Source organism: Bidens hawaiensis, unplaced genomic scaffold, assembly GCF_021521415.1.
Source record: "Bidens hawaiensis isolate Kalapana, Puna unplaced genomic scaffold, B.hawaiensis_p1.1 tig00008219_1, whole genome shotgun sequence".
Lineage (NCBI taxonomy): Eukaryota > Viridiplantae > Streptophyta > Magnoliopsida > Asterales > Asteraceae > Bidens > Bidens hawaiensis.
The window spans coordinates 700,821-840,912 of NW_027491584.1; the positions used below are offsets into that span (position 1 = coordinate 700,821).

The following is a 140,092-nucleotide window of genomic DNA, read 5'->3' on the forward strand; positions in this document are numbered from 1 at the left end:
CTTATTAATTATGCTAACTTATAATCAAAACTTAAAACCAATCATTAAAACAATAATCTTATTTATAGGTTAACTTGTGCTTGTTTAAAGTTGGTTCTTGCTTTATCTTACACCGCATCGTTTATCAAGTGAGTAATCTCGTACCTAATCCCTTTTTGCTTTTAATGTTTTGGGATGTTCATGTGTTCATACAAACTTAGAGTCTTAAACTGTTTATGAACTTTAGTCGCGCAGTATCCCATGTGTTGAGGACGTAGACTTGGCTGTTTATTTGTATGTGTGGATCATTAACCGTCTTGTCGGTCTATTCCGCAGTTCTCATGGTACCATTAGATGAACACGGGAGAACTATCGTTTATGATTTTCTCTTTTGTTTACACTTGCACAGTCTTTCTTGTTTGTGAGCTCAATTGTGAGCACTGGCAGTCTATGAATCTTAGAGTTGGTCCCGATCGGATTACACCCTTGTTGAAAACCAGACATACACATGTTGCGCGCAGATTTATTGTTATCTATTATCTATTAAACTTGATTTCTCACCAACACGCAAGTGTTTGACGTTTTATTTTAACACATGTTCAGGTTTGCAGTAGCTGTTTTGGAGATTGTGGACACGTAGGAAGTTTTCTTTATTTTGGACCTAGATTAAAATGTATCAAGACAAGTTTTTTTGCTGTTCGAATATTATGATTTATAATATATTGATTTATGATGATTTATGTTATCTTGTGTTTACTTTGCGCGTGCGCGAATGAATATATTTATTAAATATTGACACCCAATAGTGTTACGAGTAATGAAACAATATGTGGCGCCCCGATGTATAATCCGCCTTTGGTCGGGGTGTTACACATACCCTTACGCTGTTACACATATCTAATAAGCTAGGAGCCAACATGTAGTTTATAATTTTCGTAATTTAGTGTGTCGAGCTTTAGTTTATATATCCATATTAGTTTTTTTTATATATTAAGTGAAATAATTTGGATAAAGATTAGACCATTATTAAAAGGTATTTGTCTAATTTATCATAACGACATTGTTAAGGTTTCGGGCCCTTTCCCAACGATGAAGTGTGAATCCTCACAGCCACATGTTCCAGTTCGTTGAACGATGACAAGTCATTAAACCATAATATGAATTAACTTGATTAATTATTTCCGCAATCAAGTTTCCACAAGGTTGATTATCATGTTTTTAATACAATATATATTTTTCACGTTTTATTGCAAAGTTTAAAATCACCTTAATATTAATATGACACCATACACCAGTTACAAATTCATAAGTTATATATTTTTTTAATAATACACATAATGTTGGTAGATAACTGATAAATGTGGTACCTATTTGGTGGCTCAAAGTTGATTATGAACCAATGCCGTCTGTAAGGATGCGGGGCATCTCAAGGGCCCCGTACAAGGAAAAAAATATTGGCCCATATATATTGAAATTATTTTTGAAGAGAAACCAAAAGATGCTCGTATTAGTCTATTGGAAAAAAAGACTAATACTTTTTGTTCTTTGAATTACACGAAATTAGAATTTTATAACTTTAGTTATGGGCTTTTGCTTTAAAAAACTATATATTATATATACAAGTAAGATAAAAAATCTTAATACAAACAAAAAAATTGACTCAAGATACCGGGTATTGAACCTAAGTCGAACATCAGTCATGTAAACAATGGAGTAAACAATGGAGCATACAATGTGAGCTACAAGATACTTTTAGTTAACTTTTGCTTGTATATAATTTATCTATGACAGAATTACAAATTTTGTCCTTTAAAAAAAGTCAAATTAGGGCTCGGTACCCTCTTTCCTCGAGTATTATTAGGGCTCGGTGCCCTCTTTCCTCGAATATTAGTAGGGTTCGGTTCCCTAGTTCTCGAATATTAGTAGGGTTCGATTCCCTCTTCGTTACCTGTAACACCCCGAAACCGCAGCGGAAACGTAAACGGGATGCAACAGACACCTCTAATATCAACAACATTGTTTATAAAGAAAACTGATTACATTACTAAACTTCAAATTACATTATCTCGTATTTCATTACCGTCTAGGTGATACACACATCATACAATACGATACATAATTCTGTTTATTATAATGTATCCTAACATCCCACACGCAAATCTTACACACATCAAGCACTTAGCACGTAAGCAATCACTTCATCTTAATTGTACCTGAAAAGCATGTGAGAAAACGGGTCAACTATGAATAGTTGGTGAGTTTCACAATTTGAGTAAACCTTGATAAATCAATATCATAATATAATATTATCTGGGGACACTGTTAACCCAGTACTGTACCCATTCCGGGAGCAATGTTAACCCAGAAACACCTCTTTGTACATCTGGGGACACTGTTAACCCAGTACTGTACCCATTCCGGGGGCAATGTTAACCCAGAAACACTTCTAGAAACATCCGGGGACACTGTTAACCCGGTACTGTACCCATTCCGTACAATTCCCGTACAATCAAATATATATAAATTCACGCAAATCCATGCGTTCAGTATGTACTTAAACATTTCAATAGTAACATGCTTCCGCCCCGGGAAAATACTTGAAAACAATTCAGGAAAAGGGGCTCGTGAAACTCACCTTAGCACATGCAAGCAGGTAACAACAATCATTATCAGTTAACACGTCCAATCTGTAATATGATCCCTACGATCGTTACTATACACTCATTATTAATATAACTTAAACCAAGTTAACCGGTACATCTGAGGACACTGTTAACCCAGCACTGTACCCGTTCTGGGGGGCAAGGTTAACCCAGAAACACTTTTCCGGACTCAGATTGTGATGTCGTTTAGAGTTCCAGGGTCACAATTACTATTAGTCGTTTTTCTCGTTTTGCGTGCCTAGCACGATTATCCGTTTTTACGTTTCAAAAATGAGTTTGGTCACACACGACCCGAAAGTGGTGGTTGACTAATAATTTAATTAAAGTTGTGAAATTAAAGCTCGGTTAGACGCCCCGATTGGCCGCGGGACCCGTTTCCGTCTTTAGCGTACCGGAAACTGTTAAATCGGACAAAAATTACTCAAATCATCCGAATTATTTTCGGATGATTTATTTTTACTTGTTTAACTCAATTATATGAAAATAGTTCATTTTTAGGGTTTTTATACACCAGTCAGCTCGCTTAGGCGAACTTTACTGGTTTACGCGTTTTAAGCTTTAAAAGTTTGTTTTTATTTCCTTTTTAGCAAAAATAACTATCCGTTTACTCTCGGATCTTGAAATTTTGCACAAATCACTTTTTGACAGTGGGGAATTTTATAAAAATATTTCCAGAATTAATTTCTATATTTAAAATTTGTTTATCTATTTTTAAACACCATTTAAACACTAAATATGTCGTAAATACCAAACGATCTTAGAAAAATCCCAAATTTTTCCTGGATGTCCCCTGCCATCCACATAGTCCCCTGTAATTTTTTCAGAACCAAAATCTTCCTTTACATGCCATTTTCACTAAAACCGAGTTAGAAAACCCTAGAACTCGTTTAACCGAAAAGTCTACTTAGACTTCTCCAACGGACCTCAAATTTTGTGTGTTACTTATACATGATATAAAAAGCTTATCTGCAATTTTACAGAATTTTTCATGATATTTAACTATTTTCACCATTTTTGGCCAAAACCGAGCATTAAATTCACCAAATATTCATCCTTTATCCAAAAATTACCAAAAATTCACAGAACTCTTATTTTCATGTGTAGAACATCCCTGTAAAATTTCATGACCTAACTCTAAACCATCAACAATCTGTCCCAAAACACATACACCGAACATAAACCGAATATACTTTTCGTTTTCCGCCACTACAAGCTACAAACTCGTCTTTCCGCCTTATCTACCACTAAACACAGAGCCTAAAAACAACATACCACAATACCAAGCAAGTTACACTCACGATCAAGCCATTTCTTTCGTGGTTTCGGTTATGATTCCAAAAACAAAGATTTAACCGTAAAAATTCGTTTTTGATTCGTTTAACTCCTTTCTTGGACCAAGATCCCTTGTATAACCTGTATACATCACTTGATCATGCAAGAATCGGCTTTCATCTTTGAAACCTCATTTTCTTGCAAACAAACTCAAGAAACGAAGATGAACACGTGAATAACTCGATCATTACCTTGTTTTTCTTGCTAGAACTCTCGGTTTTTGGATGAAATTATTGAGAGAATGAATGGATTGTTGAAATGTTTTGATGAAAAAAGAAAATGAAGGGCCAAGGGCACACCCTTGGTCCGATCGGGATTTTGAGAGGGTGGGGTGGGACCCACCTTTTCATTCTAGGCCACATGTTTGGATTCTCGTAATCCGATAATGTTTTGGATAATCTGGTTCAGTTCGTTTTTTGGTTAAATGTCTAATTCGGCTTAAAGCGAGGCTAAAACGGTCGTTTTTCGGCTAAAAATGAAATTTATATAAAACCACTTAAAAAAACTTAAACCATGACTTTCATTAACTTAAAATACCATGTTATTAATAATTGCGCATCTTTTTCGGCTTGATCGATTGTCTCTTGCTCGGTTTGGTATTAAAGGTTTCGTTTAACGTACCGACGTACCATTAAATCGAAAATTTCTTTTTCTGTGCCGTACTTTACTTATCCCGAAGCATTAATGCTTCATAGAATCACTAAATATTATAGATATCGTCTATAATTGAACCCTCGATTCGTTCGGGTTTCAATAACTATCGATCGATTGATCGCATATTCAATACGATGAATTATATATTCACGTACAATCAATACAGTGAACCATGTATTCTCGTATAATTACTATGGTAATTCATGTACCCGACATTAAATATGACGTAACTATTGTCTACCGGTTAGGGTATACCGGGTTTTGTCGGAATCGTTACATTCTCCCCCCGTTAAGAAATTTCGTCCTCGAAATTTTACACGTCCACTATCCCCTTCCGAGAGAAAGGTGGGGGTTTTTTTTTCCTCAGAATTCACCCTCGCGTTATCAGGTATAATCTGGTCCTCGCTGTGAATTCCATTTAATCTTAATCAATAAAGCTTGGTATGTCCAAACTGTTTAGTTTTCCCGTCTACTATCTCTACGAAATTATTTATGATATCTGGTATGTCATCTATGAGTACCTCCATTACTGGTACTTTCGTTGCCTCGTCGCTTAGGTACTTTTCAATCCGTATACATGCAAAACATCATGTATAGTACTTAGCCCCTGGAGTACTTTAATCGATAACCAAATGACCAATCATGGAGATAGTCTCATGAGGTCCAATATATTAAGGAGCTATTTTCGGTTTTGCCAAACCTCATATCACCTCTCTAAGGTGATGCCTTAAAATGCCTTTTCACCTCTTTCCAGTGACAATGGTTTCCTTTGAATGTTGGCATAAATCATTTGCCAATCACGCGCTGCTTTCAACTCATCTTAAATATTATAAATCCGATTGGTAGTTTCCCGAATCAATTCAAATCTTATGGCTTGATTGACGCCCATTTTCAATTTAACAAATTGGTGATAATTACTTCACCCATAGAAAGCTTCAAGCTCTCGATGCTTCCTTCCCCGCCTTCCAATAATGAAAGTAGGATGACCATTTCGATCTGAGATAATTGAAAATGTACTCTACGATGAGATACCATTTCACCATCATGAATTTGGGCGATAATTCATTGTGGTAATCGTCATGGATTGGGATGAAATGCGAGGATTGGTTAATCGATCCGCGATTACCCAGTTCACATCATGCCTTTGATATATCTTGGGGATTTGCGTCCCGAATTCCATTGTAATTTATTCCCACTATCATTAGCGAATTTTCTGTCGTTGTGGCGTTCCCTAGGGTTTTCGGTATTGAGCCTTATCTCTTGCATAACTTAAATATTCACCAACATACGTAACCATTTCTTTCTCCAAACTCGGCCATTAATAAAATCCTTTCAGATATTCGTATCATCAATAGTCTAACCCGATCCCGGATGTATGAATATTTCGATCTATGCGCTTCGTCCATGATTAATTCACGAAGGTCATGGAGGGTCGGGATCCAAACCCAATTTTTTTTAAAATAGAGAATTTCGTCCATGCGCTGTTCGAAATTCTTCTCGTTGCCGTAAAGTCCCTCCTTTTCCAATTGTTCCTCTTTCAACGCCTCACGTTGAGCGACTCGTATCAGGTCCGAAAGGTTCGATTGGACTATCATCCCCAGTGCTCGCACTCGCAATGGCTTAACCCGATCTTTCCTACTCAAGGCATCGGCTACAACGTTAGCCTTGCCGGGGTGATAACGGATGTCACAGTCATAATCGCTTAACAACTCGACCCATCTTCGTTGCCTCATATTCAGTTCTTTCTGATCAAATATGTGCTGCAAACTTTTATGATCGGTGAAGATGGTGCACTTCGTACCGTAGAGATAATGTCTTCAGATTTCAAGTGCGAAGATAACCGCTCCCAGTTCTAAGTCATGAGTAGTGTAATTTTTTTCGTGTACTTTTAACTGTCGGGGAGCATAGGCTATAACCTTATTATTCTGCATCAACACGCATCCTAACTCTCTACGCGATGCGTCACAATACGCGACAAAACCATCGTCTCCATCGGGGAGACTTAAAATCGGCGCTTGGCACTATTTTAATGGTTTCTATCTTATTTGGATCTATGTGAAATCCTTGTTGCTTTACAACATGACCAAGGGATTATGCCTTCAAAATCACATTTCGAAAACTTCGCGTATAACTCCTCTTACTTTAACACTTCCACCATTTTCCTTAGACGTCGTTCGTGCTCTTCCTTACGTTGCAAATATATCAAAATATCATCAATGGATGCTATGACAAATTTGTCAAATAAAGTTTACAGACTCGGTTCATGAGTTCCATGAACACTGCCGGCACACTTGTTAGCCCGAACGGCATAAATAAGAATTCATAATGGCCGTAACGAGTCCGAAACGCTGTTGTTGCAACGTCCTCCTCTTGGATTTTTCATTTGGTGATAACTATATCTAAGATCCATTTTCTTAAAATAAATCGCCCTTTGCAGTTGGTTAAATAGATCATTTACTTCGAAGAAGTGAATACCTATTCTTGATCGTCATTTTATTCAATTCTCCCTAATCAATACATATCCTAACACTTCCGTCCTTCATTCCCCAATTAAAACTGGTGCACCCCATGGTGACTAACTAGGTCGTATAAAACCTTATCCAACAATTCTTGTAACTGATTGGATAATTCTTGCATCTCAGACGGTGCAAGTCGGTAGGGTGCTTTAGCAACAGGGCCAGCTTGAGGCATTAAATCGATTCTGAATTCGACCTGTCGGGTTGGCGGTAATCCAGGAAGTTCTTCTGGGAAAACTTCTGGATATTTACGTATCACCGGAACATCTTCTATATGTTTCCTTTTAAATCTGTGGCAATCGCGTTTGATAAATACACCACGTCTTCTTGTCGTAAATATTATAACATCTCAAGATGAGATTAGAGTGGTAACATAATACCGTACACTTTTCTCTGTATCTAATCGCTTCATCGTCCGAATGAGAGCTTCTAATCATCTTCTTTTCATATTTGATTTCAGCTTCATGTTGAGTTAGCCATTCATGTTAACTATTACGTCAAAACTTCTTAACTTTACTGGTCGCAGGTCAATAAGGAAAGGTTAATCGTTCCGTATAATAGGACAATTCCGAATAATTTAGTTAACCATTAGGGGTTTATCGTTAGCGATTCTACAGTATAGGGTTCTATAGTTTCACTAATCGGTATCTTTTCAAATGATAGGAGGTTAACAGGAGCTAACTTCTATCGACGACCGTAAAAATATCACTGGAGCCTATTGATTTAAAACTACAACGTACTTAATACCACCTTTGGTTCATGACGTGCTTTATTCGAATTATTCACAAAGGCACGACTCCTTGCTTGATCAGAGGTTGATGCTTGTCATGGGGTTCGTCTTCCAACGACACCTTGGTTCGACTTTGGGCAATTTCTCTTGAAACGTTCTGTACTGCCACATTCATAGCAAGTACAACTGTTTGGCATAATTTGATTTCTTTGGATGGATTATTATTGAAGTTGTTGGGTTCGGAGTGGTTGTACACGAATGGGTTGGGGTTGCCGGTTCACATGGCTTCAATTGGTTCTACAATTAGGGCATTATGTCCATCTTTACCACACCCGTGGCCTACTATCACTCGACATTCTTCTTCCTGCCGATGACCATATTTTCCACATTTAGGGAAGGACCCTTCATGCGGTTCATGTTTTCACACCAGAACTAGTCTTGGTATAATTCTGGGTTGTAGGACATACCTACTTATTTAAAAGTCTATCTTGCACTATACCTTTATCATTTCTCTTCTTTAATACTCGACGTCTCACCTAACGTCCTTCCAGTCCGCTTCCCATAGAGTCAAATATATCAATGCTAGCTTGTGACACAACCCTTCCAAAGGTTGTATATTTTACAGGATTGACTATCTTATCGATGGAGTTAGTCCCCAATATTGCGCTCACTTCGCTTAGTTTCAGGAGTAATTAGCCATGTTACCAGACATGACAATTCCTTCAAACGATTAGCGTTTTCTAAGTGATCAGCATACAACATTTCTATCTTCCATAGCTCAGTTTCCAGTCTCTGAACTTAATTACTCGAATAAAAGTGCTCTAGCACAAGAATTTTAAATCCTGACCATATCATCTGAGCAAAAATTTTCTAACTATTATTTTGTACCATCGTGTTCCATCACGATACAACATAATCTACCAACATATCTGTAGCATATTTCACTACACAATGTTCTAGACTCTTACCAATATCCTTAACCATTTCGATCTTTTCTATCCACTCGCTAATCTATTCCTCCCTTTACCATCAGTAAACTATTAATAATCCCCTTAACACAACCGATAAACATATCCTTCATACCGGATCTAATTCATTACGACTACCATTCATGTTTAGTTTGTAACTAATACTTGTAGTCATAATAGTATTTGGTGGGACATTATCACTCTTAGTAATAACACTAAGAATTAAAATATTCATAATCATGTGATTGCTCGATCTATAATTCTGTGATCACATTTGCATCAACACTAGCAGTGATCTGTGATACGACATTCGGTATCATCATCTGCTATCTTTGAGCAATCAACTGAATCATATCAATCTCCATCATTGGAGTTACTCTTTTATGTCATTCTGCCGTACTCATCCCGTACGCAGTAATCAATACTAATCTCACCGTATAACTCGTTACCAGTTCAATCATAACAGCAGGTACACATACACACCAAATATTATCATACATATTACACATACCAGTATCTAGTATATATGTCCCACAAGTATAATAACATTTGGACTTAACCTGACGTCGGTTAACGTTCAAATATGTTTCATAACCCTTGTCACCAACTGACATATAGATCTTTCTCAATAAGGATTAATGTTTAATATTCTTGATTTCAATATCCTTCTGCATGTCAGCATAACCGATACATGCTCACCGTGAGCACCAAACGATTACGTACCACAGAGTTATAATATCCGTGTGTATTCGTATATCCGGCATACACGGTATACCATCTATGAACGAATAACCAACTATGCTATAATGATTCCAACACCTCTTTGTGTATGGATAATCATTCTATTCAAGTATACATGGGTATAGGCATCTAACGGATGTAAGGATAACATAGGGAGTTGCAAGGTTCAAGGTAATCGCGCAACATGGGTTGCCTTCAAATATTATCAATTACTATTTTGGGAAACTCTATCGCTTGCTCAGTCAATGTCCTCCGGCGTTCTAGGTTCGCTAAAATCGGTAATTCTCGATCTGGAGGTGGTATGACTCATATGTTTGAGAGTGAGAAATACATATATATGTTTCTATATATTATTTTTATCTGCTCATTTATTATCAAATTTATTATTTTTTTTTTTTTACGGAATAAGGATGGGTTCACGTACAGGTCCGTCCGTACGCGAGGGTCGGCGGTTCTGGTGATCATAGGGGTTATTAGAATATACGGTACCGGTGTTGGTAGGGTAAGGGATTCATCAATTTTGGTTGGGAGTGACGGTTACTAGGTATTTCTGGTTAATATCAAACGGGAGATCTAACTTGGTACTATCATAACTATAGCCCGATAAGTCAGACTCATTATCAACCGGTGCTCTAGAAATTTCAGAATCCTCGGTACTTTTATTATTTCATCCCCCGGTTCCTTATTCGGGTCCTATTTCTCAATACATGTACCCACAAGATACGTACATATATATATACACCTTAGCACGCATAAATAATATTATATACTTTACACATATGTTGCCATTTTTACCTACTAATGTACCCCGTGACTTCCCCTGAATTCCCTCGTGCGGACAAGTTTGTTATTATGTTCCGGACCATAATAACTCTCTTGTCCGTCCAAGTTCATCCAGCTCTCGTCACTATAAATTATTAGTTGATATTCAGATCCTATAATACTTTAGCTACTGGTTATATTTTAGGTATCTTTTAAAGACATCCTAACTCCTTATAACCAATGGCTCTGATACCAAGTTCTGTAACACCCCGAAACCGCAGCGGAAACGTAAACGGGATGCAACAGACACCTCTGATATCAACCACATTGTTTATAAAGAAAACTGATTACATTACTAAACTTCAAATTACATTATCTCGTATTTCATTACCGTCTAGGTGATACAAACATCATACAATACGATACATAATTCTGTTTATTATAATGTATCATAACATCCCACACGCAAATCTTACACACATCAAGCACTTAGCACGTAAGCAATCACTTCATCTTAATTGTACCTGAAAAGCATGTGAGAAAACGGGTCAACTATGAATAGTTGGTGAGTTTCACAATTTGAGTAAACCTTGATAAATCAATATCATAATATAATATTATCTGGGGACACTGTTAACCCAGTACTGTACCCATTCCGGGAGCAATATTAACCCATAAACACCTCTTTGTACATCTGGGGACACTGTTAACCCAGTACTGTACCCATTCCGGGGGCAATGTTAACCCAGAAACACTTCTAGAAACATCCGGGGACACTGTTAACCAAGTACTGTACCCATTCCGTACGATTCCCGTACAATCAAATATATATAAATCCACGCAAATCCATGCGTTCAGTATGTACTTAACCATTTCAATAGTAACATGCTTCCGCCCTGGGAAAATATTTGAAAACAATTCAGGAAAAGGGGCTCGTGAAACTCACCTTAGCACATGCAAGCAGGTAACAACAATCATTATCAGTTAACACGTCCAATCTGTAATATGATCCCTACGATCGTTACTATACACTCATTATTAATATAACTTAAACCAAGTTAACCGGTACATCTGGGGACACTGTTAACCCAGCACTGTACCCGTTCTGGGGGCAAGGTTAACCCAGAAACACTTCTCCTGACTCAGATTGTGATGTCGTTTAGAGTTCCAGGGTCACAATTACTATTAGTCGTTTTTCTCGTTTTGCGTGCCTAGCACGGTTATCCGTTTTTACGTTTCAAAAATGAGTTTGGTCACACACGACCCGAAAGTGGTGGTTGACTGATAATTTAATTAAAGTTGTGAAATTAAAGCTCGGTTAGACGCCCCGATTGGCCGCGGGACCCGTTTCCGTCTTTAGCGTACCGGAAACTGTTAAATCGGACAAAAATTACTCAAATCATCCGAATTATTTTCGGATGATTTATTTTTACTTGTTTAACTCAATTATATGAAAATAGTTCATTTTTAGGGTTTTTATACACCAGTCAGCTCGCTTAGGCGAACTTTACTGGTTTACGCGTTTTAAGCTTTAAAAGTTTGTTTTTATTTCCTTTTTAGCACAAATAACTATCCGTTTACTCTCGGATCTTGAAATTTTGCACAAATCACTTTTTGACAGTGGGGAATTTTATAAAAATATTTCCAGAATTAATTTCTATATTTAAAATTTGTTTATTTATTTTTAAACACCATTTAAACACTAAATATGTCGTAAATACCAAACGATCTTAGAAAAATCCCAAATTTTTCCTGGATGTCCCCTGCCATCCACATAGTCCCCTGTAATTTTTCCAGAACCAAAATCTTCCTTTACATGCCATTTTCACTAAAACCGAGTTAGAAAACCCTAGAACTCGTTTAACCGAAAAGTCTACTTAGACTTCTCCAACGGACCTCAAATTTTGGGTGTTACTTATACATGATATAAAAAGCTTATCTGCAATTTTACAGAATTTTTCATGATATTTAACTATTTTTCACCATTTTTGGCCAAAACCGAGCATTAAATTCACCAAATATTCATCATTTATCCAAAAATTACCAAAAATTCACAGAAATCTTATTTTCATGTGTAGAACATCCCTGTAAAATTTAATGACCTAACTCTAAACCATCAACAATCTGTCCCAAAACACATACACCGAACATAAACCGAATATACCTTTCGTTTTCCGCCACTACAAACTACAAACTCGTCTTTCCGCCTTATCTACCACTAAACACAGAGCCTACAAACAACATACCACAATACCAAGCAAGTTACACTCACGATCAAGCCATTTCTTTCATGGTTTCGGTTATGATTCCAAAAACAAAGATTTAACCGTAAAAATTCGTTTTTAATTCGTTTAACTCCTTTCTTGGACCAAGACCCCTTGTATAACTCGTATACATCACTTGATCATGCAAGAATCGGTTTTCATCTTTGAAACCTCATTTTCTTGCAAACAAACTCAAGAAACGAAGATGAACACGTGAATAACTCGATCATTACCTTGTTTTTCTTGCTAGAACTCTCGGTTTTTGGATGAAATTATTGAGAGAATGAATTGATTGTTGAAATGTTTTGATGAAAAAAGAAAATGAAGGGCCAAGGGCACACCCTTGGTCCGATCGGGATTTTGAGAGGGTGGGGTGGGACCCACCTTTTCATTCTAGGCCACATGTTTGGATTCTCGTAATCCGGATAATGTTTTGGATAATCTGGTTCAGTTCGTTTTTCGGTTAAATGTCTAATTCGGCTTAAAACGAGGCTAAAACGGTCGTTTTTCGGCTAAAAATGAAATTTATATAAAACCACTTAAAAAAACTTAAACCATGACTTCCATTAACTTAAAATACCATGTTATTAATAATTGCGCATCTTTTTCGGCTTGATCGATTGTCTCTTGCTCGGTTTGGTATTAAAGGTTTCGTTTAACGTACCGACGTACCATTAAATCAAAAATTTCTTTTTCTGTGCCGTACTTTACTTATCCCGAAGCATTAATGCTTCATAAAATCACTAAATATTATAGATATCGTCTATAATTGAACCCTCGATTCGTTCGGGTTTCAATAACTATCGATCGATTGATCGCATATTCAATACGATGAATTATATATTCACGTACAATCAATACAGTGAACCATGTATTCTCGTATAATTACTATGGTAATTCATGTACCCGACATTAAATATGACGTAACTATTGTCTACCGGTTAGGGTATACCGGGTTTTGTCGGAATCGTTACATTACCATACAACCATACATCATACCTCGAGTATTATTAGGGCCCGGTACCCTCTTCGTAACCATGCAACCATACAACCATCATTTCCTTCTTTTATTAACTTTATCACATTCATACACATAAGCATACATATCATACTTACCTTATACATAGCGTTACAACCTGACAGTACGTGCAATATCCGAAGATCGTTCACGTACCATCAAGCAATCATTCATGCATTTCACAATATTCACATAAGGCATACACTTATCTCTTAGGATAAGCGTATTAACAAACATATTGAGTATGCACACAGCCCCGAAAACATAACACATAAATGGGGCTAGAAACTCACCTGAATTCTGTTACGCTCTCCGTTAATCGTTATTCCCTTCTTGAGCTGTGCACGGCTAACTGTATAATATTTACATGTATCAATTAACTACTACTACTCATGTTGTATTTCTATCTTTATATAACCCACAACGAACGGGGGTCCGGGGGCAGCGCCCCTGGCAGCGGGGTCTAGGGGCGGCAGCCCCTAGCAGGGTCCAAGTGGCAGAGCCCCTGGCTAGGGTCGAGCTGCCAGGTCAGCTTGGAAAAATTTTATTTCCATTAACTGTCTTAACACATTTTTTATTAGGTTTTTCATTTATTTTCTAATTTGCTAATTCTAGCGAACTTATCATTAAACGAACTTAACAATAAGCGAACTTAACATTAAGCGAACTTACTGTAAGCGAACTTAGTGTTAAGCAAACTTATCATCAGGCGAAGTTAACTTGGCAAAGTTACACCTTAAGCGAACTTATGCCAGGCGAAGTTATCAGTTAGGCGAACTTAGCCTTAGGCGAAGTTATCAGTTAGGCGAACATAGCCTTAGGCGAAGTTATCAGTTAGGCGAACTTAGCCTTAGGCGAAGTTGTCAATTAGGCGAACTTGCTTGCAAGCGAACTTGCTTGCAGGCGAAGTTGTGCAGCAGCCGCCACTGTTCATCCTAAATCCCCAAAATCATCATCGTTTTACCGAGAAATCCATGGGTATGGTATTTGACTAACCCGCGATCATTCCTATGGTTGTTTTTGGATAAAATTTAGCCCAGAATGACGCAAGGTTTAGACCTTTATGGTAAAAACGTTCAATACTAATGTTAAGGGTTCATTAACCGAGCCGTTTCCATTTTCGGGTTCATTACACTCGTATTTATCATCAAGTTTACAACTTTATGTTTCGTTTATACCCGATCTACTCTTGTTCTAAGTTTCAAGACTAAACGTTTATAAAAACGAAATCTTTAGGATCAAAACATACCTTTTCGTGTTTGTTTGGCTTAGTCACGGACCCTAGATCTTGTATTTTTCTTGCGTATTGAAGGATCTATCAAGAATCTCGTTTACTTGGTCTTGGATCCCACTCTCGCTCTCGGCCGTATATAAGTGTAGGTATATGTGTGTGTTTTTTAGTGTGTAGAGATTATGATGGAAATGAAATGAGGGTTTAGGGTTTTAGGTTGGTTTAGGGGATATTTATATCCCTTAAAGCCCATGGACCTAAGGCCCATTCTCATTTAACCCATCTTAATTAAACTAAGTCCATGATCCGTTCTTTACTCGATATTAATTAATTAATAACGCGAAATCACTAAACCTAACTTTCTTTATTTAACATTATAAATTTTAGGATGTTACACTCACTTAATTAGTGGCGGTTCCACATAGAAGTCACCGGGTTCGCCGAACCCGGTCTATTTTCGATTTAATATATAACTTATAGATACGATTTAACGAGCGAACACATTCTTTTTCAGCGAACGAACCCAGTGTCACGAAATTTCCGGAAACATTTCACCCTTCGCTGGTGGAAAAAAAACAAAATTTTGAAGTACAAAGAGAGGCAACGATGTCATTTTCTTTAGCTATGTTGTCGTCATTTTTGTGACATTTTGAGTACATGTCATTTAGTTTTAAGGCACTCACACAAAATATGTTCAGACAAATATTGGTTTTATTATAATAATATGTGTAGCACCATATTTTGTTTAATGGTCATCATCATTTATCTATATTTATTTTTATTTTTTTGAAAGGCTAAAATATTATTAAAAAAACTCCTATACCTAGCGAGATGTTTGATACATAGGAATATACAACACCAAACTTCATTATTTTTTTAAAATGTAAATTTACACAAACCCGAACAATCAAGTTCCTCTTGTCGTCATTTATTTATCCATGAGAATGTACTCCTTTTGATCTACTCTATCATCATTTTAAAAAAGTATTCGAACTAATCTGATGGGTAGCGGTTATATGAATGATGCTTGCATTTGCTATATTGAAAATCAGTTATTTCTGATAGTCGCGACCGAAGATGTTATGATTCGTCTTTAATACATGAAAACACGTATTGAACAATTATAATACGTACGCCTTTTTTATTTAATATAACTGTGTATTTTATTTATTGTTGATGATATACTTTGGTTGTGATATTGTGTTTTTATTTATTTGGCTGAATGATGGACCTGACCCATCTGAGCCCGAAAACTTGACGCTGGAGAAAATGGAACACCAAAAAATTCCGAACCCATAGGAAAAAATTCCTGGCTCCGACACTGCGCTTAATTGTCTAAATTTGATCACTTATTCGGTTAAAGTTTAACGAACACAAATATGGTTCGTTTGGTTCGTTTACAAGCTTAATTTCTAGATATCTGATTTTACCTTTACGTATCTTCTTTATATTTTGTGTTCCAGCTCATTCGACACTGATAATCTGACGTGGTCTTACAGATATCATCAGACCGATATTTGATCATATTCAACGCTCAATAAAGAAATTAGCCATGTGGTTTCTTAAATAAAAATTAATGGTACATAAAAACAAAAACTCACTGATTAAACGTGGGCCGGTTAATCCAGATATATGAATAAGAAAGCCCTTGAGAGCCGAACTGGTGAGGTAGCTGATTACTACTTACTACTCAGATCAAAACCTTCATCTATGTCCCAAATGACGGCGTGAATATTATGCATGCAGAGGACATTAAATTACTTAAAACTAAAACCAGGACGGAAAACAACATAGGAAAAGGAAAGGTTTTGTTTTTTTATAGTGGTGGACCTAACCAATTACATTTGCATATTTACTAGTGTATCGTTTTTTAAAGCTAGCTCTCATATATATATATATATATGATTGATTTCTTTTGAGAACCGCTTTGAGTTTAAGAAGTCTTAAGAATTCAACGTAACAATTTTTTTTTGGAATTTTTTTACACATGTGTAATACGTAAATGTAAGTAATATACAAAAAATTATCGTAATTTTTTACACATGTGTAACTAAAGTTTAAACTTGTGTAATCAACAAAAATATTTATTTACTCTCCTGATTAATTTTTTAATCAAATTTAATCTCAGCCGCATATTCTAACCCATTTAATTAAATGTGTGGTTCAAAATTGAGTTCTTAAAGTTTTTATAACTCATTAAGTTCTCAAAATATCCTTCCCCTATATATATATATATATAAACGTAAATATTGAAAGATGATTTCTTTGATGAAGTACATGAATTCCAATTTATGTTATCCGATGTTTGATGAGAATTAAAAGATGATTGTATGTGTTTAAGTGAAAAAAAACTTGCTTATGAATCTAAAGATGACTACGTGTGTCTTGTATTTCTTGTAATATTGAACTTTATATTGTTGATTCCATGGTTTGCTTTGCTGATTTCTAAGAAAATATATATTGTGTCGCTGTATGAGAATTGACAAAAGTACATGATTATAATTTTATTAATGTGTATCTAATATATATTCAACATAAACATACCCAACCTGATAAGATATATCAAATATGTATTACATTTGTTGAAACATGTATTCTTAGGTTCCTAAGTAAGGTACACCGTGATGCTCTATGTAGCATTTGTTGTTAAAACACACCTTAACTTAAGTAACGCTAGTAGCAACTATATGTACCAAGAATTGGGAACCCATGAAGCAAAAACGTTTGTCCTATGTTCTTCAAATATATACCCGGTAAATAAACAAATTAATTTCAGATCAGATATTATTATGGTTGAATAAGCTCCAACATTTTTAAATCTGATATTATTTTCAATGCTTCTAATACCTCCACAGATTTAAGTCGACATTATAATCATTAATGTCATGATCATCACTCCAATCAAAACCCTTTTTCATGCCTGGTGGTGTAATCACCAATCCCTCCGCCATGCTATTATAAAAACCATGCATATTAAACAACATTTCTTCATCCACAAAACCCGTCTCCGCCACTTCCACCGCCATCTTTTCACCACGGTTTTCCACATGAGAAAACCCTGATGAAGAAGCTGATGGCTTGGTGTCATAACATCTTGGGCCAAATGCAAGAGCTGCCTCAAAAGCAGCTTGTTTAATATCACTATCAGAAGTTGCAGCGGCTCGTCTAATAAGACAAGCCGAGTCAGAAAAATTAAGCGGTGAGTCATCACCGCGTAAAGCTAGGGTTGCTGCATCATAAGCCCTAGCTGCCATTTCTGGGGTTGGGAATGTTCCCAACCAGATTCTATGTTTGGTACTCGGCTCACGAACTTCACTAACCCATTTGGACTCATTTCTTAACCGGACACCTCTATAGATGGGGTGTCTTGTTTCTTTAAACTTCTTCCTCCCAGCATTTCTCTTTGTTGATGAGGATATGATGAGTTCGGGGGTGTCGGGTTGAGAAGACGATGACGAAGAGGTCGAAAATGAGCAGTCGTCTTCAATAGTTTCCATTTTTGTGACTAATGGAAGAAGTTGATGAGAATTTATAGTAAAACATTTTTAGTTTTTAGGTATTTATAAACAATATGAATAAAGAATTGAAAGTTGACATGAGAAGCTGGCTACATGATTTGTCATTAAAAACACGTGCAAGATTAATGACCAAGTATAACATAGAAAACAAAAAAACATTTGTTTACAACTAAATGGCGGACGGAAACTGGTCCACCAGGACCACCACAGGTAAGTGACGTGGAGAGCCCATCCTCAGATAAGTTTGATTTACCATGTATTTAATTTAAGTTCTTATGCTTAGACGGTGTGTAACGAAGAGTCTATAAATTGGACGAATTACCATATGTGGCGACTAATAGCATAGGGTAGAAAATTTGTTTTTCAGGTGTAATGGTGTTGTAGCTCCTCTAGCGTCACGTCACTATTTTTTATTATTTTCTCTTAATAATTAACTAAACAAATAAAAACTCATAAAATTAAATAATTAAATAAAAATACTTTAAAATTAAAAGAAACATTAAAAAATACATAACAAAAAAAACTAATATCCACAATATTCGCGCATTTTTTCAACTCTTCGTCATTGCAATAACGTGGCCTTTTTGTGTAACCCGGTCGCTTTGAGAGATTCGTATTCTTTACTCATTTCCCGCAATTTCAACATAGCGGCAATATTTTCGTGTTGTTTGTTGGTTTCTCTCATGGTAGCAGTGAGTTCCACGTCAATCTTTTCATGTTTTTTTATGGTTTCTCTCATGGTAGCGGTGAGTTTCACGGCATGGGTTTCGAAAGAAGGGAATGAGTGTTTCGGTTAGTTCGGGTTGTTTCTAGGATTCATTTTTGTTGTATTTTTGAAAAATTTGATTGTGTGTACGTAGTGTATGAAATAGATATGGGTTTGAAGAAAAAAGGTGTTTAATTTTATTTTTTTTACATTTGACTGTTCCCAACAGTCATATTATTATTTTCACACGACGACAAAAGGTTCCCCCCCTAATTTCGCCCCACATTTCGCCGCGCGGGTGGGGGGTGTTCTCACCCAAATCGCCCTTTTATCGTCCCAACATTTAGCCCGCTACGGGTAGTCTTAGGCGGTTGTACGTTAGTGATGTCCGGTCACCTTTGTAAAGTTTTACAAAAAGGTAGCATAGTCAAAACCCTACAACAATCATTGCACAATTATTTTCTTTAATTCTTTAATATAAAAAAATTGATTGGCTAACCTCTCCTTACCAGCGTTGGGGTAAAGTTAAAATACAATGGACAACAAAAATGAGAAGGGTGGGAAGTAATTCAGTCCATTGATATTAGATTTGAATGACTTAGATTAATTTAATAAATAAAAATTCATGGAAAGGGCATGAAGGTAATAACTCACCCTTGTTGACTTTCTGTCTCCACATGTAAGGCACATGTCAATTCCCCCGTCATTTTAAAATTATAATGTCCATAACTTTTTCACACGACATTATTTTTTAAAAAAAAAAATCACCATAATAATAAGCATTTTTTTTCTTTAATATGAGTATCATATTTTTATATAAATATAAAAAAAATTAATGGGCTTTTAATTGTGTTTTTTTGTTGTGCATTGTGTCATTGTGTAATATGTTGTTTCCATTGTATTTTACGTTTCAAGTCATTGTGTTATATATATTCACCATTGTGTCTTACGTTTTAGGTCATTGTGTTATACGTATTCACCATTGTGTCTTACGTTTTAGGTCATTGTGTTATACGTATTCACCATTGTGTTTTACGTTTCAAGTTATTGTATATATATTAATCATTGTGTTTATTGTATTAGATAATTGTTGTTATTTTATCATTATTTTTACATATTATTATTACACAACTGTGTCATTAGTATTTAAAAAACCATAATGATGAGTTGAAAGACACAATTACGAAAAAACACAATGACGAAAAAAGACACAATGGTGTGCGAAAAGTCACAATGATAAGCGAAAAGACATAACGGTGTGCGAAAAGACACAATGACGAAAAAAGACACAATGATAAGCGAAAAGACACAATGGTGTGCGAAAAGACACAATGACAAAAAAAGACACAATGATAAGCGAAAAGACACAATGGTGTGCGAAAAAGCACAATGACGAAAAAAGACACAATGGTATGCGAAAAGACACAATAACGAAAAAGACACAATGATAAGCGAAAAGACACAATGGTGTGCGAAAAGACACAATGACGTGATTTTTGTTTTAAATTTTATATAACAAAAATTATACTCATATTAAAGATAAAAAACACTTGTTATTATGATGGTTTTTTTTAAATATCATACGAAAAAGTTATAAACGTTCTAAAATGATGGGGGTATTAACATGTGCATTGCATGTGGGGAGAGAAAATGTGTACAATTATCTCTATACCCTTTTTCCTTTGGTCCCCACTTGACACATGTCAATTATTTATGACTTCCCGCACTTCTCATTTTTGTTACCCTTTGTAGAATAACTTAACCCCCAATGTTGTAAGGCAAAACTCAGGGGTTGGGGGTTCGGTATTTTGGCTTAAAAATGTCGCCAAAACTTACCGACTACACATGGTCATATATATAGGGGATGGATCTTGCGAGAAGTGATATTACAGCGAGAAGTGCGAGAAGTGAATGTTTAACTTCATTAATCCCTAATTTAACTCCCTTTCATATGATGTTACATACATATATGTAGGTTGGTTGTATTTATGTCTTAATTACACATTCAAACCAACCTATAAACATATAAATGTACCAAGCCACATTCAAACCTATGTACATACACACATACAAACATACATACACATATACAAAAATACGTACACATATACAAGCATACGTACCTACACACATACATATGCACCTACACAACACACCTACACATAAGAAAGTGAGTGAAAATAGGGATTAATGGAGTTACACATTCACTTCTCGCACTTCTCGCTGTAAAAAAACTTCTGAAATGATCCAATACCTATAAATATATATATATATATATATATATATATATATATATATAGGATTTGATTCATTTCAGAAGTGTTCTTATGGTGAGAAGTGTGAGAAGAGATTCTAACCAATCAAAATTTTTCTATTTAATTTTGGATTATATAATTGTAGAAGTATATTAGTAAAAAGTTTAATGAATTTTATTTGGTAATTAATACTAATTAATGTTAAGTTACAAATAACTACACATTTATTTTTATTTTTTAATTTGATTTAATCTTCAAAAAATACATAAAACAACAACCATACTCATACTATAAAAAAGTTACATTAGCCATCATAAAAACAAATAGCTACACAAATCATAATATTAACCTACACGTCAAAAAACTAGTTCATATTATCACCTACACATATCACAATATTAATATACATGCACGTAACTAGTTCATGATAACCTACATAAATCATAATATTAACATGTATATACAAATTTAATTACTTCATGTTATAGCCTACTCATTTGTATTTACATACGCAGATCACAAAATTAACCTACACAAACAAAACTTGTTCATGATATCACATACAATTAATGGTATTAACCGAAACTTGTAAAATATATGCAATGTATGAACACATCATATTTTTTTTCAATATTCTATAATCTATCTTTTATGTGTAGGCAATACAAGTTATGTCTAGGTGAATACTATTTATATGTAGGTGAAAATAAAATGAATTAGCAATCTGTGTAGATGAATACGAGTTATGTGTAGGTGACTATTAGTTATGTGTTGGTGAAAACAAAAGAAACAAAATTTGTGTAGATGAAAATAAATTGTGTTTGTAATACGAGTTACATTTTGATAAAAATAAAAATAACTAACAAATTGTATAATTAAACATGAGTTATATGTAGATTATTGTGTTACTTGTGTACGTGATCTATTAATTACAAGTCACCTACATATACATTTATTTTAATATATAGGTACGTAAAAGAAAATGCAAATAAATCTTTTGAAACCATGAATGAAAAAAATTTCTCTTGATTATATTTCATTCAAATTATTTTAAAGGAATTTTTATGTAAAAGTCAATTTATATTTTCTAAAATTTGTAACTTTCTATAATATTTAATATAAAGAATAATTTAGGAGTAATTAGGGGAATTAATGCTTTGAACAACTAGAAGATAATCAATGGTTGAGATCGACTTCTCGCACTTCTCACTATAATATCACTTCTCGTATGATCCATCTCCTATATATATATATATATATATATATATATGAGCAGGTTTAAGTGGGAACTTAAAAAATGTAAGGAACTGAGAAACTCTTCATTTTACATGTAAAAAATATAATATAAAACTCGATTTCACATGTAAAAAATTAGTTTTAGCATAAACTTTTTTGGACGTTTTTGTTTATAAATACATGTAGTAGACATAACAATAAAAAAAGTAATTTTATAAAAAAAATTATTTTACCGTTTTTTAACTGAAAATTATTATTATTATTATTATTATTGAAAATGACTTCTACACGTGTCTATACGTAAAAAGCTCTAAAAAGATTATGTAAAAATGTGTTTTTATATGAAAAATGAATTTTTTTAGAGTACTTTTTTACATGTTAAACGAAAGTTCCCAAATTTCCAACTTTTTTGTGTATACACGCTTTATATTTTTGGTTTTGTTGTATCATGTTAAACAAGTACGAAAACCTAAAAAGTATACTATGTATTGAGTTATTTGGAGTAGAAAATTAATCAAGAGGTTTAGGTGAAATTGTTTTTACATTGATAATAATAATATGGGAAAATTCTCATAATAGCCAATTTAGAGAATGTGTTTATAAGATTATCCTTACTAATTCAAGTTTTCAACTTTGTCCCTTTGGTATCTCGTCGCTGACGACATGATAGCGAACACCGACGATGCGTTACTGAAACAAATAGGATAACGACACGTGGCCAGAATCTGTGTTGATGATGCGTTATGTTGCTAACGAAGGGTGGCGGCGATGCGTTATGTTGCTAACGAAGGGTGGCGGCGATGCGTTATGTTGCTAACGTAGGGTAGCAGCGATGCGTTAGCTGATAACGCATCGCTGCTACCCTATGTTAGCAACATAACGCATCGCCGCCACCCTTCGTTAGCCTGATAACGCATCGCTGCTACCCTATGTTAGCAACATTAACGCATCGTCAACCCTATGTTATGTTAACGCATCGTCGGTGTTTGCTAACATGTCGCCGACGACGAGATACGTTTACGTTGATGAGTTATTGTTGATGGCGACGTTATGTTGGCATGTTATGTTAGGAAATAATTCAAATAAGCGTCTTCTCAAGGGCAAACACACACCTATTATAAGATGACGTGTTGAATAAGAACCTCAACCTTTTTTTCTTTCTAGTTTACACGTCCGATCAACTATCACATCAAATGTCCATTAACCCTTCAAAATCACATATTTTCTCATGGTCATCCTTACAAACGTTATTACATTTTCACATCGTGTCATGTTTTACATTTATTTTAATAATCAAATTACATTTTAGACCAAATAAAACTATTGTAAAAGCTTTTATTAACTTATTATAAAAACAAATACATTGTTAAGTAAAATAATTTATATAAATTAATGTATTGTATAAGAAAATAAAAACAACATAAATAGCTAAACAATTTAGCTTTGTAATAAAGATATATCATGCCTTTGTTATTCTATAGAATTATTTAAGTTTAAATTTTTTTTATTTTTTTTCAAACGGTCAGTTTGTATCACTGACGGACTACCGACTCACCCGATTATCCTCATTCTACCTTCAGAAAGAAAACCACCTATGGGTGAAAAATCCTCCGTCCTAACTTAAACCCCCTATTTTTTTGTCTTAAGTGAGACTTTCAACTCAAGATTTCTTCCTTATTAAATTGAAATCTTTAGGTACCTCATCCTAACCACTTGAACTAGAGATCATTGATAATAAATATAGTTTACAAATTATACAAGTAGTTTAACCACTATATATAATAAATTAGGAAAACTTATTACACGGTCTCACCGCAAAGACAATAACATTGTCCTTAGATCTTAATCATGGACACTTCATGGAGAGGCATCGTCCTCAATCCCATGCCCTTCAGCCTTTGAAGAGCCATGCCACTTACTAGGCCAAGTATCCAAGGGAAGGGATATGGAGATGCTCTAGCCAAACACTATAATTATGTTCATTTATTATATCTGGCACGATGTTTTTGCGTTATGATGTCCGTGTAAATTTTTAAAAGTAATCTCATTCCTATTCTCATTTGAATTACCCTTAGAGAAAACTTTTGATTTTGGTCTTGTCTATGAGGTTCGGGTTCATTTCTTCATATGTGGTTTTAGTCATATCGCGAGGTATAATAGTGTTCTCTTGCATGGGTGACATAATGTAAATGAATGTAGCTATTATATGCCTAATTAATGAAGAGTGGGGCTTGGCCTTCAGCCGTGTTTCATGAAGTCAAATTTACATTGGTGAGTTGGTGACATGATTTTGAGGCACGTAGATTTGAAAATTATGTTAATTAAACACACTTTGGGAAACATAGTCTTAAACCGTATTTATTAAAACATGTTGTGGACATGTTCCAACATAATATTGTTTTAGAGAGAGAAAAGATACAATGTATAAATTGATATCTACAGGATTTTTTCTAAAACTTGATTTTACATATACAATTTAGATAAAATGGATACAATATGATGAATTACTACTTAACAAACTGAAGAGATATAGTCTCGAATCCGAGTCAAAACTAAAATGGTCAAGGCATCAAATGGAAATAACACCAAAAGGAAACGAACCCACAAGCACACATCTTAGAGCAACTAGTCCGGATACGCCGCCAAAATGGAGATCACCTGGGATCACTGTTTGTACCAGAATTGTGCAAGAATACGCACCAACATGGTAACGTCGCCCAGGGCTGCCAAATTCTGACACGGACATGCTAACATGACATGGCACTGGTTTTAATTGGTTCGAGTTTAAGCTTAACAAGTTTCGTGCCTTAAACATGCCAACATGTTTAAATTTATGTCCTAAACAGGTTAAAGACTTGTATTTTGTGTAGATTTTTAATTTAAAAATAAAAATTATGTATTAATTATACATACACTCTCTTATCAACTCCCAAATTACAACTTTTTCTAATAACGACGAAAAACACAGACATTTGAAAAGGAAAAACCTTATAATTATAATTAGACATTTGAAAAGAAAAAAACCTTATAATTATAATTATATATGTTATATAATCATAAACTTTTTCCTTTTTTTTTTCTTTGAATCATTTTAATTTTAGCTCTTCCAATATAAAGCAAAAATAATTTAAAAAACTGGTTCAAAGTGTCAAACCAACACATATAGATAGTCTCTGGTATATTACATTATGTGACTTCATAAAAACATCCAAACGATTTACAATGAAGTGGCAGGTAAGCAGGCAACAAGCTGCGCCGCAACCCTCCTTTTGGATAGCAAACTCAATCCGACAGTTATACCGTTACACTCTAGATAGTTAAACCGTCAAACCAACAAAACCCATTGATTCGAAAGACACCCCTTTCTCAACGCTGTAAGTAGTAGTTTGATCCAAATTTATTTTGTAAAAGCCAACTAAACCAGACCGTAAACATCCTTAGCAACAAGTAGACAAACAATTTGAAGGCTCGTCTTTCCTAAGATTAAATGTTATTGGATCTCCATCAATTAAGATCCCGAACAACAAAGCAAGCATGTTTTAACCGATCACTACTTCGTTTGATTAAACCAGGTTTGTTCATGAGTGTAACGGGTCAACAAGTGACACGTAACGAATAAACATAAGTCAGATTCATGGACCCATGTACGTGCTGTCTTTCATGTCCTTTTCCACTTTTGTATAAGTTCACAATGGATTAAAATCATGTGTCTACGTGGGTTGTATAGTTACTGGTTGGTAGCTAGATCCTTTCCCCATTTTAACGTTACTAAGGATATTAATCAACGAGCCAAACCATTTGTAATTATTTGAGATTGGTTCGTTAAAACGTGGAAATGGGTTGTGACTAAACGAACTTGAGCATAAAAATGAATTTCTCTGCAGAGCCCAAGCCCGAGCCCAAACTTCATTTGTCAAGTTCAGGGTGTCTTGCAACTTATTTATTGCATAATTAATAGTTAATAATTATGATAATAACGACAATAATAACAATTATTGTTAATAATTAGTAAGTGAGACGAACTCGAAACGAGCTCAAGGTTTAATAACTACTCGCTAGCCTGAGCTCGAACTTTATAAATATAGCTCGAAATGACCCAAGCTCAAGCTTGAGCTCTTGTAAATATAAGAATACGGTTAAACCTAAATAAACTCCAACTCGACTCTCGAACCGTTTAATTTTATTTAACAACTTTTTAAAAATTTATGCTAATCAAGTTTAAGGATGACAATAGGTCAGGTTTAGGTCATCCCAAACGCATTCCCGATTATTTGGGTGGGATAATCAAGAATATTACAAATCTCATAGCCGTCCCAAACTCAAAAAAGAAAATTCCAAACTAACCCCTAACCTGTTATGAAATGGGTATTACCTGTCCTATAATTAGAAAATAAAATTATATGTTATGATAAAAATAATTATAATAAACCATAGCCAATATATCATGTCTAATATTAAACTACTATAAACCACATATTGTTTTATAATATTTTTATCTTGCGTTACAGCCATCCATGGTGGTAAATCTAAAATGTGAAACAAAAAAAAAGTGGTAAGATAAGGCGGTATAGAGTTTCTCATTTCATACCAAAGACTATGGGTTGTGATAGTGTGAACTTTGACGATAGGTTAAGGGGACGTCAAATGTTTGGTTTGTAGCATCGGTATTGAAGAAACACTAAATGACCCCGGCAGATTAAGGATAATCTTAGAGTTAAGTAGATGTTTCTCACGAGGGTTAGGTCCAGCAAAGATGGTTATTCTTCTCAACCTGCAAAACAGACACCGTGAGCTCGTCACTGAGAAGGGGGGGTTCCTCCTTGTGACCACCCTCCGGCGTGAGAATCAGACTAGATTGCTCTGAATATAAGTGTATATTGAGAGAAATAACTAGAGAGAAGATGATGATACCGTTCCAAGGTGTTGGAGTATTTATAGCCGAAGGTAGGTTTCCAAGCAGGTACGGCCAGCTGTATAATATTCCTTTTCTACCAACTATGGGCTATGTTCGTGCCACGATGGGAGTTGGTGGGTAGGCAGCGGCTGATAGTGACATTTTGTACTGGAGCGTGCTCCTCCTCGTACTATTGTCGGTGAGCTGTCACCCTGTGATTGGTTCATGGGTTGCTTTTGTCAGATCTTGTCCATTTGTTCATACCTTGGTAGGTAAAGTACAAAAGATCTTCTAGAAGCGTACGGACTGGCTCTTTTGGGCGGGAATATTCCCGCCCTGCTCATTCCTTCTTCAGGTGACATTACTGAAGTATTAAGAGTCAGTGCCTTATGCGTGTAGCCTTACTGTTAATGCGGGTAGCCTTCCTTCTTGGCTTGTACCCACAGCTGCGGGGACAGGCAGGGTACTGTACCAAGGGAGGCTTTCCTGCGGGAACAGCTGGCTTACTGCGTGTAAGGTCTTCATCTCTCTGAGCATGGTGGGTCCTGCGGATCCAGTTGGTCTTTGCGCAGACGTACCTCTTCCAGGTGAGTCTTGCGGGTCCTAATGGGCTTTGCGGGGACCTACCTCTTCAAGTCCCCCCAGTCCATTGTTCTTCTCATGAATTGTTAATAAGTGAGGTGAACTTTTGGACTTTAAGCAAGGGGTTTTAAAGGGGTTTTCGTTTTTTAAGGTTCTCCGTGGGGATTCTTCCCGCAGTTTTCCTAATGTCGCTTGCAGAAAATTCCCGACTTTTTCTGCCTGATCTTTGGGTATGATGCGGGTAGGTGCGTAACCTCTCCGCAAGTCGGGAGCGTTGAGTTTCACTTGTGTTGATTCTCCACGGGGTATTGGTAGTTTTAGACATAGTGATCAGTTATGTTAAACAACCAATTCCACCTTGAAGCTTCAAACAATCTAGTTCTCAACGTTCCCGCCATGCGGGGGTGTTATTTCACTTTCCGCAAGCATGACCCATAAGATCCATCTTGGGTTCAATTCCCTGCAAGTGCTGAGTATGTGAAGGGTTTCGCCTTGACACTGTACCCTCACTTGTCTTATGGTTTCTTGTTTTCCAAGGTATCTTCTTGGCTTCAATTCCCTGTAAGTGCTAAGTATGTGAAGGGTTTCGCCTTGACACTGTACCCGCACTTGTCTTACGGTTTCTTGCTTTCCAAGGTAAGGGGGTATATTCCCTCTTATTTTTGAATCTTTTTGAATCTTTTTGGAATTCGGAGAGTTAGTGAAAGGATAAGGACAGTCCAAACGGTTGAAGGGATGTTGGCGTCTTCTGACGGTTTCAGGACGTACAGACAGCATGTGGTCAATCAGGACGCTTTTTCAGGCGCGTGGGCGCGAGTTTTATGGTACGCGCCCTTTTGACACCTGTTGCCAGCTTGCTTTATCCACACGTGTCACCGTGTCATTGCTCATGCGCCTTCTCTCTCATCCGCATTAAATTCATCGCATTCATTGCGATGAGTATATAAGGGGGAGAGGGTGTATATCATCCATCATCTTCACTTCACTCTCCTTTTCCTTTTAAGCGATTTCCGGCGAATACTCATCTTTTCCGGCGAGCATTCTCCTGAAACCGCTTTCTTTCATCTTTAACATTTATAAAATGTCTTCTACTCATGATCCAGAGGTTAACGTCGAGGAGTCCGATGTTTACCTCGAGAACCCGACGTCGACGTCCGATAAGGACGATAAGAGTACTGCTGGCGAGTGTCAGTGTACTCTTTCTGTCGATGTATACCATTACATCGTCAAGAAATTTATGTTGGAGCCTTATGAGCCGGAGTTCCCGGAGGCCAACCAGACGGTGTACGATGCCCCTAAGGGCAAGATAGGGGTTTACGCTTCGTTCTTCATATATGGGAATCTAAGATTTCCATTAACGAAGTTCGTATACCGTGTTTTGGAGAAACACGGTGTTCATCTGACAGAGGTGCACCCAATGGCGATTGCCAAAGTTCGCCATTTCGAATGGGTGTGCCGTATTTTGGGTATCGAGCCTCGAGTCGACCGCCTGATGACCTTCTATACTTGGAGGTGCATCCAGGGTTGGTATACCCTTGTTACTCGGATCAAGGGTTTGAAGATCTGTGCTACTGAGCGTAGTCTTCGTTCTTGGAAGCGGGAGTTTTTCTACATCTCCGCTCGCGTCGTCCCCATCGCGATGACGTTCAAGAATGGGAGGGCACTTCCTAACCTTCACGCCTCCAATTACCAGGAGACGGAATGGTTCACCAAGATTTCCCAGATTCAGACTCCGGTTTATCGCTTCGCGGAGTCTGGGATGGTGATGCTTGGGATGAGCTGCGTGTGGTAGGATGCCGGGTCTGGGACGCCGCAAATACCCATCGTCCTTGAATACGGTTTGAACTATATTCCTTATGGTATGCTCCGTGTTTTGTGTTGGTTTAGGATTTTCTTCTAACATTGTTATCTTTTTATTACAGAGGGGAACGACTTACAGTCGCCCTTGCACCCGCGGGAGACTGGTGGTCCCGCGCGGTTGGGTACTCGTGATCTTGATGAGAACGAGTTGCCCATTTTGGAGCAGACTGCGGATAGATTCGTAGAGGTCTACCCGCCAGGCCACGAGATTTTAAGCGCCACTCGGCCAGGTAAGGAGTTCTTTAATCCTCGTCCTCTTCATGCTCAAACTTCTGCTGGAATTCCTCTGATCTTGTCATCTTCTGATGAGGGATCCAAGCCAAGAGAACAAGAAGCTTGCCGCCACCGCTGCTGAGAAAGAGAAGGCCTTCAAGGATCTTGAGGCCGAAATCCAAGCCAGGCATGAGGCCCGTTCCAAGGCTACCCAAGCTGTTAACAAACAGCTTAGGTTGGCCAAGGAAGCTGCGCGTAATGCAACCGAAAGGGCCACCAAAGCTGAAGCTGTTGCTGAGCCTCTACGCACTGAAAATGAAGAATTAAAAGCTAAACTGGAGAAGCTTCAACAGGCTCATGAGGCTTTGGCTTTGGAAGATGCCAAGAAGCTACAGGAGCTCTTGGATCAGAAGGGTGTGCTTGATCGCACTGAGCGCAAGCTTAAAAGCGTTGAGGAGGCTGCTGCCAAGGAAGTGCTGCTCGCCAACTTAAACAAGAATGAGGCCGAACGCGCACGCGATCAAGCTCACGCTACCCTTCAAGAGGCTCTGTCCAATAAGGACTGGCTTCTACGAGAAGCGTTGCCGCAGGTACTCATAGCTCCATAACTCTTTGCTTTTTGCTCCTTTTCTTTATACTTAGAAAAGTTTTTTTTTTTTGTAGGTTGTGCATCAGATTTTCGCGAACACATCCTATGATGATGCCATGAGTGCAGCCCTCAACGCTTCTCATGAGGATGGAGAGAAGGCTGGTTTCTTGCTTGGTCTAGGATTTGCAGAGAAAGGCATCCCGCCTTCCAAATTTCCTCTACATGATGTTGATACTGAAGCTGCCTACGACCAAGCTGTGAACCAGTATGCTGCTTTCTCTCATCCGGTTGTGGAGGTGAACGAAGTTGCTGCTGCTGATGACGGGCTAGCTGTTCTCAAATCTTTCCTTGAACAGCCGCAGCCAACTGATGGTGCGGGTTCAAGTGGGTTTGGAGGGAGTGGCCCCGAAGCCTGAATCTTGAGATTCCTCCCAGCCGTTAGGATAGATTTGTATTTTTTGTAGGCGGGTAGATACTTGGCCATTTTGTAATGTTTGAACAGCTTTTAATGTGAATATAAATGTTTTGTTAACGCCTTGCCTTGTAAACATTATATGATTTGTTCATGCATATTTTAGTTTAACTTAGCAATTTTCTAAGTGTTTTGAATAAGTTAACCTTTCGACGCGTGTCAGATAATATGTTAATGTTCTGTTTCCTCTATCATGATTGTGCGGGTAGGACCGTCACTTTCACTTAGTAGGATGACCAAACTTCATCTATGTCTGACCTGCGTGAAGGTTTTCCTCATCTTCCCCTTAGAAATTTTTGCTGTTTTTGTGTTTATGCGGGTTGTGCCGCTTTCCACACGCAACGACTTACTTCCTCCCTCACTTATTTATGCGGTGAATACCGGCATATCAGTGTGGTCAGTTCATAAGTATAAAGGCAAGGCTATCAACATCAATGTGATAAGGAGAATAATTTCCATTAGAAGTGGCTCTAGGCCTTTTCTTTACAAGTTTGGAATTGATCTACATGTAACATCTGCGTAATTGAGCTCCATTCCATGTTCTTCGGATGGGGGTGCCATCGAGCCTTTCGAGCCGGTATGTGCCCTTTCCCAGAACTTCTTTAATAATGTATGGCCCTTCCCAGACCGGGGCCAGCTTTCCTGGGCGATCCTGGTTTGAAGCCTCGTTGTTACGCAGTATGTAGTCTCCGACATTGAAGTTGCAGAGTTTCACCAGCGTGTTGTAGTACTTTTGCATTTGTCGCTTGTAGTTCTCTTCATGCGCTGCGGCTAAGTCTCTGCGCTCTTCGGTTAGCATAAGGTCTAACCGTCTTTCCGCATCATTATCTTCTGGTTAAGTCATGACTCTTGGAGAGGGTAGACCGATCTCGACTGGAACCATGGCTTCAGTGCCATAGGTGAGGCTGAACGGGGTTTCGCCCGTGCTTGCCTTTTTCTACGTTCTGTTTGCCCAAAGGACGTGTGGAACTTCGTCCACCCAGCCGGATCTATGCTCCAAGAGTCTTTTCTTTATGCCGTCGACGATGCTCTTGTTTGCTCTTTCCACCTCACCATTACCCTGCGGGTGTGCCACTGAGGTAAAGGTGTGGGTGATTTGAAGCTCTTTCAGCCACTTTTGTAGCTTCTGGTCAGCAAAGTTGGTGCCGTTATCGCTCACCAAATTCTGTGGAAGTCCAAAACGACAAATAATAAATTCCCAAATAAATTTTTTGATATGCTTTGCGGTTGTTTGGGCTAGGAGTTTTGCTTCTATCCACTTGGTGAAGTAGTCGATGGCTACCACTAGGAACTGAACGTTCCCTGCTGCTGTGGGAAATGGGCCTGTAACATCGATGGCCCACTTCTGGAATGGCCAAGAAGAAGTGACTGGAACAAGTTCGTTCTTCGGGCGATGCGTGTTGGGTGCGTAAAGCTGGCAGGACCTACATTTTCTGATGTAGGCCAACGCATCCGTGTGCATCCCCGGCCAAAAGTATCCCGCGTTGTTTAGCTTAGCTACAACTGCGCGTGGACCTGCGTGTACTCCACAGATGCCTTCGTGTACTTCCCTTAGGAGGTAGTCGGCATCTTGGTCGTCAACGCATCTGAGGAGGGGCCAAGGAAATTACGCCTGTAAAGTATGTCATCAACAAGTTGATAGTTTAGTGATTTACAGCGTATCTTTCTTGCATGTGTCTTTGACTCTGGTAGTACACCCGTCGCAAGGTAATTTATGATTGGCGTCATCCATGTTTCCGTGCCGGTTTGGATGACACAAATTTCCTTGTGCGGGACTGATGGTGCTCCAAGAAGTTCAATGCGGATGTCCTTTCCCAAGTGGGTGAAGGCTAACGATGCAAGCTTGCTTAGCGCATCCGCAGATTTGTTTTCGCTTCGCTTGACGTGCACAACTTTGCAATCGTTGAAATCGCGCATAAGGGTTTTTACTTGTGCGAGGTATAGGGCCATTGTGTTGTTCACGGCCGTGTACGTCCCGTTTATCTGGTTGGCTACTAGCATGGAATCCACGTGCGCTTCCAAGTTTTTTACCCCCATATTACGCGCGATTCTTAATCCGGCCAAGAATGCTTCGTACTCCGCTTCGTTATTCGTACTTGGGAAATCCAGCCGAATAGCGTAAGTGTAATCTTGGCCTGCTGGGTTAGTTAGTTTCAACCCTGCGCCTGAACCTTCGTTGTTGGCTGCTCCATCAGTATAGAGTCGCCAGACATCGTTAATGTCTTGTGCTGGAGAGGGTTGAGCCTCTTCCTGGCACTCTTTTTCCCGCGAAGCGGAGACTTCTGCAATAAAGTCGGCCAAGACCTGGCCTTTTATGGCTGGTCTTGCTTGTACTTTATCGCGTATTCTCCCAACTCAATTGCCCATTTGGCTAGGCGCCCTGACAACTCGGGTTTGCCTAGAACGTTTGCAAGTTTGAAGTTAGTGAGAATGGTGATTGGGTGGTCTTGGAAATATCGTCTTAGCCTGCGTGAAGCCTGTACAAGCGCTAAGACTAATTTTTCCAGGGTGGAGTACCGGGTTTCCACGTCTGTTAAGACGCGGCTTACATAGTAGATGGGCATCTGGATGCCCTTTCGTTCTACTAGTAAGACTGCCCCAGTTGCTCTGTCTGTGGTGGAGAGGTAGAGAATTAATTCCTCCCCCACTTCTGGTGCTGTGAGTGTTGGGAGTTCGATCAAGCGTGACCGAATCTCTTGAAAGGCTGCTTCCGCTTCTGGTGTCCAGCGGAAGTGCGTTTTCTTCAAACAATTTCTCAATGTTGACACGAATGGGAACGACCTTTCCGCATGGTTTGCCAAAAAAGCGGTTAAGTGCGACTAGTCGTCCATTCAGTGTCTGAGCCTGTTTGATGGTAGTAGGTGATTCCATTTTCATAATGGCTTCAACCTTTTCAGGGTTCGCTCTGAAGCCATCTTTGGTAACGATGACTCCTAAGAACTTCCCATCTTCCATCCCAAAGGAACACTTGCTCGGGTTGAGCTTCATGTTTATCTTTCTGAGCGTGTTGAAGGTTTCTTCGATGTCTTTCAACATCGCCTCTGGCTCGAGGCTTTTGATGACCAAGTCATCCATGTAAATTTCCAAGTTCCTCCCGATTTGGGCATGAAACTCTTTGTCCATCAGGCGTTGGTATGTGGATCCGGCATTCTTTAGTCCGAATGGCATCATTTGGTAACAAAATGTGCCATCGGGCGTCCGAAATGCGGTTTTATCCTGATCGTCAACGGCCATGTGGATTTGACGGTACCCTTTATACGCATCAAGGAAGCATTTAAGGCGAAACGGTGCTAATGAATCTACCTTAAGGTCAATTTCGGGTAACGGGTAACAATCCTTGGGGCCTGCCTTGTTTAGGTCTTTTAAATCTATGCACATGCGCCATTGTTTGTTGGATTTTGGTACCATGACGGGATTTGCAACCCATGTTTGATATTTACTAACGCGTACGATGCCTGCGTCAAGGAGTTCCTTGACTTGGGTTCTACACGCGTTAGCCTGTTCAGCACCCATTACGCGACGCTTTTGTATGACCGGCGTAAACGCCGGGTCACACTTGAGCTTATGTTCAGCCTTACTTCGAGGTACACCAGTCATGTCAGCTGGTGTCCACGCGAAGATGTCGGCATTTTTTTGCAACAAGCGTTTGAGTAAGGTGTGTGTGGGGTTAGTTATCGTTGGGCCAATGGTAACAGCCTGGTCAGGGTATTTGCCATTGAAGGCCCATTCTTCTGGTTCAGAGGTGGTTGGTTTAGCCATTTTTGGTTTGGGTTTAGATGAGACAGATGCGATGCATACCTGGGGAATGCCAGTGATCATAGCAACGCCTTCGGCTGTTGGGCATCCCATCATCCCATGGACCGAAGACACCACGGCATTAAATCCTGCTATCCCATCTCTCCCGAAGAGAATGTCGTATGTGTGGTGTGGCTTCCTCATTACAACGAAGTCCACGTCTTCTGTGCGGGAGTACTTCCCGTCCATGAGAGTGACGGGGAAGGATAGGATACCCAAGGGGGTGTTTGTGCTGCCATCGAACCCTTCCATCGAGGCGTAAACTGTTTCTAGGCGTTCTTTGTCTTCGTCGTCTAGCTTGTCGAAGAACTGCCTATACATGACCGTTGACGAAGCGCCGTTATCAGCAAGAGTGTGGGAGGTGATGTAGTGCCCCAGCTGGCTTTTGATGACTATGGGGCCTTCTTTGTTGGGCCCTCCTGGCACACGCGGGAAGTGCACTTCAGCTTCCTTCCACGCACTTGGCTCTGTTGTTTGTCGTTTTCTTCCTCTGACGTTGCCATGAACCATGTGAATGCTGATGTCGACGGGCTTTCGTCCATTGCCCTTGTACCGATTGTCATTCCTCCCTCCGTTCTTGATTGACGCCACGAGGTGTGTGAGTTTCCCATCTTTGACGAATGTTTCGACGATATCATTCAAAGATGTGCATTCCTCCGTGGTGTGGCCTTTTGTCCAGTGGAAGTCATAGGATTTGCTCTGATCAACGTTATGACGCTGTCGGATTATTGGAGCCTTTGGCCATGGGAGTTTCTCGGTAGAAAATATCTCGGTGACGCTTTTGGTGAGTGGCGTCCATCTGGGATTCCGGTTCGACGAGTGTGTGTTGTCCCTTCCGCCTAAGAGAGGGAGAGAGCTGGATGAGGTGTCAAAGTTTATCCTTGACTGCCAAATACCAAGCTTCCTCTTTTTGTTGTGTCGGGCGGTACGGACGTTATTTTCACTTGTTCTCTGCGTGTAGAGGTTTGTGATATGGGGAAGATTTCTACCCAGTTGCTTCTACGTTTCGGCAAAGCGTTTAGCTGCCGTCATGATGGCATCCCACGTGGATGGCATGCCTTCTTTACCTGTCAACGTGCGGATGAGCTCTGGGTACTCAGCGCCCTGGATGAAAGTAGCGCGAATGGCATGCCTTCTTTACCTGTCAACGTGCGGATGAGCTCTGGGTACTCAGTGCCCTGGATTAAAGCAGCGCGAACAAGATCTTCGCTTATAGTGCCCAGACTTAGCTTCTTTGAGTTGAAGCGAGTGATGATGTCTAGCAAAGATTCGTCTTCCTCTCGGATGCAGTTGAGGATCGTCCATTGCTCTTCAGTATATTTTCTTTGTTGACTGAAGTGCTGGCTGAACTTGTGCTGGAAGTCTGCCCAATCATAGATGTGGTGGACCGGTTGACGATCAAACCACGCTCTGGCTGCCCCGACGAGCGTCATCTGGAACATGTAACACCATGTGGGTTTCGTCCAATTACTGACGGTTGCCCCCGCTATAAATCTGTTCAAGTGATCGTCCGGGTCAGATATGCCATCGTAAGTGCCTATGTTGGACATCTGTTTGGCACTCTTTGGAGCGATTGCTTCCGCAATGTCCCTTGTGAATTTGGACGTTCCCGCATTCGCAACAGTTGGTCTGAAAGTTTTGGAGAAGTCACCTGGGTTCCCCCCGTGTTCTTTGGTTTGAAGGTTCCCTCGAAATTTCTTCTCGAGTGGAAATCTGCTTCTTTACGCTTCCCTTTCGCCTTATGACGAGGGTTTGCGTCACTGTCAGATTCTTCTCAATCTTCATCGTCCAAATACTCGCAATCATTGCTCATGTTGAGCTGTTGTCGAGTGCTTCCGAATTCGTCATTGGCTTGTTGGAGTGAACGTAAACGTTCGTCCAACTCGGCTTGGAATTCTTTCTGACGTGCTTCCGCCCAAGCTTTAACTTGATCTAGTGTTTGTCGGGGAAGCCTCGTCTGTTGTTTCTCCAACTGGGTATCAATGAATCCCAGGGGAGGATTGTTTACTGCACTTGCCCCGGCTTGGGTAACCGGGGTAGTGTTCGTAAAAATCGTGTATTCACCGGTGTTCCCCCCGGTAGCTGGGGTTGTGGTTACCGGAGTTTCTTGGTCACTCGGTGGTTTTGGCATTGGAGTAACCTTAACCATCTTTCCAGAAGTTTGAAAAAACTGAGAAAAAGAAGAATTAGTTCTTTAGTTCTAGCATAGTCAAAACCCTACAATAATGATAAAATAACAACAATTATCTAATACAATAAACACAATGATTAATATATATACAATAACTTGAAACGTAAAACACAATGGTGAATACGTATAACACAATGACCTAAAACGTAAGACACAATGGTGAATACGTATAACACAATGACCTAAAACGTAAGACACAATGGTGAATATATATAACACAATGACTTGAAACGTAAAATACAATGGAAACAACATATTACACAATGACACAATGAACAACAAAAAAACACAATTAAAAGCCCATTAATTTTTTTTTATATTTATATAAAAATATGATACTCATATTAAAGAAAAAAATGCTTATTATTATGGTGATTTTTTTTTTTTTAAAAATAATGTCGTGTGAAAAAGTTATGTACATTTTAAAATGATGGGGGAATTGACATGTGCCTTACATGTGAAGACAGAAAGTCAACAAGGGTGAGTTATTACCTTCATGCCCTTTCCATGAATTTTTATTTATTAAATTAATCTCAGTCATTCAAATCTAATATCAATGGACTGGATTACTTCCCACCCTTCTCATTTTTGTTGTCCCTTCTATTTTAACTTTACCCCAACGCTGGTAAGGAGAGGTTAGCCAATCAATTTTTTTATATTAAAGAATTAAAGAAAATAATTGTGCAATGATTGTTGTAGGGTTTTGACTATGCTACCTTTTTGTAAAACTTTACAAAGGTGACCGGACATCACTAACGTACAACCGCCTAAGACTACCCGTAGCGGGCTAAATGTTGGGACGATAAAAGGGCGATTTGGGTGAGAACACCCCCCACCCGCGCGGTGAAATGTGGGGCGAAATTAGGGGGGGAACCTTTTGTCGTCGTGTGAAAATAATAATATGACTGTTGGGAACAGTCAAATGTAAAAAAAAATAAAATTAAACACCTTTTTTTATTCAAACCCATATCTATTTCATACACTACGTACACACAATCAAATTTTTCAAAAATACAACAAAAATGAATCCTAGAAACAACCCAAACTAACCGAAACACTCATTCCCTTCTTTCGAAACCCATGCCGTGAAACTCACCGCTACCATGAGAGAAACCATCAAAAAACATGAAAAGATTGACGTGGAACTCACTGCTACCATGAGAGAAACCAACAAACAACACGAAAATATTGCCGCTATGTTGAAATTGCGGGAAATGAGTAAAGAATACGAATCTCTCAAAGCGACCGGGTTACACAAAAAGGCCACGTTATTGCAATGACGAAGAGTTGAAAAAATGCGCGAATATTGTGGATATTAGTTTTTTTTGTTATGTATTTTTTAATGTTTCTTTTAATTTTAAAGTATTTTTATTTAATTATTTAATTTAATGAGTTTTTATTTGTTTAGTTAATTATTAAGAGAAAATAATAAAAAATAGTGACGTGACGCTAGAGGAGCTACAACACCATTACACCTGAAAAACAAATTTTCTACCCTATGCTATTAGTCGCCACATATGGTAATTCGTCCAATTTATAGACTCTTCGTTACACACCGTCTAAGCATAAGAACTTAAATTAAATACATGGTAAATCAAACTTATCTGAGGATGGGCTCTCCACGTCACTTACCTGTGGTGGTCCTGGTGGACCAGTTTCCGTCCGCCATTTAGTTGTAAACAAATGTTTTTTTGTTTTCTATGTTATACTTGGTCATTAATCTTGCACGTGTTTTTAATGACAAATCATGTAGCCAGCTTCTCATGTCAACTTTCAATTCTTTATTCATATTGTTTATAAATACCTAAAAACTAAAAATGTTTTACTATAAATTCTCATCAACTTCTTCCATTAGTCACAAAAATGGAAACTATTGAAGACGACTGCTCATTTTCGACCTCTTCGTCATCGTCTTCTCAACCCGACACCCCCGAACTCATCATATCCTCATCAACAAAGAGAAATGCTGGGAGGAAGAAGTTTAAAGAAACAAGACACCCCATCTATAGAGGTGTCCGGTTAAGAAATGAGTCCAAATGGGTTAGTGAAGTTCGTGAGCCGAGTACCAAACATAGAATCTGGTTGGGAACATTCCCAACCCCAGAAATGGCAGCTAGGGCTTATGATGCAGCAACCCTAGCTTTACGCGGTGATGACTCACCGCTTAATTTTTCTGACTCGGCTTGTCTTATTAGACGAGCCGCTGCAACTTCTGATAGTGATATTAAACAAGCTGCTTTTGAGGCAGCTCTTGCATTTGGCCCAAGATGTTATGACACCAAGCCATCAGCTTCTTCATCAGGGTTTTCTCATGTGGAAAACCGTGGTGAAAAGATGGCGGTGGAAGTGGCGGAGACGGGTTTTGTGGATGAAGAAATGTTGTTTAATATGCATGGTTTTTATAATAGCATGGCGGAGGGATTGGTGATTACACCACCAGGCATGAAAAAGGGTTTTGATTGGAGTGATGATCATGACATTAATGATTATAATGTCGACTTAAATCTGTGGAGGTATTAGAAGCATTGAAAATAATATCAGATTTAAAAATGTTGGAGCTTATTCAACCATAATAATATCTGATCTGAAATTAATTTGTTTATTTACCGGGTATATATTTGAAGAACATAGGACAAACGTTTTTGCTTCATGGGTTCCCAATTCTTGGTACATATAGTTGCTACTAGCGTTACTTAAGTTAAGGTGTGTTTTAACAACAAATGCTACATAGAGCATCACGGTGTACCTTACTTAGGAACCTAAGAATACATGTTTCAACAAATGTAATACATATTTGATATATCTTATCAGGTTGGGTATGTTTATGTTGAATATATATTAGATACACATTAATAAAATTATAATCATGTACTTTTGTCAATTCTCATACAGCGACACAATATATATTTTCTTAGAAATCAGCAAAGCAAACCATGGAATCAACAATATAAAGTTCAATATTACAAGAAATACAAGACACACGTAGTCATCTTTAGATTCATAAGCAAGTTTTTTTTCACTTAAACACATACAATCATCTTTTAATTCTCATCAAACATCGGATAACATAAATTGGAATTCATGTACTTCATCAAAGAAATCATCTTTCAATATTTACGTTTATATATATATATATATAGGGGAAGGATATTTTGAGAACTTAATGAGTTATAAAAACTTTAAGAACTCAATTTTGAACCACACATTTAATTAAATGGGTTAGAATATGCGGCTGAGATTAAATTTGATTAAAAAATTAATCAGGAGAGTAAATAAATATTTTTGTTGATTACACAAGTTTAAACTTTAGTTACACATGTGTAAAAAATTACGATAATTTTTTGTATATTACTTACACTTACGTATTACACATGTGTAAAAAAATTCCAAAAAAAAATTGTTACGTTGAATTCTTAAGACTTCTTAAACTCAAAGCGGTTCTCAAAAGAAATCAATCATATATATATATATATATATATGAGAGCTAGCTTTAAAAAACGATACACTAGTAAATATGCAAATGTAATTGGTTAGGTCCACCACTATAAAAAAACAAAACCTTTCCTTTTCCTATGTTGTTTTCCGTCCTGGTTTTAGTTTTAAGTAATTTAATGTCCTCTGCATGCATAATATTCACGCCGTCATTTGGGACATAGATGAAGGTTTTGATCTGAGTAGTAAGTAGTAATCAGCTACCTCACCAGTTCGGCTCTCAAGGGCTTTCTTATTCATATATCTGGATTAACCGGCCCACGTTTAATCAGTGAGTTTTTGTTTTTATGTACCATTAATTTTTATTTAAGAAACCACATGGCTAATTTCTTTATTGAGCGTTGAATATGATCAAATATCGGTCTGATGATATCTGTAAGACCACGTCAGATTATCAGTGTCGAATGAGCTGGAACACAAAATATAAAGAAGATACGTAAAGGTAAAATCAGATATCTAGAAATTAAGCTTGTAAACGAACCAAACGAACCATATTTGTGTTCGTTAAACTTTAACCGAATAAGTGATCAAATTTAGACAATTAAGCGCAGTGTCGGAGCCAGGAATTTTTTCCTATGTGTTCGGAATTTTTTGGTGTTCTATTTTCTCCGGCGTCAAGTTTTCGGGCTCGGATGGGTCAGGTCCATCATTCAGCCAAATAAATAAAAACACAATATCACAACCAAAGTATATCATCAACAATAAATAAAATACACAGTTATATTAAATAAAAAAGGCGTACGTATTATAATTGTTCAATACGTGTTTTCATGTATTAAAGACGAATCATAACATCTTCGGTCGCGACTATCAGAAATAACTGATTTTCAATATAGCAAATGCAAGCATCATTCATATAACCGCTACCCATCAGATTAGTTCGAATACTTTTTTAAAATGATGATAGAGTAGATCAAAAGGAGTACATTCTCATGGATAAATAAATGACGACAAGAGGAATTTGATTGTTTGGGTTTGTGTAAATTTACATTTTAAAAAAATAATGAAGTTTGGTGTTGTATATTCCTATGTATCAAACATCTCGTTAGGTATAGGAGTTTTTTTAATAATATTTTAGCCTTTCAAAAAAATAAAAATAAATATAGATAAATGATGATAACCATTAAACATAATATGGTGCTACACATATTATTATAATAAAACCAATATTTGTCTGGACATATTTTGTGTGAGTGCCTTAAAACTAAATTACATGTACTCAAAATGTCACAAAAATGACGACAACATAGCTAAAGAAAATGACATCGTTGCCTCTCTTTGTACTTCAAAATTTTGTTTTTTTTTCCACCAGCGAACGGTGAAATGTTTCCGGAAATTTCGTGACACTGGGTTCGTTCGCTGAAAAAGAATGTGTTCGCTCGTTAAATCGTATCTATAAGTTATATATTAAACCGAAAATGGACCGGGTTTGGCGAACCCGAAAATTGCTAAGATAAACTAAAATATGCATGAGCAAATCATATAATGTTTATAAGGCAAGGCATTAACAAAACATTTATATTCACGATAAAAGCTGTTCAAACATTACAAAATGGCTAGGTATCTACCCGCCTACAAAAAGTGCAAATCTATCCTAACGGCTTGGAGGAATCTCAAGATTCAGGCTTCGGGGCCACTCCCTCCAAACCCACTTGAACCCGAACCATCAGTTGGCTGCGGCTGTTCAAGGAAAGCTTTGAGAACAGCTAGCCCGTCATCAGCAGCAGCAACTTCATTCACCTTTTCCACGACCGGAAGCAGCATACTGGTTCACAGCTTGGTCATAGGCAGCCTCAGTATCAACATCGTGTAGAGGAAATCTGGAAGGCGAGATACCTTTCTCTGCAAATCCTAGGCCAAGTAAGAAACCAAATTTTTCTCCATCCTCATGAGAAGCGTTGAGGGCTGTGCTCATGGCATCATCATAGGATGTGTTCGCGAAAATCCGATGCACAACCTACCAAAAAAAAAAAACTTTTCTAAGTATAAAAAGCAAAAAGCAAATAATAATTGAGCTATGCGTACCTGCGGCAACGCTTCTCGTAGAAGCCAATCCTTATTGGACAGAGCCTCTTGAAGGGTGGCTTGAGCTTGATCGCGTGCGCGTTCGGCCTCATTCTTATTTAGGTTGGCAAGCAACACTTCCTTGGCAGTAGCCTCCTCAACGCCTTTAAGCATGCGCTCAGTGCTATCAAGCACACCCCTCTGATCCAAGAGCTCCTGTAGCTTCTTGGCGTCCTCCAAAGCCAAAGCCTCATGAGCCTGCTGAAGCTTCTCCAGTTTAGCTTTCAGTTCTTCATTCTCAGTGCGCAGAGGCTCAGCAACAGCTTCAGCTTTTGTGGCCCTTTCAGTCGCATTACGCGCAGTTTCCCTAGCCAACCTAAGCTGTTCATTAACAACTTGAGAAGCCTTGGAATGGGCCTCATGCCTAGCTTGCATTTCGGCCTCAAGATCCTTGAAGGCCTTTTATATCTCAGTAGCGGTGGCGGCAAACTTCTTGTTTTCTTCCCTCAGCGATCGCACCTGAGACCCCTCCAAGCTACACGCAGTCCTTAACTTATCGTTTTCACGACAAAGTAATTCGACATGCGGCTGCATCCGGGCGAGTAGAATTCGGAGCTCGGTGGACAACCTGCCTTCCTGGTAACTAACCATTGCCTCCCCCAATGCACCACTTGGAGCGGCATGGCGCGTCCAATCGACGCAGTCTGCAGCCGTCCTGAGAGTTGTTCCTCGGCGGATATTCCACCTTGGGGCATAAACCTCATTGGAATCCGAAACTGCAACAACAAAAAACAGTCAAGAAAAAATGACTAAAGATGGATAACAGGCCAAAGTAACCCCACGCACCTGTAGGGTCGATAACAGGCCGATAGCCGCTAAACCCATCACCCGAACCTAAAGGATATCCATCCAAGAGGTCAAGGAGATGGGAAGGAGGCAAAGATCGGACCCCCTCATCAACAGAGGTAAGTCTAGAGGTCCCAACTCTAAACATACCTGAAGAACTGGCCAAGGACGAAGTAGTCGTTGACGCCGAATGTGACACCGTAGAAGTCACAGAGGTAGAGACCATTGGAGATGAACTCATTTGAGATGAACTCATAACCGTTGCAGTCGCTACAGATGAGCTCATCGCAGATGAGCTCATGGAAAAAGTCACCGCCGGTCCGGTGAATGACGTGGTAAATATGGCACTGACGGCTGACGAAGAAGTTGAACTGCTCAATGCAGCAACGAAAGTGGACGCCATCGTCGGCACAGCAGCCATGACAGACGACGTCATAACCGGAACAATTGCTTCAACAGTAAAAGCAACAGAACCAGTACCAGAAACAGACGCGGCCGCCTGGGTCATCGCCTCGGATAGGTTGACCAAACCTATCATCATGGGTCCTGAACCAACTCCTCCCGCACCATTCTCCTCAAAAACAGATAAGTCTACTTCTGCATAAAGAAAAACCTTAAGATATCAAAAACGAAGGCGGAAGGAGATGCGGAAAATGTACACAAAAAGTACACTTACTGGTTTTCTTGATCTTGAAAGTCCTGTTAGGTGGAGATGGACCCGATGAAAATGGCCTCTTCACGCCAGTTACCTTCGCAATGCTTAGCGGCTCGGAAGTGACAGTCGTTGTCTCAACCTCTGAGACAATGGTCTCGTCACCACCACCAAGGTTCCTCGCCGCCTCCTCACTCTCAGTCTCGGAATCAGACTGATCCCCCAAGTCAACGAAGGTAGCAACCTTCGTTTTGCCCTTCACGCTAGCCGCCTTCTTTTTCCTTACAACAAAAGGCTCATCTGCGGATCCCTCATCAGAAGATGACAAGATCAGAAGAATTCCAGCAGAAGTGTGAGCATGAAGAGGACGAGGATTAAAGAACTCATTACCTGGCCGAGTGGCGCTTAAAATCTCATGGCATGGCGGGTAGACCTCTACGAACCTATCCGCAGTTTTCTCCAAAACGGGCAACTCGTTCTCATCAAGATCACGAGTACCCAACCGCGTTGGACCACCAGTCTCCCGCGGGTGCAAAAGCGACTGTAAGTCGTTCCCTTCTGAAATAAAAATGATAACAATGTTAGAAGGAAAACCCTAAACCAACACAAAAGACGGGGCGTACCATAAGGAATATAGTTCAAACCGTATTCAAGAACGATGGGTATTTGCGGCGTCCCAGACCCGGCGTCCTTCCACACGCGACTCATCCCAAGCATGACCATCCCAGATTCCGAGAAGCGATAAACAGGAGTCTGAATCTGGGAAATCTTGGTGAACCACTCTGTCTCCTGGTAATTGGAAGCCGGAAGATTAGGAAGTGCCCTCCCATTCTTGAACGTTATCGCAATGGGAACGACACGAGCGGAAATATAGAAAAATTCACGCTTCCAAGAACGAAGACTACGCTCAGTAGTACAGATCTTCAAACCCTTGATCCGAGTGACAAGGGTATACCAACCCTGGATGCACCTCCAAGTATAGAGGGTCATCAGGCGGTCGAATCGAGGCTCGATATCCAAAATACGGCACACCCATTCGAAATGGCGAACTTTAGCAATTGTCATTGGGTGCACCTCTGTCAAATGAACACCGTGTTTCTCCAAAACACGGTATACGAACTTCGTTAATGGGAATCTTAGATTCCCGTATATGAAGAACGGAGCGTAAACCCCTATCTTGCCCTTAGGGGCGTCGTATACCGTCTGGTTGGTCTCCGGCAACTCCGGCTCATAGGGCTCCAGCATGAATTTCTTAACGATGTAATTGTATACATCGAGAGAAAGAGTACACTGACACTCGCCAGCAGTACTCCTATCGTCCTTATCGGACGTTGACGTCGGGTTCTCGGGGAAAACGTCGGACTCTTCGACGTTAACCTTTGGGTCATGAGAAGAAGAAGACATTTTTTAATGTTAAGGATGAAAGAAAGCGGTTTCAGGAGAATGCTCGCCGGAAAAGATGAGAATTCGCTTAAAAGAAAAAGAAGAGTGAAAGTGAAGATAATGGACGAAATACACCCTCTCCACCTTATATACTCATCGCAATGAATGCGATGAATTTAATGCGAATGAGAGAGAAAGTGTAGGAGCAATGACACGGCGACACGTGTGGATAAAGCAAGCTGGCAACAGATGTCAGAATGGCGCGTGCCATGAAACTCGCGCCCACACGCCTGAAGAAGCGTTCAGATTGACCACATGCTGTCACGTCGTCACAACTTCTTGCACATCCTGAAACCGTCAGAAGACGCCAACGTCCTTTCAACCAATTGGACTGTCCTTATCCTTTCACCAACCCTCCGAATTTCAAAAAGATTCAAAAAGATTCAAAAATAAGAGGGAATATACCCCCTTACCTTGGAAAGCAAGAAACCATAAGACAAGTGCGGGTACAGTGTCAAGGCGAAACCCTTCACATACTTAGCAGTTGCAGGGAATTGAAGCCAAGAAGATCGATCTTATGGGCCATGCTTGCGGAAAGAGAAATAACACCCCCGCATGGCGGGAACGTTGAGAACTATATTGTTTAAAGCTTCAAGGTGGAATTGGTTGTTTAACATAACTGATCACTATGTCTAAAACTACCAAAACCTCGTGGAGAATCTACACAAGTGAAACTCAACGCTCCCGACTTGCGAAGAGGTTACACACCTACCCGCATCATACCCAAAGATCAGGCAGAAAAGTCAGGAATTTTCTGCAAGTGACATTAGGAAAACTGCGGGAAGAATCCCCACGGAGAACCTTAAAAAACGAAAACCCCTTTTTAAAGCCCCTTGCTTAAAGTCCAAAAGTTCCCCTCACTTATTATTCATGAGAAGAACAATGGGCTGGGGGGACTTGAAGAGGTAGATTCCCGCAAAGCCCAGTTGGACCCACAAGACTCACCTTGAAGAGGTACGTCTATGCAAAGACCAACTGGATCCGCAGGACCCACCATGCTCAGAGAGATGAAGACCTTACACGCAGTAAGCCAGCTGTCCCCGCAGGAAAGCCTCCCTTGGTACAGTACCCTGCCTGTCCCCGCAGCTGTGGGTACAAGCCAAGAAGGAAGGCTACCCGCACTAACAGTAAGGCTACACGTATAAGGCACTAACTCTTATACTTCAGTAATGTCACCTGAAGAATGAATGAGCAGGGCGGGAATATTCCCGCCCAAAAGAGCCAGTCCGTACGCTTCTAGAAGATCTTTTGTACTATACCTACCAAGGTATGGACAAATAGACAAGATATGACAAAAGCAACCCATGAACCAATCACAGGGTGACAGCTCACTGACAATAGTACGAGGAGGAGCACGCTCCAGTACAAAATGTCACTATCAGCCGCTGCCTACCCACCAACTCCCATCATGGCACGAACGTAGCCCATAGTTGTGGAAAAGGAATATTATATACAGCTGGTCGTACTTGCTTTGAAACCTACATTCGGCTATAAATACTCCAACACCTTGGAACGGTATCATCATCTTCTCTCTAGCTATTTCTCTCTATATACACTTATATTCAGAGCAACCTAGTCTGATTCTTACGCCGGAGGGTGGTCACAAGGAGGAACCCCCCCCCCCCTCTCAGTGACGAGCTTACGGTGTCTGTTTTGCAGGTTGAGAAGAATAGCCATCTTTGCCGGACCTAACCCTCGTGGGAAACATCTACTTAACCCTAAGATTATCCTTAATCTGTCGGGGTCACTTAGTGTTTCTTCAGCACGTTAAAGATGTTTCATAAATGATGGAATGTGTTTATTAGTTTGTCCTTAAAAATGGGGAAAAAAAAGAAAGAAAAAGGTAATGACGTATCTTTATTAATAAACTTAAATGATAATACAGGCACATTAAATATTTTTTACAAGAAGACTCATTTTTTTAACGACAATTGAATTAAAACACCTTTCTTGGCTAGAAAATCCTAAATGGAAAGAAAAGCAGAATACTTGCTAAGCAGCAGGAGTATAAAAAAAAATAAAAATTAACCACACTACCGAATTTGATGTAAACTTACAATTACAGGAAGAGGATCATAAAAAAATGAACAAAAAAGTTGTCTTTTTGACCAAACTTGAATAAAAATTCACCTCGTTTCGATTGTTCATTATAAACCACAAAGAAGATAGCTAGTCACCTCAATCGAGTCCTTTTTCTTGATCACTTATAAATTCAACTAATCCATAATATTTTTCTGACAAAAACTTAAAACAAATGAAATTTCTAAACCATTAGTAGAAAGGCTAAATACAGCCTAGTTACGTTCCAAAATACAACCTTTAGTAGAAATTTCTAAACATCGTAATGCGAAAGGAACTTGGTAACTCGATCCCAGCGATCGAGAAACAGTTTTGTTGCATCACCCACCACCCCAATTCCCATACCAACTGTTCATTTGAATTTGACAATGAAACGACAAATATAAACTTGATCAACTCGTTTTGTCGCGTCATCTCTACTCCCCCTCTTGGCCCTATTCTCCAATTCCAAATCAATTCGATTAAAGAACGCTTTTTATTAACCTCTAAATTGAAAAGTCTCTGAAAACTTTGCAACAAGGTAGAATCTCTTATCCAAACTTAAACACCTTCCTTTGTTCCAAAAAAAGCGTGTTTAGATTTTATCTAAAATAATATATTCTAATTATAAATCTAAGGCGTTTATATCGATTTTATTAGTAAAAAAATAGATATTGTCTCGTTTAAAGGGCAAATTGTAAGCTTTTAGATTTTATAATTTCAGAAATTGCATACATGAATTATTTTATACACCATGCGCAGTGTCCTCTCCTTTATTGTTTTTTACAACATTGATCAAAACCTTGATTATTCACTTATAAAGCATGGATCAAAAAGATGTTATCACAATATATCAAGAAGTGGAAATCATGAAGACCCAAATGAAAAAACCACCAAAACTACTTAGTGAATCAGCGGGCAGTAGTTCTTGTTGCATATTTAGAGTCCCCCAAAGTCTAGTTGAAATCAACAAAGAAGCGTATCAACCTCGAATTGTCTCAATCGGCCCATACCACTATGGAAACAAGGATCTTGAAATGATTCAAGAACATAAATGGAGGTACCTAGATATGATCACGAGAATCGGTAAGTCACTTGATTTTTTCATGAAAACTATAGTGTCAATGGAGGATAAAATTCGAGAATGCTACTCGGAGTCTATTGATCATTTTGCCACTAATGTTCTTGCTAAAATGATGGTGCTTGATGGTGTTTTCTTGATTGAATTCTTTAGAAAAGTTGGTAAGTTGGTTAACACTCATCCTAATAATCCCATCTTTAAAATGGGTTGGCTTACCCAACTTTTGATGGTGGATTTTTTAAGGATAGAGAATCAAATCCCATTTTTTGTTATAAAAATGTTGTTTGAAGAGTCTAAATCCGAAGATCATAATTATCCGCTTAGATCTTTAATCCTCGACTTCTTCAATTATGCGGTTAATAGGCAACCGAATGTTTTAATGACGGGTGAGAATATTCTTGATGGTAAACATTTACTTGATTTTTTCAGAAAGAGTTTAATTTCCTCAAACACATCCGGGAATAGAAACTGGATTTCTAATGATACAGTTGTTAAAAACAACCTTTCCCTTAAATTCATCGGACCCGCAACTAAGCTTGTTTTGTCCGGGGTTAAATTTGAGGCTAAACATTATGCTGCTAGCTTCTTGGATATTGAATTTAAGAACGGACGGCTTTTAATTCCTCCGATTAATATGGACAATTTTTATAGTTCCTTTTTCTATGGCTTTCGAGCAATGCTATTTTTACTGTTCGAAACAAATTACGACGTATGTTGCTTTCATGGGATGTCTCATAAACACCTCAAAGGATGTAGATCTGCTTTTGCAAAAGGATATTATTGTGAATAGTTTTGGTTCGGATAAAGATATTGCAAAATTCTTCAAGGACGTTGGGAAAGATATGGTTTTTGATATTGATGATCATTACTTAGCATTCTTGTTTCTGGAAGTAAACAAGTATTGTAAGAATAGGTGGCGTGTAGGTTTGGCCAGGTTTAAACATACCTATTTTGAGAGCCCTTGGTCCACAATTTCGGCCTTCGCGGCTTTTATGCTACTTTCTCTTGCAACTCTCCAAACATTTTATACTCCTTTTCAGTATTACCGGCCTAAACATTAAGCGAGGTAAGCGTTCTAGGTAGTAGGCAGTGGTTGTTGTAACAACAGTCCGAAGATGATGGTTTTGTTTAACTGTTAATTCCTTTGAATCTTTCTTTATTTGGCATTGCTACATATGAATTAGTTAAATTTAATGTAGGTTTCTAATTTTGTGTTTAAGAAAAGGATACTTTCTTACAAAGTGAATTCACTGAAGGTTATGTTTGAAATTTTAATTAAAACCAAAGAGCCTAGCTTTGGCTTAGTGATACTAATGTGTTGAATAAAGTTTGTCTTTCTAAAAAGTGAAGTTGAGGTCTCTAGATTGTTAAAAAAAAGTGTAATTTAAGAATAGGGTCTAGATAGTAAGTGCTAGATCGAGGTGCAAATTTCGAATTATAACCCTAAACCGATTTTGGTTGGAAACAGTTTGAAGAGCCAAGGGTTAGGAACCTCTAAGAGCATTCTCAACCCGTTCCCCATCCCTATTTCTAAAATTACACTAAAAAACACTACAAAATATAATAACATAAAATTCATTATTTTATATTTTTATTATTAACTTTAGAAGTTCTTAAAACACTGAAGACCACTAAAAGATAATTTTAGAAATTACGATAAAAAAATACATTATTTTTGTTTATTCTTGGTCTTCGGGGAAATCATCTCACATAAACATCTTCAATATTGTTGGTTCTTTGTAGTGGCGTATGTTTATCGATAGGTCGTATGTGAGTTCTATATCAGAGAGCGGAGATGATCATTTGCTTGATACTTCTAAATTGTGTATGTCCTCCTCGATTGGATGTTCGTTTTATTTCATTCCGCTGCGTCTAAATGATCCTTCAAGCAAATGCACATTTCCATTGCAACGAGAGTAAGTTTTGTTCTTCTAATTGATAAAACTATGCCACTAGGAAAAACGGATTCCGAAGCTACCATAGAAACAAGGATGGCTAGTAAATCTCCGATCATGGTGGCTAGGACACCGGTAATTATATTTCTTTTCTTTTCCATAAAAAATTGTGAACTCCTCGGCCAAAATATACTCCAAACCATAACAACCCACTAGCCGCCAATTTTCCTCAACCCCCCCCCCCCCCCCTTCTCGCTAGCAGGTTAATGCCTAAAGGCGACAAAGAGGTGTGGTTCACCCCGGTTCAACCAATCACATTTTGTTTGTTTTTTAATTGTCTTGTTAACTAACCCCCTACATTACACTTGTTTTTAAGTTGGTTAGTTAAAATCCACTACATACGTGGACCGTGACGCCTTAACTAACCAAATCATAACAACAATCTAAATGTTAATTTTTCAGTTAAGTCACCTCATTATACAATGTATATAGCGGCATTTTTATCCTTTAATTACTATTTGTGGTTCTCCTATGATAAGAAATAAATGAATAATGACAATGTGACTATCAATCACTCCTTTCACTTTATCGAGAAAGATAAAGATAGGTGTGTCACAAATAATAATTGACCAATATTTATCATAATCAGAAAGCCGTAAATGTTAACAAACGACACAAGTTAAAGTTATTACTTATCAGAGAATTATTTCTTTACTAGAATAAAATTGCCTTTATCTACAAAAGTAAAATTTTAATATCGGTGAAAAATTGTAAATATAAAGAGTATTCGACCAATTTAATTTAACTTGTATTTTTTTTTCCTCTCCCCCACCATTGTTACTTTTCCTAGAAAGCTATGAAGCGTAAATTTGAGAAGAAAACCATAATTTAAACATATAATTAAATTACAAGCTGTATCTTAATCGATCAGTTTGAACTAAATCAAAATCAAGAACAAGAAAACTAAGAGATAAAAAAATAGGATTAAAAATGTAAGGAACATATCCTCTTTAGATTGATAATTCAGAAATTGCATTTGTGATTTGTTTAATCATTAATGCAGTCGGACCCATGCTAAAAGTCTTGTTTTTTATATTGTTTTCTTGTTCCAGTTGTACCTTCATAAACATTGGTTCGAAGGAACGATGAAACACCATACATTTTTTTGACTTTTTAAACAATTCCTTTATCTTCATCTCTCCAAACCTTGATTGTTCTCTATTAATACACTTCTAAACACCAAATCAAGAATCCAAATAAAAATGCCTCAAAACATGAATCAAAACCATGCCATTACAATAGATCAAGAAGAAGTAAAAATCATGATGACCGAAATAAAAAGACCACCAAAGTTGCTCAACAAATTAGCCGGTGGGAGTTCTTGTTGCATATTTAGAGTTCCTCGAAGTCTAGTCGAAATAAAGAAAGAAGCATACGAACCTCAAATCGTGTCCATCGGCCCGTACCACTACGGAAACAAGGATCTTGAGATGATCCAAGAGCATAAAGGGATGTTCCTTGATGATATGCTCACAAGAACAGGTAAGTCACTTGATGTTTTCATGAATATCGTAGTGTCGATGGACAAACAAATACGAGCAAGCTACTCGGAGTCTATTGATCTTGGTCCTAATGATCTAGCTAAAATGATGGTGCTTGATGGTGTTTTCTTGATTGAATTGTTTAGAAAAGTTGGAAAGTTGGTTTCTACTCATAAAGATGATCCAATCTTTAATATGGGTTGGGTTTCTTCATTTTTGGTGAGGGATCTTTTAAAGATAGAGAATCAAATTCCATTTTGTGTTCTACAAAAACTGTTTGAAGAGTCTGAAGACAATAATACGCGTACCCTTCAATCTTTAATCCTTGAGTTTTTCAATTATGCGGTCGATAGGCAACCAACAGTTTTAGAGAAATATAAGAATCTTGATGGGAAACACTTACTTGATATTTTCCAAAAGAGTTTCATAAACACTAACGATAGAAACTCGATTTCTCCTGAAGTGGTTGTTGGAATTAGCAACCTTTCCTATACACTCCCCTGACCCGCAACCAAGCTTGATGTGGCCGGGGTCAAATTCAAGGCTAATCATCAAGCAGATAGTTTCTTGGACATTGAATTCCACGACGGACTGCTTTTAATTCCTCAAATCAACATGGATGATTTTTACGGTTCATTTTTCTTAAACTGTGTGGCTTTCGAGCAATGTTATTCTGATTGCTCGAAACATTTTACAACGTATATTGTGTTCATGGGATGTCTACTAAACACCTCAACCGACGTCAGTTTACTTTCGCAAAATGATATCGTGGTAAACTATTTTGGTTCTGATAAAGATGTTGCAAAATTCTTTAAGGCTGTTGGGAAAGACATACCTTTTAATATCAAGAATAGTTACTTAAAAGGCGTGTTTCGGGAATTAGACGAGTATTGTCGTAATGGCTTGCTTGTACGTTGGGCCGAGTTTAAACATCCTATTTTGGGAGCCCATGGGTTACAGTGTCGACAATCGCAGCTTTTATGTTGCTTTCTCTTGCGCTTGTCCAAACATTTTACACTGTTTTTCCATACTACCATAGCAATAGCAAAAAATGGGGTTAGAGGTTGTAGCAGCACTCCGATAATGATGTTTTAGTGACTGTTGATTCATTAAATTCGTATTATATATTTACTTTTGTAACTGTTCTTTTGTTTTGGTAACTTTTGTTGTTTTAAGTGCTCGATCGATATATATATAATTTGTGAACACTTGTCATTGCTACATATTAAATAGTTAAATTAAGAATTTTGTTAAAGAAGCCCGAGCGACTTCTAAGCCCGACAGAAAAAAAAAGGAGAGAGAAAGAGAGGAGGGAGATAGCAGGGTCAATGGTGAGGCTTTTAAATAATGCTCGGAAACACACGTTAATTAATTTTTTTTGTTTTAAGAAGGGTGGTTCAGTCATTTCATGCTTCATTAACTATAAAGAAACCACAATTAGTGAAAATGACCAAATATGTTACAACTTTTTAAATATATAATCTTATATGTAATTAGTTAAATTAAAGGACATAACCTGTAATTTAGGGTAAACCTAATGGACAACATCCATAATTTACAGTTTCACACAAATTATAATTTAGTGGGTACTAGGTTATTGACTCGTGGGCGTCACAGGCGGAAAAATATAAATAATGTAACATACACACTTTTCTAGCATCAAGTGAAATATAAATAATGTAAAAACATAACATTCAACTAAAATAACATCCATTTTACAATTACAAATTAGTAAATAGTTCCTTATAAACAACATTTGTAGTTTTATTTGTAACTTATCTTCCTTGTTCAATATCTTTCAATGGCTAGTAACATGTGTATCATACGCGTGAAAATTGTATATAAATATATATAGCGACATTGATGATGATGATGATGATAGTAATAATAATAAACTGATAGTGTAATATTTATAAGAACAAATAATCTTACATTCATTAGAAGGTATTACAATGTTGTTTTTAGTAAAACAAAATAACATACAAAGTAAATTGCCAACTTAAAACATTTTTCTAACTTAAACCATGAGGCCAAAAAGATATATCAATAAATAGTTCATCATTATATATGAAGTCATAAAGACTTGTTTATTAAATAATCATCGAAATAGAAAGAAATGTGTTGTAATTTTTATACTTGCAAAGAAGAAAACTAAAATAACCATAAAATCAAATTCAGTGTATTGTTAATAAGAGAAATAAAGGTACAAATACAATTCACAAGCTTATAAACAAATCATAAATCTTTATATACATCATTGGAATGAAAGAATGAATTTTATGAAAAGAATTATATAGAGATAGTCATTATATCATACGCTTTAATAGAAGTCGTTTGACAAAATTATTACACGGTTTTTATTTATAGATGATTTAGATAAACTTTGTAAGGATGTGATAGAATTAATTATGATGTCAGTTTTTGTCTAAATCTGAATATTAAATTTGAATATTAACGTGTGTCAGTTTCGGTTTAATTTAAATATTCATATTTTGTAAAATTTTGGTTACGAAATTATTTATATATGAAAAAATGAATATGTCTTTTTAGTTAAAAAAATAGTATATCTTAAAAATAACTTGTGATGACACGAATTCATACCGAACAAATTTGATATTCATTTTAAATTAAAACAATCTGTTTCAAAATAATTACAAAATATAAAAAAAAATTGGTTAATTAGTCAACTTCAAAAAATTATGGAAAGGTTTTTGATTTTTGAAGCATTATAATCGGGAGTTTAGTTTAGACATTATTTTTTACATTTAGGCATAATAAAAATGGTCAAATATAAAAGAATGGAAAGTTTGTTGAGATTGAAGACTATGGAAAGCTTTAAAAGCTTGTATTTAATTTGTAAAATTCCGTATTTAATCGGGTTTAAATATGTTATGACTATTAACCATAAATTAAACAATTATAGTGACTATTTAAAATTTGAAATTTAAATATAAATTCGAAATGATTTATCTCAAATTCCGTATTTAAGCAACGCTTACTATATTTTCAATAACATTAAAATTAAAAGTAAGTTATAATAATGATACTAATTTGAATTTCGAATAGAAAATTGAAATTATTAATTTGGGGGTTTATTTATAGACATTAATTTTAACATTTATGCGTAATTAAAAATGGTCAAATATAAACAAATGGAAAGTTTGTTTACATTGAAGAATATGGAAAGCTTTAAAAGTTTGTTAGTACGTAATTAGTAAAATTCCGTATTTAATTGGAAATATATATGTTATGAATATTAATTATTTATTAGTTAAGAATAAATTAAGCAACAAAGATAATACTTATATCTTGGTCAAGCTATGTATTTAAAATCATTAATGCTGGAATTCGGTAATAATTCTGGAACATATTTTAGGCATAAAAAATGCTTTAGTTATATACGTACTTAATCTTGATTAATTATGTCATGAATATTAAGCAAAATTTAAGAAACAAAGACTTTTATTTTAAGTAAGATTTTAAAGAAAAGTCAAATGACTATCTTCATTTGAAATTTAAATATCAATTGAAGTCATTAATTTGTATTTTAAAATGTAATTCTGTAATAAAGCTGGAAAAGGTTTTATGTAAAAAGCATATTATAAAAATAACGACAAACATGTTTAAAATTGATAGAAATTTTCTATAACATCCACGCATATTAACAATCAAAACATGTTTACAATTAGTAGAAATTTCAATAACATCCACACTCATTTGAGACAATATGCTAATTCACAATCTTGGACCACCACAAGCTGAAATGAATAAAATTAAATTAATGTTACATAATAATTTTATAATTTATATATACTAAATTAAAAATTAAAAACATATATTTTGGTTTAGCAAGAACTAACAGTGAATTTAACCGGAATATGTAAGACAATAATTCTAAGGACCACCTAAATCAACCATATCTAAGAGAATAGTTGTAAATAGCACCTAAATTAGTTTAGGAATGCAAGGCTTCCTTACATATGCTTGCATTCTGTTGCCCTGCAAATTATTATTAAGATTAGTAAAAAGTTGTATGAATAATATAGTAAATTAATGAATGTGTTAACAATATCATTTCGTCTTGAACAATCATTTCGATGGACCAGTCTTGCCCGGGCTTTGAGTTGTCCTTTAGCTGCCAAATTTTCAAAATACGGACCTTTATGATACACTCACTGTTAAGAACATCAAGTTGGTTCAACATGGTGATATTTGTTGGCTCCATCTTGCTAGAAAAATTTAACAAAAACACAAAAAAAATAAAATTAAATAACAATAACACTTTTAAGCCTCAAAAATGAAATATGAAAATGGAAGATATATAAACAACAAAAACTAAAAACTTTGGCACAAAGCTACTCGTTTTTACTAAAGAGGCTTTGATGGTGTAAGAATTAGCCTATCAAATGTACATATTTATATGAAACGAATTAGGGTAGAGAAAATTATATAAGGAATGTATAAATGTAATTGATTAGAAACATAAATTTAGGAATTTTTCAAAAAATTTCAAAAAAATTATAGTAAGAAGGAATAGAATTGATAATGTAATTAATGGATTTTCAAATAATATGCAATCTTACATAATTAGATTCGAAATACAAATAATATATTTCAAAATTTTTGAATTTTATGTAATGGTAGTTCTGTAAAATGCAATGCTACATAATGTAAAAATGTAAGTTACTAATTATATAGTATGTATTGTAATTCATATAAGTTACTAATTTAGTTATATATATGTAACTCAATTGTCAATTAGTAAATCGTAATTCTGAGTCAATGTTGACAATAATAAGTGATGGGTGAATAGGTCAACAATGGATTTGTAACTCAATTGTTATTGTTAAACAATAATAAGTCAATGGATTTGTATTTTAATTTCTTAAAAGTAAATGACTGTAATTAAATCATTGGGTCAATGGGTCAACTAACGTAATTATAGTAAAACTTAATGATTGTTAATTAAATAAAATTTACATTCAAATTTTGGACCATAATTTGGACAATAATTAATTCAAATAGGAAGGGGGGAATATCAAATTTACAAATCCGTAATTAAAATTTTCCTTACGAGTTTGACAAATATAATTTAAATAATATAATATTTTAACAGAATTATAATATTTTAAATCGGTATCTCTATTATATATATATATATATATATATTATCCGTAATCTCTTCTATTGATGCAATAACAAATAATTAATTAAATTATTTATTATATATTATCTATAAAATTAACACAGGTGGTGAATGAAATCAACAAAAAATAATAAAATTTTCAAAAATAAATTTTGAATATTTCGTATTCAAACTATAGCTACGATTTTAAAATATTACATTAATTAGAATATTTTGTGTTGTTATTTAATTAATCTAAATTTACACTTTTAGCTAAATGTAATATTAAAATATTAAAATATTACATTATTACATTATTATTTAAGTATTTAAAATGAAAAATAAAAGATTAAAGGAAAGAGGAAAGATAATAATTAAATAGCATTGATCAATCTTATTTTAATATATTATTAATTTATTTTATTCACTTGAAAATTAGAGAAGACATTGATATACATAAAAAATTATGAGAATCAACCAATAGGAATGAAGCATATGGACTTAAAGTTTATTGCTTTAATAGTATAGTTAAATTGTAACAAAACAAATTTACAAGCCAAATCAGGATCACTTTAAGCTATACAATGTAAATCTCATTTATGTCAAAAGTGAAATCAAGAATTTAAAAGTAGGCTTTTGAGATAAACGGGGAAAACCTAAAAAATCTTGTTTTTAAATTCATCATACACAAACGGACATTGGAATATATCAAACTATTTATGACAATATATATATTTTGTGACATATAATTAGACTAGAGCTGAGTTAATTCGGTACTGATACTGATACTAGAGCAAAATTCGGTACTGGTATTGATTGGTATCGGTACCGTACTGATTGATACCGATACCGTAACAGTACTGGTACTGATTTGGTCATGTCGGTACCGAAGCGGTATCAAATTTTTGAGTTTTGGTATCAGTACCGATAGTTCCCAATTTTTTTACCTTCAATAACGGTACAAAAAATTTACGATTTTCGGGACCGGACCGGTCGGTACGCCGTACCGGTATGGTACCAATCTCATCCTTAAATTGGGCTTTCTACTTATTTGATTAAAACAAGCATCGTATTTCACAAAAAATTAAACCTTTTTGTATTCTCAACAGCCATACTGAACACCCGACTATATAACCATTAACCAGGGATAAGCTTGGTACCATATCGGTACAAATCCCAAACTTTTCGATCCCAATTTCCTTAAAATGTTGGTACCCGGTGTTGGTACCGTATGCCAAAATTCAATAAATACCGTTACCAAACCATATCAATCCCAAAACCTTAAATGGTTAGTACCGAATTGATACCTAGTACTATTTGCTCATTTCTAAATACAACTGTATGACTACAAAAATGAAATGGTGATAATTGACATTTATGTAGTTGTGTTTTAACTAGTTATATTAGAAAATTTAATGTTAGCTAAATAAATCGGTTTGAAATTTGTTGTTTGAAAGACTTAAGCTAGGTTTGTGAACTACTTGTGATCGTTTTGCTAAAAGCTCAGACCGAGCTGATCCTAAATGAGCTTGAGCTCTTGTCCGAGCCCGAACTCAAGTCTCGCTTATTGAGCTTGAGAAGGCTCACAAGCCTACAATGGTATATTTTTTTGAAAATGATGAAAAGAAATAAAGGATTGTGAGATGTCAGCCGAGCTCGAGATTTAAAAATTACTTAAGATTTGTGCTCGAGTTTTAGAAATAGAGTCACAAGTTAAACGAGATGGGCTTGAGTACCCTACGCGAACTTGTGCCCTACACTGCTCTTTTACACTCCTAGGCAAAATCCTCATCAATTCATCGGCTATGTAAAAGTTAAATAGTTACAATATATATAAAGGATTATCCTATAGAATAGTAACTAGTTGTTGAAATTTTTCTAATTATGTCACGCATAAAATAGTTTGTTTCAATTAGGATATTAAAGTTTTCTTTATGTTCTAATAATAGATATTTTCATGGATACCAGGTTATGTAGTTTTTTTAATTTCTAAATAGTTTAACATTGCGCGATATTTTTAAAAAACTAAAAAAAATAGTAAAATTTGAGAAAAATAATACTTAAATTGCAATATATATATATATAGAAAATTGCAACAAATTTTTTTTGTATTTTTTCTTTTTGTAATTTTTCGTTTTTTTTTCGCAAGTCAAAATTTTTTCCTCAGTTTTTACTGATTTTGTTAGTTTTTAAAAAAATATTTTGTAATGTCAAACTATATTCAACTTTGTAGGCTTTGTAATTTTGTACCTTTTACTATTTTGGTTGTACCTAACCTCCCCTCCCCCCATCATTCTCTTTAATCTTATGACATGCAAACTACCGATCGCCATCGTCTTTTAAACGGAGGGTGATTTGAGAGGTATTCAGATCTCGAGTCGAGGGTTTTAAACTTACGACACTAAAACTACCTATCGCCATCGTCTTTTGCTATTTTTGCCGTGATTGTATTTACTATGTATTGGTTGTTATCTCAATGACGTTGAACATAGGGTCATCTAAGATGTGTTCGGATCTCAACTCGATGGTCTTTGTGTTGTTAATGAATGTAAACTAATCTTTTTTTTTGGGTGTTCAAGGTTATGTTGACAGGTCCCAGCTCATCTAAGTCGTGATATTCTTTGACGTGTCTATTTCTTAGACGATTTTATTTACTACTTTAATCAACGACTATCTTATTGTAACGTTTGAACGTTGTTGGAGTCTTTGTTACCGTATCACACCCCGACGCAATGTGTGGGGTCAATATACTAGTTTTAACACAAATGTGCAAAATTTAGACGGTGTTAAAATCTTTTGAGTCAATAAATATAAAAAAAAATGTTATATTTTAGTAAACTTAAGGCAATGTCTAGGCAAACTGTTGAATTTGAAACCGTGTATAATAATAACAATAACAATATTTTCTAATTCAAAGGACCCACACGCATAAAGTGGTATCTTTTAATATTGGTTTGTCCTCCCAATAATAACAACAATATTTTCTTCGTATCTTAAGGAAACTACACAGAAGAACCTATGAAACACCACACACTTTGACCTATTCAATCCACTTTGAGTTCTTCATACCCCCCAATTCTCAGTTGCTGGATTTATTCACTTCCAATCACCAAACTACAAAAATGCCATCAAACATGAATCATCAAAGCCATGTTATCACAATTATAGATCAAGAAGTGGAAAACATGACTGCCCAAATGAAAGAATCACCAAAACTACTTCACAAGTCAGCTGGCAAGAGTTCTTGTTGCATATTTAGACTCCCACAAAGTCTAGTTGAAATCAACAAAGAAGCCTATCAACCTCGAATTGTTTCCATCGGTCCGTATCACTATGGAAACAAGAACCTTGAGATGATTCAAGAACATAAGTGGAGGTTCCTCAATGATATGATCACAAGAACCGGTAAGCCACTTGGTTTTTTCATGAAAATTATAGTGTCATTGGAGGATAGAATTCGAGAATGCTACTCCGAGTCTATTGATCGTTTCGGGACTAATTATCTAGCTAAAATGATGGTGCTTGATGGGGTTTTCTTGATTGAATTGTTTAGAAAAGTTGGGAAGTTGGTTAGCACTCAACAAGATGATCCCATTTTTAAATTGAGTTGGATATCTCCATTTTTGATGAGAGATCTTTTGAGGATAGAGAATCAAATCCCATTTTTTGTTCTAAAAAGGTTGTTTGAAGAATCTAAAACGTCCGGGGACCGTACACTTCAATCCTTAATCCTAGAGTTTTTCAATTACATGGTTGATAGGAAACCGGAAGTTTTGAAGAAGTGTGAGAATCTTGATGGAAAACATTTACTTGATTTTTACCGAAAGAGTTTCATACATACTAAGAAAGTTACCCCAAGAGCTTCAAATAATAATGATAAAACGCTTAAACTCATCCGACCGGCGACCAAGCTTGTTAACGTTGGGGTCAAGTTCAAGGCGAATTATCAAGCTGATAGCTTCTTGGATATTGAATTCCAAAACGGGTTGCTTTTAATCCCTCAAATCAACATGGATGATTTTCATAGTTCATTTTTTATGAACTGTATGGCTTTCGAGCAATGTTATTCTAGTTGCACAAAAGACATCACAACATATGTTGTATTCATGGGATGTCTAATGAGCACCTCAACCGACGTAAGTTTGCTTTCGCATAATAAGATTATTGAGAATTATTTTGGTACCGATAAAGAGATTGCAAAATTCTTCAAAAATGTTGGGAAAGATGTGGCCTTTGATATTAAGACTCATTACTTAAAAGACTTGTTTGTGGAGTTAAACGAGTATTGTAAGAATGGGTGGCATGTAGGCTGGGCCGGGTTTAAGCATACCTATTTTGAGAGCCCATGGGCTGCTATTTCCGCTCTTGCGGCGTTTATGTTGCTTTCTCTTGCAGCTCTTCAAACGGTTTACACGGTTTTTCCATACTATCATAAACACGACTGAGATAACCAGTTCAAGGGGGTGGGCGGTGGTATGTTGTTGCAGCAACACTTCGGCATGGTTATTTAGGTCGTTTTCTTTTTAGATAGCACATCTTGTAAGTAGGTTGTTTAGTTTGTTTTAACTTTTGATTTGATTTGATGTATGTGATTATATTTGTAAATACTTTTCATTGCTACATATGAACTGGTTATTTTGTTAGCACGATTTCATATAGTAAATAAACGAATCTTTTTACCATATACTCCCTCCGTCCCTAAGTGTCTGTGTTTGAAAAACACAAAGTTAATGGTGGATTGAATAATTACTTTTTTTTTCTTACCAAATGACAATAATGTCATTGAAAAGTGGATCAATCAATATTGTTTATTAATATTAGTTGTGTGTGTTTAAGGGTAAACTTGGAAATTGACTAATAAATTTTGAAAGTTGGCACTTGTAATGGAACAAATTAAAAAGGAAATGCGGGCACTTATAATAGGACGGAGGGAGTAACTTTTTTAAAAGTTAAGATATAATTACATTAAAACTTCTTTTATTTCGAAAGTTAACTTTTATAAACAACACCCCAAAAACAAAGACCCAGACAACAACAAGGCCCAAGAGGCCGATCTATCTCTAAACCTATATTTTCATATTGTTTATTACGATTTATCAAAATATTTTTAAAACAAAATCAAAATAGTAATCTTCAAAATTTTGGTGGTTAAAAGTTGGTTCTCGTATAAGAAAGATGACATTATATATATATATATATATATATATATATATATATATATATATATATATATATATATATATATATACTTGATTATAAAACATGGTAAATCATGAATGATAAGTCAAAACACTATTTCATAATATTAAGATTCGCTGTGAATATTTAATCATGTTTTCAAAAAGTTTATAGTCAAGTTGTTGCAACTTGTCGTAATAAAATTAGATTTAATCTGAGAGATCAAATCTTCTATATATTCAACAATCTTAGAGTATTTGTTACACAAAAGCTAAGTAAATTTGCTATCATGTTATACCATTACACTGTACATATGAGTTAATTTCCAAAATGAATATGTAAGGTCAAACATAGTTAGCGTTGATTTGGGCGACAAAAGGGCGAGAATTGGCTAGAACACCGCCCCCTGGGCGATTTGGGGCGGGGGCGGGGATAACTTGTCGCATGCTCGATTGAATTATAATAATATAATAATAATAATGTTACCGTTGAGGGGTAACGGTTATATATAAAAAAATAAATTAAAACTATATATATATATATATATATAAACATACACCTTCTTCTCCATTTTATATCCTTTTCATACACAATTCATACCTAAATTTTTCAAAAAATCTAACAAAATGAATCCTACAAACAACCCGAACCAACCGCACTCGTGGAACTCGCCGCTACCATGAAAGAAATCATCAAAAAACACAAAAAGTGTGTCGAGGAGCTCAACGATGCAATGAGAGAAACCGACAAATAACACGAAAAGATTGCCCAAATGTTGGAATTGCGGGAAATTAGTGAAGAATACAAATCAGATGCCGGGTTACACGAAGAGGCCGCATTATTGCAACGACAACGAATGGAAAAAATGCGCGAATATTATGGATATTAGTATTTTATTTAGTTATGTTTTTTAATATTTTTAGTTATTTTATTTTTTTTAATTTTAATGCATTATTAGTTAAGTTTTTTAAGTTTTTTGTATTTCTTTTTAATTTTAATGCATTTTTATCTAATTATTTAAATAAATTGGTTTTTATTTGTTTAGTTTAGTTATAAAAAGAAAATCATAAAAAAAGAAACTGTGGGCCCAACTTGTAGCCCCCACACCATTACACCCCAAAAACAAATTTCCACTCCTTGCTGACTGGGCGCCACATGTCACAATTCACACCCAATTATAGCCCTCCACTACACATAGCCTAATTACAATCTGTATCCAAATCAGTTTGAACTAATTCAAGAGCAAGAAAACTTGAAAGATAAATTAATATAGGATGTTGTCATTTACACAGAAATTGCATATATGAATTGTTTTATCGTTTATGCAATTAGACCCACACGCAAGTCTTGTTTATTCTATTGTTTTCTTCTTCCGGTTGTATCTTCATAAAGGCCGGTTCCAGGAAACTACAACTAACTGAAGAAACAATGAAACAACATACAAGCTGCCTTTTTAAATCAATTTTTTTATTTCATATCTCCAACACTTGATTGCTCTATTTATTCACTTCTAAACACCAAATCATAAATGCCCAATAACATGGAACAAAACCATGTCATCACAATAGATCAAGAAGTGCAAATCATGAAGACCCAAATGAAAAAACCACCAAAACTACTTAACAAATTTGCCGGCAATAGTTCTTGTTGCATATTTAGAGTCCCACAAAGTCTAGTTGAAATCAACAAAGAAGCGTATCAACCTCGAATTGTCTCAATCGACCCATACCATTATGGAAACAAGGATCTTGAGTGATCCAAGAACATAAATGGAGGTTCCTAGACGACATGCTCACAAGAACCAGTAAGTCGCTTGATGATTTAATGAATATTATAGTTTTAAAGGAGAATGAAATTCGAGAAAGCTACTCGGAGTCTCTTGATCTCGGTCGTAGCGATCTAGCTAAAATGATGGTGCTTGATGGTGTTTTCATGATTGAATTGTTTAGAAGTTGGTTAACACTCATCAAGATGATCCCATCTTTAAAATGGTTTGGATTTCACCGTTTTTGATGAGAGATCTTTTGAGAATGGAGAATCAAATACCGTTAGTCGTTCTAAAAACGTTGTTTGAAGAATCTAGAACCGGAGACCATACGCTTCAATCTTTAATCCTCGAGTTTTTCAATTACATGGTTGATAGGCCAAGAGAAGCTTTACAGAATTATGAGAATCTTGATGGAAAACATTTACTTGATTTTTTCCGAAAGAGTTTCATAAATACTAATAGAAATTCGGTTGATTCTGAAGCAACTGACCAACCCAACCCTTCCCTTAAACTCATAAAACCCGCAACCAAGCTTTTAAACACCGGGGTCAAGTTCAAGGCTAATCCTCAAGCCGATAGCTTCTTAGATGTCAAGTTCCAAAACGGAGTGTTATCAATTCCTCAACTCAATATGGATGACTTTTATAGTTCTTTTTTTCTAAACTGTATGGCTTTCGAGCAATGTTATTTCCATTGTTCGAAAGACATTACAGCGTATGTTGTCTTCATGGGTTGTCTCATGAACACCTCGGCGGACGTGAGTTTGCTTTCCCAAAATAAGATTATTGAGAATTATTTTGGTACGGATAAGGAGATTGCAAAATTCTTCAATGAGGCTGGCAAAGATGTAGCTTTTGACATCAAGAGTAATTACTTAAGAGACTTGTTAGTATTGTAAGAACGGGTTGCATGTAAACTGGGCCGGGTTTAAGCATACCTATTTTGAGAGCCCATGGGCTTCAATTTCGGCATTTGCTGCTTTTATGTTGCTTTCTCTTGCGGCTCTCCAAACATTTTACACTGTTTTTCCTTATTACCATAGTGGAGATTGAGACAAGCGATTCAAAGTGGTGGATAATGGTTGTTGCAGCAGCACTCGGGGGACTGTGTTAATTCTAGTTAAATCGAATTCTTATTGTGTATTCCACCTTGTAACTATTTGGTTTTATTGTAAGTTATTACTCCCCCATCTCATTATAAGTGTCCACATTTCCTTTTTTATTTGTCATATTATAAGCGTCCAATTTCAAACTTTATTAGCCATTTTCCAAGTTTATCCTTAAACACACACAACTAACATTAATAAACAATATTGGTGGACCCCCTTTTCAAGTGTATTATTGTCATTTGGTAAGAAAAAAAAAAGTAATCATTCAATCCAGCTTAAATTTTGTGTTTTTGAAACCTGGACACTTATAATGGGACAGAGGGGGTAATAAATTTTGATTTGTCATATGGGTCTTTGTAGCTATCTCAAACTTTAATAAACATTAAACATAGTATAGTTTGGTTCATTAGTTTCTTATCAGTTTATATTTTTAAACTTAACTACAAATATAATCACTGCTTAGAATCTTTGATGTTATATTATTCGTATTGAACTATATCTTGGTTATACTCATCCAGAAAGAGATCCAGCCCATTAGCCCAATCCAACCCACAGCTCCTCCTATTATTATTATTATTATTATTATTATTATTATTATATAACAAGGGCAACTCATCCTCTCCACCAAAAGGACATGGACAGTTGGGGCCTTCTCTCATAAAGCTCACTCATTGATACAGTCATAAAACTCTATATTTTCTCCTAATAGCATTTCCAACCGATTCCTCAAATTATGTAAGAGGGTTCTCTATATTTTAGAGATTGTTAAAAGTGGCTGTGAGAGGAAAAAAGAGAAAAAGTTACTGTTGATGGTTAAATTTGGAGAAACACAATGTTCATTTTTATAATTTTTTAATATTTTTTAAAGTGGTTGTGAGTGAATGAGAGAGAAAATGTAATGATAAAAGTATAAAAAAAAGTATTCCCCCATCCCATTTTAAATGTCATGGGACCCAAAACACACAAATTAAGAAATGTTTGATCATTTTATTTTATGAGCTGTAAAATGACAATAATGTACTTTAAGTTATTATGGCTAAAAATCATTTTTTCTTCCTTGGCTAAAAAAATGACATTTAATAGTAAGGGCACAACTGGAAATTGAATTTATATGTATAGAAATGATATTTAAATTGGGACAACCAAAAATGGAAAAATGGACATTTAAAATGGGACAGAGGGAGTATTATTTAATTAAAATTGAGAAAGAAAAGTTGATGTTTTTAGTATAATTATAGAGATGGAGAATGAAATGAGAATAGCTTGTATATATATATATGCATACTTGTTATGCACTCATGTAAATCGAATGTTGGCTTAAACGTTCGATGGTGATCCATGAAGCTACGACCTCAAGACTCCTTCTAATGAGTTTATCCAAGTTGCGGTTCTGTCAATGCTTCTAACAGTACCCTTTGTCCATTAACTCCCCACACGAGTTTCCATCTGAGCCGTTATTTTTCTAGATGGCGTCGAATATGCAATAAAAAAGGTTAATGGACCACTCATTAGGAGATTTCGGGTATTCATAAGCTAAAACTGACCGGACAACCTATATCAAGCAAGCCAGCACATTTGGTCATTTAAAGTACATACAGTTTGGTTGTTTGTTTACAATTTGGAACTTGGAATCTACCATGAAAACCAAACTGGTCATCTAACATTAATTTGTTGCATATATCTTAGGAATATAAAGATATGTATTTATTTTTATTATATTCACAAACTATTATTATCAATTTTTTTAAAAGTTAATGCAAACTTATGCTCTTAGTAAAAAACAAAAAAATTGGACCGACCCAACCGGTCACTCAGGCCAGTTTGCTTTGTCTTTTCCTGAAACCATAGTTACCAGTGCTTAGAATTTTTGTCTGACTCGATCATATTGGACTATAAACATCTCTATTATCTAACATAAAAAAGTAGGGGCTAAAGATAAAATAACACCATATTTTTTTTTCACTTTCTTTGGCACACGTTATTTGACATCAGTTATCAGTTATTATGTATTTTTGCTTTTATTAAATAACTTTCAATATATCACGTTTTATAAGAAACTGAAATTGACATTCCGATATGTTACTTTTATGAGTTTATCTGTATCTACTATTATAATAAACAAAAATGTAATTGTGTCATTTGACATCTAATTTAACCATCTTGTGTCATTTGGTACCTTAACATTAAAAGAAAATTATATTATTCTCATCCCATATTACTCAAGAAATAAATTAATAAGAAAGTCAACTACTATAAAACGCATTTGTTATCAAACTTGTCATCAGTTGGTGCATAAATTATTGTGTATGGTTGCTTAGTTTTAAAAATAATTAATTTTATCCGGATTGGTTTTTTTCCGCTTCGAAGCAAGTCTTTCAGGTTCACGAATTACCGGCCAGTTATTTATTTTTCGGTTTAACCCGATTGGTCTGGTCAATCCGGCTTAGTTTCAAAAACACCGCTTTTATCTCAAATCTGTCAAATATGTTGCGTATAAAAAACATTAATACATTATTTTCATTGACAGAATTACAAATTTTGTCCTTTAAAAAACACCAAATTACGGTTCATGTCCTTTTTTTAGTTTCCTTGCAGGCGGTGTACTTTAAACTTTTTTTTTTCTACACGTTATATCCTTTACGCTAACTGGGTTAGAAAAACTCAGTTAAATACCCTCACGTGAGACGCATGTGAGGGCATTTTTGTCTTTTCGTCTGTACCTACAAACTTATAACTCCATCCTCCTCCCTTCTCTCTTCTTTCTCTCTCTACGCCACCACCATCACCATATCACAACCACTCCGGCCACCATACCCCCACCCACCGCGTTGCAGATTCCATTCCATTCCATTCAACCCACCAATCATCATCACTCCTAAATCCCCTCGAAACCATCACAAATACCGCCTTAATCAATTTCTCCGGCGCCGGAAACTCACCGGAATATTCTAGCAACCAAAGACTGTAATTAATCAAAATCCGTTGATTTGTTAACTGATTCACTGCATATGAGATCAAATTACATAGGTCTAGTAGCTTTAAAGTTTAAACTGTACTCCATATACGAATCCCGATACTCATCGGAGATCTGATTTATCTGAAGCATTGAGAGAAACTTAACTGCTTCTGATGATGAAATTAAACTGATGGTTGATGAATATGGAGCGAGAACTAGGGTTTTAAGATGGTGAATTTTGTTCTAATCGAGTAATTGAGGGGTGAGTAAGTTAGGGTTTGGTTTGGGGATATGTGGTAGTTTGGTTAGGGGTGATCGGAAATGGTGAGATTGGATTGCTCTGTACAAGAAACATGGTTAAACCACCACCACACCACTAACGGCCACCGGAGACCATGTTAATCGCCGCCACCACACCAAATCAACCACCACGCCTCCACCATATACCCAGCACCTGCAACCTGGCCCGCCGTGATCCCCTCCACGTCATCTACATCATCATCACCACCACAGCCTATTTTCCGACAAGGAGATCGATGACTGAACTGGTGGTGGTCAGCTGATTCGGTCGAGCAAATAGATGTGTTTCCAACACCGAGCTGTTGGTCTTGTGTGGAGGTGTGGTGGTGGCGGCTGGTAGCAGAGGTGGGTGACGGTGGTAGAGGTCAAGGTGGTGGTAGTGGTTGGTGGCGGAGCTGTGGTGGGGGCAGGCCTTTGACGAAAATGAAGAAGAAAAGAGGAAGAAGAAGAAGAAGAAGAAGTTGCAGGGTAGTCGAAAAGACAAAAATGCCCTCACATGCGCCTCACGTGAGGGTATTTAACTGAGTTTTTCTAACCTAGTTAGCGTAAAGGACATAACGTGTAGAAAAAAAAAAGTTTAAAATACATCGCCTGCAAGGAAATTAAAAAAAGGACACGAACCGTAATTTTGTTTTTTTTAAAGGACAAAATTTGTAATTCTGTCTTATTCATTTATAAATGAAATAACTAGAAAAAAGTGATTGCAAGTCAACTCGACCAATCAATTTTGGAACTTATTAAAATAACGTGTGCTTTAATCTAGATTAAGTATACTAAAGTTGATAATATTAAATCGCTCTTAAAATTTTTTACTCACTGAATAAATCTCTTTGGAGATTGTGACTTTTTTGACACACTTTTGGGTAGGGTTCTCCCGATTTTAAATTTTAATGTAATTTTCATAGAATATTTGTCTAAATCTGTATTTAAAAAGGCATAAGTATCTAATGCAAAAAACTTTTTTCTGGTAATTCGATTAAATGTTAGTCGAATTTATCCATTCAAAGTAAACGGGTTAAAATTGTTATAATATAAAATGAATTATTTTTAGTTGCAGCTAAGTATATGTATTGCATATCTCTATGTTTTTTTTAATCATAAATTTTAAGCTAATGTAATATGTATTTGTATATGTTTTTTTTATTTAAGTTTAGATGTATGTTAATAGTATTTATTGATTATGTGCAACACTTGATATATAATATATAACTTTGTACTTGACGCATTCTAATTCTTGCTACCATCACAATTTAACTTAGTGTTACTTTAGGATAACTTGTGTTAAGTTCCAAAGTGACAAAACCGTAAAACTAAACAGAACGTTTGGTTTGGTTTCGTTTTAAATTTTAATGTTCCAGTTTTAGTTTTAATTAAGAAAAAAACCGTTGCTAACGACTTGGCTCATGGTTAAACCTAAAAACAAGACCGTGAACAACCATAGGCTTTGCCTTAATATAGTGGATATTAAAATCTAATTATGTAACTTTGGCAGATCTTTTTTAAGATTCAAATCTCTTGTAGCATCTGCAAATGCAACAATGACTTTATTTAGTCTGATGCAAAACGGGCTAAATTTGGTCAAGTTGTTCTTTAGAGTTTTTAATATCTTCATAAAAGATATATGTAAAATGTACTTACAAAAAAATATATTCAATAATAATATTTTTATTAATAATAATAATGAAGTACTATTTGTTTGGCACGTTTTATTATTTTCTTTCATATTTTTATTTATTTTACACATTTAAGATAATATGTGAGCTTATATAAGAAACTACATTAAACTACATATTAATAATTGAACATACTATTTGTGTCTTATATTGTGTCCTTGTTGAATAAATTTATTTATTCTAACTCGTGTTGCACACCGGCTCCTAACATAGTATCATATATATAATCATATATATTACATGAAAAATAGAGTCGTAAGGAATATAAAGTCTTATATTTTGATATAAAACTTTATCTTTGATGCGTTTATGTTTTTTATAACCCTTATATTGAAATGTAAACACAAATAAATGCATAACAATGCTATATTCGTTATTTTTAGTACATGAATACATGATTTATAAGAAGTTATATAAGAACCAATGTGAATCATGTGATACAGCACGTGAAATATACTTGGTACAAATAGATTCACGCATAATGAACCACCATACTACCTACATAGAGTAAATATTAAGTCAGAATAACATATACATACATAGAGTAAGTAATAGTTGAGTCATAATGGCATATTTAGTTCTTCATCACTTACATGTTATATAAGATAACATGTTTTAAGTAACTAAATAAATAACCTGATTTACTAAATAATAATAATTTTTTTTCATAAAAATAATAGATCTAATTCTATTTTATTTTATTTTTTTACAATTAACATCTTATATAATATTAACACAAACCAGCTATATCTGGGTCTATTCTACTAACACATGCTTAATTCAAATTCAAGATTATTATTAGCATGTCTCAAAACTCGCTAAAAAATTATTGTTTAAAATCAGCTCGTCTATTGTTTTCTTTACCAAATACTAATTTATTTAACTTGTTGATGTTGAATGTTATTTGTATGTGTTTACATTTGTGGAGAAAGACAAAGCGCGACAAATGTGGATGAATCGATGGTTTAAAGGCCTGGGAAGCGTACATGAGGAAAATGGTGGCAAGACTCGCCGGAAAACATAGGCTGGAAAGGAGTTGATGGTAACCGAATTTAGTATGGCTATTGATATTTGATGGTGAGAATTTGCAACCGTTGAGAAGTTGACATGTTCAACGGGAACGTGGGATTTATTGGTGGTGTACTACTAGTGGTGGGTGTCACACAATGCAAAATAGCATTGGCTCAACCTAGGCCCAAATCTATTCCGATCATTATTGAACACATTCAATGAACACTTGCCACCAAACATTATAAATACCTTTCATATTTCACCATCGTACATGTCACTAAATTTGTAATTTCACATCGTCTTTAAGAGATAAGCTAGTTTCACATAATGTTCTTTAATAATACACACACACACACGCATATGTTAATATCATTAGGGATGAAAACCGACTCATGTTAATACGGATGACAACATTGGTACGTGGATATCAGTTCATAACGAGTGAATACACTAGAGAAATTTCATCAACGATTGAGGATGGATATAAGATTGAATTTGTCCTAGATGTGAGATAGCTTGTATATATGTTATATCATTCATGACTAATAAATTTGTCTTATGGATACAGACGAAAATTCATAATATATTTTTGTTTTTAAGGTTTTATCATCATGTTCCTTTGTCATTGGGCTTTTATTCGTGTTTTGACATAGATTTACCAGTGGGTGACAACCACAGGCAAAAGTAGTAGCAGCAGCTAGTTCACAGGTGAAATAACCTTTTCTTAGCCGAAGTAACGCTTAAAAATTTTAGATTCAAACCCTAACTTGGTCCACATCAAACAAACCCAAGTTTATTACGTAAGAGGTAAATCAAGCTTAATTAGCATACTAGACTTGTTGGGTTGCGTATTCCCTAAGTCCGGCAACGATTTCTCACTATGTGAGGTTTCTCTTGCCCTATATTTTACATTAATCAAACCTTGGATGCCAAAATTTACTCCCACAAGATTATTATGATTCTTTCCAAAAGATTAGATGATATGTTAGGATTCTCATCAAACTCTATTTATTGTGTACTTACATAGTTTCTCTTTTCCCAAAAATATATATCTGATGTGTCATATGTTGCTCCTGTACTTTCTTGTCTCATAAGTGCGTTATCTGTTTATTTATTTTTTGTTATGTTACTTTTGCTCAAAAAAGAAATTATTTCAAATTCGAAATTTTATGTTGTGAGTCATACACTCATACTTGTGATGTATTGTCTTATAATTTGTGAAAGAAATAGTACAAAATTAGCATATCTTTAAATTAGGAGTATCTCTATACAAATGCATGATTAATATAAAGATAATTTTTTTCTCAAACAGCGCAACATATTGCCAGTTTGTATTCTATTTCAATACAAACCCGACTTTTTAATGAATGCAATTCCTAGTGATGAAGGTCGTAAAACCGTGATTTACTTTTTATTTTATAGTTTGTCAAAATTCTCTTCAAAACTACAATACTTACCCTATTTTCTCTTTAAAAACGATCTTTGTTAGATTATGAAATTGTTATTTTTTTACAAATACCTCATTTTGTATATTTCTATCCATCACGAAAAAGAAAAGCTTATAGCGTAATTTTTAAATAATTTTAATGACTATATAAGTATGTTTATATAATTCATGGTTAGAGGGGCCAGGAAGCAACTGAAGGATGGGTACTTTGATGCTTGACAGGTTTGGTAACTAACTATTCAGTTGATCTTTAACGTCAAAGCAGACACTTACTATTTATAGACATTAACATGGTTGGCTAAACCTTTGCCTTTATGTTTTTCCTTACGTCCTGTTCTTAAGTTTTTTTTAAGTAAGGAAATGAAAGGAAAACTAAGGATAGTTAAAAAATGGGTGTTCTTGAGTTTTTTTTAGGATGAAAAGGAAATGAGTAGGAGGAGTTAGGAGGGATTAAATTGATGTTTTTTTCCAATAAATTATCCTCCAAAAAATGGGATGATTACTAAGGATAAGTTTTTTCCCAATAAGTTATCATTTCCTTTTCTCAATTTTCCTTTCAACTCAAGAACACGCCTATTAAAAAACATTTTCTTCCTTTCTCTTCCTTTTCTTATCCTTAATTAAAAAACTCAAGAACAAGGCGTTAGAGTTTTAGCCCTCAATTCACACCAACTAATCAATCATAAGCATAGATATCAAGTGAAATGTAAGAGACACTTCAAATAAAAAACCAATACTAATTATATAACAATCAGCATAATCAGAATTAGAACTTTTTATTTTTTGAGTTCATAAGTTAAACACCCTTTCACATCCGGTCAACTCCTTTGTCGATAATAGCTTGATCCGTCAAACTACAAGAGAATGAAACTGTCTGATACCCTAGCTAATGTATATAAACGTTCACCGTCCGGATGGTAATCTGATTTAGACTCTGCTAGTTCTGCCCACAGATCAAGTTCTATTCTATCCATTGTTTTCATAATCATATCAGTCATAGAATGAGTTGTCTTATTGGTCCACTAATCAGGTCGGTTTCGAAAACCAGCAATTGTCAATTTTAAAAATATACATGTTTATAGTTTAAGAAACAAAATATTTACCATGTTTATAATATGAACATATGAATATCTATTACAAAATATGAAGGTTGAAATGGTAAACTGAATCAATAAACAAGATTTACAAGAGAATAAAATATAAATGATAAATTTTGAAAACCGATACGACCACCTATACAGTTCGTGAGGTTAACCAAACAATCTTAAAGATCTTAAACAAACGTCCAAGGTGGTTCAAGAGTGTCAAAAGAACTGGTTATCTAGAATGTTTCTTGGTCCAAGCAGCCCATCTTGTGGGATTCAGATAAACACTATTTCTCAAATAAATAACATAAAAATATTTTGGCATCATATATATCACAATCACGGTGTAGATGTATTCCAATTTTCAATAAGAACATGTCCACAATTGGACCAGAAAGTCTTTCTAAATGCTTTCCATACCAAATATTTTGAATTAGTAAAATAAAAATATAAAAAGGTAAAAAAGGTGTATGAATGTAAGAAAATAAAAAATAAAAATAAAAAAAACCCAAAAAAATAAAAACAAAAATCTACAATATGGATTTGTTGACTTAACTCTTGGTAGCATAAACAAACAAAGAGAATTCCTGCTTCTCATCTTTCATCTTCACCAGATCTTCCAACCATAGCCTACTATCCAACCCATTTCTTGTTCTAAACATAAAAACAGCCCGACCCGACCCGGGTCCGGACACTGCTCCAGATTCGGACCCGGAAGCAAAGAACCAATTATGAACATCCCACATTAAGTCAACTTGCAACCCGTCAACGAATAAAGTCTGGTTACCCCGAAAATTCCAATGGAGCCTCTTGACCCGAATCACGACCCGTTTATCAACACAAACCGTTAAAGTAGGACTCTTTACATTTACACCGTCATCATCTCCGGTACACCGGATCAAAATATCATGACAACTTCCGGCACCGGTAAATTTAGCCTTGGTGGAATAAAGGGTATTTCCGGAAAAACACTCACGTCGAGAAATCAAATCAAATTTCGCAACTTGTTTATAACTTTTCATTTTCTTAAAATCCGACATGTCTCCGAGGAACAACCCGAGTTCGGAGTCTACGATGATAACAACATAGTACCCGTCAACAGGCTCTGCTCCTGTCCCGTACTGCGCCGCCGACAGGTCGTAAAAAACCTCGTACTTTGAATCATTGATCTCAAACGCTTTGTTTCCTTTTTTCTTCCGAAATAAACCTGAGTTCGTGTTTAATCTGAACGCCGTAGTGGGGTCGTCGCCGGTGTTTATTTGCAGGCCGTGTGCGGTGGAGTTCCGGCACCACGTGACGGTGATCACGTGACTGATTCCGGTGGAAAGAGTGGTTTTGTAAATATTCGTAACGGCGGTTTGAATTGATGGGATTAATTTGGGTGAAGAAAGAGAAACTGAATTTGAAACGGTTTTGTAATTTGAACATGATGATTTGTCAGAGACTTGAACTGCTAATTCACTGTAACAAGACATTAAACCCCTCATTGTTTGCTGGTTATTATTAATATTATAATATTATATTATCTCCGATGGGAAAACTGAACTCCGGTGAGTTTTCCAGCGAACTTTCTATAGGTGTGTAATGAATGTGAATCTGGGTTATAAAACTATAAAAAGAACAATAAATGGTGGAACACTGATGTATTTATTTATAAAAACTTTGCTGGTGTTGTGAACCACCGACACTATTTATGAATGACACGTTTCAATTTTGTCAAAAGACATTGGCCACAAGAACACTCAAGATGTAATTAATGGTCATGTTCGTCTCCTGTACATTTACCTTTTGTGTAGTATAAATACTACAACGATGGAAATGAAATATCATCCCAGTAGAATTAACAACTCATATATCTTTTCACTCTCTTGTCTATTAGATATAATAAAGATCAATTATCATTTCAATAATCTTGTTATAATTAGAGCTAATATTATAACACGTTATCAGCACGAGCCGCTTATATCCTAACCAAGAAAGGTAATAGACACAAAGGTATCTACATAAGCATCATAAACACTTCTTTACTTCTTTAATTATGTACGTTAGATATATATCTATGCATATACATATACTAACTAATATACTGAGTAATAGCAATAATGTGTATAAACATTGTTATTAAAATTTGATAACTATTCTAACTTTTATTTATATATGCACACTAATATCTCATTTAGAAGTTAGATTTATTTACACTAACAATTCTATTCTTATTATTGTGCATACTAATTATATATATTTTATAAAATAAACTGTATTTAATATCTTATTTATTATCTTACTTTAAAATAATTAATATTATATATTATATATATACACACACACAAACGGTAATGTTACCGTTATAAACGGTAATATAACCGTTATAAATGAGTTATAAACTTTCACTATAAATAACCAATCATTAACCCCATTTCATTTACAACAAACATTCTTCTTATTAAATTTATCCAAGATAAAATTCTCAAAATGATTCACCCGGTTTTGATGTTGGTCACTATAATGCTTATACTACTTCTCATTCTAATTTTTAATCTCCCATCTGAAGATTTCAGCATTTTCTTTTTCTTTTATATGTTTATAGCTCTACCAATGTATTGTATCTCATTGTTGATTGATATATATGGATTCTAATATTTATCTTATTATTTGCTCTATTATGTTTAGCAACAAAATGTCAAATATAGCAAAACTCGAATTCCCTGCACTCAACATTTCTGGAGAAAATTATATGTCCTGGACAGCAAATGTCAAAAGACATTTAAAATCTATGGATGTGTTAGACGCAATCCAAGAATACAATGATTGCTCTGACCAGGATAAAACAAGAGCTGATGTTTTCATCCATAAACATATTGATGAATTACTACAGCATGAGTATTTTAATTATGATAACCCATATATGATATGGGAAGATTTGAAAAGCAGATTCGGTCATCTAAAGGAAGTTTTACTTCCTACTTCTAGAGATGAATGGAACAGTCTTAGGTTCCAAGATTTTAAGAGGGTAAATGATTACACCTCTGCTTTATACCGAATTTGTTCAAAGCTAGAATTTTGTGGGTATCCCGTAACAGAGGAAGAAAAGTTAGAGAAAACTTTCTCCACGTTTCATGCATCAAATATAAACTTGCAAACACATTATCGTTTGCATAATTTTAAGAGATACTCTGATCTAAATGCATTACTCCTTGTAGCAGAGAAAAATAATGAATTAATGATGAAAAATCATCAATCTCGTCCCACGGGTTCATTAGCAATACCAGAAGCACATGTTGCTCACAAAAGTTCTCATAAAAATTCTGATCATAAATGGGAACAAAGTCGAGGACGAGGCCGTGGACGTGGACGTGGTCATTTTGAAAAAAGGCATTTTAATGATCGTAAGCATCCATTCAAATGGAACAATAACTCTTACGGTCGTGGTCGTGGCCGTGGTCGTGGTCGTAACCAGAGAGCCAATAATTATCATGTCCCACACAATACAAATTCCAACCACCAAAATAAATGGAATGAAGCTGGTAGGTCCGAAAACAATGGCACTTCATGTTTTAGATGTGGAAGTACAAACCACTGGGCAAAGGCTTGTCGCACAGCTCCACATCTGTGTGAACTGTACCAAGCCTCTCTAAAAGGAAAAGAGAAAGAAGGGAACCATGTTGATAACTTTAATAATATCAATGCTGAGCTGAGCGTTGAAGACTTTGGGGTGGAACTTTGAAACAAAGTTGCTTGACTACTATAATTAGATGCAATTATTAAGTGTGTTCTCATTATCTTTAATAGTTTCTCTTTCATGTACTACTTGTGTTTCAATTAAATAAAGTTCTTATTAAAATATCATATGTCTTCGTTATACACTTATTTTTTTTCTTAATATTTTTCAAGATTTAAAATGAAAATCACCGGAGCACAAGATCAAACAAATGAAGAAAATATATGTATAGCGGATAGTGGAGCCACGCATACTATACTTAGATCTAAAAAATATTTTTATAAACTGAAACCAACAAAAGGGATCATCAATACAATATCAGGTCCTACAAACTTGATAAAAGGAGTGGGAAAAGCTAATTTAGCATTACCAAATGGTACAAAGCTCAAAATAGAAAATGCTTTATTTTCCCCAAAATCAACAAGAAATTTGTTGAGTTTCAGAAACATATATCATAATGGATATGATACTCAGTCAAGGACTGTTAGTAATGAAAAATATTTGCATATCATAAGCAAAGATCAAATATTGGAAAAATTGCCAATGCTCCATTCTGGTTTGCATTATACATATATAAATGTGCCTCAAGCACATATGGCAGTCAAAGAAAATTGTTGCGATTCTGGTATCATAAACTTATGGCATGACAGATTAGGCCATCCAGGATCCACAATGATGAAAAGGATCATTGAAAATACACATGGGCATCCACTGAAAGGTCAAAAGATCCACAAAATAGATAAAATGCCTCAATGTACATCTTGTTCTCTTGGAAAATTAATTACAAGGCCTTCGCCATTAAAAGTCGATAAAGAAACACCAATGTTTCTTGAAAGAATTCAAGGTGACATATGTGGACCAATTCATCCACCATGTGGACCATTTAGATACTTCATTGTCTTAATAGACGCATCCAGCAGATGGTCTAATATCTCTTTATTATCGACTCGTAATGTTGCTTTTGCAAAATTTCTTGCTCAAATTATCAAATTACGTGCACATTTTCCGGATTATACCATTAAAAGAGTAAGGCTTGATAATGCGGGAGAATTTACATCACATGCATTTGATGATTATTGCATGTCTGTGGGGATTGTTGTAGAACACCCTGTTGCTCATGTACACACACAAAATGGCTTAGCCGAGTCGTTGATCAAACGCCTACAGCTAATAGCTAGACCATTAATAATGAGGACAAAACTCCCTGTTTCTATTTGGGGTCATGCAATTATGCATGCTGGATCATTAATCCGCGTGAGACCAAGTGCAAATCATAAATACTCTCCCACACAACTTGTTTCTGGAAATGAGCCAAATATCTCTCATCTTATAATTTTTGGTTGTGCTGTGTATGTTCCTATTGCACCACCACAACGCACAAAAATGGGTCCCCAAAGAAGGTTGGGAATATATGTTGGATATGAAACATCTTCCATCATAAGATACCTTGAACCTTTAACAGGTGATGTATTTACAGCACGTTTTGCTGATTGTCATTTTAACGAGACAATGTTCCCAGCATTAGGGGGAGAAATGAAAAAGCAAGAAAGAGATATATCATGGTGTGTACCATCATTGTTACACCTAGACCCAAGATCAAAACAAAGTGAGACAGAGGTTCAAAAAATAATATATCTACAAGAAATTGCAAATCAGTTACCTTATGCATTTACTGATATAAACAGGGTCACTAAATCTCATATACCAGCTGCTAATGCTCCAGCTCGAGTTGAGATTCCAAGTAAGCAAAATAATAATAATGCACCTCATTAATCCCAAATACGTTTAAAACGTGGAAGGCCAATCGGTTCAAAGGATAAAAATCCTCGAAAAAGAAAGTGTTCTGAGAAGGATACTGACCCTATGGAAGGAATGATTGACAAAACCTTCCATCGGGAAAGAATAAATGATATAACATTTCCTCAGGAAGAAATAAATGATTCCAATAAAGAATTGTCAATAAACTATGGTAAATCACATATAATGTGGGATCGAGATGAAATGGAAAATATTGATGATATATTTTCTTATTCTGTGGCAAGCGATATCATGGAAGAAAATGATGACCCTGAACCAAAATCTGTAGATGATTGTAAAAATCGACAATATTGGAACAAATGGAAAGATGCTATGTAAGCTGAATTAAACTCACTAAATAATCGAAAGGTTTTTGGACCTATTGTCATTACACCAAAGTCAATGAAACCTGTAGGATATAAATGGGTTTTTGTGAGAAAACGAAATGAGAAAAATGAAGTTACAAGATATAAAGCAAGACTTGTAGCTCAAGGTTTTTCTCAGAGGCCAGGAATTGACTATGAAGAAACGTATTCTCCTGTCATGGATGCTATTACGTTTAGATATTTAATCAGCTTAGCAGTCTCTAAAAATTTAGAGATGCGCCTTATGGATGTTGTCACAGCTTACTTGTATGGATCACTAGATAGTGACATCTATATGAAAATTCCCGAAGGATTTAAACTCCCCGATGCAATAAGTTCAAAGCCTAAGAAAATGTATTCCATCAAATTACAAAGATCCTTGTATGGACTGAAACAATCTGGAAGGATGTGGTACAATCGTTTGAGTGATTATTTGATAAGCAAAGGATACACAAATAATCTTATTTGTCCATGTGTCTTCATCAATAAGACAACATCAGGATATGTGATCATAGCTGTGTATGTTGACGATCTAAATTTAATTGGGACACAAAAAGAAATTAATGAAGCAATTGCTCTTTTAAAGAAAGAATTCGAAATGAAAGATATTGGAAAAACCAAATATTGTCTTGGTTTACAAATTGAGCATATGGATAATGGGATACTTGTGCATCACTCAACTTATACTGAGAAACTCTTAAAACGTTTCAATATGGACAAAGCAAATCCTTTAAGCACACCGATGGTTGTTAGATCACTCAATGTTGACAATGATCCATTTCGTCCTTGCGAAAATAATGAAGAGATTCTTGGTCCCGAAGTACCATACCTCAGTGCAATTGGAGCACTTATGTATCTTACTAACTGTACAAGACCTGACATTTCTTTTGCAGTTAATTTATTGGCAAGATTCAGTTCATCCCCTACTAAAAGACATTGGAATGGCATTAAACATATTTTTCGGTATTTAAAAGGAACTGTTGATTTAGGTTTATTTTATCCTAACGATTCAAAAGAAGGGTTAGTTGGTTATGCAGATGCAGGTTATTTATCTGATCCCCATAAAGCAAAATCTCAAACTGGATATGTATTTAAGAATGGAGGAACTGCGATTTCATGGCGTTCTCAGAAACAAACACTCATTGCAACATCTTCAAATCATGCTGAAGTCATTGCATTGCATGAAGCTTCAAGAGAATGTGTATGGTTAAGATCTATGTCACGACACATATTGATTTCTTGTGGACTAGAGAAAGATCGAATTCCAACTCCTATCTATGAAGATAATGCAGCTTGTGTCTCGCAAATGAAGGAAGGATATATCAAAAGTGACAGAACAAAGCATATACCACCAAGATACTTTGAGTATACTCGAGACCTTATTAAAGACAATCAGGTTGAAATGAGATATGTCCAGTCCAGCAACAACTCAGCTGATCTTTTCACAAAAGCACTTCCCACAGCAACATTCAGGAAACATGTTCATGATATTGGCATGCGCCATGTACGAACAATGTAACGACATGCAATTTGAGGGGGAGCTATATACTTCACTCTTTTTCCCTTAGCTAAAGCTTTTTCCCATTGGGTTTTTCTTTAGCAATGTGTTTAATGAGGCAGTACTTCAAGACCTCGAAGTTTTGAAAATGTGTCATCCAAGGGAGAGTGTTGTGAACCACCGACACTATTTATGAATGACACATTTCAATTTTGTCAAAAAACATTGGCTACAAGAACACTCAAGATGTAATTAATGGTCATGTTCGTCTCCTGTACATTTACCTTTTGTGTAGTATAAATATTACAACGATGGAAATGAAATATCATCCCAGTAGAATTAACAACTTATATATCTCTTCACTCTCTTGTCTATTAGATATAATAAAGATCAATTATCATTTCAATAATCTTGTTATAATTAGAGCTAATATTATAACAGATGGATGTATATTTATTTATTTTACTTTATATTTATTATTATTTTTAATTTTTAATAGCTTTTAACTATTTTGGAGTTTAATTATGTTTTTTGCCAGCTCATCTGAGATATTTGGGATTATTTAATGAAGGTGGAATTTCAGGTTTGCTTTGTTTTTCGTTTAAAGTGAGCAAAGTGTGAATTCGGATGATAATGAATAATAATGACTAGCATATAATAAAAAAATTTTAATTACAAAATTTTGTCGGTTATTCCTAAAATAATTATCTTAATTGTGAGATGTTTTTTTTCCGTAACATAGGCTAGGTTAAAAGAATTGTGTAAAAAATATGTCTTTTTTTCTTCTTCTTTGAACTCCGAAAATGACATATAAAGACTTCCTTCTTCAACTACTAAGGCTAATTTTTAAGAAATGTGTAATGTTTTATTAAAAAAATAAAAAATATGTCTTTAACCACTAAAGTATGGAATGTTTTCACATTAAATAAAAAAATGAATTGAAACATAGTTTCTCTCTTTATGAGATGGTTGAAGTGTTTTGTTCGTAAATTAAATATTAAAACAATATCTGCTTATAGTCGTTTTTTCCCTTGCCTATGCACAAAACTTCAGGCATGGTAGTGTTGAGGGTGTTTTCTTGATAACCGGGGGGGGGGGGGGGGGGGGGAGGGAGGGAGGGGAGAGGGGTTCGTTAATCCGCTATTCATGCCCTATCGTTAGGTACTCAAATTTAACGTGTATTGAACTAGTAATAGAAATTTGTGTCAGCCTAAATAAACAAGTTTGAATGGTTTTATATATTTTGTATGCATGTGTATTAAATATAATTCAAAATCAAAAATCATAATTTAAAAATCCAACTAATGTATATACCTACATTACCAAAGGGTTTCTTCGTTACAATGTTTTATGATTTATGTATAACTGTAATGATATTAAAAGCTTTATGTTCCTCAAAATCTCACCAAGGCATATATGATTTTCCTACAAATTTATATTTTTCTTATTTTGGATGATTATTGTGACGGATTTTAGTTTTATCTTATTGATTTAGCCAGTATTATGGTTTTCTTGAAATAATAATGATCAAGGTTTTTAAGATTTTCTCATAAATATTTAGATTTTTTTATTAAGTGACACTTTACCTATTAAATATACTTGCTTTTGAAAAGTTTTATTTGTTTATTACAATCTATATACAATACAATCACAAAGTAAGAAAATTTTTAAAAGCTAATGAGTTTTATTTTCCGGTATATGTTGCTAGATTTTGAAGACTATTATTGGAGGGATGAATTCATAGAATTGAATACGGGGATATCATAAACTTAATATGAAATAAACTACACTAAGTAAGTTGCTAAGCTAATAAAGGCATAAAACTAATATGTTAACGTGAAACCTTTGGTTTCAAGTGATTGTGTTTTTGTAAATTCGATAATCATCAAATGTTTACACATATGAATCTGAACAGATTGTATGGTAGGATCTTTAGTATTGAATAATTGAAGCTCAATAACACGAAACCATAACAAACAATCTATCAAACCATTTTGAAATATAAACCCTAACCTACAACAATGAGTTGCAGATTTAATCTTTGATGAAACTTCTATAAATCGAGAAAGATGTAAAGTGATGACTTGATCTTCAATTGAAAACCCTAGCCTAATTTATATCCTTGGTGAATACAGACTGGTCAGACCCTTCAACGATCTGTCATTGTTGATTAGTCAGGTAAAGTAAGAGCTTATGCAAATATGAAAAAGATAAATACTAAAAATTAACGAACTTTCATTGATGGTAAGGCATTGATAGCAATACCATTTATTACTTATCCGTTAGTGTAAATCCGTGTAAACATTAGGTGCGAGTAAATGCTTTACAAACAAATACTAAATAACTGATCTTTTTCCTATTGTTAACTAAGTTGCCTAATTTGATAGTAATTTGCTGGTATTAGTGATCCCCGGTGAATACAGACGTGTCACTGTTCCCTTTTAGGTTTCTTCAATGATCTGTTATATAATGATCATTTTCCTTTTGTTGACAAAGTTGTCAGCTTCGATGGTAATTCATTGGTATTAGGATCCCCGATGAATACAGACTAATTTATTAATGATCTGTTATAAATTAAAATCATTGCAATGTATGAGACTTGTCTCACATCGGTTGTATGAACACATATTATGGGTTTATATTTCAAACGGGTTCTCTCACCCATTAGACTTTCTATGCCTGTTTTTTAGTGAAACGAACATAACATTCTTTTCTATACGATGCAATCTCACTTTACCAAAAATAATTAATAATCATAACTAAATATATTATATGTGATAGTTTTGTGCACTTAGAAATAAAATATGATGCTGGATCGTGTTGAAAACCAAACACCTCCATCCCGATGTAATATGTTATTTTATATGTATTTCATATTCAAACAAATAATTAGAAACCTAATGTTGGATGGTGAGGGGGCGGACTTAATTTCTCAACGTGCTTCCTAACACCAAGTTTTTACAAAGAATTGTAACATTTATATGATTTATTATTAGTATGAAAATAAAGTCATAGGATGTGTAGCTATTGTTCAAGTCTTATGTTTATATGGATAACAAGTCGACGACCATTGTTCTATAGTGGTATGATACATTGATAACTTTTTAAGATATTTTGATTAAAAACTCTCCCGGACCTTCTCACGGACTTTGATTTAGGCGGTTTTACTGATAAAAAGACCGCCCTCAAGAAACCTCAACACATATTAGCGAGTGCTCTTTATGGTAAACACGTACATGATTTGGAGGAAAGATTCGATATGACCCCGAGACAAAAGACAGCTGTTGTTTGTCTCAAGGGGACTCATGCACAGGATTTTTTGACTGTTGTGCCCATTAAAGGTCTTGGGCAACGGATGTCGGCAGTTGAATACAGATCCATCCTTAAATACCGGCTTATGATTCATTTTTCCTATAGATGAATCATGCCACATTTGTAAAAAAACATGTTTGGATAGATTTGGTGAACATGCCCTCCACTATAAGGAATTGTCGGGATTCAAGTATCGTCACGACTGGGTTAGAGATGTCTTATGGGATATGCTTAGGCGTGCCGAGATCTCAACCAAGAAAGAGGCACTTGTTAACTTTCTGACTGATCCGCGAGAGGGGAGATCTACCCTGCGTCCTGCGGACGTTCTTGTGTTTGGATGGGCAGGGGATAAGTATGCGTGTGTCAACCTCACTGGGGTGTCCCCGTTGGTGGGGCTGAGAGACAGTGGCTTCGTTCCGGGACAGGCGGTTTTGATGGCGGAATCTAGGAAGGTTGCTAAGCATGAGGCAGCGTGTTTGGAGAATCAGCATATGTTAATTCCTTTTGCCTACGATACATTTGGATCCCTAGCTCCCGAGACAGTTCGCTTTTTGGAGTGGGTGCAGAAGGTGGTCCACGGTGACTCGCAGAGCCCGAGGAACCAAGGATTGATCTTTAGTAGAATAGGCTTTGCGATTCAAAATGGAGATAGCGGCGCAGCTTGTTACTCGCTTATCCATTATTCAGATGTAGTTCAGTTTGTGTTTACATGTGTAAGAAATATATTAGCATATATGGAAGCAATAGCATTATATTATTTAATTAAATATCTTAGTTTTCTAATTTGATATCAAATGTGACGACATTGTGGACACTAGGTGGAGCAAAACATATTTTGCCATTAACTCTGGCAACCTGTCGGCAAAAACTACAAAAGGGTTTTCAGAATTTGCTAAACAATAACTTCTATAATATTTTCAAGTGATTATAGGACACGTAGGGGTGGACACGGACCTGACCGAACCGGACGAGAGCATGTCCGTGTCAATCCGTTAAGCTTTTGACGGACAAACGGACGGTTCACGAACACTCTACCGAACGAAAATTCATGTCTGTGTCCGTCCATTAAGAAATTGAGTTTGTCCGTGTCCGTCCATGTCCGTCCGTTAATATTTTAAACGGACGTTAACAGACAATAATGGGCAAACGGACACTAATGGACATTAATGGACAAACAAACATGTGAACATTAATGGACAACGAACACTAATGAACAAATATAAACGGTTGCATATTGACACCAAGCATATATCTAAACAACTTCACATACAAATTAGGAATTACACCATATAACATCCAAATATACTTAACACTTAATATATTAACATAAAGTGGATCACTATAATATAAGAGACATCAAACATGTGTAGTAATATAAAAGTGTTATTAATAACTCTAGAAATTCTGCAGTTAAATTACAATACTGGATAGATATAAACACTAACGATACCTGACGGACATTACCGGACGTAATCGGACGAACGTTACCAGACGTTCACGAACACTATCGAACGGACTTGGCCCTTGTCCGTGTTCGTCCGTTAAGCTTACCGAACGAAATTTTTGTGTCCATGTCCGGTTCGTTTATTAAACGGACGAACATAAACGAACTTCTTGCCGAACGGACGCCCAGACGTCCGGTTCGCTTACAGCCCTAAGGACATGATTAGACCTTAACTTTGCACATATGAAGTGTCATATTATGCACGTAAACACAACATACAAATAGCTCAAATGATGGTGAATGTGACACTTTTAATGACATAGATGCATGGTGTACATTTTACTGTAATTCTTTTTCTATCTTCATTTTATGTATTAGCACTCCTTGAATAGAATTTGTTTTAGCCCATGTTATCTTTTAACTTTTCTTTTAAATCTGTCACTGCATAGATGTCTAGTTTGTCTTCATTCATTCTCATTTTCTGCACCCATAGTCCCAAACTAGACGTGTTATGACAAACGAGAGGTTTTGCTAATTGTTTTATGTGTTTGGAAATAAAAAGAAAGCACAAATGGATATAAAGCATTTTAATGTAACCTGCCCATTTAGCTATTATGGTTTTGACTCCTAATTTATCAATTGTTTAGTTCAAATGTTCATCGGGTTATTTTCTAGTGTATAAATTGATATGACGTATATTTATTGTATATGGTTCGAGAGGTAGATAATAAAAGTCAAGTTTATGGCCCGGTTAAGACTTTGAAGGCTTTAATGTTTAAAAATTATATTAATCACGTGTTTATACGTATGTTAAAGATAGCAACCCTAGACAAGAAAATTTGTGTAATGATTATGTTATTGTCTTCTTATTATGTTAATAACAAACTAAACAAGAGATAACTTGGTGTTTGAATTTATGATCTCACGTGAACTTAACATGACATTTGTGAGGTTTGGGTTTAGTCTAACGGGTCTGTCAACTTTTTGTTGAAACCAGCAAACACCTTTAGATAAATGGTTTGTGTACGCGTCAATTTGACGGGTTGGAATTGGGGCCCACTTACTTTTTAATACATTATTATTAAATATGTTTTATGTTATAACTTATTTTTTTAGAGCGGATGCTATAACTTATTAATTGGGTACCCTTTACCAAAGTTTTAAAGATAAAAAATAAATTATGTACAAGTAATGTGTGTTAAATGCACTGTGTTTTATCTACTCTTGTATATTGTGTAATATTTTAATTTTAATGTGCTAACTAGACGGGTGCCCGCGCGATGTAGCGGATGTTTGAACCATTAATCACGCAACAAATATAAGTGTTTATGGTTCGGTTAAAACCTTGAAATCGTTTAAACCGGTCATTGGTTTGACTTCTTTTTTCTTTTTTTTTTTACTTTCGGTTTGTTGGTCGGTTTTGAAAATTTCAAAACGTAGTGAACGGTTGGTTCACGGTTTATACTGGCAACCGGCCATAAGAAACCATACCAGACTGTAAATGTGGAATGCATTTTAATGTTTTTTATTATTAAATTATTAGATATGTTTTGTAATATATATTAGATATAGTTAAAATTTAATCGAACATAATCTTTTTATTACAAATAACTTGGCTATACAACTTCAAATTAACCCAATTGCAATATGATTCATTTTGTGATCTTTGTTGTTATTATTTCACGTCCTAGATCTTCCATTAATATTTACTATTTATGTGGCTAAAATTATCATTTTTTATTTATAATCCTCTCAAGTATCATATTATGTTAGTGTTTAGTTAAATTGATGGTACATTTAAATTAATAATTATTTTAAACTTATTTATTATTAAAGTTTAAACTGTGAAACCAAACTGGAGCCAGGCCGTTAGTAACGATTTGGTTTCAACTTTCAATGTTTGAGTTTGGTTTTAGACGACAAAAAAATCAATATTAACGGTTGGACTCACAAGTTTAACTTAAAACCATCAAAATCGACACCGAGCACCCCTACGTAACATATTAATTTATTTAAAATGAAAAAAAATAATAACAATATCATATCCAAATTAAAGAGAATAAAATGCTCGTTTTTATGATGTAATTTTTTTTATAAAAAAATATTAACGTTTGAAAATGCTATAGTCGTTTAAAAATCATGGGTGAGAAGTTAGTTTACAACTTAAAATAAAAACATAATATGGTTAAAGATGAAGGACAAAACTTGTAAGTTGAATGAATTGTGTTTAAAAGACAAGTTTACCCTTACTAACACATGTACCTCATGCTTTAATTGTTGTAAATTACTTAAAAATGGGTGTCTTAATTTACCCTTATTTGATGCATTATATATAGTATAGATAGCAAAACTTATTAGAATAAAATCTCAGGTAGAGCCGTTCCTCTTTATGTTAACCACTAAAAACTGGTGTCGTATTTAGGTTCATACGTCGAATATAATTTCTCAGTCCATTTCAAGTTCGACGGTCCGCCGGTCGTCAACCTAAAACACCGCGGTAAAGGGAACTGTCACGTACATGTAGAGGTTTACTCCTATAATTTGTTTATCTTCTTTTCTACCAAGATTCTTAATTTTAAAATACAATAAAAAACACACGTGAAATTAGGAGGAGTAATAAGTATATGTAAAACAAACAAATAAATTAAAACGGCACCGTTGGTTTTACCTTTTTAGGTCAATCAGCCAAATATAAGATAAAAATAATGCTCCATGATGCTAATTATTTTAATACCAAATAAATTATCATCACTGGAAATTTTGTTTATGTTTCACGTGGAGAATTTAGTAACCAAATAAAACATAAATAAAAGCATCATCCTAATTATGATCAAATAAAAGAATGTTGGTGGAAAGTTAATTAGGGGTTTTATCATACATTAAGACTTCAATTAACTCGATCGGTCGGCTGTTTATTTCGATCCATATGTTGTGTGTATTCCGTGTTGATTTATCTAATTAATCACATATGCTAAAACTCAATGAGGACAAGTTATTTGCCCTTCTACGAGAACAAGTTCGTTATGTTAGAAATGTTTAGTAGCTCTATTGAATATTTCTTAAACGTACCTATGCGGACATATATTTAAATTTAGGCTCCTCATGAGTGTAGATGCAAGTCTAGTTCAAGGATCTTAAATGTACCTTTTGCGGCCATTATTTATGACATGAGTTGGATTGTTGTAACTTGTAAGTGTTTCCTCATGAAGAACTCCTTTTAGCATTACAACATGTGAACTCTGGCTTCATATACACTAATCAATTTCAAACCGTACACATATATAAATATACATGTTAAATAGAAGACGGTTTTTACTCAATCGATAAATCAAAGATAAAACGATAAGGATTTAGTTTATCCCAAAAGTCAAGTGAGCCGAATTTTTATAAAAAAAGAATTGAGACGTAATAAAGGTGGCAAATGGCATGGATACAAGCAGGAGAAAACAAGATAAAAAGGAAATACCCTTTTGATGCAAAAATAAACATTTTAATACATATAAATAAAGCCTTTACACCAGTTTACTAACTTCAATTAATGAAATAATATAGGCAACGGCAACGTGCATCTATGGTATGATTGTTATCAAAGTATCAAAACACCCAAAACTCCACATTATTATTGAATGTATGGTGTATTTGTTTAAGTGAGAGGAAGATCGGTTAGAAAAGTTTAAATTGTCATCGAGCTTACGAGTTGGACCCTAAATTGATGTTTAGCCCGACACCAAACTTTAGTTTAATTAATTAGCCAAACGAGCCTAAACAAGTCTATAACTTTTATTTAACAATATGAATTATCACATACTAAATATTATTATAAAAATATATATGCACACACACACAATATATATATATTGTAAGGTCGACGGTATATATGAGAGTCCGATAATATGTATGACATATGGCAAATAGCTACTGGTTTAAAATAAGTGAGTCTGACAAGTTTAAGAGAGGATCCGACGATATTAATCATATACATTTGAGGAATTTATGATAGTTATGAACAAAACCTTAATCACCTTATTCAAAATGAACATTTTAGGAATTTTCCCTGTAACTAATGGATAGCAAATGACTTAAAATAGAAAGTTTGGCCGTGAAAAAAGTTAACATACTCTCATCAGAAAGACGGTCATGAAAAGTCCGAAAACAGAAAGTTTGGACGTGAAGATAGTCAAATCATGTGAAAAGATGGGTTTTCTGTACATAAATGGCATGGTCATTTTTTAAAAATAAAAGTTTGAACGTACATTTAAAAGGATGATCGTGAAAATAAAGTATGACTATGAAAAATGGAAGCTGTCATATTTTAATGAATGTATTTTTGAATTTGAAAAGCATAAAATAAGATTACAAAAATTAATTTACAGTATTCACACAAACATTCTTTTTCTTAATTTTTTTAAGCCTAAAAAGATGTGAAAATCAAAATATACAGGTGAAATAGCACGATTCACTAGATCCCACTTTATACGACGTCCTCAAACATTGATCTACTAAAATAAGCAAAATAAATAAGAAAAATAAAATATAAAAAATCATATTTTGTATTATGAAAAAACACTTTTATAAATTGAAGTAATATACCATCGAATAGTATGTTTATTGCTCTTAGAATGTTCATAGTCGAATTTAGTCTATCTTGATGAAAATTAGGGACGAAACCACTAGCTATATGGTTCTAGGGAAGGACATACCAAATGTCCCGGTTGGATGGGTCATCTAGACTAGACGGTTTGACGACTTAACTGTGTGAACCAACTTTTCTTTAATTATTAGATTGTATTAAAAGAATATAATTATAAACCTAGTTCATGATTGTACATATAAATGTTAAACCGTCAAATGAATTTAATTGAAAGTTCGGTTTGGTTTACACACCCGGTTCAACTTCCAATTAATCGAATAAAAATGTTAAACCATCAAATGAATTGTGTTTTGAATTGTTTGAAACTCAAACTTGTCGATTCCAAAATTTACGTTAGTTTAAAGTTTAAATGACTTCACGCGTTTCAATTGTTTAGAAGACACCACCCATGACTATTGTTTTATAGTTAAATAATAATAATAATAATAATAATAATAATAATAATAAATTAAAAAATAACATTAATGCTTTTTTTTTTTCTTTTTTTTAAATAAAAGCCTAAAAGGTAATAGTATTTCCCTTGCTCTTCTCTACCAACGTGTATGATTATGTTGATTAAAGTATAAGTCACCTAACTGGAATAATTTGTTAACATACTGTTTACCTGATTAATATACTTTTTTTTATTTCCAAAATAAAATAATAGTCAACTTCTTTTTGTTTTTTAAACCACATACTTTTAGTAAAAGACTGTTAACTTAAAACATTATCTTTTTCTACTTACGTTAAACTCAAAGTACAAAGTTAAAAATAAACACTACAACAAAAATACAACTAAATAAACTAAATGTTCAAACTCAAACCAAATTATAAAATCTAGAAACAAGATAGTACTTTACCACTTTACAAATGCAAATTTTAAAGGTTAAACAGAAAGGACAACTATGTCGTTAAAATTTTACTTCGCAAATGTCAATATGATTAGAATTTATGTATAACGATCATATTCTTTTATAAGAAAATAATAATAGTTTGAAGATTGTTCTTAGGTGTGTTTGTACCAAATAACAAAATGTTTTTGTCACCATTACCCACTATGAGGATGCTCCAAACATAAGAGAAGTGCAATTTTCACTAAGAAAAACTTAGTGAATTCACAAGTCTTCTGGTGGGTGAACAACACAAGATCCAATTAGATCACTTTAATTAGGCAATAAGCAATATGCAAGTCAACTTTTGATATATAGATCTAAAGAAAAACTTAGTGTCATTTTCTTATCATTTGAAGTGTCCAGTCACCATAACCATATCTTCTAGGTGCCTTCTTACCATCTTCTTTGACAAATAACTCAACTAGTTAGTTAACTCGTTATGTTTTACTTTCTGAACTAGGTCATCAAAATTTGTTTACAGTAAATGCGTATCATATAGTGTTGTTTTTCTAATAGGGATTTTAGATTTATAACTAGTTTTTTTTTTTTTTTTTTCTGATCGACAAATTGTTACACCAACTGTTGGTCAAGTATAGAACTTGAGCTCTCACTAGAGACTGTTACAAATCAGTTTGATACATTGCTAATTTTTGTATTTGCCTTAGGCAAAACATCATTAAACATGTTGTAGATTTTACTGATCTAGGGGTTTGTTGTTCAAAAACATATTTCAAATTTGGAAGTTTAAAAAATTACTACGTATCTCCTCATATCAAAACATGAGATTCGAAAATTAAATTTTTGTTTTACTAATTCTGAAATTCCGTTAACAATATAACACATAACAAAAGAAAAAAAGGTTGGCCGGTTTTACTTGGACATAACCGTACTGAAGATCAATTGATTACATAAACATAGACTATACTACATCATCTGGTCGGTCTTAATTCAGGTTGTTAATATGGACAATTTAAGACCCATTTCTGTATTGGCTTAATAATTAGGGGTGTGAATTATTAAATCACAAGATGCATAACATATTAACATCAATCTAACACATACTTCACATATTTGGGTTAAGACCAAACGTGTATATGGTTTAGATCTTGGTTGAAACAATAAACATGATTAGCTAACGGGCAGGTTTAGATGAACCTTGTGAATTCGAATGCTGGCCCATTAACCATTTCATTTTTTAATTATTTCATAATGTATTTTGCGTCGTAAATTAAACACGTCGGGTATTTTATGCTAAAATTTAAAAAATTAAAAGGATGATTTCTTTGTGTTTTATTGTTCAACTGCAATTCTTTGTCCACATTCGTCTTTTTAGTTATAATTTTGTAATTTTAGTGATAGAATATGCAAAAAGTAAAAAACAAAAAAAAAAAACAAAAAAAGAGTTAAAGTAGTCGTGTATGTGTTAACTTGCTAATATCCATGTCGTGTTTGGGTTCATGTATCTAACACAATTCTCATATTAATGTTATGTATGTGTTATCCTTTTCGCGTTCATGTCATGTTCAACCTGCAAACGTAAACATACACCATTTTTTACCCTACAATAATAATTATTAAAGAAGGGTTGAGTTTCTATACAAATAAAATTAACCTACTAAACATACAAATAACTAGAGTAATTATCGTTTGAAGTAGAGTAATTATGGTGTAAAAAATAAAATAGTGTAATAATAATTACTTTAATTCAAAAATTATAGAACAATAATACTTACTCTATTGATAACATAATTACTATAATTATTTGTACAATTTTCATGATAAAATCATTTTTATTTGATCCAAACTCATTAAAGAAAGTAGAGTGAACTGCGATTTTCGTCCCTGCAGTTTGTCCAAATTTGTTGTTTTAGTCTAATAGTTACAAATTTGCGATTTTCGTCCCTGTGGTTTCATTTCACTTTCAAATAAACCCGGCCTCTCTATCCCCGTTAAGTCTGGTTGTTAAACCCATCAGCATGCCCCTCACGTGAGGGGCAATTTTGTCATCCCCCCCCTCAAATACACCTCAGCCTCTCACGTGAGGGGGTTTGCGAATTAAGGCTGAGGTTTATTTGGGGAAAAAGGGACAAAACTGTCTTTCACGTGAGGGACACATTGATGGGTTTAACGACCAGACTTAACGGGGTAAGTGAGGTTGGGTTTAAATGCACGTGAAATGAAACCACAAGGACGAAAATCGCAAATTTGAAACTATAAGAATAAAACCGCAGTTTTGGACAAAACATAGAGACAAAAACCACATTTTACACAAGAAAATAATATGTAATAAACATGTTTCCGTAATTTATATGGGAAGAAAACATATTGTAGGTCGCTTCATTTTTTGAACATGTTTTATTGAAAAGAGGAGATCCTATATTAAAGGTACATGTTCCAACTTGTTTGTAAAATATAAACTCTATACCTTGGTCAAGAAAACAAAATTATAAACAATGTTATAATTTAGTGATGGTTTAATGAAGCAGTTGTTGGCATGTCGTTTATGCAAACAACACGAAATTTAACTTGTATTTAAAAATTCGACACTTAATTCTTTCTCACATTTCCATAGGCTACAATTATTTTAATAATCTTTGGTTCAAGCTTAGCTAATACTATTATTATTTTATTAAAACTTATGTTATATTTTTATACAATAAACAACTTCAGATTAAAATAAAATATTATACCAGAATTAGATAACGAGATTACCCATTGACATGATCTTAGGCTGAGTGTAGTGAGGCGGTAATTTGGACGAAAAGGGGCGACAAATTGGAGGAACACCGCCCCCCCCCCCCCCCCCCGGCGATATTGGGGCGAAAAGGGGCGGGGGCGGTAACTATTTCTCGCCCAGCATGTTTGTTCTGTTGTGTTGTTTTTATTATTATTATATTTGTGTGTAAGAGATATATATATGTATATATATATATTATATTACTATTGTAGCCCCTACACCATTACACCCTAAAAACAAATTTTCACCCTTTACTGTCTGGGCGTTACACGGTGCAAAACGTCCCAATTTTTAACTCCTCCACTACGCATAGCCTTAAGAGTTCTTCTTTGTCATTATTTAACCAAAGAATATATTGTTAATAAAAAATAAACGACATCACAAAATAAATAAAACAAGATGCCAAAAAAGTAAACGAGGTATATGGCAAATTGATGTACTGCTTTTAAATGCACGTTGTACAGAAAAAAATATCTGCTAATAGTAACATTTGATTATTCATCAATTTGTGGAGTAAATTGAAAAAAAAAATCGTTTATGGATTTTAATAACTTACAAAGTACAAAGACCCGATTAAGTAATGAATTATAAACCCGTCGTGTTTTCGGGCGGGGTGAGCAAACTGGGTTTTACCGGGAACGCCAAGCCAAACTTGGACGTCGGCGTGGATCCCGATCATGTCAACATAGCTGGCCTGAGTGGGGTGATGGGGCGCGACTTGGTCGCGCAGTGCTAGCTTAATTGTGAAAGTCACCGTTCGAAAAAAAAATAATGAATTATAAACATAAAAATGTCGTAAAAATGTGTCTTCTCTTATACATTCTCCACCTTCTCTCACATAAGGCTATGCGTAGTGGAGGAGCTACAAATGAGGGCGAATTGTGACACGTGGCGCCCAGTCAGCAAAGGGGGCGAATTTGTTTTTGGGGTGTAATGGTGTAGAAGCTACAAGTTTGGCCCACAGTATCTTTATTTATTGTTTTCTTTTTATAATTAAACTAATCAAATAAAAACTAATTTATTTAAATAATAAAATAAAAATGCATTAAAATTAAAAAGAAATAAAGAAAAATACATAACTAAAAAAAACCACATAACTAAAAAAATAATACATAACTAAAAAATACATAACTAAAAAAATACTAATATCCATAATATTCGAGCATTTTTTCAATTCGTTGTCGTTGCAATAATGCGGCCTCTTCGTGTAACCCGACCGCTTTGAGGGTTTCGTATTCTTCACTCATTTCCCGCAATTCCAACATAGCGGCAATCTTTTCTTGTTGTTTGTTGGTTTCTCTCATGACATCGTTGAGTTCCTCGACACACTTTTTGTGTTTTTTGATAATTTCTTTCATGGTAGCGGCGAGTTCCACGAGTTTCGGTTGGTTCGGGTTGTTTGTAGGATTCATTTTGCTAGATTTTTTGAAGAATTTGGGTATGAATTGTGTATGAAACGGATATGAAATGGAGAAGAATGATGAATGTTTATATACATACATATATATATATTGTTTAAATTAATTATTTTTTTTTAACATTTGACCATTGTCAAATGGTCATTTATATATAATATTATTATTTTCTTCTCCAACCGGCGACAAATACAACCCGCCCCCGCCCCTTTTCTCCCAATTATCGCGGGGGGTGGGGGGGGTGGTGTTCTAGCCTATTCGCACCCGTTTGTCGCCCAAGCCCACGCCCACGCCCACTGCACTCAGCCTAACTTGGTACTAGAATATAAGAGAAACACCATCAATATGATATATAAGCTAGAGTGTATGATGTAGAAGATAGGAGAGAAGCTCGTTTAACTTATAAAAAATGTCTAAAACCAAGGTATGAGACTATGTGAGAGAAGGTGGAGAATGTATGAGAGAGGACACATTTTTACGACATTTTTATGTCAGTTTTGCATGTGAGATGGGTAAAGCTAAATTGGAGCCGGTTTTAGATATTTCTATAATAAATGTTTGGTTGAATGTAATAGAACAAAGAGAAATGGAATTGGAGAAATACTAGAATGGAGAAGGGAATAAAATTGATTATTATCATTCATTTGTCTTGTTTGGTTAAATTATAAAAATGAAATAAATTATTATTTCATGTTGTTTGGTATTCAAAAAGAAAATTTAAGAATAAAATAGAAATAATAAAAACATTCTTATCTTAAATAAATAAATAAATATATATATATATATATTTTCCCAAAAAATAAATAAAAAGAAAATGCAATGGCGACGGTGGTGGTGGTAGCTCCAGCGAGCAACTAAACACTACATTTTTCATTCTCATCAATGAATCATTTGATTCCGCTTGTTATTCATGCATACCAAATGTTAACCAAGTGCTATGATTGGTTAGAATTAACAATATATTAGGCAATGTGTAGTGGGGCTCAAGCTTGGGCGAAATGGGGCGAGAAGGGGCGCGAACCCCCCCCCCCCCTCCCGGCGATAAGTGGGCGAAAAGGGGCGGGAGCGGGGTTCTTTTGTCGCCGGATTGTTTGAATATTATATTAAATGAACCGTTGCAACGGTCAAATGTAAAAAAAATTAATTAAAACAATATATATATATATATATATATATATATAAACATACATCATTTTTCTCCATTTTATACACAATTCATACCCAAATTCTTACAAAAAAATTAGCAAAATGAATCCTAGAAACAACCCGAACCAACCGAACTACCAATTCCCTCATTTCGGTCAAACGTATGGTTCGCAACCGAGCCAACCGAACCAATCGAACTTACAATGAAACCCGATGAACCTAAACCAACCGAGCTATCCGTTTCAATTTTCCGACCCGAACTTAAACATGTACGCCAACTATCTCAGCCCCCAAAACTTAATGCACGAATATTACGGATATTAGTATGTTTTTAGTTATGTTTTTTTATATTTTTAGTTATGTATTTTTTTAGTTATGTTATTTTGTATTTCCTTTTAATTTTAATGCATTTTTATTTAATTAATTAAATAAAATGATTTTTATTTGTTTAGTTTAATTATAAAAAGAAAATAATAAAAAAAGATAACGTGGGCCCAATTTGTAGCTCCTACACCGTTACACCCCAAAAACAAATTCACACCCTTTGTTGACCGGGCGCCACGTGTTAAAATTCGCCCTCATTTGTAGCCCCTTCACTACGCATAGCCTTAGCGGAAACTTGTAAATTCATAGATTACATGTTCCATATATAGGTTAAAAATAGAGTGGTGACTTTTTTTATTTAATATTTTATATATAAAATTATTTTATCGGGTTCTATGAGAGTGAGTCCAGTCCATCTCCTTCCATTTGGATTTCTTATCAAATTGATACATAATGGGCCTAATTTTTGGCCCCAAATATGCGATGGGAAAATCCAAACCCCAAAACGAATATGAAATATTGTGAAAACAAATAGAAATACTTACAAAATAAATAAATAAATAAACAGTTTATAAAAATTTACATTTGAGTATTATGTTCTATTTAACTTATAGACATACCTTTACCTTATTTAGTTGCTAGTCATCAACCAGTTAAGGTCTTAAGGATGTACAACAAGAGACGGGTCGAGACAACCAGAGGCGGATACAGAAATTTTTTTGACGGTGGGCACAATATGCATGGATGACCCAACTATTTTAAAGGCCTAAAACTAGAAAATTTATTTTAAATGTTATTGGCCTTGAATTTTATATGTTTGTGCATATATATAATTTGTTTTGCTTTCTTTCGTTTTGTTTTAATTTGTAAAACATCTCTCGGTTTGTGTGTGTATATATACATATATAATGGATTACGTTTTAGGTTCTAATTTAATCAAAACAGGTCTAAAAGGGTTTCACTTGAACAATCTTGTTTAGATTTCAGTTGTAACACAATAATTGTAACAATCAACACAATTATATAAGAGGATAAAAATAAGTACCTTGTAGCTATTTTACGTCTGAATACATCACCAAGTCACTAAATGAGCTAAAAACAATCTACAAGAAATTATGTAAATAAGAAAGTTAGAGATGTTCGGTACAACATACGAGACATATAACAAGTTACAAACCAACAATTCAATTAAAAAAAACTTTAACAATTAACAAGATTACAAAAGGAAAACTCTTAAACCACAAAATTCCCTTAACTTATTACTTGACAGTTTAGAACATTATAAAATATCATACCAAAATTGAATTATTATAGGCTATTAACTAACAAACAATATCGATTGAAGGAGACGCAATAAAGTAAATATATAACATCAATACATCATCACTTATTCACTTTATCTATTATTCAACAAAAGTTATTATATACCAGTACCAAATATAGACAATAGACAATTAGACGGGCAGCGACACTCCTTCAGCGGTATTTGGCGACAGCAGTAGCGGCCGGCGGACGACACCGGCAACAGTAGAGTCTGTACAATGAAGCCGTGGTACATGTAGATGATCTGTTTGTCAAATCATGTCTATTCGACGATCTAATCAGGTTTCCAATTTCAATACTGGTTTGGGCCTGCCGTTGGGTTGGGAGTTATGGAGGGTGGGCATTTGGGCCTAGAAAAGAAGATTAAGGTATTAATTCACTCAAAATATGGGGTGTAGCTGGACTGGACGGTGGGCCTTGGCCCACCCTCCTAATGGGCTGGATCCGCCCCTGGAGACAACATCACCCGGGGGTGTAGGCTCAAACTCAAAATAGTATGAGCGGGTATGTGATCTCCAATCCTAGCTTGTATGATCGAACTTAACTCAAGTAACAACTAATCAACCATGTTTATTCTGACACTACAGAATCCATATTCAAATGTTGATTGTTGATGTAAATTTAAATATTCAATAGATCATACATGTTATTGATTCTTAAATGAAAGTACATAAACAAGTTCCAATATAAAGATTAAATGTATTTAAAAGTAACACGTTTTAAGAATATATTGGGTATCGATTTAAACGAAAACAATACTCTCTTACTGCGGTTTCATTTTCCTCTTGTCCCTGCTCACAAATATGAATTTTGAACAAACCATTCTAAGTATTGATAATTCATTCAATTAATCTTAGCATCAATTTGAACACATCTTAGTTCGTTGCGAAGCTCTCATCAAGAAGATTACGATTTCATTGTGAAGAAACAGGGATCTACTCCCCACTGATGTGTCCTTGATCCGATGAATCCACAGAGTAGTATACGGTTAACTTTCAATACGATATGAACACAATTTCCAAAGTCCAATGACGTGAATCCTGCAAAACAGAACACCGTGAGCTCGTTACGGGAAGGATGAGGTGGGGGGTCTTCCCGTAACCACCCTCCGGCGTGAGAATAAGTACAGTCCTGATGAGAAGATAAAGTACTTAAGTAAATTGAGAGAGTACAGTGATTGTGAATGAATACCTTATGATGATCGAGGGGGTATTTATAGCCGAAGGATGTGGGAAGGTGATTGGGCCAGCTGTCCCTTAAGAATATGCCTGTATAACCGTCTGGACACGTGTCCCTATGTGATAGGTTCAACCTATACGTTGCATGTGCATGTATAACAACCTGGACACGTGTCTCTTTATATTTGGTTATCGGGGGAATATTGGCCATGTGCACAGTTATAACGACCTTGCCAGATGTCATTGGCTATTTGGCCTAAAGATCACGTATTACCCAAGAAAGCATCTTGGTAAATCTTCTAGAAGGTGACAGCTGTCTCGGAGCATTACCTCGTGGCCCTTTACGCGGAAGGTTATTCCTTCTTGCGGATGACTTCTGAGGGTGCTATGATGCTTCCGCATGTGCTATGAGAGTGTTTCTTCCTCAATTGATTATGCGGATAGTTTATATGTCCCGTGGGTGCCTTATGAGGGACTTCTGATTGACCCGCGGGCCTTATTTAAGGGTATTTAGGTCTTTTTGGTACCCTACCTCTATAATTCCCCTAAGTCCAGTGTTTCTTCCGTGTGAAGTATTTTATGCGGATGGAATTCTGGACTTGATATGGATTTGGGGGTTTTTGACTTTGCAAGTTGGTGGGTGATATCTTTTGTTGTTTGTGGATAATCATGAAAAAGGACAAGTTGACCATTCGCAGGCGCGTGTGCAGGTGACATGACATTTTTGACGGCTGTTACTATACCCGACTGTACAACTTTTTCTCTTTTTCAAATTTCCCGCGTGACGTGGCGATATGTTACTGGTCGGTTTTTCCTCTCTCTACTGTTCATATCCCATCGCATTAATTGCGGTGAGTATAAATAGAGAGAGTTAACTTCTTTTCGAAGTTTTATCGCCTTCAAATCTTGACTACGGATTTGCTTTCTTTCTTCTATCTTTCGATCTTTCTGTTTAATTCCTTTGAACTAATCCAAACATTTTTTACCAAGTGTTTCCAATGGCTCATGCACAATCTGAGGTCGATGAGATAGAAGTCTATTGGGACCAAGGGGAATACTTAAAGCTTATTACGACTTATGGTATTCCATCGGAGTGGGTCCGGAGTTCCCTTCTACTGGTTCTATAGCCAGCTTTCCTCATCCAGGAAAGATGGCGCTATATGCCGATTATTTTGAGCATGGGAACTTCCGTCTTCCTATTACGAAGTTCTTCCAACGGGTGATTAAGGCATTTGGGATTCACTTGTCCCAACTTCACCCGCGTGCTGTCATACGAATTCAACATTTCGAGTTCGTGTGTATAGCACACGACTTAGTTCCTCGGTTGGATCGGTTCGCTGTATTTTATAAGATGGCAAATCGGAACGGATGGTATACTTGCCACAGTGTGCCGGATAGGATTATCGGCAATATGATCGAAGAAATTTCCAAGAAATGGAAGAAAAGATTCTTCTAGATCTCCGAGGATGTAATGCCGGAGGTCATGGTTCGTCGTTCTCCGAACGACGCCTTGATCGATATCGTTCCAGCCACTCACGAGAAGCGTGATTGGTTCCACAAGTTGATCGCATCACCCACTCCGATGCGGACACTTCCCGAGGAGGCCCTTGTATGGGCGGGAATGAGCCGGTTGTGGTCTTCACCTTTCATGTAGCCTGTCTTCGTTGAATTAACAGCCGTAAGTCTTACTGTTTTTATTTTTTCTACTTTTTCGTGTTTTTGAGGCTTTGTTGGTGATGTGTGTTATTTGCTTTCAGGTTTTGGTCCGATGTTGAACGTGCTTGAGGATGACAAGGGCTGCGTGAGTAAAACTATACGCGATGTGAAGCATACGCCTATATTGGAGAAGACTGCCCAATATTTCCTCTTTTCGGTTAAAGTACGTGCCGAACCAGTTGTTTCGGAAGCTATCTTTGAAACAGGTGCGTACATTTTAAACCCTCCTCCTCTTAACATGCTGACCTCCGATGGGATAATCGTCATTCCAAGTGACGATTCTGCCATTCTTGAGGAGGAAAGCTCAGATGATGCTCCTGAAGTTTCATCTATCTCTCATTTATTGGCAGAACTGTACCGGAAGAGGTCCCTTCGTGCATCCCAGGCAAGTGACGCGGGCACCCGTGCTGCGGATGCCGGGAAGGAACCAAAAATGAAGAAGCACCGGACGCACCGACCGAGGAAGCCATTACCAGCCAACCTTTCGGAGCGTTTGGGGACAGTAAAAGGTAAGTTTTTACTTGCTAACTTTTGTCAACCGTTGTAATGGGATCTGAGTATGGTATTCTTATGCAGACTCGTCTATTACTGATCGTCCGGTGATTGGTAAGCTGTCCAAGCCAACTTCGACTTTTGAGAAACAACCATCACCTCCCCCGGAGAAAGAGACGGAAAAACCAGTTACTCCTCTTGTTGAGGCAGTCGAGGAGGGATCTAACGTTCAATCAATAACCTCCGGGTCTTTGAACCATTTGTTCCAAGATGTTGAAGCCACTGGTCCTCAACAAGAGAATCATGAAGATACTTCGGGAGGTTTTAGGGTTGATGAAACTTTTCCCTAGTCTGTTCCTCAATTTAATCCTACCTCCTTACCCTTCTCATCGGGTGGGGGGAGATGATTTCTTTTCTGGACCGTATGTCCATGAAGCTGGGGGAGGTTCCACCCAGGGTGGGTTTCAACAATCTTCCTCCACTCCTGTTCGTCTCGGGACATCTAGTTTCCAGTATTTGGAGAACGTTCAATTGGGGGGGAGATTATGATTTGTTTGTCCCGTCTTGGGACATTGTCAACGGATCTCATGTTACTTCTTCCAAGACTTGTTTGAGTTTTGTTGAACATGCATGCCACCGGCTGAGAAAGCATACCAGCTAACCCGTTCCCGCGATGAACTCCATTATGACTTAGCCGTTTCCTTGACTAACAGTCTAGCCTGTAGTCAGGAAATCTCACGGGAGTGGCGGACAATGGGTGGTAAGCTTGGTGCTGCTTCCGATGAAGTGCAAGCTGCCATAAAGGAGGCTGAGGAGCACCGCAAAGCGGCGAGTGCAGCTAGGTGGAAACAATCTGATGCTGAGGCTGCACTTGAACAAGAAAAGAAGCGGAAGGCTGATGCTGCTAAGCGGTGGAAGGAGGCTTGCGAGAGGTCCAATGCCACCCTTGAAGCTTCCCGAGCAGAAACTCAAAGAAAAAGGATGAATTGGTGAAGACACAGGATGAAGTGTCTCAACAAAACGCCCGGATTCAAGAGCTTGAGGAAGCTTTAAGACTGCAAGGAGAACAATCTGAGGTGAAAAACAAGACTATTGTCGAAATGCAGTCCGCATACGACTCTCTCTTGCAGTCTCACACTGAAGCTGGTGACCGCGCCTCTGCCGAATTGCAACAACTTCGTAGCCGGGCGGAACGTGCTGAGTAGGAGAGGAGATATTTCCTCACCCGCGGTCTTGACTCGGTAAGTGTTTTCTTGGATATTGTTTAATTTCCTTGTCTACTACTTTTTATGACGTTTAACGGACCGCTTCTATAGGTCATCCGTCATGTTAAGAGAAGTACGGAGCTCACAGATTGCTTTGTGAACTTGACGACTGCTTCTGAAGGGGTTGGCTGGGTGAAAGGTTTTAACGAAGGGTTGACCTTTGCCCAATCAGGACAACCTGTCAAGAGCCATCCTCTTTACGGACTTGACGCGGAGCAAGAACTTGACATGCGGGTTCAAGAATATGATAATTTGGTCTTTCCGCTGCAACATATGCTTCAGGAATTTGCCTTGTCTGAAGATGGAGTGAAGCAGTTGCGGATATACATTGATGACGAGTCTGACGATGAGTCTGATGATGACCAATCGAGTGATGACAAGGCTGATGATGCGGACCAGAATGCTCCGGAAGGCACGGCGCCTTAGGATCCATAGGGTAGATGTATGTGTCAAAACTCACACTTGTGATTTTCTTTTCATGCTTTTGTAATCACCATTTTGGATATTAATGAAAGGAATCTTTGCAAAATATCTTTCTTCAAATTTTAGATTTGTGCAAATTGAATGGATAATACTGGTGACTTGGCAGAGAGAAAATTTTGGGCGGGAGCTGACAGGACGTTTGTTTGACAACCTGTAACCACTTTTTCGATTCTCCCGCCTGACGTGTCCATCATCCCATGGTTCTTATTTTCTCTCTCCTCTGTTAGTCAGACGGTCACAATAATTGCGATGAGTATAAATAGGCCTTAATGTCTTCAACCATTCTTATTACTTACAAATTTTTCCCTTTAATCAGAGAATTCTGCTCTCATACACCTGTATTCAATACTTGATTCCCATGGCTGCTCAGAAAAGGAATTCTCCCACCATTAGTGAAGTTGGATGTGATATTAAAGAAAAAGACTTCGAGGATGTTAAAAATGTATACGGTTTTCCCCCGGAGTGGGAGGCTGAACGCCCTGCCCCTAGGGCCATTGCAACGGCACCGCCATCGAAGAAGATGGCCGTATACCTAGACCACTTCACTACGGGTAATTTCCGGCTGCCCGTGACGAAGTTTGTTCGTTCCATATTAAGAAAGTATGGGTTCCATTTATCTCAAAATCCACCCGTTCGGGATGCTGAGGATTCGTCACTTCGAATTCTGTTGCCAATCCCACAATTACGAATCGTCCGTTAACATGTTTGCCATTTTCTACAAAATGACATATCGTGATGGGTGGTACGGTTTTGCTACCACCGGAAAGGGTCCGATTGGTTTCGAATGGATCCGGAGTATTCATGGATGGAAATCCAAGTTCTTTTGGATTCGGGAAGATGTCATTCCTTTTGCCATGACGAAACGGAAACCGGAAGACGCAGCGCCCGAAATTTCCGTTATTGAATATGAGGGACACAAGTGGTTTGACACATTGACCAGCACGCCAACGCCCATGCGTCCTATTCACGAAGGGGCGATGGTTCATGTCCGGATGAGTCGATTGTGGCCGTTTCCTACCTTGGAACCTTATTACGAGAATTCCAATGGGAGTAAGTGTTTACTTGTCATACTCCTGGTTCCTAGTATTCTTTCTTTGACGTTTTTCTTTTGTAGGTGAAGGTACGATTTTCTCTACGCTTGTGGACACGAGAGGAGGCATGATGGTTCGCCGTCCTATCACTCAAGGTGACGTACCCTTTCTGGAGCGTACACAAAGTAATTTTGTTTTCTCCACAAGCCTTACGCCGGAGCCTATTGTCTCCGAGGCTATGTACGCCCAAGGTGAGGAATTTGTCAAAAAAATGCGAAGTTATTTTTCAACCCCGCCCTGTAACCGCCGTTACCTCAAGCGGAGTGATAGTTCTTCTTTCATCCAGCGAGGAGTTATCACTCTGTGAGGGGGAGTTACCGATTTGTGCTGCTAACCTTCCACTTTCGTCTATAGGTTTGAGCCGTAAGCAAGATTTGAAGACCATCACCGATCCGTCCGCAGGTGAGGAGGGTGGTCCTCAATCCGTTGAGGGTGAACCTCGGGTTGTGGAGGTAGGTGCCTCCAAGGCTGCTGGGAAACGGAAGGTACGAGCTTCCGATGCTGAGCCCAAGAAGAAGAAAAAGAAAAAGACCAAGGTTGAGGTCCCGGCTCTGGGTGCTCGGCTTCGGGAGCTTGCTGCCCATGACGTTTCGAAAGGTAAAACTTGACTTCTTATTATTATTTCTTAATCCCTTGCTTCCGGATAACTTGAAGGTTCTTATTTCAGGTCTGAAGGATTCTGCTGCTACTGAACTCCCGACTCCACCCACTTCACCAATTAACACTGTTCAAGAGCCGATTGATTTGTCGGACTCTTCTCCTATTAAAAATAAAGAAATTGGTGAAGCTGGACAGTTTCACACATCTCCATCTCATCATTAGCATATTTTTGGAGATCAGGGTGGAGTAGGTGTGTTTAAACGCGGGGGACAGGCTTCCTCCTCTCAGGTGGGTGAGGACATTGCTCCGTATCATCCTCGATGGACGTTACGGCAGAACTCAGTACTGAGCAATGCGGATGTCTGTCAGGAATATCTCGATGAGAGCCTTCCTCCTGCAGAGAAGGAAAGACAACGTCGTCGCATCCGCCAAGAACTGTTCAACTCTAACTCTTATCATGTGGCGAACGTCGTGTCTACCAATCAGGAACTTCGCCAGGATTGGCTAGCTATGAATGACGAGTTGGAGGAGACTGAGCGGAACTTGCTTGGGGCCAAGAAAGAGGCTCTTAAGGCGCTGACCGACGCCCAAGATAGTCACCGGGCTATGGAAGTGGCGAAAGCCGCGCAACTTGCAGCTGAGGAGGCTAAGACTGCTCTCCAGAAACGACTGGTATCAAGACCCTTCAAGCTGACTCAGCGGCAAAAGATCAACGTTTGTCTGGCTTGAATGCCAGGAGTCAGGACCAAGCTCTGGAATGTGCTGGTCATAAAATGGATCTCCTCCGGGCTCAAGCGAATAAAAAACGGCTCTTATCGACATCGATTCCCAAGGTATCGAGTCTTATTACCGATATAAGTGATCCGGGTTCATGCGTGCTTACTTATACTTGTGTGACTTAACAGGTTATTACCGACGTTCGCAACAGTGATGATCTCGGGAATTGTGTTATGATACTCCTCCGTGCCTCCGAGCAGGTGGGCCGACAAATGGGTTTTGAGGAGGGTTATAAGTTTGGTTCCAAGGGCCTGTCTCCCGAAGAATATGTGTTGGCCGGCAAGGATACTGTGTCTATCCTTGAGGAGAAAACCAAGGAGTTTGATACTTTGAAGTTTTCTCATTCTGACCATATATCGGAACTTGCAAATAAAGAGGATGCCATCGAGCAACTAAAGGAGTTGCTAGACCTTGAAGAGGAAGACGATGAGGACGCCGAAGACTCTGCGGAAGGCGAAAAAGCTGCTCCGTAGATGTATATGTACTTCTATTTTGTAAATCTTGCTTCCTTTATTGTAATCTCTTTTGATCTAAAACAAGAAGTCTTTATGTTTCTTCCGGTGCACTTAGTCTTATGTACTATAATATAAGTGCTTATCCGGAACTTCGGTTTTGTCAATAAAAGACTACATCTTAAAATGTCATGGAAATAACTGGACATTCTGTATTCGTTGGGCAGAAGCCTTACAAAAAGAAATTGCATATTTTGCTAATCTATGTGGGCACGCAGGCCTAAAAAGTAAAAGATGAACAAAACTGTTATATATAGTATTTTTTCAATTGTGTTGCGTTCCAAGTTCGAGGGACCTCAGTCCCATCTAACTTCTCCAACTTATAGGCACCTTTTGTTAGTACTTGTTTGACTCTGTAAGGTCCTTCCCAAGTTGGGGGCTAGTTTGCCCAGAGGCTCTTGGCCGGAAGCTTCATTGTTGCGGAATACAAAGTCTCCCGCATCAAACTTGCAACTTTGGACTCGTGAGTTGTAATATTTTTCAAGTTGTTGTTTGTAATTGTGTTCACGAATCAATGGTAGCTCTCTTCTTTCTTCTAACAGATCCAGATTCATCTTTAGTTCGTGATCGTTGTCATTGATTAGTAGAACTCTCGCGGATGGAATCCCGATTTCTGTGGGGATCATGGCTTCGGTTCCGTATGTCAGGTTGAAGGGTGTCTCCAAATTGCTGGAGTTCTTTTGTGTGCGAAAAGCCCAAAGTACATGAGGCAGTTCATCCACCCACCCTGTTCGTTTCGTCCCTAGTCTTGCCTTAATCCCTTATTTGATAGTTCGGTTGGTCCTCTCGATTTGACCATTTGCTTGTGGATGAGCAACGGATGTAAAAGTTTGAATGACTTGGAGTTCTTTCAACCATGCTTGCAATCCACTGTCAGCAAATTGGGTCCCATTGTCACTTACCAATTCTTGCGGGAGACCGAACCGACAAATGATAAATTCCCAAAGGAATTTTTTCACGCTTGAAGCCGTAATTGATGCGACTGGTTTGGCTTCCACCCACTTGGTGAAGTAATCAATGGCCACTATCAGGAACTTGACTCATCCCGTGGCTTCTGAGAAAGGTCCCATAATGTCAATAGCCCACTTCTGAAACGGCCAGGCAGAAGTTACTGGAATCAGTTCGTTCTTTGGACGCAGGATGTTGGGGGCATGGCGCTGGCACGAATCACACTTTCTGATTTCTTGCACAGCTTCTAAGTGCATGCCGGGCCAACAATACCCTGCGTTCATGATTTTTGCAACCGTCATTCTTGGTCCCGCGTGTAATCCTCAAATGCCTTCATGAATTTCTCAGATTAAGTAATTTGCGTCTTCCGCGTCTACACAGCGCAAGAGTGGGCCAAGAAATGATCTTCGGTACAAGATACCATCAGTCAACTGGTAATTCAAAGCTTTATGCTTGATCTTCCGAGCCTCAGCCTTTCCTGCTGGAAGTGCTCTGGAAGATAAGTAAGCTATAATGGGTGACATCCAAGACTCGACACCAGTATGAATTACCAGGACTTGATTTTGTGGAACGGATGGATGGTCTAGAACTTCTACACGAATATTATTGGCAAAATACTCAAAATTCGTTGAAGCTAGCTTACTAAGAGCGTCCGCCGACTTGTTCTCGCTCCTCTTAATGTGAACAATGTTGAAAGAGGAAAACTGGCGAATCAAGACCCGTGCTTATGACAAATAAGAAGCCATGACATCGTTTTTAGCTTCGTATGTTCTGTTTATTTGTCCCGCAATTAGCATAGAATCCACCCGAGCCTCTAAATGTTTCACTCCAAGCTTTCTTGCTATCCGCAGTTCCGCCAGGAAGGCTTCGTATTCCGCTTCGTCGTTGGTACTTTTAAAGTCCAACTTGATGGCATACGTAAATTCATGCCCCTCAGGGTTGATTAATCTTAAGCCTGCACCTGACCCTTCGCTGCTGGAAGCTCCGTCCGTGAACAATGACCAAACTTGCCCTTGTTCCGGAGGTGCTTGGGGTTGTTGTTCGATTAGGCATTCTTGTTCTTTGAACTATGGGACTTCCGTAACGAAGTCCGCGAGTACTTGTCCCTTGATCGCTGGTCTCGGCTTATATTCAATCGAGTGTTCACCCAATTCGATAGCCCATTTCGCCAGTCGTCCGGACAGCTCGGGTTTACTCAACACGTTCTTGAGTTTGTACCCGGTTAATACATTGATGGGGTGGCCCTGGAAATATCTGCGGAGCCGTCTGGCGGCATATACCAATGCCAAAACCAGCTTTTCCAACATTGAATATCTTGTTTCCGGGTCCGATAGTGTTATACTGACGTAGTAAATTGGTGTTTGAACATTTTTCCTATCCGTCAGTTAGACCGTCCCTACGGCAATGTCAGATGTCGAAAAATATAGTGTTAATGGTTCGCCCGCGTGAGGAGCAGTTAGCGTGGGTAATTCCATTAAACACTTCTTGACTTCCTGGAATGCTTGTTCGGCTTCCGGAGTCCATCTGAACTGTGCATTTTTGAGGCAATTCCTTAATGTTGAAATGAACGGGTAAGATTTAGCAGCGTGGTTTGCCAGGAACCTGTTTAATGCTACTAGTCTGCCGTTGAGTGTTGAACTTGTTTGAGAGATTCGGGAGATGGCATGCGGGCTATTGCTTGAACCTTGTCTGGGTTAGCTTTAAAGCCTGTGCCTGTAACAATTACTCCGAGAAACTTCCCTTCCTCCATCCCGAAGGAGCACTTTGCTGGGTTAAGTTTCATGTTGATACTACTCAGTGTTTCAAAAGTTTCCTCGATATCCCTCAACATTTGATCCTCTTCAGTGCTTTTGATTACCAGATCGTCCATGTAGACTTCAAGATTCCGACTTATTTGTCCTTTGAAGGCCTGATCCATCAGTCGTTGATATGTGGCTCCCGCATTTTTTTAACCCGAAAGGCATCATTCTGTAACAGAATGTTCCCTGGTCAGTGCAGAATGCTGTCTTGTCCTCATCACCAGCTGCCATATGGATTTGATGATAGCCCTTGTAGGCATCGAGGAAGCACTTGAACTTAAATGGGGCTACAACATCTACTTTCAAATCGATCTCCGGAAGTGGGTAACAATCTTTCGGACATGCTTTGTTTAAATCTTTATAATCTATACACATTCTCCACGTTCTGTTGCTTTTTGGAACGATCAATGGGTTGGCTACCCGTGTTTGGTATTTGATTTCTCTTATAATCCCAGCATGAATAAGATCTTGTACTTGTTCATTCATGGCCTTCGTTTGTTCCGGGCCCATTTTTCTCTTCTTATGTACGATTGGGGTGATTAATGGATTCACTTTCAACTTGTGTTCTGAAATGCTCCGCGGGACACCGGTCATGTCCGCAGGCTGCCATGCAAAAATGTCAATGTTTTTGATCAATAGCTGCTTTAGAAAGGTTCGGACGATTTCAGAGATGGACAGACCAATTATTACGGTTTGGTCCGGAAACTTTTTATTGAGGATCCATTTCTCTGGCTCAGTCCTCTGAGCCTGTCTTGGGACCTTGCTTGGTCTTGAGCTTCCTGTTGCAAAACAATGCTGATTTACGTGAATTATCGCCACACCAGTGCGAGTCGGAACTCCTACTGCACCATGTGCTGTGGACGGGTGGGCATTGAAATCTCCAACCGCCTCTCGTCCCAAAATAATGTCATGCTTGGAAGTTGCTGGTAAGACCAAAAATTCTACTTCTTCAGTTCTCGAACGTACTCCGTCGCTTAATGTGACCGGGAAAGTGATAACACCGCGCGGGTACATTATCTCTCCTCCGAAACCAGAGACAGGAACATGGATTGGCTGTAGTCTTTCTTTGTTTTCATCGTCCAACTGTTCGAAACACTGTTCGTACATAATGTCGGACGTGCTGCCTGTGTCGAAGAATACATATTGTGACCGGTAGTGACCAAATTCGGCAGTAATTATCAGTGGGTGTTTATTACACGGACCTCCTTTGATCCGAGGAAAGATCACCGGTTCACTCTTCCATTCTTCGTCCTCATAATCCCTCCTCTTTCCTTTACCTGAATGTCCCCCTTGAATCATGTGGATATTCAGATCCTTGATTTGCCTTTTAGCTGGGCCCTGGTTATCCTTTGCGGGAGGTTTGCCAGTCCATGCTCGTACGCCCTTAACCAAATGTTCGAGTTTACCATTTTTAACTGTTGCTTCAATTTCTGTTCGGAGGGCCACACACTCATTCATGTTATGTCCAACATCATTATGATATGAGCAATATTTTTTAGTATCAAGGAATGAATTCCTTGGTATTGGTTGAGGCTTCCGAAAAGTCAAATTCTCGGTTGTGAGAATTTCTGAGGGTTTTTTGATAACTGAGTCCAACTGTTGGTGGAACGAGCTGAAAAATTACGTTTACCCTTGTTGCCGATCAAAGATCTTGCATCAAAAGGTTTAGGCGTTTCTGCACTTGGCTGAAGTCTTGACCATATTGGTCCCTTAGCTTGTCTGTTTGGTCTCGGAGTTTGGACTTCGACCATTGGAGACTACTTTTGACTGCCGGAACTTAGAGTTTTTTCAGTTCTTGCAAACAACTTTGATGCCTTCATGATTTCATCCCATGACTCAGGCATTCCGTCCCTTCCTGTTAAGGTACGGATCAAGGCATCGCTGGGGACGTTCTTACAAAATGCTCCACGCAGCATGTCTTCACTTACTCCTCCGATATTAAGGCTCTCGTTAGTAAAACGAGTAATGAAGTCCTCAATAGACCCGTTATTTCGCCTTGTAACATCTAATATCTCCGAAGGGTCACAAGTATGTTTCTTTTGTTGACTAAAATGTTGGGAGAATTTTGCTATGAAATCATTCCAGCTTTTGATTTGTCCAGCAGGCAGTTTCTCAAACCACTCTATCGCAGCTCCCGTGAGTGTGAGTGCGAACATGTGGCACCAGTACGGAAGAGTCCAACCGCTGACTCCCCCGACAGCCACAAATCTCAACAAATGATCGCTAAGATCTGTCATTCCATTATATGTTCCAACAGATGTTGTAATCTTCGCGTTTACTGGAAATAAAGCCTGTGCGATACTTGGAATAAATTTCGACTTCTCTGCAAAAGATTCTGGACGGTATGGTTTCGAAAAATCATGTTCAGCATTGCTGTGATATTCCGCATGGCGGACAACTGGTCGCGGGTAGCTAGTTCCTCCGTAAGAAGGAAGAAGACTATCCCCGCTATAAAAACTACCATCCGGCCGAAAAGATGAGTCGTACCCGTCCAGTTCGTCCTCATATGATGGCACCCGCATATCTATGCGGGGACGAGGACGCAACCTTCGGGTTTCGCTCATGTTTCGCTCTGGTGGCAAACTGTATTGGATGTGGCTTCCCCTTATGGGAGGAGAAATTGATCTCCTGGGAGGCTCATCGTATGTCAAGGTACGGCCATGGAAACGCTCATTCCGGACCCGACGTTCATACTCTGCTTTAAACTTTCTTGCTGAACACGAAGCCACTCGTCCGGAGACAAAATTTCTTCGGTTATGAGATTAAGACGGTGAGCTCTTCTTAGATTAGAGTCACCGGAATCTTCTTCTAAACCTAACTCTGACTGAGTTCGATGGATTTCTCTTGGAATACGTTCTAGGTTCTTTATATTAGAACCTCCTGGGGTTGTGATATACCCCAAGTCAGTAGTTGGTGTAACAACGTTTCCGGTGTCCGCCGGAGTGACGTCCTCCTGTTGAGCAAACAACCCCCGAGCCGTTGAACCACCCAAGGTAAAACCTCCAGGGTTCATGGAATCAGTTCGTGTAGCAGGAGGTGTAATTCGATTAAACACAGATATTGCTCCTTCACGTGTTTCAAGGTTCAGATCACGTGAAGGTTGTGTTTGATTCTCCGTCGGCCCTTTAGGTAACTGAGCCATATCGTAAAGAGAACGGAAAAAATTTCTGCTGTTCTAACACAAGCACGGATGGCGCCAATGAAGAAACAGGGATCTACTCCCCACTTATGGGTCCTAGATCCGATGAATCCACAGAGTAGTATACGGTTAACTTTCAATACGATATGAACACAATTTCCAAAGTCCAATGACGTGAATCCTGCAAAACAGAACACCGTGAGCTCGTTACGGGAAGGATGATGTAGGGGGTCTTCCCGTAACCACCCTCCAGCGTGAGAATAAGGCAGTCCTGATGAGAAGATAAAGTACTTAAGTAAATTGAGAGAGTACAGTGATTGTGAATGAATACCTTATGATGATCGAGAGGGTATTTATAGCCGAAGGATGTGGGAAGGTGATTGGGCCAGCTGTCCCTTAAGAATATGCCTGCATAACCGTCTGGACACGTGTCCCTATGTGATAGGTTCAACCTATACGTTGAATGTGCATGTATAACAACCTGGACACGTGTCTCTTTATATTTGGTTATCGGGGGAATATTGGTCATGTGCACAGTTATAACGACCTTGCCAGATGTCATTGGCTATTTGGCCTAAAGATCACGTATTACCCAAGAAAGCATCTTGGTAAATCTTCTAGAAGGTTACAGCTGTCCCGGAGCATTACCTCGTGGCCATTTACGCGGAAGGTTATTCCTTCTTGCGGATGACTTCTGAGGGTGCTATGATGCTTCCGCATGTGCTATGAGAGTGTTTCTTCCTCAATTGATTATGCGGATAGTTTATATGTCCCTTGGGTGCCTTATGAGGGACTTCTGATTGACCCGCGGGCCTTATTTAAGGGTATTTAGATCTTTTTAGTACCCTACCTCTATACATTGAATAATAATGAGTTTAACAATGGTTAAATATAATTATTTATGTCCAAATTTAATGAGTTTAACAATACTTTCAAATGTTTACATTTTCATTAATTTTCCAACAGTTTACCGTTATTCTTTTGCAACTCCATTTATCTAGCAAGCTTCAATTTCGCTACTATATATAAAAGAAAATAATAATGGGCCAAAAACTAGTGACATACAAAAAAAAAAAGGAAAATTCTCAAAATAGCCCATTTATAGAATGTGGTTCCAAGTTTGTCTCTTTAAATTCAAGGTTCCAACTTTGTCCCTTTGGTATCTCGTCGACGGCGACATGATAGCGAATACCGACGATGTGTTAACATAACATAGGGTTGACGATGCGTTATGTTGCTAACATTGGGTAGCAGCGATGCGTTAATTTTTAAAGCAGGGGTTCCACGATGCGTTAGTTGATAATGCATCGCTGCTATCCTAAATTAGCAACATAAACGTATCGTCAACCCTATGTTATGTCAACAAGTCGCCGACGATGCGTTTATGTTGCTAACATAGGGTAGCAGCGACGCGTTATCAACTAACGCATCGTGGAACCCCTGCTTTAAACATTAACGCATCGCTGCTATTCTATGTTAGCAGCATAACGCATTGTCAACCCTATGTTATGTTAACACATCGTCGGTGTTCGCTAACATGTCGCCGACGACGAGATACCAAATGGACAAAATTGAAAACTTGAATTTTGGGGGACAAACTTGGAACCACATTCTATAAATGGGCTATTTTGGGAATTTTCCCAAAAAAAAATCACCCCTATGTATTTTTTTGTTTATTTTTATCAAGACATCTATATATGTATTCTTTTATGGACATTTTTACTTGAGGTAGCTAGCCGATAAACAAGTTTTCGCTCCAAGCGGCTTGAACTCGGATTAAAAGTTTTATCCTACCACCACCAATGAAGATACAAAACACAATAACACATACCTGACCAACCTGAATGTAATCATATATTTTCAATGCTTCTAGGAATCTTGAGTGTCGTATGCTACACGATAAGAAGGTCTCACATGAGACAGAAGAGTGCATTAAGTGAGCTAAGAATGACCGTCTAATTAATGGACCAAACAAGGTGTTATTTTTCAAGCACCTTGAGTATGTTGTCACTAGACAAATCATCCTTGGCTACCTAATGAGAACGCTCTTCCTCTCATGTGTGAACCTCTCATCATATTCATTTATTTATATTTTCGATTCATGTTACTTGTAATTTGTGTGAAGTAAACCATCTATTTATAGGCAATGCTAGATGTCGTTTCCTTTTCATATTTCCACACCATCACAGAATATATACAACAGTGTTATGTCAAATGGCCTTCTCTTTCCATCTTTACAAGGATCTTCTACATATTCCACCTTCACATGAATATATCGATCCATACAATACTAGGATAATACTAGGATTGACATTGAGTGTGTATTGGTAATCCAAGTGTCATAAGTCATGCTTGATTATTAAACCATGTCCCATACCGAACCAATACATGTCGGTATTTGTTGGGTACTTACCTGTTGCCCAGTGGTTATCGTGCATATTTGCGAGTATCTGTACCCAATGTAAAGAATACCTGTTGCGATTTTTAATTATTTTTTTTCTTTCCATCCTCATATTTTATAAGTTTTATAAAAAATTTTGTGTTAACAACCACAATAAGTTATATATGAAAGAAATACAAACGTGTCATATCACCATAACTAGTGTTGTAAAAGTCGCATGGGCAGGAAGTAGCTAGTCGGTCCTTGAACCTCCTTTCGAGGCAACTTTCTTCAAGTCAACAAGATTAGTTGGATGCGGACAAAAGTCAGGCTAGGTGGCGGCGAGTTGGTCGAAGGTTGGGCTAGGCGGTGAAAAGTAAGGTCAAAAGTTAGGCTAGACGCCGACTAGTTGGGTAGGGTATCCTTTTAACATGAATTATGATTATTTTAACATTCATATAATTTCTAAAAATTAGTTTCTTTACATTTACCATGTTTAAGTACTCTCCCTGTAATCCCAACTCCCTAGTAAGCTACTTAGGGTTTGCCTGGCTACTTTTGCAACTTTGCCATAAACTGTTTATTTTCACTGTATTAAACTGCAGCAATGTGTTATTGGACATGAAGGGAAAATAAAAATAAAATTAAAATTATTTCGGATATATGATTTCAGATAAACGAGTCGAGTATCACATAAGCCCATACCCACCCTATACACGTGAAATAGTTTTTTCCTTCATCCCATGCGCGGTCTCATACCTGATTACCCGTCTCGGATGTTTCGGGTTTCAGGTTTTTCTGTTGGGCTCAGAATTGTCCTAATCCATATGGGCAGGCAAGTAGACAACGATACCTAAAAGATTCGTATGCACGTGACGAAGTTGAACTTGTCAACATAATGCAAAGCGAATATAACCGATATTAAAGTGACAAATGTTCGTTGTTTAATGCCCAAAATCTTATTGAGAAGTTAAGTTGACTTCGATTATTTGATCTATCTTTGCCCATTGAAAGAATATATGCCCGGATCACAAAGGTTCCATTTGTTTTTATCAAACCTTATCAAGATTTGAGTAAAAGTGCCAAGATTTTAGTTGCATGCAACTTGGCTAAGTAAAAATGAAAGTGACACATATTTTGATGCTTTATTATCCAACTAGTTGACTCTTTAACTAGGGTTTATGATTCCATATTTATTCCATATGAAGCATGGTCCAAAAATGATAGCAATATTCTACAAATACTTGAGAGATGTAAAAATGTGATAGTAGATGTGATGATGTAAAATGCGATTGTAGATGTGTGGCATATAAATGAAGGTTTGCGCAAGTCTTCGTATACCACGAATAAGAAAGATTAACAAGTCGTCTAGATATACCCAACTCGATCAAGCCTCGTCCCGTTTACACCCTTAGAGGCAGTAGATGATTTTGAAAGTCATCGAGCATGCATCACGTATTCGTGTGTTACATAAAGAAAGAGAGCATTTCTTCTCAAGTGCTAAATCATATTTGAATTTAACCTTTAAGACTCGATCGTGTATTCACTCGATCTCTTGTACTTAGCTTCAAATCTTCACAGTTTGAAATTCTAATGCATCTTTGTATTTCTTCGAGCATGTTCATGTCTCTGATCACTTCATAAGCCAGTTGCCAATTCATAGTCACACTCGTAACTTAAGATGGCTTTATTGTGGGAACCTAAATGCATAATCGTTAATTTATTATATTGCATTTGAAGTAAGGCAGAGCCAGTGAATTCTATTTTGGTTTTCAAAAGCAAAATAAAAAATTTGACGTTTTTTTCTTTGGAAAAAGGTTATTAACGTTTTTACTTATAGGATTGAGATCCGTAAGATGGTAACAATAAAAGAAAAAAAAATATACATAAGTGGGTGTGCGTGGGGCGGTTCGGTTCGATTTTCAGCTAAACCAAAACTTCGATTTTTGGTGTTTTTGAACACGTTCGGTTTTGGTTTTTTTGGTTTCGGTTTTTTGGTTTTCGTTTTGATTTCGGCTCGGTTTCGGTTTTTTCGGATTTTGTCATTTGAGCTTGAAAATTTTAAGCCGAAAAGAAAGTTGGCAAAAAAATAATGAATTTAGGTATAAATAATTTTGTTAATTGTAAAATAATAGACTATTATATATTTGATCAAAAAAAATATGAGTTACATGTTTATTAAATCCTTATAAATTACTTCATATAAAATATAAAAAAAAATTAGGAATTTGGTTCGGTTCGGTTTTATTATATACAAAACCAAAACCGAACCGTTAGTTCGCTTTTTACAAAAATATAAAACCAAACCATCGACTTTTATTTCAGTTCAATTTTTCGGTTTTTTTGGTTGCAGATCGGTTTTTTTGATTTTTTACACACCCTATACATAAGTTAAAAAGATCTATCATTTGCAATTGTAGTCCATGTTGTAAATGGGTTGCATTGTTGCAACATGCAAGAGCCGTTAATGTAGAGATGAACAAATGGGCCTAGACCCTACCCATAGTTAAATGAATCCAGTCCAAAGCCCAGTTAGTAGACATGGTTCTTGCAAAACAATCCTTTTATTTCAACTAGCAACCGGTTATAACAGTGAAATGTATGATATATTAAATTATTATAATAACTAGGTTAATTTATCAAGTGGATTTTGATGTATGCACCTTTACTTATGATACGAAGTAGATGTTTGCTCAAAGCAAGCTCTAAGTTTCGAGCTTTTTAACCGTCCTAAAGTCTAATGTAGAGCTAATTATAGGGTAGTGTTTGGTATGATGGAATAAAAGGTGGAATGGAATGAATCAATTCAATGTAATGATTTAAAACATGTTTGGTTGTCATGTGTTAATGAAATGGGTTATTCCTTAAAGAATGAAACTCCTTCCATTTATAGGATTTTCATTCCTTCAAAAAATGAAATGAACAATTAATAATAATAATATTAATCTCGATTATTTTTATTATATCAATATTATATTATAATTATTTATTTATGTTATAGTTATTGTATATTATTAATATTATTATAATAATATATTATTATTAGATTGCATATTATAATATAACTATTATTATATTAGAATTACTGTTGTATTAAAATTTTGAGAAGTTAACATTTCATAACGTACATGTGTGATTCAACGTTTTTACGAGTATGTTTATTTGGTTAAATAATCTTGTTGTAAGACGTGGGTCTTAAAAACTAGTTATTATGAATAATAATATTATTAATTATTCTTCTTCTTCTTCTTATTATTATTATTCAACATTTTTACGAGTATGTTTATTGGTATTATTTATTAATAATAATAATATCCACTAATGATAATAATTATTATCATTGGTGAATAATTATATAATAATAATAATAAAGTGAAGAATCATTTCATTCCGATATGGTAAACAAACATGACAATGGAATTGTAATAACTCATTTCATTCCTTTGCTCATTCTATTACCACGTTCATTATATTATTTCATTCATTCCATTACCTCATACCAAATAGACCTAGGTGTTTTTAGTGGATAGTCAAATCAACCAGTTTCATGTCTCGTGATTACCTTTTTGGTGTATGTATAAATTGCAAATTTCGGACCACTTTTTTAAATATTTAAACATAAACATAGGCCATGTAGCTAGCTTCGTATAGGGTAGTTATATTTTTATTCTTTAATTTCTAATTGCATAAAAATTAAAAGAAAAGCACTTATCACGTTTTAAAAACGTACATAAATACAAATTGACCGGGACAATGATCAACTCTAGCATCTACTTTGAGGCCGGCTGCTTCAAGTATAATATGGATAGAGCACATATTTGAAATATTATTTTAAACACATGCTCTAATGAATGAATTGATTTCTTTTGGCTCCTTAGTCTGTCTTTTACATGTCTATCATACGATTTCAGCAAGGTTAGTCTTGGGTAGTGTGAGCCGGACAACCGGTGGAGGCCCCGTAATTTTCAAGGGCCAAAAATTTCTTTTTATATATTTAAAAATATTTATAAATTAGATATGGATCTTAATAATTTTAATTCTTAAATATGTCAGGCCAAAACTTTTTTTTAATCATAATCCATTAAAATTATCGGACCCAAACTAGATTTAAAAACAAACAAACAAAAATAATAATCAAATAACTCGTTAGGGCTAAAGGGCTTTTTTTTTATTTTGGCTCAGTCAATGTATCTAATCCTGGAGGTCGGCCTTGGATTTCAGCTAAAAATATAAGCATGTAGAAGAAAAAATATTTTACGAATACAAACTACTATAACTTTAGTCTTGGTAACTGTTGTTGGGTCATGGGTGTCTGGATTTGTTTCTGCAAGAAATCAAATCAGATACAAGCCATGGTTAATTTGATTTTAGTAATGACTAACGCATCGATTAAAATTTTAATAGTCTCCTAGATCTTGACCAGTAGTATCATGAGAATTTTTATTCTAGTTGTAACAATTTGGAAACCTCATCAGGCCATGCATATTTTAATATGTATCGTTAATGTTGTAACAATTGCATGAACAATTATTAAACCACATGCACAATTTTCATTCTATAATAACGTGATAGGATTCATATGAGCCACAACTTATCGTTGAGATTGAAGTTAAATGAGTCAACTCAGCTCAATGTTTATTTTCGACGAGCTGAAATTTGAGCTCTAGCACAAGCATGTAAAAAGCTTGAGTTAACTCGTCTTGACGAGCCAACTTATTTTAAACAAAATTAGTATTTAATGTCTTAAGTGAAAGTAATATTAAAACTAGGGTTCTCAGTGTTCTCTATTGTTCTCAACTTCTCATCAATCATATATAAGGTTCGATTTATAATAGAAACTAGTTTGAGGCCCGTGTATTACACGGGGAATTGATGAAACTTTTAATATATAAATATTAAGCAAAATACAATCAACAACACAATTATTATCATGTATTGTTAATACGATTACAATTTACATTAATATTAAAGAAATTAAAAAAAAAACATTACGCATACACTACGTTTGTTGTTGTATTAGTTAATATAGCTTATTTATTAAGAATCAAAATCTTTAGTTCATGCCGACTTAGAGCTCTTGACAATGCGAAGTATAATTGTCCATGTGAGGTCTTTCATGTACAAACCAACCATAGATAATAATTGACCTTGTCTTTTTTTTATGGTCATCATGAAACATACTACAATAAGAAACAGTCATCTTTGAATATTAACCCGTATGATTAGTTAATATCTTAGAAAGTTGTTACAATATATATGATATATTAATAATTATTGAAATTGAGACAACTAATAAACCGCTATTGTAGCTTTCCAAATAAGTAAATCATTTGGATTTATAGTTAATCGAATTTTGACATAAACTTCTGAACTATTGCCATAATAGCTAAATTGACTTATTGATCAAGAAACTTCAAATTTTGAATATTTAGATACGTGTGATTATTATATATTTTGTGAAGATTGGAAAATTTTAAAAAGATTGAGATAGGTGAACATATCTTCAATTAATTTAAATAAATTGAAATTATGTGCTAATTTAACATGTTTAAAATATTTAATAATATACAAATTAGGTGTTAAATTATATACGCGTTAGCTAAAAAACTTAATGATTCTAGCTTTCCAAAATAAACAAAAAGAACAAATTAAATTGTTAGTATGTTGATTTATGGTAATGTAGTCAATATATATAATGAAAATTTTTAAAAAAGAAAGTATTTTAATTGACTTTTATTTTATATCTCTAAAAATACAACAAAAACTAAAATAAAGCAACGTTCCCACCACTTCAATCCCATTTCACATGCCTTCTTCCGTAGCTAAATTGTTTCATATTACTACTTAAGGATAAAGATAAAGTTAAAATATAAAAAGAAAAGCGAAGATATAATAAGCATTAAGACATTCCATGTAGTAGACCAGAACCGATGCTTAAGACTCTGGTTTGTCCTTTTAGGCTTCTTAAAACATCTTGAATAAATCAAGATGTTTAAGAACGCCATAACAATAGAAAATACATGAACTTGCATTATGATAAGGAAGTCACATGTCTCCTACAAAATGTAACATAAACTAAAAGCTACATATTTCAAACAATTATAAAAACTAATAACTTCGATCATATACAACGAAAACCCACCATTTCAAAGTCATAGCTTCCATAAATGAACATCGGTGCAAGATCACCATATTTAGCAGCACCAATCATCCCATTAATATCTTTCTCCCACTCAACAATGCAGTCGCATTTGCTTGCCTAATGCGAAACAATAAAAGTTGTGTCTCAAACTTCATGAGTATTGTAAGGAAAAACTATATACATTAAATTTGTAGCACGCTAGGTAGAATGCTTAATAAGTAACTTTATAAGCAGAGACTTTCAAACCTAACATGCATATGTTACAGCTTAAGTTAATCATAGCCTAAAATTCATTACAACATTATTTTATTAATACTTCATCTACATTTTTTGTGCTTAAAGGTTTGGTTGATTGTTTGGCATATGAGAATTATCATCATTGTTTTGACTTTCTATAAAAGGTAACACTAATCAACATATGAAGTAAGATAGTAATTTGCAAACATGATGTACCAAAGAATTAATTTGCAAATTTAACTTTTACAATAAAGTTGTTCAAATGTCGTGTTCTTCCTTAATATTAAAATATATATTAAGTGAGTAAGCAGGTGTTACACATAAAAATTAGTTGATGCCTTATAATCACATAAGCAATGAACACGTCCTACAAATCCACGTGAATACACGATTTATTGAATATTGCATAGTTAGTTATTTGAGTTGTTGGCAAAGTCGAACAAAACTATGATAATTTCTTCCTCATTCACAAATTAAGATCATTTTAAAACTAATAACACAATGCTAACATAGAAGCTTCTAGTACGGATGAGCGGAGTGTGTGCGTGAAACAATGTATAAGACTCAAAGTCAAAATAAACTCGATCTCAACTTATAAACCAAAGTACAAACCCTAATTTTTGTTTTAGGAGGAACGAACATACGCTGTGGAGGGAGTGAAGGGGCTACGGTAGACGGTGGGAGGAGCTGCGGTAGCGGTAGTGGCAGTGGTCCGATGGCGGAATGGTGTCATGGCGTTTGGGAGTTGGATCTACATCGGCAGTGGCGAGGAGTTGGATCTAAATCTACAGTGGTGTTTGGGATAGGGGTTCTAAACTGAAAGAGATCTGACTTGTTGGGTCGGATAATAACCCATGTGGTATCCAATAAATCCAAGAAACAAACCATATATGAAAACGGGTTTAAAAAAGGCAGAAGGGTTGAGAGAGTGATAAGTGGCAAAAGTGGGTATTCTTTTATTATAGCAGTAGATTCTTAAAACATCTTGAATAAATCAAGATGTTTAAGAACGCCATAACAATAGAAAGTACATGAACTTGCATTATGATAAGAAAGTCACATGTCTCCTACAAAATGTAACATAAACTAAAAGCTACATATTTCAAACAATTATAAAAACTAATAACTTCGATCATATACAACGAAAACCCACCATTTCAAAGTCATAGCTTCCATAAATGAACATCGGTGCAAGATCACCATATTTAGCAGCACCAATCATCCCATTAATATCTTTCTCCCACTCAACAATGCAGTCGCATTTGCTTGCCTAATGCGAAACAATAAAAGTTGTGTCTCAAACTTCATGAGTATTGTAAGGAAAAACTATATACATTAAATTTGTAGCACGCTAGGTAGAATGCTTAATAAGTAACTTTATAAGCAGAGACTTTCAAACCTAACATGCATATGTTACAGCTTAAGTTAATCATAGCCTAAAATTCATTACAACATTATTTTATTAATACTTCATCTACATTTTTTGTGCTTAAAGGTTTGGTTGATTGTTTGGCATATGAGAATTATCATCATTGTTTTGACTTTCTATAAAAGGTAACACTAATCAACATATGAAGTAAGATAGTAATTTGCAAACATGATGTACCAAGGAATTAATTTGCAAATTTAACTTTTACAATAAAGTTGTTCAAATGTCGTGTTCTTCCTTAATATTAAAATATATATTAAGTGAGTAAGCAGGTGTTACACATAAAAATTAGTTGATGCCTTATAATCACATAAGCAATGAACACGTCCTACAAATCCACGTGAATACACGATTTATTGAATATTGCATAGTTAGTTATTTGAGTTGTTGGCAAAGTCGAACAAAACTATGATAATTTCTTCCTCATTCACAAATTAAGATCATTTTAAAACTAATAACACAATGCTAACATAGAAGCTTCTAGTACGGATGAGCGGAGTGTGTGCGTGAGACAATGTATAAGACTCAAAGTCAAAATAAACTCGATCTCAACTTATAAACCAAAGTACAAACCCTAATTTTTGTTTTAGGAGGAACGAACATACGCTGTGGAGGGAGTGAAGGGGCTACGGTAGACGGTGGGAGGAGCTGCGGTAGCGGTAGTGACAGTGGTCCGATGGCGGAATGGTGTCATGGCGTTTGGGAGTTGGATCTACATCGGCAGTGGCGAGGAGTTGGATCTAAATCTACAGTGGTGTTTGGGATAGGGGTTCTAAACTGAAAGAGATCTGACTTGTTGGGTCGGATAATAACCCATGTGGTATCCAATAAATCCAAGAAACAAACCATATATGAAAACGGGTTTAAAAAAGGCAGAAGGGTTGAGAGAGTGATAAGTGGCAAAAGTGGGTATTCTTTTATTATAGCAGCAGATTCTTAAAACATCTTGAATAAATCAAGATGTTTAAGAACGCCATAACAATAGAAAGTACATGAACTTGCATTATGATAAGAAAGTTACATGTCTCCTACAAAATGTAACATAAACTAAAAGCTACATATTTCAAACAATTATAAAAACTAATAACTTCGATCATATACAACGAAAACTCACCATTTCAAAGTCATAGCTTCCATCAATGAACATTGGTGCAAGATCACCATATTTAGCAGCACCAATCATCCCATTAATATGTTTCTCCCACTCAACAAACTGTAGTCGCATTTGCTTGCCTAAATTGAAACAACAAAAGTTGTGTCTCAAACTTCATGAGTATTGTAAGGAAATACTAAATACATTAAATTTGTAGCACGCTATGTGTAATGCTTAATAAGTGACTTTAAAAGCAGAGACTTTCAAACCTAACATGCATATGTTACAGCTCAAGTTAATCATAGCCTAAAATTCATTACAACATTATTTTATTAATACTTCATCTACATTTTTTGTGCTTAAAGGTTTGGTTAATTGTTTGGCATATGAGAATTATCATCATTGTTTTGACTTTCTATGAAAGGTAACACTAATCAACCTACGAAGTAAGATATTAATTTGCAAACATGATGTACCAAAGAATTAATTTGCAAATTTAACGTTTACAATAAAGATGTTCAAATGTCGTGTTCTTCCTCAATATTAAAATATATATTGAGTAAGCAGGTGTTACAAATAAAAATTAGTTGATGCCTTATAATCACATAAGCAATGAACACGTCCTACAAATCCATGTGAATACACGATTTATTAAATATTGCATAGTTAGTTATTTGAGTTGTTGGCAAAGTCTAACAAAACTATGATAATTTCTTCCTCGTTCACAAATTAAGATCATTTTAAAACTAATAACACAATGCTAACATAGAAGCTTCTAGTACGGATGAGCGGAGTGTGTGCGTGAGACAATGTATAAGACTCAAAATCAAAATAAAATCGATCTCAACTTATAAACCAAAGTACAAACCCTAATTTTTGTTTTAGGAAGAACGAACATACGCTATGGAGGGAGTGAAGGGGCTACGGTAGACGGTGGGAGGAGCTGCGGTAGAGGTAGTGGCAGTGGTCCGATGGCGGAATGGTGTCATGGCGTTTGGGAGTTGGATCTACATCGGCAGTGGCGAGGAGTTGGATCTAAATCTACAGTGGTGTTTGGGATAGGGGGTTCTAAACTGAAAGAGATCTGACCTGTTGGATCGGATAATAACCCATGCGGTATCCAATAAATCCAAGAAACAAACCATATATGAAAACGGGTTTGAAAAAGGTAGAAGGGCTGAGAGAGTGACAAGTGTCAAAAGTGGTTATTCTTTTATTATAGTAGTAGATTGGCATATAAGTTTTAAGTATTAAAACTTAGGCTTAGTTAGACGAATCAAACGAATGACTTTACCTTGGCTTGAGTTTGGTTTGTTTATTAACGAGCCAACTTCGAGTAACGATTTTTAGAACAGCCGGCTATAAGGTGGTTTGCTTTCTAGGTTTTCACCCTGTTTTAGCCAAACCATAACCAAAACGAGAATCAAGTTAATCAATTAAGAAAAGCCCCTCTATGCGGTTCGGTTCGATAAGGTTTCATAGTGATCATCCTCTTTACTCTTTAGGTTGTCCACAACGGATAACACTAGTTTAGTTTAACCATTTCAATTTGTTTTGTAGTTTTAGGTTACATTACACTTGTCTTATTATTATACAAGCAGTAAACCCGCGCGATGCTGCGGCGACGACAATATGTTTAAACGTTTTTAGTAGTTACGAGACATGTACTGATCATAAAGATAACAAATAGCAAACCAATATTAACAAATGATTAAAAAAAACATATTCCCTTTTGAACATGTAATCAAATGTACTTTTTTTTTCTAGACCAATTGAGTGAGGCTTAGCATTGTGTTGACATCTGTAAGTAAATATAAAAATAAGTTGAATTCTCAAAAACCTTTTAAATGAGATAGCATAAAATACAATAATACATATGCGTACCTCTCTTAAGAATATAGTAGACAATAAAACTCGAAAAAATGGTTTCATAGCCTTCATTGTGTGTGTATATGAAACATCAACCAGTGACGAATCAAGAATTTTTTTTCTCATGGGGTTCACTTTTCGGGGGAGGGGGTCCCGCAACCCCACAACTTACGTCGTAGATCAGATCAGCCCGTGAAATCAACTTTCCCAAGACTCGTGTTTGCAATCTTCATAAACAACCAAAGATTTAATGTCCACCCATAGCCAACTCGTTTGGCTTACAACCCGTGATAACTTGAACGCGTTTTGACTTATCAAAGTCCTTGATCATTGACCAAAATCAACAAAAAACAAAATGATCGAAACTCACCAAAATTTATACTTCTTTTAAAGTGACACGAAATCATTTTATTTTATCCCATGCACATATATATTTCGTAAATCTTAAATCAGAACGTCAACAAAAATAAATGCGTCGTGATTGTAATGTTGAAATTTATTAAAATTTATATATATTCAAAGATATAAAAAGAAAAACAAAGAAAAAAGAAAATATAGATGAATATATGGGTGAACTTAAGGGGGTGGAAAGATAATTATTAATTAAACTTACAAGAGTTGAATATAATTGAGGGGTTAAATTTGTAATTATATTTGAGGTTTATAAGTGCGTATATGAGTTGTACTCTTATGCTTAATTGACTTGTACATTATCATAAACACCCCAAAATAAAATAAAATTTACATTGAATCGTCGACAAAATTAAGCACGTTGCAATGGTAAAGTAGGGTTTTTTTAAAACATAATATATTAAAATATATAGAAGAAATAAAAATTTTAAATGAATTTGTCAAATAAATGGGTAAAGTTAAAGGGGTTTATTTGTAACTACTTGATAAAATTAACAAAGTTTTGTTGATGTTAAAGGATCATAATTGTAAATATATTCAAAACTAAAATATTCTTAACGGTACATGTCACACCCTCAAAATCCACTAACGGAGTTTTACCGTCAGAGGGTGTGAACTAACAGGATCGGAATCATTAGTTATAATCAAACCATAAATAAAGTTTTCAAACCACGTAAACGTTTAAGTGTAAATAAGTGCGGAAGCGTAAAACCATAAACCAAGTGTTGCGTCACGCCGGACGACTTAAAACCCAATTAATAATAACAGTTTAAAAATGAGTTTGAATAAACATAAGCGTTCAAAGTAATGCATGATCCTATACCGCGTGCCCGCCTCGGCTACCTGAGAATAACATACTAAAAGTGTTAACACGAGGTTGGTGAGTTCACAAGTTTGTATAAAATAAAGCGTTTAGCGTTTTGCGTTTAGCATTTTGCGTTACCAGATAGTGTTAAATCAATTATATATCTATAGGTAGCTAGCCTATAAAGCAAGTATTACTAAATGTTCGACACCGAAGCTGACTGTTTATCATGTGCCTTGCCACCAGGTCTATCCCGACCATGGTAATGTGTTTAGCCAAGATTACACCCACTCGACCTCCAGTCGAGCTTAGCGTTGGGTGGGGTTTGTCAAACCCAGTAGTACTACTCAACAATGACTCGCTATTTTCCAATACTAAACGGTTCGATGTGTAGGACTTCAGTTGTTTCGTTTGCCACTTAGCCTTTACAAGTGATATATAATCTAATAACAAAATCTAAAAGCGTTTCGGAGTATGTATTATCCCCCAAGTGAAAAACGTTTAAAAGAGTTAAAAGGGGAACGTGAAACTCACTGTTTGCGAAGAATTCCAAAAACAAGTCACCCAAGTGATACGCGTCACAGAAAACTCTCACTAGCGTTCTAAAACAACAAGGAGATTTTCTAAGTGTCGGAACTATTATCGAGTCTCTAGACTCGGCACATAATACCTATGCACAAGATACGTTTCGTGTTTCGTTTGTGAGTCGTGTGTGTCTCAACAAGCACATTAGTGATACGTTACGTGTGTGAACAACTATTTACGTGTCAAGTGTTAATGGTGTACATTACTAGCAATTATTCCCCGCAAGGGCAATTTGGTCAAAACATAACAATTATCTAGCAATTAGCACGTTTCATGTATTTTCACATAGTTTAGCAGCTAGTTTCATCAAGACAGAATTATACTTGAAAGATTATTCTATCCAATAGATCATAGCATCTCAATTAATTTACCAAAAATTATCACAAAAACATACATGAGTTAGGTTTCCAGAACATATTTTATTGTATTTTTATTCTACATAGTTTACTCATAATGATCAAAACATTACAACAAACTCACAGCAGTCAAATTCATGCCCAACAGAATGTTATTTGTTATACCCGTTAAATGAAAAATCCAATTAATGCAAGACCAATTGGGTTAGGTTCTTAACTCAACAAGTTAACTTCCAGAAGTGGAACCAACCCATTTGGTCATGTAGTTCATGAGATATGATATTTACAAAACAACCTAACAGCAGGTCTCACAATTCAGATTTGCACTTCAGTTTTGTAAAATAATAAAGATTAACTTTTACTCGTCCGAAAATTACAAACTTGGACTTTATAGAAACTAGACTCATTATAGTACCCTGTAGTGTTAACAACCTCAACCAATTTCCACATTAACAATTAGTTACAGTTGTCTAAACATAACTTACAATCTGTCCAAAACCAGTTTTGACCTTTAATCATATTTAAATCGTTTGAGCAACCAAAACACCTCCAAATTAGGCGTGGTTGGACTTTCTGAAAACTAGACTCAGAGTACTACCTTGTAGACTCATAATTAGCTCAGTTTGCTTATATATTCAACAAGTTACATGTCGTTCAAGTTTAACAATCACTGCTGTCAAAACTCAGCAAGCACAAACAATCGTCTAACATGCATCCTAAGCATACGACATATCTCAAAACATGTAACGAGCATAATTAATCACAAAAATCAGTAGTAACCCTCTAGGGTTTACAAACCATCAATGATTCAATAATCTTTCACCGTTCAAAATCACATATGATCATCAATATCAATAACTAACACATAATCAATCATCATCTAATCAAAATTACACATGCAAACACTAAATACATGATTTACAAAGTTAGGGTTTCATGTTTATACCTTAAAAACGCAGAAACAACCAAGGGAAACGTGAGAGATGCTTAGAAACGAGTGTAGGATGCTCCGATTATGAAGAACAAGATCAAAACAAGGTGATATGTGTGTGTGTGTGTGTGTGGGCTGCCGATCGCAAGGGAGAAGGGGGGGCTGCCGTCGGGTAGAGAGAGAGAGGAGAGAGTTAGGGTTTAATATTATTATTAATAATAACATGTTACACATAGGTCCCTCAACTCTTTAGTATTACTTTTCTAGCTTAAATTAACTCGTTTGCATCTTGAGTTAGCGTTTTATACCATGTTATCACATAACACATAAGTCTAACACATAATTATCACATAATTATTGTTTTGATGTTTTTCGTTTATTCACCAATGGTTTGCGTCAACTCGTTTGCGTTTCGGTGCAATCCCGAAAGACTACACATGTAGTAATTGTCAAGCGTCATTTAAACCCTAGTTTAAATGTAATGAAATGTGCGTTATAGATCAAGTGATCTTAAGTTTGAATTGACGGAGTTTGAGTTAACGGAGTTAACCTGAAATTGACGAGTGTCACAGTACATCATGTCTAAAAATACTATATTACCCCTACATTTTCAAATTTGTATGCATTATAGATTGTAACTTATGCAATAGTGTTTATACCTCTTAAAATTTAAGAGGTCATTCGCTCATTCATTATATATAGTAGACAACCACCATTGACGAACGAACTTAATGGACAGACATACACCATAGACATGTGTCAAAAACCACCATCATTGTAAAGTACACCATAACACATCCAATATCTAGCCAAGAATTTGATTAGAGGTTTTTTAGGAGGGTTTCTAATCATTTTAACGAAGTATTTTGAGAACACTTGAGGTGGTGGATTTTGAGAACACTTGAGGTGGTGTAACATCCTATAGTTCGATAAATGATAAACAAAAGATTTATTATTTAATATTATGAAATTCTTATCTAATTTAATATGAGTAAAAGACATGCACTTAGTATAGGTTTATTAAAGTTGAAAGTGGGCTTTAATAAATTATGGACTTGTAATAAACATGGAAATAGAGACAAATGGGCTTAGCCCATGAGCCAAGGAGTATATAGAGTCCTTCATAAAACCTAGATCACATTTTTTCCGTCTTTCACCTACTCAACAAAACACACGCTCCTCCATCTCTCCATATCTTTCACCCAAATCCCGTTTTTGAATGAGCAACCCATAAAGACTCGACGATTCTCTGAGATCTAATCGTCAGGTGGGTCTTAAATTTTAACAGAGTGTTCCTAGCATATAAACAAAGATCTCCACCAGTCTGATCTTCTATGAGATGTCGGGAAGTCAAGTGTTTTCAAGATAACCGTAACAGTGAAAATAGAAGTTTTTCGAAGACTGTTCGGGCTTTTCGGTGACTGTGGCGGTGGTTTTCGGCGACTTAGAGCATATTACTTCTTAGATATTGGCAAGATGGTTTGGTGGCCACTTGAATCACCTAAATCGGAGTTCGTTTGATATGGTTTTGGGCTATTCGAGTAATCTCGAGCATAAACCTCAAAGGTACGTTTATGCTAAAAAGGTTTACTTTTCGTGTATGGGATTGTGGAATGAGCTACTCTGTTTATAACAACTTGTGTGCTTGGGCCTTCATCACAACCCAATTACACATCATTAAGTTTTAATATAGTCTCTTTTTCTTTCAGCTTTGGGGAGATAGGCCCAAGTTTTTTTTTAACTTAATTCGATGGATTCGTTATTAGCAGCAGTCCAATATAAAAGTGTTCAGAAAAACCTTTATCCGGAACATGACCCAAGAAAAAAACTCGAACATGGCCCTACCCATAGGGCATTATGCATTTTGAGCTCAATACTCATACAACATTTAAACCCGAAAATACCCATAATTCGGTTATACCCAATACAGGTTTTTTGTTGACCAAAAATTTATACACTGTTGAATTGATGACATCACCCTAACCCAAGCACCATTGAGGAACATGACACCACCATTGACGAAACTAAGGAACTCACACCGTAGACATGACGCACCATTATTGTATATACCACCGTAACACAATACATTGATGAACGATATTAACCCAAGAACTTGACGAGAGGTTGTTTTTGGGGTGGGGAGGGTTTCCGGTCATGTTTAACAAAGGTTTCCGAGAAGACTTGATGTGGGTATTGCACGGGATACAAACCGACGTCCAATCGTATCTCGTTTGAAGATCGGGAAGAGCCCGAGGACGACGAATCAAAGAAGAAATCTGATTTCTTAGGCCTTGAGGCTGCTTTTGGTTTCTTGGAATTGGAATCCCGGCCAGAGTTTGACAGTTTCGATTTTCGTTTGAGGGGGTTTTGTTTGGTGATTAGAATGCAGTTAGGGTTTAGGTTTTGGTTCTAGTTCGGCTCCGATGGGATCTGGTGACGGCGGATTTATTTCTTCTTCGGCGTCATGAGATGTAACACAAGGAAAAAAACAGTCTTTTAAATCCCGCCATTGATGATTATTGATGTGAATTGAAATGAAAAAACAAGAACGAGAATGAGCTAGGTTGTTTGGAAAGAGAGAGAAAAATGGTGGGATTGTTGAATGAGTTATCAGACACTTTGTTTATAACGGGCTTGGGCCTTCACCGTCATTAATTAGATTTTAATTTGGTATCATTTATCATTAACCATCGTGGGTGATATGCCCAATATAAAAAACATGAATCCGGCCCTACCCGTAGAGTATTATCTATTTTGAGCTCAATACCCCGTACCATATTTAAACACGGAAATACCCGAAACTGGTTATACCTAAACCCGATCATACCCTACCCCGCTACACAGGGTATGGTTTTTCTCTTCAATACCCGTACCCAAACCCTACTCAATTTCACTCAATACCCGATTTTCTAATGCCCAATCATACACGAACCCGGTGCCATTATAATTACCCGGTTTGTACACCTCTAGACTCCAATATATTAAACGACCGATAACATTTTATATATAGTTAGAAACCTAAGCGATGACAACATGCAATTACATGTTTATTAAAAAAAAGTTATAATTAGTCGAAAATATCCGATTAGAAAGCATATCCAAACTTAACGTTTAACACTTTAAGGGGTTAATATATTTCTTTTGAGTAGCAGTAAACCCGCGCGATGCTGCGGCGACGACAATATGTTTAAACGTTTTTAGTAGTTACAAGACATGTACTGATCATAAAGATAACAAATAGCAAACCAATATTAACAAATGATTAAAAAAAACATATTCCCTTTTGAACATGTAATCAAATGTACTTTTTTTTTCTAGACCAATTAAGTGAGGCTTAGCATTGTGTTGACATCTGTAAGTAAATATAAAAATAAGTTGAATTCTCAAAAACCTTTTAAATGAGATAGCATAAAATACAATAATACATATGCGTACCTCTCTTAAGAATATAGTAGACAATAAAACTCGAAAAAATGGTTTCATAGCTTTCATTGTGTGTGTATATGAAACATCAACCAGTGACGAATCAATAATTTTTTTTCTCATGGGGTTCACTTTTCGGGGGAGGGGGTCCCGCAACCCCACAACTTACGTCGTAGATCAGATCAGCCCGTGAAATCAACTTTCCCAAGACTTGTGTTTGCAATCTTCATAAACAACCAAAGATTTAATGTCCACCCATAGCCAACTCGTTTGGCTTACAACCCGTGATAACTTGAACGCGTTTTGACTTATCAAAGTCCTTGATCATTGACCAAAATCAACAAAAAACAAAATGATCGAAACTCACCAAAATTTATACTTCTTTTAAAGTGACACGAAATCATTTTATTTTATCCCATGCACATATATATTTCGTAAATCTTAAATCAGAACGTCAACAAAAATAAATGCGTCGTGATTGTAATGTTGAAATTTATTAAAATTTATATATTCAAAGATATAAAAAGAAAAACAAAGAAAAAAGAAAATATAGATGAATATATGGGTGAACTTAAGGGGGTGGAAAGATAATTATTAATTAAACTTACAAGAGTTGAATATAATTGAGGGGTTAAATTTGTAATTATATTTGAGGTTTATAAGTGCGTATATGAGTTGTACTCTTATGCTTAATTGACTTGTACATTATCATAAACACCCCAAAATAAAATAAAATTTACATTGAATCGTCGACAAAATTAAGCACGTTGCAATGGTAAAGTAGGGTTTTTTTAAAACATAATATATTAAAATATATAGAAGAAATAAAATTTGTATCCTTTGTATTGAGGAGCATATCCTAAAAAAATACAAGGAATGCTTCTAGGTGCAAGCTTATGCGGAGCATAGTCACGTAAATATGGATAGACACGACACCCAAATACACGAAAGTTTGAGTAATTTGGAGTTGTAGAGAATAGAGTTTCAAATGGTGACTTGTCATTTAAAATTTTTGTTGGCAAGCGATTTATTATGTAAGTGGCGGAGCTAAAGGCATCAATCCAATGAGTGATAGGACCACTCGCATGGAAGAGCATAGCAAGCCCGATTTCTACTATGTGTCGATGCTTCCTTTCGGCACGACCGTTTTGAGGAGCGGTATACGGGCCTGAAAAACGATGAAATGTGCCATTTTCATCAAAAAAAATTCGTACATATTGGTTGACGAATTCCGTGCCACCATCACTTTGGAAAACCTTTACTTTTCGTGAAAGTTGGTTTTGAACAAAACGCAAAAACGTTTGAAGAACCGAGTAAAAATCGGTTTTGTGCTTAAGAGGATACAACCAAGAAAATCTAGAGAAGTCATCCACAAACACAACATAGTTTTTAAAACCATCTTTACTAGTTATTGGTGATGGTCCCCATAGATCACAATGAACAAGATCTAGAGGAAAAGAAGCACGTTTTTCATTGATAGTAAATGGCAATTTATGTGATTTAGCAAGTTGACAAGGAGAACATAAAGTAGGCTTCGGTAAAATAGATGTAAAAGATAAATAACCAAGTCTTTTTAATACATTAATAATGTCAAAAGCAACATGACCCAAACGATTGTGCCACAACTCAAATGAGGCTTTATTAGACGAAATAGAAGCAACAAAAGCAAAAGACTTATCCCGAAGCACGTAAAGACCGTTTTCACACCGACCTTAAGCGAGAGGTTGGCTTGTTTTCCGGTCCTGGATCACAAAAAAAGAGTTAGAAAAAAGAACATCAACGGGAAAATCATTTGTCAACTTGCTAATAGAAAGAAGGTTTCGAGTTAAGGACGGAACAACCAAAACATCATTTAATTTAACATGTTTGGTTAATGAAACATGACCCTTGTGAGTAATGAGTAAAGATTGACCATTACCAAAGGTGACCGAGGACCCTCCTTTGTAAGGAGAAAAGGAAGTTAGATTACCGGTGTCATCGGTCATGTGACGATCTGCTCCAGTGTCGGCGGCACAATCTGGAGCATCCTCGTTTTGAACATGACATTGAGCGTGAAAAGCACGAGCAATGTCTTCGTTTCCGGAAGTCGAGGCCACGAAGGATGAAAGTTTGGGACACTTGTTCGCATAGTGTCCATTGGTGCGGCACAGTTGGCAATGAGGAGGCCGACGGGTTCCATTAGAGGAGGAGCCCGATGACTGGCCACAAGCGTAGGACCCAGATGATGAGCCACGCTTCAGGTTACGATTTTGGGAGTAACCGTTGGATCGGGTCGGAGTATTTTGAGCAACAAAGGCTTCGGGAGGATTGGTTAGGGGATTAATAGCCAAGAGGAATTGTTCCTGGCTTTCTGCTTTTGTGAGTAAATCACGGAAGGGAAGCGGGTCGCGTTTGGTGCGGATAGCAGTGGACCAACTTTCAAAGGTGGAACCAAGACCACAAAGAAACCAATGAGTCTTATCAGTGTCTTTAACAGGCTCGCCAATGGCGGAGAGTTGATCACAGATGGCTTTGAAACGACGACCGTAATCTGATACGGTTGAGGATCCCTTCGTCAAACGACGAAGATTGTCACGGAGCAGATGCATCCGTTCAAGAGAAGTGTTGCTGTAGGCCGCTTCAAGGGCGGTCCAGATTTGGCGAGCCGTGGTTAAGCCAAGGATTTCAGCAACTGCCTCTTCTGTTAGCGAGGAGTTAAGAATAAGGATGGCCTGTTGATCGGAGATCGACCAAGCCGTAAACTCTGGGTTAGGCTGCTCAACAGAAGCGACGATAATTGACTTCGGTGGTGAAGGAATAGAGCCATCGACATGGCCGAGTAGTTCTTGGTTGGCTAGAAAAGGTAGAAGTTGATTTTTCCAATAGAGGTAGTTTGTGGAAGAGAGTTTGATGGTAAGCATGTGGAGAATAGTGGCCATTGGGAGCTTGGTTTCGACAGTGGTGGATGAAGAAGAAGAAGCATTGGTGGTGGTTGTCATGATGATAATCACAGGGAAAGGAGTCGTAAGGATGATACCATGAAAGAAGGAAATCTCTATTGATTTACAATATGATTTACAATACTATAAATAATAAAACAAAGGAGAGAATAATGGACAGTTACAACAAACTAGAATATTCAATTTGAATATTGACTAGAGTAACTTTAGGAGAGAAAGGAGGTGGAGACTATTGACTTTGTTGAGTTTGTTGATATGATTGAGTGATACGGTTGTTACAGTCTCATACTCTAAAGTCGCGAGTCGTCCATTGCTTTAGTAAACTTTCACATTGTGTAATGTGTTGGTGTGTGTATATAATGTGTGTTGGTATGTATATGTTCAATCGTTATCATGTTTATGTGTTAGCGTGTTTGTTTGTTGGTTGGTTGTGTTCTTGTACATATTGTTTTGTATACATGTCTTTATGATTATTAACAAACATGCTAGCATGAATGAAAGGGTTTTGCAACACATGAAAAAAGTGTAATGAATGTGATTTATTAATTTAGTGTAATTTTTGGTATAATTTTTTAACCCTTTTTTAGGAAAAGGGAGTTTCTTTTAGTATATTTTTTGAAGATGTTAATGATGGTTTAATATCAAAAAACATGGTTAGTTATTTTGTTAATGTGTTTTGGTGGTTTGGTTTAAATTAACTTCTTGTAATTTTGAACTTTTAATATAAAGACAATGTATATGTATAACATTTTGGTACGAAACGTTGAAAAAGTATTATGTTTTTTAAATTGTTTTTTAACTTAATTATGTTTAGTAACATGTTATTCCACCCGTGTGTCACATGGGTCTATACCCTAGTTTACAATATGTTATAACACTGTTCATTGCACTTCAATAATGCACCTATAATAGGAACTTTTTTAGTTTTAGTAAATAAAAGAAAATCTGAAAAACATTTTATCCAGAAAAAAAAAAGTCTGTGTTGATCAAAGCACCTTTTGCAATTGGTCGTATGAACTTAGTTTCTCAGAATTTTCCTTTCTCACAATTTCCATAGTTTCTCCTTTATTTCACCCTCTTTTTCCTGATAGATTCGATAAATATCTCATTAAAATGAGGAGAAAACTAGTTGGAAATTCTTATACAATTTACTCAGTGAATATATCAAGGATTTTTTTTCTTTTTTAACTACCAACAAGGAAATATTGTTAATAACTTCTAACGAAACATATCAAGGAATACATAGAACTTCTAACAACGAAATATATCAACTATCAAGGAATACATAGATACACGTACATGGTCATGTGAAAATAGGGTTGGGCATGGTCCGGTTCGGTGCGGTTTTGGGCTAAAACCAAATTTTCGGTTTTTCGATTTTTCAAAATTGTTCGTTTTGGTTTTTTGGTTTTCGGTTATCGAGTTCAATTCGTGTTTGAATTCGGTTTTTTTCGGTTTTTCTACTCATATTTTGGGCCAAAAAAGTTTGACCCAAGATATTGAATTGGGCTTAATATTTTTCTATAAAAAAATAATGATTAACAAAATATTATTTATTTGTGTATAAAATACTAAAAGCTTAAAAAGATGTCTACATTCAAAAATATAAATAAAATGTTATAAATTCAATAGTAAACTTTAAATACAAAAAAATATTCAAGTGGATAAAACATAAATGATTCAACAAAAAAGTAATTCAACATAAGCAATACACATTTAATAGAGTAATATTATTTGTTATTATTATTATTAATCACATGAAGAATTAAACAAAAAGTTATATGCCGGTTCAGTTTTAATGATAACGGTTTGGTTCGGTTAGGTTATTACGGTTTTTTCAAATTTTTTGGTTATTTCGGTTCGGTTTTTAATGATTACGGTTTGGTTCGGTTCGGTTATTACAGTTTTTTTCAATATTTTGGTTATTTCGGTTCGGTTCGGTTTTTTCGGTTATTCACAACACGCAAAACCGCACCAATATTGCGGGTTTTAATTAAACTCAAAACCAAACAGTTGGTTTCTAATTTGGTTTAGTTTTTTCGGTTTTGTTTTTTTAGTTTCGAATCGATTTTTTTTCTTCGAATTCATGCACACCTTTCAGTGAAAATAAACTTAAATATCTAGAGAATCTTAAAGATCTTTATTACTTTTAGAATCTATAAAATCACATGTGAAAAGTGAATTTTTTTAATTTTAAAATGTTTTTAATATTAAATAGGTATAAATTAGCTATAGTTACTTTATACATATCACACATCTATGAAAATCGGTGCCGGTATCGATTAGTACCGGTACCAAGATTTCACGATTTTTGGGATCGGTATTTTCGGTACCGGTACGGTACCGTGCTCATCCCTACGTCAATAATTGTTAACAAAAATAATATAGTTTTATATGTAATGTAAACTTATCTGTATTTATACAAAAATTCGAGCCCCATCTGCCCTCCGTCTGTGAATATTTATATACGTATTAAGTTTAGCCCCAACGTCTTTATCCAAGTTTCGCGACTTGATGCAAGGTTAATATATTTAAATAGTTAAATGTTTAATTTACCATAGGAAATGCATAAAACTTTTTTAGAAGCCCCTTCGAGAAAATGAAAAGAAGTTATAAAGAAACAAACAAAGTTGAGGGGACCTTTGTAACAAATATTTGAAAGCTAGGGGTGTTGTGGTCCCATTAAGGGACGAGGTGGAATAATCTACATCTTACACCCTACCAACCGCAACCATAACAGACCCGTTTGCCTTTTTCTTGAAAACAACTAATGTTTACAATTTTTAAAGTGCTGTACGTTATCGAATTCATTTTAAACTTATTCGGAATATTCAATTTTGGGTTTTCAATGGCTCGGGACAGGGGAAGTTGGGTGATTCAGGCAGAAGAAACCGATAAATTACTTGTTTAGCTTAATGTACAATCTTAATATATATAAATATTAATTATATGTGAAAGTGTTATATTGTAATGCATAAATAAAGCATATTTAAAAAATTCTTCAAAATAAAACATTATATGTTATTATTATAAACAAACTTTATTTAATTTTTTATTTTATTCATGTTTGTTCTAAACTACTCAACTACACTTTTTAAATATGTATTGATTATCTCATTCTCATATCAAATTATAAAACAGTTTCACATATCCATCAAATATCAAATATACCTGCCAATTATAGGGCACACATGTTAGATATTGAATATACCTATTAGTTTGTTAATTTCAAGAAGGGTATTGGAGAAGTGGACCGAATATCGGGCATTACCTAAATACATTTCTTATAATTATCATTTTAATATAAGTTTATCATAACAACAAAAAAAACAAACTAAAATATTAGCGAATTAGGATACCAAAGATAAAAAGAAAATTTTAAAAATAACTTACAATTATGGTTGTATGTGTTACCTGTGCATTTGGTAATCGGATAAGATAATACCTTCCCGTTTTATGTTAACATTTTTAAAACTAATCTCATATCTTGTCATGTATTAATTATTTAGTTTAAAATTTTTATTACGTAAAATTTATCAAAAATATATAAAACTATCCCTACCAACTAGAGGTGCACAAATCGGTTTTTTTGAAAAAACCGGTTCGGTTATTAACCGGACCGGTTTTTTTTATCCAGAAAAAAACCGGTTCGGTTAATAACCGGACCGGTTATTAACCGGTTTTTGTCAATGAAAACTCAAACCGGCCAAACCGGTTTGGACCGGTTTAGAAACCGGTTAGAACCGGTTATTAAACCGGTTTTTTTACAACCGGTTTTTAATAACCGGTCTAACCGGTTAACCGGTTTTTTTTTTTTTTTTTTTTTATTTTTTTTTTTTTGCTTTAGGGTTTAGGGTTTAGGGTTTCGTTGTTAGCATTCTTTGCTTGGAAGATTAAAAACACATAACTTTCATTTATAGCTTTTACATTAAAAATACAAACATTAAATCGTTATCGCATATTCGTAACTCAAAAATACAAACATTAAAGAATGCTTAGACACGATTACATTAACAAGTTGATGTTTGTTACTCATTTTCTTCGCTACCCGATCCCGAGCTATTCCTTAGGTAATCGTCGTAAGCGGCTTCTTCATCGGTCATTGGTTGAGTGTGTCCTTGATTGACCTCGTCTTCATACAAGGCCGCCTCATACTCCATTTCCCCCTCGAGTGAGCGTTGATGTTGTGCCCTATCTAAAGAGTCCAAGTAATCCTTGTAGCAAATCGACATCTCTACAGCTGGTGGAGTGAGTCGAGTCCTCCTAATCGATATAACCCTGCCAGAAACAGAAAAAGCAGACTCCGAAGCTACCGTGGAAGCTTGGACCGTTAGTAAATCTTTGGCCATGGCGGCGAGGATCGGAAACTCATCCTCCTTACCTCTCCACCAAGCCAGCATATCAAGACTTCTAAATTCATCCGGAGTCATGTGTTTCACAAAGTTGGTACCACCATACCTTCCAACGATATTGAAAAGATTTTATCTTCAATCTTGTATTGTCGAATGACTTTATCCAAGAGTTTAAAAATATTTCTACCCGTGTGCGGGTAATCAAACAATTGAAACGCAACGGTTCGTTTCATCATTTGCCACGACCGGGGGTCAACCCAATGAGCCGTCACACAAATGTATGAGTCGGGCGAACCATTAGGTACCGACCACACATCCGTTATTAAGTTCACACCAGTTTGTAAGTTTGAAAAGTATGAAATTAGTTCGGATTTAGCGTTTTTCCATGCTTTAAGACAATCTCTTCTAAGGGTCGAACGACTTACGTGTTGGTAGCGTGGTTGAACATACTTTTGCATCATCTCCGTGAATTGAGGGTTGTCGAAGTGGTTGAAAGGAAGTGATTGTTGAATCACAAAGTTGCCAAACTGTTGACGTACCGCTTCAAGGTCGTACGTAAACACCGTTCCTTGATTCGTCATCTCCGGCTGCGAACTACTTCCGGATTCGTCCTTCAAGACCTTGCAAGAGGGCTTTTCTACATGAGCTCTTAAACTGGAGTTTGCTTCTTTGTTATAAAACTTCAAACAATGTTTGCATCTAGCTT

The 140,092-nt window shown here is 36.0% G+C and overlaps 2 protein-coding genes and 5 pseudogenes across 2 annotated transcripts; 5 read left to right on the top strand and 2 right to left on the bottom strand.

Moving 5' to 3' along the window:
* Nucleotides 1-17,698: 17,698 nt before the first annotated feature.
* Nucleotides 17,699-18,355, bottom strand: LOC143637294 (dehydration-responsive element-binding protein 1A pseudogene; annotated as a pseudogene).
* Nucleotides 18,356-39,032: 20,677 nt separating this feature from the next.
* On the top strand, nucleotides 39,033-39,689 carry LOC143637295 (dehydration-responsive element-binding protein 1A pseudogene; annotated as a pseudogene).
* Nucleotides 39,690-48,488: 8,799 nt separating this feature from the next.
* Nucleotides 48,489-49,806, top strand: LOC143637345 (UPF0481 protein At3g47200-like; annotated as a pseudogene).
* Nucleotides 49,807-51,862: 2,056 nt separating this feature from the next.
* On the top strand, nucleotides 51,863-53,368 carry LOC143637296 (UPF0481 protein At3g47200 pseudogene; annotated as a pseudogene).
* A 7,047-nt stretch (nucleotides 53,369-60,415) lies between these two features.
* LOC143637323 (UPF0481 protein At3g47200-like) lies at nucleotides 60,416-61,950 on the top strand. The gene has a single exon (XM_077104741.1). It carries the CDS (start codon nucleotides 60,429-60,431, stop codon nucleotides 61,749-61,751), a length of 1,323 nt encoding a protein of 440 aa, XP_076960856.1. The 5' UTR covers nucleotides 60,416-60,428; the 3' UTR covers nucleotides 61,752-61,950.
* Nucleotides 61,951-64,000: 2,050 nt separating this feature from the next.
* LOC143637297 (UPF0481 protein At3g47200 pseudogene) lies at nucleotides 64,001-65,382 on the top strand (annotated as a pseudogene).
* Nucleotides 65,383-74,383: 9,001 nt separating this feature from the next.
* Nucleotides 74,384-75,319, bottom strand: LOC143637346 (uncharacterized). Its single transcript, XM_077104756.1, has one exon. It carries the CDS (start codon nucleotides 75,317-75,319, stop codon nucleotides 74,384-74,386), a length of 936 nt encoding a protein of 311 aa, XP_076960871.1.
* Between the last annotated feature and the right edge of the window lie 64,773 nt (nucleotides 75,320-140,092).

Coding starts and splice junctions, on each gene's coding strand:
- LOC143637323 (XM_077104741.1), top strand. CDS start 60,429: ATGCCATCAAACATGAATCATCAAAGCCATGTTATCACAATTATAGAT.
- LOC143637346 (XM_077104756.1), bottom strand. CDS start 75,319: ATGAGGGGTTTAATGTCTTGTTACAGTGAATTAGCAGTTCAAGTCTCT.